General features: G+C 38.5%; 2 protein-coding genes across 6 annotated transcripts; both read left to right on the top strand.

Annotated features, from left to right (window-relative positions):
• The first annotated feature begins 4398 nt into the window (after positions 1 to 4398).
• TMEM19 (transmembrane protein 19) lies at positions 4399 to 54726 on the top strand. 5 transcript variants are annotated; one of them, XM_010338434.2, is made up of 7 exons: positions 4399 to 4454; positions 5014 to 5164; positions 8542 to 8655; positions 15862 to 15999; positions 16391 to 16645; positions 17995 to 18204; positions 19912 to 40692. In XM_010338434.2, exons 1-7 carry the CDS (start codon positions 4446 to 4448, stop codon positions 20073 to 20075), a joined length of 1041 nt encoding a protein of 346 aa, XP_010336736.1. In that variant the 5' UTR covers positions 4399 to 4445; the 3' UTR covers positions 20076 to 40692. The 5 variants fall into 5 exon arrangements, with proteins under 5 accessions (XP_010336736.1, XP_010336738.1, XP_039327769.2 ...); XM_010338436.2 differs by lacking the exon at positions 4399 to 4454 and adding an exon at positions 4480 to 4912; XM_039471835.2 differs by lacking the exon at positions 4399 to 4454 and adding an exon at positions 48067 to 54726 and having other exon boundaries at positions 19912 to 20105.
• Positions 54727 to 68532: 13806 nt separating this feature from the next.
• Positions 68533 to 100661, top strand: RAB21 (RAB21, member RAS oncogene family). The gene is made up of 7 exons (XM_010338497.3): positions 68533 to 68966; positions 84155 to 84214; positions 85202 to 85309; positions 88541 to 88604; positions 96406 to 96460; positions 96960 to 97048; positions 100264 to 100661. The coding sequence occupies exons 1-7, from the start codon at positions 68811 to 68813 to the stop codon at positions 100404 to 100406; spliced, it is 675 nt and encodes a 224-aa protein (XP_010336799.3). The 5' UTR covers positions 68533 to 68810; the 3' UTR covers positions 100407 to 100661.
• The last annotated feature ends 10271 nt before the right edge of the window (positions 100662 to 110932 follow it).

Raw genomic sequence — 110932 nt, 5'->3', positions numbered from 1 at the left:
CTACAAAAAGAATAAAAATTAGCCAGGCACAGAGGTGTGTGACTGTAGACCCTAGCTACTTAGGAGGCTGAGGCAGGAGGATTGCTTGAGCCCAGGAGTTCAAGACTGTAGTGAACTATGATTGTACCACTGCACTCCAGCCTTCCAGCCTGGGCAAGAGTGCAACCCTGTCTCAAAAAAAAAAAAAAAAAAAAAAAAAAAAATGCAGACATAATTGTCAAGACTCTATTTAACTAACAAAAGGGAAAGAAGATTATGATACTTTATTTTTTCTGATTAAAATATTGTTCAAATACTGTAATTCTAAAAATACTATCTTACTAAGAGAAACTGATGAAACTAAGATGTGCCAGACATGGTGTCTGTCCTCAAGGCTACTGGAAAATAATAATTCCATTTGTTTATTCCTGCCCTCACTTCTCCCTTACTCTTTCCCTAAGGCCGTTTTAGAATGAGCTCAATCTAATACCACAAATACATCTTCAAATTGCTCCCTAATTTTTAAAATCTGTGCTACAAACATTTAAAAAAAACCAAAATATTTGGGTTTATTGTCACGAAGGCACATATTGTTTGGGTGCAGTGGCTCACACCTGTAATCCCAACACTTTGGGAAGCCGAAGCAGTAGGATCACTTATAGCCAGGAGTTTGGGACCAGCCTGGACAACACAGTGAGACTTCACCTCTATTTTTATATTAAAAAAATTTTAATGGGGTATGTGCCTATTTCTCAGATGAATTTTCAGTTTTTTTATTTAGCAAGCACTCCAAAATGTGTTATTTTTAACTCTTCTCCATTTTCTTAGACTTCCTATTTTCATGTTCTGCTTAACCACCAAACAAACCTTTACAAATTGCCCTTCCTTTAGCTTAGTCACTGAGCAAACTGTCATCTTTCAGTTCTTACCTTGGACGCTCCCCTCTCTTATGTGACACCATCCCTAAACATACCAACGTGACATAAGTGCTTTTCTCCTTGAGTCCTGTTTATATATAACTTGGATAAAGACATCATCTTATTATAATGTAATTGTCTACATGTCCATTTTCATCTGCTGTACTCCTTCAAGGCAGAGACTGGTGTATGTGTCTTAGCACTCAAACCACTCAAATACTAGCACATTTCAGAAAATCTAAACCAATCCCGTTGGATAAGATTCAAAAGGATTGTAAATAAAATGTGATAATTTCCTAGCACACAGTAAGTACTTTTTGCCATAATGATAATTTTTGTGATTGGTATTGAACATAAATGTCTACCCTAGAAACAAACTTTATATCAAAGAGCACTTAAATAGGTATTTATATTGTGAAATTTATTAAAGATCAGTGGAACAATAAACTTTCAGTTCTATGATTGCCATAATAAGTCTCAAACTGCATGTTTTCTACAGGAAATAAATCTGGTGAAGACAACTGTTGGAACCATTTTTAAAAATGTGATTGTTTCTTAACTTAGAGCCATTAATAATATACTCTATCCCATGTGGAGACAACATTTCTCACCCTTAAATTTGATCAGAGGTATCTTTGAGTGGTAGGGATGCCTACTAATAACAAAGAATAACTACTATTAAGTTAAAAAATACAGTTTAGGAAATGCCTAACCAGAAATTTCCCATCTCCAGAAAATGGCTTTTAAAGTAAATAGAAAAATACTTTGTTGAAATTTTTAAGATTGATAGTCTATAAAAATTATAACAGTAAAATCATGGTTTTTTAAAAGTATACAATAGTCTCCCCCCCCCCCCACACTTATCCTTGGGGATACATTCCAAGACCCTCAGTGGATGCTTGAAACCATGGATAATACCAAACCCTATATATACTTACGTTTTTTCCGATACCTAATACCTATGATAAAGCTTAATTTATAAATTTAGCACAGTAAGAAATTAGCAGTAAAACCTAATAAAATAGAACGATTATAACAATATATTGTAATAAAAGTAAAGTAAGGGCACTGTGATACTGCAACAGTCCATCTGGTAACTGAGATACCTCCTAAGTGACTAACGAAAGAGTAGTGTCTATTGTATGGATATGCTGGATAAATGGGGGATTCATGTCCCAAGTGGGACGGAGCTGGATGGCATGAGATTTCATCATGCTACTTTGAATGGCATGCAATTTAAAACTTATGAATATTTCTGGAATTTTTTAAATATTTTCAAATTGTTACCAGTAGAAGGTGTCCAGGTTCTTGCCTTTTGGAGCAAAGAATTGGACAAAACACGCAAAGCAAGGAAAGAATGAAGCAACAAAAGCACAGATTTATTGAAAACAAAAGTAGGTTCCGTAAGGTGGAAGCCACAGAAGCACAGGCACTCAAGAGGCTCCTTACAGAATTTTCTAGGGTTTAAATACCCTTTATAGGTTTCTCATTGGTTACTTGGTGTACACCCTATGTAAATAAAGTAGTAGCCCACAGTTAGTCTGATTGGTTGTGGAAAGCAACCAATTAGAGGCTGAAGTGAAGTTACAAAGTTACACTCCTATGCAAACTTCAATTTCCTGTATGCCATGCAGAAGAAAAGGGGAGTTTGCAAAGGGAGTAGCTTCTGGTCCTTTTGTTACTTAGGTGTGGAAAGTTTAGGATTTTCTTTTAGATTTAACTACAGGAAGTCAGCATGAAAAAGCCTTAGGTTCCCTGCCTCCAGACCCTATTCTCCTGTCTCAAGATCACATTGAACCCTAGGTAACTGAAACTGCATACTGCATATAAGGAAGAACTACTGTATTTTAATTACATTAACTCCCTAAATTATTTTGGTCTTAAGCTAGAATAACTTTTATGGAGAACAACATCAATAATTGGTCAGTGAAAAAAAAAAGAAGGGAAAATACTCATTTGAAGGATCAGTTCACTGACACTATTATTTAATATGCATTTTTAGCCAGATCTAATAGTCACGAGAAAATAATCCCTAACATCCAGGAACTGACCTGACACAGCTATACCCCAGTGTTGGGAGATAGCTTGACATTCATAGCTAGGCTATGATTGTCCTATAGAACACCAACTAATCAGAGAAGGTCACTCTGTGACTGTGATGAAGCAAGGCCAAAAAAAAGACCAGTTTATAATTTCGTCTAAGCAGAGAAAAACAATGCCACCGGGCAAACCACAAAAACATTGGCTTTTATTATTAATAATTGTACTCAATAGTCTGGTAACATTTGATATTGGCCAGGAAGCTTGGTAAGATAATCCGATCATTTACCTATGCAGAACAGACTGAGACAAAAGCAAAGTAGGCACATAATAAATTTCAGCATAAAGACCATATATGGATGTGATCTAGTACAAGAAGGCCACTACTATTTAGTCCTACTTCACAGATTTGGTTCTTAGTTAACTACTTAATTAGATGGCATGTATTCTGAAATTTAATGTGAGTTTTTTTTTAAGTACTCTTGGGGGTTAAACACAATTGTATACTGTGTCTGAAATGGACCTGGCTCCTCTTCTTACACTGTCAGCAATTAACTGAAAAAAATTGGTAAATATTATGTAATTATCAGTTACTGTTAACCCAGGCAAACAAGTTAATTTCAAATAAAACATGAAATCAGGCCGGGCATAGGTGGCTTATGGCTGTAATCCCAGCACTTTAGAAGGCCGAGGCAGGTGGATCCCCTAAGGTCAGGATCAGCCTGGCCATGACAGCAAAACCCCGTCTCTAATAAAAATACAAAAATTAGCGGTCATGGTGGTGCGCGCCTGTAATCCCAGCTACTCTGGAGGCTGAGAACGGAGAATCCCTTAGAGGAGGCAGAGGTTGCAGTGAGCAGAGATCGCGCCACTGCACTCCAGCCTGGGCAACAGATGGAGACCCTGACTCAAAAAAAAAAAAAAAAAAAACACAAAGGAAATCAGCCACGACTCGGATTTTTAATGCTAACAAGACGTTTTGCTTTCTAAATGCACACACTTTAAATACAAGGGTGTGAGGATAGGTATTTTCACAATGTAAGTGGTGTTATGACAATAATTACAAGAGCTTAATAGTGGAAAACTACGTTTAACTTGACATCGCTAGCAGCCAGCAGTCTAGCACATTATAGGTACTAACAATGTTGTTTTAAATAATTTCCCAAGTCAAAAAATTCCCTTCCAACAACATAATATACTCACCTCCATAAAAAAAAAAAAAAAAAAAAAAAACAGGAAAAAATTCATAATACAGTCATAAACTCTTCATAGATCAAAAAAGCATTCAATTATTATGCTCGAAATAGACTTACTGGGTCTAAATTCACTTGTTTCATTTTTGTATTACTACCCTGGTGGCGATTTCACTTTTCATCATTAAGGACGTCCCCAAACTCAAGGACGTAAGCTTTCAATATTCGGATAACCAGTGCAGACGCAGCTGGCGCGGATGCCAGCAGTGCCTGCCCACGTGAGCAAGGCGACGGTCCCCCGAAGCGGCTACAGCGCATGCCCGAAGTGGGTGAGGCGGAGGCGCGGGCTTAGCTCCTGGGGTCTCGGCCAAGGTCGGCTGTACCTGGACCCTGGGGCGGCTTGGGCAGTTGTTGGACGTGACCGCGTTCAACTGCGTCGGGCTCGCTTCCCAGACTTGCCCAAGTTCCGGTGTCCTAGCTGTCCCTTTGCAGCCGCAGGCCTGCCCCGGCCGCGTGGGAGGAGTCTGTGACGGGTGGTGGGCAGAGCTCGCCAGCGCCGGGACCGCTGGTTGGCTGCGTCCGCTTCCTTTTTCCCCTTCCTGGTGTCCGGCTTCAGGCGCGGAGCAGCAGGCAGCTAGCCAGCCGGGAGCCGGCCCTCACAGTCGGCTGGGTTGCGCTTTGCTTTTGCAGTGAGGCATTGACCTGCCCATATGACTTGGCGCTCTCCACCAGCAGGAATTTCCGGAAGGAGTTTGAATTTTTGTGATTTTTTTGGAATATTTGGTTGGTGGAATATGTTGGCATTTATGTTTGCTTCTAAATAAGCGTCTTGCTCACAGGGTAGATGACTTTCTCTCCGAAACGCTAAATATTCTCTCCCGCAGGAGCGCAAATCCTTGTTTTTCATGACAGATCTCGACGACAATATATGCAAAAGATACATAAAGATGATAACTAATATAGTTGTATTGAGCCTGATCATTTGCATTTCCTTAGCGTTCTGGATTATGTCAATGACTGCAAGCACCTACTATGGTAAGTATGAATGTCCTAAGTTGTTTCTCTGTAATCAGTGAAATTAAAAACCATACCACTGTGAAATCCAAAACTCATATCATCTGATGGTTATGAATGGTTGTGTTAACTTACATAGCCTGAATTTAACTTACTAATGTGATAATATAAATAGTGCCTTTAATAAATGCTTGTTGTGATAATTCGAGTTATACCTATTAATTTTTTTAATTGTTACTTTTTATAAGATGGGGTCTCTCTGTGTTGCCAGGCTGATCTCAAACCCTTAGGCTCAAGTGATCCTCCCACTTGGTTCTTCCAAAGTGCTAGGAATACAAGCCACTAGATCTGGCCTAGTTATGCCTACTTCAAAATGTCTTTATATATTGTGTAACTATTCCATCTGCCTTGGTGAAAGGTAAGTGAGGTGAACATAGCTTTGTAAAGCAATTACAGTTATGCTTTTAATTTTGAAAAAGAATACTAGTAATGGACGGGGCCTGGTAGCGCACACCTATAATCCCAATACTTTGGGAGGCCGAGGTGGGGCAGATTACCTGAGTTTAGGAGTTCGAGACCATCCTGGCCAACATGGTGAAACCCTGTCCGTACTAAAAATACAAAACTAACTGGGCGTGGTGGCACATGCCTGTAATCCCAGCTACTCGGGAGGCCGAGGCAGGAGACTCACTTGAACCCTGGAGGCAGGGGTTGCAGTGAGCCAAGATCATGACACTGCACTTCAGCCTGGGCAACAGAGCAAGACTCCTTTTCAAAAAAAAAAAAAAAAGAGAGAAAGAGAGTATTAGTAATGGTTTCACATGTTCTGTAAAAATAATAAGAATTAAAGATGGTACAATATTTACATTTGGAGAGCTGACTTACCTGCCATTTGGTTGCTTTAAAAGAATAGACTCCTTTTAAAGCCTAAAGCTGCATTGCTTAAATATAAAGTACTCTGAACTCAGATCTTTAAGCTTTTGAAGGTGCTTTAGAGCATAAGTTTGTACACAAACTTCCTTCTCCTATAAAAACAAAATACTGGTCAGTTCACAGCAAAGGAAAAACTGAAAAGGAGAATGAGAAAGTGAACTCTCTTAAATGGTTATATCATAAGGGATTGCCATTTCAGACTGTAGTCTTTTTTTTTTTTTTTTTTTTTTTTTGAGACGGAGTTTTGCTCTTGTTACCCAGGCTGGAGTGCAATGGCACGATCTCGGCTCACCGCAACCTCCGCCTCCTGGGTTCAAGCAGTTCTCCTGCCTCAGCCTCCCGAGTAGCTGGGATTATAGGCATGCACTACCATGCCCAGCTAATTTTTTTTTTTGTATTTTTAGTAGAGATACGGTTTCACCGTGTTGACCAGGATGGTCTAGATCTCTTGACCTCATGATCCACCCGCCTCAGCCTCCCAAAGTGCTGGGATTACAGGCGTGAGCCACTGCGCCCAGCCTCAGGCTGTAGTCTTTGCAAAGAGACACATGAATAATTGGAAAGGGTTTTTTCAGGTACAGAAGCTCTCAGGGCTGTTCATTCATAAAAATTCACAGTGGGAGATCTGAGTTTTAGGGGAGGGGTATAAGAGAAGATTCTTGTTAGTTCCACTATTTACTATGACTTGAACTAAATAGAATAAATCAGGATTTGTAAACTGAAGTATCCTTCTGGGGCCAGTCACCTAATACAAATGAATGAAACTGCAAGTTTTTGTGTATTAGACATGTGGTAATTGTTTTCACTTCCAGAAATAGGATATTTCTCATCTTTTGTTGAATACTTGGCCTTCCTTGTCTTTTAGTTTTCCTTTTTTTTTTTTTGCGACAGAGTTGCTCTTGTTGCCCAGGCTGGAGTGCAGTGGTGAGATCTTGGCCCATTTGCAACCTCTGCCTTCCAGTTTCAAGTGATTCTCTTGCCTCAGCCTCCCAAGTAGCTGGGATTGCAGGCACTTGCCACCATGCCTAGCTAATTTTTGTATTTTTAGTAGACATGGGGTTTCACCATGTTGGCCAGGTTGGTCTCAAACTCCTGACCCGTGAGCCACCAAGCCCTGCCTGTTTTCCCATTTTTGATAGAAACAGATACAAGCAGCAGTTCACAGTTTTCTTTACCATAAGGAAATCACTTAGCCTTGGCATTTAGGAGTCTATCAGTAGTGATGGGAACTTTAAACGGGAAAGCTATGGCCTGTTTAAAGGAAGGGACCTTTCTTTACCTTTAGTCAATTCTGCCATGTGGGCCAGAACTTGTCAATTTTAGAAGCCAAGAATCTGGATTTTTATATGATATCTCCTACTCTTTAAATATTGACTCATTCTGCTAGCCAATTGTCTGTGAGCTGGATACAGCCTTTGAAATAATCAATTTCTTTTTTTTTTTCTTTTGAGACGGAGTTTCACTCTTGTTACCCAGGCTGGAGCGCAATGGCGCGATCTCGGCTCACCGGCAACCTCCGCCTCCTGGGTTCAGGCAATTCTCCTGCCTCAGCCTCCTGAGTAGCTGGGATTACAGGCACGTGCTACCATGTCCAGCTAATTTTTTGTTTTTTTAGTAGAGACGGGGTTTCACCATGTTGACCAGAATGGTCTCGATCTCTTGACCTCGTGATCCACCCGCCTCGGCCTCCCAAAGTGCTGGGATTACAGGCTTGAGCCACCTGAAATAATCAATTTTTAACCATTGAATCAGGCGTGCTCTGAAAGGCAGAGAGAGGAATAAGATACTATTAAAAAAAGAGTTTGTTCTAGGTAGTCCTTGAAATTTAATATGTTCACCCTTTAAAAAAAAGAACCAGAGATTCATTTCAAATATTTAGATATCCATTATTATTATAAATAGCAGTAAAAGATTTTTTAAACTTGTACATAATTTATTTGGCCATTCCCCAATAAGACTGCTTCTCTGAAAATATGCATGCATGTCTTACCATAAATACAGTTATGCTCCACATAACAATGTTTTGGTCAATGATGGACCACACATGCAACGTTTTCCCATAAGATTATACCATATATTTACTGTACTTTTTCTATATTTAGATACACAAATACCATTCTGTTATAATTGCCTGCAGTATTCAGTACAGTAACATGCTATACAGGTTTGTAGCCTACAACAATAAGCTATAGAATATAGCTTAAGTGTATAGTAAGCCCTACCATCTAGGTTTTTGTAAGTACAGTCTGTGATGTTTGCATAACCATGAAATCACCTAAGGATGTATTTCTCAAAATATATCCCTGTCTTTAAGTGATGCATGACTGTATTTGTCTTTGGTGACTTCATCTCAGTGTTTGTACTTATGACAGTATTTTAATCCAAAAGCAGTTACAGAAGTTAACTGCCAAAACTAACCTGTGCAGACTTCACACAATTTGTGCTCCACCTTTATAATTTTTCAGGTAACTTACGGCCTATTTCTCCATGGCGTTGGCTGTTTTCTGTTGTTGTTCCTGTTCTGATCGTCTCTAATGGCCTCAAAAAGAAAAGTCTAGATCACAGTGGGGCTCTAGGAGGTATGTTTTTATTTTGAATGTTTACAGTAACTAATAAATGCTTGCTTATATAATTTAAATTTATGTTTTCTAAATTCTGAATATATGAGACTGACTAAAAATCATAGTGTTATATATTTTAGACAATGATAAAGTTTTATCTTGCTCAGCATTCCTTTTATCAAAATTTCAGAAACTAATGTACACTTGCAGTGTAACATACAAATTAAACTTTGTAATTGATACAAAGTAGATTAATGGGGATAGATGAACTTTGACTATTCTGCTCCTTTAGTTTGATTAATTTAGCAGAAACCCTGGAGCACTCCTCCTAGATGTAAAATAAAGCATTTCAAGAGAATAACTCTTGGAAATTGCTGTTAGTAATTTCCTCAAACAGAGCAGTCCAAACTTAGTGTTCTAGATTAATTTTCCAAAACTGAGTTGGGAACAGGCCATGTATTCATTCTTTTTGTAATTTTTTTTTTTTGAGACAGTCTTGGTTTATTGTCCAGGCTGGTGTGTGGTAGCACGATCAGCTCACTGCAACCTCCTCCTCCTGGATTCAAGTGATTCTGGTGCCTCAGCCTCGGAGTAGCTGAGACTATAGGTGTGTGCCACCATGCTCAGCTAATTTTTTCTGGTATCTTTATTAGAGATGGGGTTTCACCATATTGGTCAGGCTGGTCTCAAACTCCTGGCCTCAAGTGATCACCCGCCTGGGCCTCCCAAGATGCTGGGATTACAGGTGTGAGCCACCATGCCTGACCCATCTTTTAGCAAACTTTTATTGAACACTTACTACTATGTACCACTGTTCTAGAAACTTGGAATATATCTGTAAACAAAAAGGACATGGTGTCATTTCTCATGGCACTTATATTCTTTAGGGCAGACAGTAAATAAAATAGATATAACTATTCAGGTATTCATAAAGTTTATGACAAAAATATTAAAAGATAATTAAGTGTAAAGTGCATATGTTGGAAGATGTGGTGCATTCTTCTATAGATGGTGTCAGGTGCTTTTCTCTAAGAAGGTCATTTTACACTGGTATCTGAAGAAACTAGCAATGAGGTCTGACAGAATCATGTTCCAGGCTGACAGAATAACAGGTACAAAAGTCCAGATATCTGTAATCCTGGCTTATTTGAGAGTAAGAAGAGTAAGGCTCATTTGACTAGAAAATAATAACAATAGGAAAAGAAGTGAGAGATAAAATTGAATAAATAAGCTCTAGCAATGTGCTTTCATGGTCCTGTGGTTTTGTCAGTTTCACAAAGGTCAAAACTTTTGTACTCTTTTTCTTAAAGAGGGAACCCCAAATTATATAAGCTTTGAGCTCCACAAAGCCTGGGTCTATCCCTTATTTCATTTTTAGGGCATAGAGAGAATTAAATGAGATAATTTAAAGTTCTTACCTCATTGGCTGGATGCATAGCCAACATTTATTCAGTGCTTATTATTATTAGGCAGAGTTCTTCAAAATCATGCCAATTCTACTCATAATTAAGAAATATTGTTTAAGTTCTATTTTGAGATTTCTTTTTTTTGTGGGGTAGTTGAGAATTAAAGTTAACTAGACATACTGATATCTTTATATGAATTTTATTTTACCATATAATCAGTAAGTATTAGGAATGGTTATGTTTTACCTATTTAACAAATGCTATGTCACACTTACTATATACCAGGCTGTTATTACTTTGGTAGTATTAATTCATTTATAACGTAATTTGAACAATCCCTGCTTGAATATAATAATAAGGAGTTACGTTTGCTAAAAGACAGTTCTTTCTGGGCTGGTCAGGTGACTCACACCTGTAATCCCAGCACTTTGGGAGGCCAAGGCAGAAGGATCACTTGAGTCCAAGAATTTGAGACCAGCCTGGGCAATATAAATGAGACCTCGCATGATGGTGCACGCCTGTAGTCTCAACTACACAGGAGGCTGATCGTGCCACTGCACCCAGCTTGGGCAATAGAGTAAGACCCTGTCTCAAAAAGAAAAAAAAAAAGCCACTCTCAGATATCCTTGCCTTACAATTTATTATTCTTATAGAAAGAAAGGTCAAGTCCTTCTTGAAATTCTGTCTGCCTTTGGCTTCTGTGCTGTATATTTTCCTGCTTCTCTGTCTTTTATGATCTCTACTGTTGTTTCTTTCCTGCTGCAGTTTCCTCTCCTGCCTTCTAGCCCTTGGGCCTCTACTCCTCCCCTATATTGATTTAGAATTAAAAAATATGTATTTGGAACCTAATACTGCTACCTGTTATCAGTGAAAACTTGGACAAGCCACGTAACTCCTAGGAGCCTCACTGTCTTAATCTCTTAGGGAATATCTCCAATAGTAATACCTTATGGGCTTATTGATGAAGCTCAAACAAGATATTATATGAGGCATCACATCTTTGTAAACTATACAAAAATATTAATTGTTAGTTATTATGTACTTTCAACCATATTTTTATACGTGAATGACTATTAAATTGGCATTGCCACAAACATTTATTTCTTTGTATCTCTGCTCATATTACTCCTCCCCCTCTGAACTCTCTCCTACCTCATTATATATGCTGATTATTGTTATCATCTGCATTAATAGAGAAATACGTATCCAGGTTTGAAGGATTAATAGACAGTTCTGGGCAGAAAACAATGAAAACTGCCGAAAATTGAAACTAACACTTGCAGAGTAAAATTAAATGAAGTATTCCCGCTTAGAAAGTTTCTGGTTCTAGGCTTCTTAGTGCTTAATCAAGTATTCTTATTGAATAGGATTCAAATCTAATAAAGTCATTTCTTTGCTGCTAGCCCTAATAAATGAAAATGATCAAATGTAGTAGCAGATGGAAGCAAGTCATTAACTTGCTTTCAGTAGTAACTGATAGTTCTAAAGTCAGGTAGCAAAAATATAATATGTGTGTTTCTAAAAATTATCCTGGTGGTATAATATGCTACTTGATCTCCTTGACCATAAAGGACATCTACTAGATTATAAACTCCTTGAGGACAAAGAGTATTTAATGCTTCTGTGTTCCATGTTTCTTTGAATAGTGCTAGATACATAATAGATGATTAAGAATATATGTTTGATTTTTTAAAACCTTTACTTTTTTCCTAATTATCTCATTCTATAAAATGTTTATCTTATTTTTTTCTTTTTTTTTTTTTTTTTAATTTATGGCCAGCTACAGTGGCTCACACCTGTAATTCCAACATTTAAGGAGGCCAAAACAGACAGATTGCTTGAGCCCAGGAGTTGCAGCCCAGCCTGGGCAACATGGTGAAACCTGTCTCTGCTAAAAATTAGCCAGGCATGATGGCAGGTGCTGTAATCCCAGCTACTTGGGAGGCTGAGGCAGGAGAATCACTTGAACCCAGGAGGCGGAGGCTGTAGTGAGCTGAGATTATGCCACTGCACTTGAACATGAGTGACAGAGTGAGACCCTGCCTCCCCCAAAAAAAATTTTTTTAGAGGCATGGTCTTGCTCTATCACCCAGGCTGTAGTGCAGCAATGCAATCATAGCTTAGTGCAGCCTTGAATTCCTGGGCTCAAGCAATCTGCCTGCCTCAGCCTCCTGGGTATTTGGGACTACAAGAGCACACCATCACATCCAGCTTTTCTTACTATTTGGAACTTTTTGTTTCCTTAAAGATAAAAAAAAAAAAAGAAAGAAAGAAAAAACTAAGGCTGATTTAAAGTATATCATAGTAGTTGGGAATATTAGCCTAGAGCAGGCATCCCCAAACTTTTTACACAGGGGGCCAGTTCACTGTCCCTCAGACCGTTGGAGGGCCGCCACATACTGTGCTCCTCTCATTGACCACCAGTGAAAGAGGTGCCCCTTCCTGAAGTGTGGCCGGGGGCTGGATAAATGGCCTCAGGGGGCCGCATGCGGCCCACGGGCTGTAGTTTGGGGACGCCTGGCCTAGAGTATGACTGCAAGTCACTGAAACTCTCAGTGTTGTACTTATCCTGTCTATAAATTGCGAAGGAATAATGGTATCTATAGCAATGAATTATCATGAAGTGTTATCCATGTAAAATGCTTAGCACAATACCTGGCATATAAATATTTTATAGATATTAGTTATTATTACTGTTTTCCTTCCACTACTACCATTCACAGTGATACAGTCTGACCGCTGTGTCCTCAACCAAATCTCATCTTGAATTGTAGATCCCATAATTCCCATGTGTCATGGGAGGGACCTGGTGGAAGGTAATTGAATCATGGGAGCAGGTTCTCATGATATTGAATAAGTCTCACAAGATCTGATGGTTTTATAAACGGGAGTTCCCCTATACAGGCCCTCTTGCCTGCCGCTAGGTAAGACATGACTTTGCTCCTCATTTGCCTTTAGCCATAATTGTTAGGCCTCACTAGCCATGTGAAACTGTGCATCAATTAAACCTCTCTTCTTTATAAATTACCCAGTTTCAGGTTTGTCTTTATTACCAGCCTGACAATGGACTAATACAAAGGAATTTTACTTTGACCCAACATGACTTTAGTGTGTGTAGGATTGAGAAGTAAGAATTACCGAACTTCCTCAGGATCCGGGTATTTAGAACCCTTCATGACAGAAACATGTACCCAGTGTTGAGAGGAATGGGCAGGGTTCAGTCACATTCAGTCCCTAAGCTGCACACTGAAGTAGAGGGCTCTGGTCTCTTGGAGAGAGAGAGAGCATTGCCAGAATAAGGAGAGGGTCACATGAAGGGGATTTGTGGGAAAGTGTTTGTGTAAGAGCACAGCAAGAGGGGGTGTTGTCAGGAAGGGCCAGTGGTGGCACGCTGTGTGGTTTCACAAGGGGGGTTACTATAATTCAGGTCTGGTTTCAGTCTTTCTGAAGTAGAAACCTCACTCTGTCATGTATGCAGAGTTGATTAGTGCCTGGAAAACTGGTTGAATGTTGCTCATTGTCATAAAGGATTGATATATGACCCAGAATGCCACTTTATTAATCAGGCAGAAGAACACAAACCTCACTGTTCGGGCATGCCCTATGCTTGTTTTCAGGCCACTTGAGAAATCAGATTATAATTAGAAGGCTGCTTTGGTGAGTACAAAGTCTGAGAAAGAGTAATGCAAGTCCACAGTTCAAAGGTTCTTCTTTGGTTATGGTTCAAGAAGTCTACCAGCCTCTGGTTCTTTGGGCCTTCACTTTATACATTTCGGGCTAGCCAATTAAATTATTATAGAATACGTATGAAACAATAGCTTAGTTTTGAGTTTATTAAATCGCTATGAAATTCCAGTCCTGCTCTTCTCTTTTATGCCTCCTGGAGATTACCCAGGTCAACCTGGTTGGAATTTGGAGTGTAACTCAACTCCCATTGTCAGAAATTTGTAGACAGTGTCATTTTACTCCCCTGATGGTATCTGTTAGGTACAAAATTTATCTGTTTTAGGCTCAGAAAGGCAAACATAATCCTCGAGTCTTCAAATTATTTGGGAGTACCCTATTGTCATATATATGAACACTTTATCAATGATATTTAGGGATCTGCAGGATGGAGAAGTGGAAAAGATACGAACAGGAGATAACAGTTACTAGTCTAAAAATGTAGACATAGGTGGGAGTTGCCAGAAGTTCCAAGCTATCTTTAGACTGCATGAAAGAAGCCATTCCTTCAAAGCTTTTTGTCTTCTTCATTTCCTCAATGTGAAGCTGTCATCAGCTGAACATTGATCACTTCATGTGGTATTCTAAGGTGGTCGAAGTAAATAGATGTCATTTGTAACATCTGGGTGTAGGTTGTTTAGGGTTATCCTACTCGGGATTTGTTTAGAGATGGTGGAACAACTGTTAACAGTGGATAGTCATGAAGAGGAGGAGGGGAGACACTTTGACTTTCAGTTTGCATACTTCCATGTTTTGACTTTCCCTTCAATACTTGCATACAACTTTTGTAATGTTTTAAAAATCAATGGAAAAAACTTAAAGGTTGGATAACAATATTATAATATTTATCAGTATTACTGTTGAGCTTTTGCCACTGGAACTGTTACTGTTGTTAGTATCAATGCCATTAGGTAACACTTTCTAAGGAGCTTTTACTGGATAATATAATAAGCATATTACAAAATGTGTTTATTAATATATTTATATAATAAGCATATACAAAATATGCTCCTGGATAATATAGTAAGCATATTATCAAAATTATCCCTGACTTTTTACAGCAAGCCAGTGAAGTAGGAATTATGATTATTCTTATTTTACCAATGCAAAATTGGTGGAGGAGGTTAGATAACTTATCCTAATCTTGAAGAGGTAGGTGGAGGAGCCAAAGTTTGAACTCTAGACTGTTCAACTCCAGAGCTGAAGCACTTTATTATTATTAATACTTTTTACCAAGTTACCCTATTTCTTGTACTCTCAATTAAAAGGTACCAAAGTTAAATACCAGTAATAGAGCATCTCTGGAAGAGTCAATGAATAACTATCTCATTGATTATGATATCTGAACCTTGAGCTAAGCAATGGAAAGGGTTATTATAGCAAAAGGAGGCCACGTGCAGTGGCTCACTCCTGCAATCCTAGCACTTTAGGAGGCCAATACTGGGAAGATCGCTTGAGCTGAGGAGTTTGAGACCAGCCTGGGCAACATTGTGAGACACCATCTCTATTTCTAATTTTTTAAAATTAAGATGATTTTTAAAGATTATCTAAAATAATATCTTACATTCATATGGCATTGTTTGAAAGGAGATTAAAATATAGTAAAAAAATGTAATCAAAATGGCATTCAGTTTACTGCTTGCTAAGAGCTTAATTGGTAAAATGCAAATTGTTAGAAATGTACATTTCAGATTATAATATAAAAATAACTGGGAAAATGGCTGGATGTGGTACCTAACACCTGTAACCCCAGCACTTTGGGAGGCTGAGGTGGACAGATCACCTGAGGTCGGGAGTTCGAGACCACAGCCTGACCAACATGGAGAAACCCCGTCTCTACTGAAAATATGAAATTATCCAGGTGTGGTAGCACATGCCTGTAATGCCAGTTACTCGGGAGGCTGAGGCAGGAGAATCACTTGAACCTGGAGGCAGAGGTTGCAGTGAGCCAAGATTGCGCCATTGCACTCTAGCCTGGGCAACAAGAGCGAAACTCCATCTCATAAATAAATAAATGGGAAGAAATCTATTTTTTTTTTCACAGAATTAATGTATGAATTGAGTATAATTCTTTGTTTATATATGTTTCTTTCAGGGCTAGTGGTTGGATTTATCCTAACCATTGCAAATTTTAGCTTTTTTACCTCTTTGCTGATGTTTTTTCTGTCTTCTTCGAAACTCACTAAATGGAAGGGAGAAACAAAGAAGCGCCTAGATTCAGAATATAAGGAAGGTAATATTAATTATGTTTGGTATTAATCAGAATAGTACACTTCATTTCATGCTAACATAAGCTTTTAATCAGAATGCTGTTTAGACTGTCAAAACACATCAGTTTTATATGAGAATTCCTTATGGTAGCCAAAGCGAGTTTATCATTTATTTCACAACAATAGGAAATAACAGCAGAATATTAGAAGCACTAGAGTCTGTCATAATTTTTCCAGATTTGTTAATAACAGTATAGAATCTGGGCAAATGTACCATTCTACTTTTACTATTTTTAAAATGTTTGTTGTTGTTTTTCTTGTCTTAAACTTTAAAACATAAACACCTATAACTGCATGGTTTTTCTTCTAAGGAGAAAGCATTTATTTGTCCTTTTTTTATCTGTTTGTTTCCAGGTGGGCAAAGGAATTGGGTTCAGGTATTCTGTAATGGAGCTGTACCCACAGAGCTGGCCCTGCTATACATGATAGAAAATGGCCCTGGGGAAATCCCAGTTGATTTTTCCAAGCAGTACTCTGCTTCGTGGATGTGTTTGTCTCTCTTGGCTGCATTGGCCTGCTGTGCTGGAGACACATGGGCTTCAGAAGTTGGCACGGTTCTGAGTAAAAGTCCTCCAAGGCTGATAACAACCTGGGAGAAAGTTCCAGTTGGTGAGTCCTTTTTTTCTTTTTGACCCATTGGTAGACATAGTTGGTGAGTCTTGACTTGGGATTCTTTTAAAAAACAAACCAAAAAACCTCTTGATTTAATGTATTTCTTATTTTAGAGCCTTTTAAGAACTTTATTTAGTCTCTTTAAATAATAATTGGAAAATTTCTGTAGACTATTAAGCTGGTAATAATAAATAATCTTTGCAGGAAATGTTAACAAGACCTAGATAAGCAATACAGGAACATAGAGATTAATTTGCAAACATATGAGTAGGGAAGGAAAAGAGAGGGAACAATAGAATATTTATTGAGGGCCTGTTATGATATCAGTGCTTTAACCTATATCTCAGTTCTCCATTATCAACATTGTCAACAACTATATAGGTTGAGCATCTCAAATCTGAACATCCAAAATCCAAAATGCTCCAAAACCTTAAATTCTTTGATATGATGCTCAGAGGAAATGTTAATTGGAGCATTTCAGATTTATGATTTTGAGATTTGGGGGTGCTCAACTGGTAAGTCTGTATAATGCAAATATTCCAAATCTGAAAAAATTCAAAATCCAAAACACTTCTGGTCCCAAGCAATTTGGGTAAAGAAAATACTCAACCTGTACCGTTTCTTCTTTTTGTCCTCTGATGCTTCCCTTCCTCTCCTCCCCTTCTTTTCTTTCTCCCCCCATCTTATCCTCCATCGTCGCCTTCTCCTCCTCGTCTTTTATCTCCTCTTCTTCATCATCATTATAACAGCTAGCACATTTTAAATACCTACTGCAGAGCACTATTCTAACTGCTTTACATGGATTGCCACTTAGTACTCCTAATAATCATATGAATTAGGTTTTTTTAAATTTCTATTTTATAAAGAAACTAAAGCCCAAAGAAGTTAAAGAAATTAACTACAGTCATATGGCTTAAGAGTTGCAGAATTGGGCCTGGCAAGGTGGCCCATGCCTGCCATCCCAGCTACTAGAGAGGCTGAGGTGGGAGGATCACTTGAGCCCAGGGTTGGAGGCTGCTGTAAGCTATGATCACACCATTTTACTCTAGTCTGGTTGACAGGGCAAAACCTTGTCTCTAAAAAGAGAGAGTAAGAGAGGGAGAGTAGCAGGACCAAGACTGAAACCAGGCAGTCTGGCTTCATCGAACCATTCTGCTTCACTGCTTAAAATATCAAGAGTTACTGAGGACAAAATACTGTTTTCTGAGTAGGCTACAGTCCTTAGATTGCATTAAAGAGAATGCTTCCTTTAAATTAGTCTTGATTGGATAGGCACTTTGCTGTCCCTGACTTTATGTGTTTTGCTGGTTATTAACCAGATGATTTTCTGCATATTTCTTCTTCAGGAACCAATGGAGGAGTTACAGTGGTGGGCCTTGTCTCCAGTCTCCTTGGTGGTACCTTTGTGGGCATTGCATACTTCCTCACACAGCTGGTTTTTGTGAATGATTTAGACATTTCTGCTCCCCAGTGGCCAATTATTGCATTTGGTGGTTTAGCTGGATTACTAGGATCAATTATAGACTCATATTTAGGGGCTACAATGCAGTATACTGGTAAGAACATTCCTTCATTCTTGCAACTTATTAGTGTGTTGAAGAAATAGAGAAGAAATAGAGAAAAGAAAGAAAAAATGTCAACAATGAAAACAAATCCAAAGACACAGGATGTTGACAGACCAGAAATGATAGGACAGAGTCTTTTCCACAGTTTTAGCTTTCTTATACTTTTGTATTAAATTAATTGAAAGAGAATTAGTCTTGCATAGCAATGATTAGAAGCTGTGTGGGAAAGATACAATAGCGCAGAAAACAGATGCTTTTGTGTGGGCCATTACCTAATCCTAGGAAAGCAAGACATTTGGGATCAGATCATTTTAATACAATTCCTTCCGTTCATTTCCCCAGTCCATTTGAGGGATAACTGTACTAATCTGACTATACACACAAACTACTTTATTACTGTGATATGCTTGCTATCCTTGCCGCTGAGTTTTTTGCCTCACTCAGGATATATGGTAGATGGCTGGGTGCAGTGGCTCATGCCTGTAATTCCAGCACTTTGGGAGGCTGAGGCAGGCGGATCACTTGAGGTCAGGAGTTCCAGACCAGCCTGGCCAACATGGTGAAACCCATCTCTACTAAAAATACAAAAATTGCCAGGCGTGGTGGTGCCTTGCCTGTAATTCCAGCTACTCAGGAGGCTGAGGCAGAAGAATTGATTGAACCTGGGAGGCAGAGGTTGCAGTGAGCCAAGATCATGCCACTGCACTTTTGCCTGAGCGATAGACCAATATTCCATCTCAAAAACAAACAAACAAACTATATGTGTGTATATATATATATATATATATATATATATATATATGAGTGGTAGAGTATGTTTTTCTCAAAATTTTCTGTGCTTTGCTTCTAAGGCTTTCTCATCCTATCAGTGTACTGACATATTCTGTTAGGTGTGTATTTACACTCTCATCAACCATGTTTCTCCTTTGATTGACATCAGGAAGAGGTTGAAAGGCTAGAGAAGGGTTCTCTCAGTATGGTCCTCTCAGTACTCTTCATGCCTCAGGAAATATATTTGCCCTTCCTCCCCTCTCTCCATCAGTCAGAATATTTGTTCTCAGTGTTGTTAGTCTCATTTAGATTTTAAGGATGAAGCAATCTGATCTTAATTTCCACTAAAGGGTAAATAACTCTACACATACACACAAACAGTAACACATGTTTTTTAAAGACTGCAGGTTTTATTCTAAATTGTTTTCTAGTTGGGGACGTTTCTGATTGCATTGAGTGGGTTGAAAAGAAATGCATGCAGTAGGGGAGATTCTGTAAATCTTCGTGTGCCTCCTTTGTGCCAGCCCCATGCTCAACCCTGTGTTTACAGTGCTGTGGCCACAGACATGATCCCTATGCTCAAGGACATCATAGATCAGTCTTGGAGGGGAGCCACTGGAAAGGCAGGCCCAACCTGCCAGTTTCATGCCCTCTCTGATTTTCATGTTCTTTCTTTCACTTCTGAAGCAACTCCAGAGGTATGGACAGAAAATTACTGAGGTGTACTGAAACCCATTTATTCAAAGAGGCCATTTGTAATCAAGGGTTCTGTATCTCTCATCATATAAATTATCCATTAAAGTCGTTTAGCAGGTCACTTAGAACCTTTCAAAGATAGTATGCTTTGGAGGAAAAATCTATTTTGTTCTTTTTTTAAAATCAAGTAATTTGGGTTTTCTACCTCACTTGTTTCTTTTTCCATTTCAGGGTTGGATGAAAGCACCGGCATGGTGGTGAACAGCCCAACAAATGAGGCAAAGCACATAGCGGGGAAGCCCATTCTTGATAACAATGCAGTGAATCTGTTTACTTCTGTTCTTGTTGCTCTCTTGCTCCCAACTGCTGCTTGTGGTTTTTGGCCCAGGGAGTGAACTTTATTTCATTCCCACAGGTTGAAACTGGTGAGTCCAGCTAAACTTGCAATTCCAGCTTTCATCCTAAGAATACTAATTGTAATGGCAAAGCAGAAATGCCAGCTCTTCCTATGTTCCATTGTGATGGGATTTCACATTTTCCTTTCATCAACTCTCCTGTCATAGCTAGCATCTTTCTAGTGAAAAAGAAAGGTTCATAGATTTGTGCATTTTTTTCTCCTGAATGGAGGTCTTGAGCAATGAAGCTATATTGTTCCTACATATTGCTATATATTGAATTGAAAGTTCTATATAGTCAATGTCAAATTTTGTCTTATTTTGTTTTGTATGTTGAAACCAGTGTAGGGAATAAAAGTGATGATATTTAAAATAGTTCTCCATTGAAGAAGAGAAATGCCACTAGTGCTAGTTGCCCAAATGTTGTGTCTGTTTTACATAGTTTAAGCTGATGTGTATGGACGCCTAACTAAGTATAATATCCTGAACTTCTCCCATTACATTGCTATTTACAATTGGGAAAAGTGTGAGGATTGGTTCCTAGTGAGTTTTGTGGCCTAGTCCACATTTGTTCTTCCTTCCTCAGGGTTAGCGATGAAAAAAACTAGGTATCTTTTTCATATGACCATTACAATGTGTGAAAAAGTTATTTTAACTAAAAGGAAAAGAACTCTATCTTATATCTAAAAAATCTGCACCTTATTATATGTTTCAGTTGCTCTCTGAACAGAAATTATTTTCAATGTAGTATGTTGAATGTATTTTCTAGCTTTCTTTGAATTATGTTTGGCATCCTGGCTTAGCACTGGCATCCTGAACAGTTAAGAGTCACTGGGAAATTACTGTATTTCTTTATAAATTTACTATCATACAAATTACTTGAAAATGCTATGATTTTCTATTATTACCTTCTAAGTGTATTCCGTCTTACACTGTAGCCTCAACTAAAGCAAATTCTGCTTTTCAGTTTTGTTCCTTACTATGATTTACTGTGTGCCAAAGGAGTTTTGACATGGTACAGATTATTTTACTAAAAGTATTTTAAAATGTTTCTCATGTGATTTCTGCACCTTCTTCCTCCTGCCCCTTTTGCTCTTTTAAAGAAATTGGGGAAGGATTTATGAACACATCACCACCAGAGTGTGAGTAATGCTTAGAATTCTTTATTGGTGGTCCTATGATAGTGATGACCTAGAACTGACTTAGTTCAGGACAGAAAACAAAACAATCACACCCTTAATTTTGAAGCCAGTCAGATTAGGGAGTTGCAACAATCGGCCTAGAATTTTGGGTATACATTGGAAGCACCAGGGCATGTTTGCTTTGTTTGTTTGTTGAGACAGAGTCTCACTCTGTGGCCCAGGCTGGACTCCAGCACAGTGGCTTAATCTTGGCTGACTGTATCCTCCACCTCCCAGGTTCAGGCAATTCTCTTGCCTCAGCTACCCAAGTAGCTGGGATCACAGGCGTGCACTACCACCCCCAGCTAATGTTTGTGTTTTTAGTAGAGGCAGGGTTTCACCATGTTGGCTAGGCTAGTCTCGAACTCCTGGCCCCAAGTGATCTGTCCCTCAGCCTCCCAAAGAGCTATTACAGATGTGAGCCACTGTGCCCAGCCACCAGGTCATGTTTTTAAAAAAGTACTGGTGTCTCGGTTTCACACTGCAGAAATCTGATCTATCTGATCTAAGGTACAGCACTGATATTAGGACTTTTTAAAGCTCTGACTATATGTTAGAATCATCATGTAAGGATTTTTTAAAACACTGTTGTAAGGGCCCCTTTCTAGACCAAGTCAGTCAGAATGTTGGACAATGAGGCCCTTGCATGTGTATTTTTACAAAGCTCTCTGGGAGATTCTAATGCTTAACCACGTTGAGAAACACTGAATAAGAATATCCTGGACAGGGCACAGTGGCTCACACCTGTAATCCCAGCACTTTGGAGAGCCAAGGCAGGTGGATCACTTGAGATTAGGAGTTCGAGGCTAGCCTGGCCAACATGGTGAAACACTGTCTCTACTAAAAATACAAAAAATTTGCCAGGCTTGGTGGCATGTGCCTGTAATCCCAGCTACTTGGGAGGCTGAGGCAGGAGAATCACTGGAACCCAGGAGGTGGGGATTGCAGTGAACCGAGATGGCACCACCACCCTCCAGTCTGGGCAACAGAGCAAGACTCTATCTCAAAAAAAAAAAATATATATATATATATGTGTATATATATATATATATATATATATATATATATATATTCATATTCTAAGCACTAGAACTACTAAATAAGAATATCCTACAGCACTGTATCTAAGCACTTTAAAAGAGTGGGACTTTTCAATTTTAGGGAAATAACTATTAGCAACAACACAGCATGTTATCTTTATGGATTAATAACTTCTGGTAATTATAGTATCTTACAGCTACATCACATATAAAATTATTGTGTCAGCTTTCACACAACCTGCACATTGTTCTAACATGCCCTTTTTCTTTTCTTGGAGATTCATCTTCATGACATACTAGGGGACAAAAATATTTATTGGGACTGTCTTTGGGTTTAGTAGAATCACTGTATCATTAACAATTTGGGGTCCTTTACTTGAAAACTGAGGTCTAGATGTGTTTTGCAATCAAAATTTTTGAGATTTTAAAAAACTAATAGGGTCTACATAAAATATTTCACTCAAAACTACTAAAAAAAAGTCTGGGACAGCAGCTCATTATCAAATATGCTATTTTTATAGTGATTTATGAACATCCCCACTAAATATGACAACTAAAGATCATAAAGAGCCTCAGATCAAGTCAGGTCAGCTTTTGCCACCAAACTTGTGAAGAAACTGGTTTCCATAGCTTTTTAGACGTGAGAATTGAGGATAAGAAATTGTGTCTCTGTCCTTTTTTTTTTTTAATTTTTATAAGTCTTATATTCTACTGTAACATCTTTTGAATTGGACATTTAACTAATGCAACTTATTTGTCCTCTTTGCAGAATGGGCAGTTCATGTTAAAAACACTGTTCATGGAAAGAGCTGTATGTAACAGTATAATAAAACTGCCTGCCTTGGCAGCATAAAGGTATACCATTTCTTATCATACTGATACATGATAGAGGAGAGCAGATATATGTGGTATGGGGCAGCTCCTGAAGGAGATTTCCAGGAGTAGCATGTTGAAAATTCATTAACTAGAGCCACCAGGAGAGCAAAGAATTGATACAGCAGGTCATTCTATTCTTAGCTTTTCTCATTACTTGAGTTATCTATTCCTCATATATCTCTTTACACGTATCTGCTATACACGTAGGATGCTGGCTGCAGAAATACCAACCTCACCCCTATTAGATAAAGGACTAGTATAGAGAAAAAGCCTGTGAAATAATGTTTTAAACTTTGCCGCATACCTGCGATATGAACAGCTGCTGCCTGTTATACACAGTGGGTATACTAGAGCCCAGTCATATGATCTTCCTGATGTTTTATCTAATGTTCCCAGTTCCATCACAATGAGAATGAGCTATACTAGCCACCAGATCCCAGGTGAACTGTGGTGTGCTTTAAAAATGAAAACACAATTATGTGGCTTAATTATTTAATCTCCTTATGGAGTATCTGTATTGGTTGTTTTTTTGTTTGTTTTTGAGACAGTCTCATTCTGTCACCAGGCTGGAGTGCAGTGGTATAATCTCGGGCAATCTCAGCTCACTGCAACCTCCGCCTCCCAGGTTGGAGTGATTCTTCTGCCCCAGGCACCCGAGTAGCTGGGACTACTGGCATGTGCCACCACGCCCAGCTTATTTTTATATTTTTAGTAGAGATGGGGTTTCACCATGTTGGCCACGATGGTCTTGATCTCTTGACCTCATGATCCACCCACCTTGGCCACCCAAAGTGCTGGGATTACAGGGATGAGCCACCGCACCCAGCAAGTATCTGTTTTTATAACTCCAAGTAGTTCTCAATATTTTAAAAATACTTAAGCATTCAATATATATTTGTTGAATTAAGTTATTTGACTCTAATTAACATTATTTCTTTTAAGAGTCACTGGAAGGTGATAATCAGTAACATATCCCTGGAGGAAAATATAAAATGAAAAACCAGTTTGGCTACCAGAATTTCTGCAAACTGGAGTGTTTCTGGCATTTCTCAATCATGCAAAATAATATTAATGGTTCTGAAACTAATGAGTCAGGAAATTATTGAAGAAGTGAAGAAGTAGCAGGGCAAGGCTTGAAATTATTTTCCCTGACAAGACCAAACTCCTTATTTATCATAACTACCCTCTTGAAAAAATTTTTTTTTTTGTAGATCTAGTCATGAATCCAGACAAGATTGATTGATTGATTGATTTTTGAGACAGGGTCTTACCCTGTTGCCCAGGCTGGAGTGCAGTGGCACAATCATAGTTCACTGTAGCTTCAACTTCCGTAATTCAACTCATCTTCCTGCCTCAGCCCCCAGATAGCTGGGACTACAGACATACACTACCACACCTAGCTACTTTGTGAAAAAAACTTTTTTGTTGTAGAGATGAGTACAGACTATGTCCTGTGTTGTCCATACCGGACTTGAACTCCTGGGTTCAAGTGATCTTCTCACCTTGGCCTCCCAAAGTGTGGGATTACAGGTGCAAGCCACCCCACCCAGCCAAAAATTTATTTCATAAATATGGCAACTCTTTTTTGAGTTTAGATTTTGTTTTATTTTTTATTAATATTTCATTAAATGATACACTGAATCTATTTCTTTTTAAAACTTACAACATTAGGCCAGATGTGGTAGCTCATGCCTGTAATCCCAGCATTTTGGGAAGTCAAGGTGGGAGAATTGCCAAAGGCCATGAGTTTGAGGCCAGCCTGGGCAACAGAGCAAGACCCTGTCTCTACAAAAAATAAAAAATTAGCCAGACATGCCACTCAGGGGGCTGAGGTGGGAGGATTGTTTGAGCATGGGAGTTGTACACTACAGTGAGTCATAATTGTGCCACTGCACTCCAACCTGGGTGACAGAAACTCTGTCTCAATTTAAAAAGTAATAAAAGTAAATTTTAAAACATTACAACATTAGGCATAAAGCTAAAATATTATTTTGCCCCTACACCCCCTCAGCAACTCTCAGTTCCTCCTATCTTCCCCAAGGTAATTACTGATATAAATATGGGATATGGGCCAGGCACAGTAGCTCATGCCTGTAATCCCAGCACTTTGGGTGGTTGAAGCTGGAGGATTGCATGAGGCCAGTAATTCGAGACCAGCCTGGTCAACAGGGTGAGACCCCTATCTCTAAAAAAAAATTTAAAAATTAGCCAAGTGTGGTGTTATGGGCCTGTAGTCCCAGCTACCCAGGAGGCTGAGGCAAGAGGATTGCTTAAGCAAAGGAGTTCAAGGCAGCAATGAGCTAGGATCATACCACTGTACTTCAGTCTGGGCAGCAGAATGAGATCCTGTCTTTAAAAATAAAAATAAATAAATTTGGAATATTTGTACATAATTTGTTTAAGTATGTTTTAACATACTTTAAAATCAATGAAATTGTTATAATTAGTATTGTCTTTTTGCTGCCTCAAGTCAGGTGCTTACATCCTAGAAAAATCTAGGAAGAAGGCCAGGCACAGTGGCTCATGCCTGTAATCCCACCACTTTGGAAGGCCAAGGCTGGCACATCACTTCACTTGAGGTCAAGAGTTTGAGATCAGCCTGGCCAACATAGTGAAACCCCTTCTCTACTAAAAAAATACAAAAATTCACTGGGTGTGGTGGTACATGCCTGTAGTCCCAGCTACTCAGGTGGCTGTGGCACGAGAATCACTTGAACCCAGGAGGCAGAGGTTGCAGTGAGCTGAGATTGCACCGTTGTACTCCAGCCTGGGAAACAGAGTGAGACTCAGTCTCAGAAAAAAAATAAAAATCTAGGGAGAAAGATATACACCAAAATATTATTGTTATCTGAGATAATTACATATGTATTTAATGCTGTTAAATAAACACATACAAAACTTATTTTAAGTATTTTTCTATAAAGTCTATAATCAAATTTGTTTTTTCTATGAATCAAAAACATGATCACCGTAAAAATAATCTCTGGGAATTGCCCCTCTTTCCCCTCCACCACCTCCTCATATTATTTTAAATTGTATTTCTTCTCTTTATAAACTACTTTATTAACAATGAACTGAAAGAGTAAAATGGAATTTTAATATAACATAAAAGTAACAGTGGATACTCAAGGGAATTTTTTGATACCTTTGAGACAGGACATTTCCCTTGACCTCTTCACAGGACTTGTGAAGGGGAGCTTGTTTACACAGCCAAAGGCTCTGAACCCCTCATAGGAGGGGGAGCACACAGGTGAGCAGGTGCATGAGCAAGGGCGAACAAATGCTGAAACCATCCAGTAGCTCCTCTCTGGTGGGATCAAGCTTTGAGCAGACCCTGAGGTAGCGTCCAAGCATGTTACAATGCTCTTTTAGCTCTGCTTTCCGGGAGGTAGTGTCTTTGACCTCCAGAGCCCCAGAGGACATGTGTTACAATCAGTGCTCTTTGAGCATTTGCTGTCCAAAGATGGCTAAGTGTTCACCACCTCATTGGAGGGTAAGGGTCACAGCATTTTATACTCTTCCCTCTTGGTACTCAAGTTCTTGTCTGGCATCCAGGAAGAATCAGGGGACACAAACCATTTGAAGGGTGGTATATGCGGAGAATTTTCTTAAGTGGTGGAAGTGGCTCTCAGGGGGACGGGGTGCTGGAAAGGGATGGAGTGGGCAGATAATCTTCCCCTGGAGTTTGACCATGCCTGTTCAAACTCTTCTCTGAAGTCCTGCTATCAAGCCATCCTTCTGAAGTCAAGCTGCTTTCCTCCAACTGCTTCTTCTCTCTCTCTCCTTCTCTGCCACTCTGATCACTCTCCTCTCTTGCCAGTGGAGCTTGGGGGTTTTATGGGCACAAGCTGGGAGGTGGGGCAGGCCAGGGTGGTTTTGGAAAAGGCAACATTCAGGTGGGAAAACGAGGATGTGAAGTTCTCATTTAGGTCCTGGAGTCCAGGCTTGAGACTGGAGCCCTCATCAGGGACCACACCCTTTTCTACCTAGTATTTCCCTACTTCCTGTTTGTATCACCTTCACTTTCAGATTCTCGTAGAAATTAATGTAAGTATCACATAACTACTTGCCCATGTAGTGAATCTGGTATGAGACTGGAGTTTTGGCAGATTTTTCAAATTCTTCTGATCTTGCTTAGCTTTTTGCATTTGGAATAATACATGACAAATACCTTATTGCATGACAAGATTCTCAACACATTGTCATAGAATTCTAGAATAAAGAACCTTAAGGAAACTTTTTAGCTCATTGCCCAGACTTGAAACTAAAAAATACATATATTATCTCATATGAATGAGTATAATCTTATCCAACTCTTTAATGCTTCCTTTCCTTTATGTACCCATCCGTTATGCCTGGAATTTTCTGCTCCCTTATCAATCCTTCAAAAACCAGCTCAGTAACACTTCCTCTGAGAAGCTTTTTCAGATTCTTTCAGCTGAATTAGCTATCTTCATACAGTTTTACACTTTATAGCAGTTATAACACAATGAACATTTGTTGAATAAATAACCTCAGTATATTAATACCTAACCTATTTCTTAAACTACCAGTCTCCCTATAGTAAAGACACTAGCCAGGGCTCTAAACTTTTCCTTAGGATTAAATATGGTTTTAAAGTCCATTCTTAGGGCCAGAATCATAATAGCAATTCTGTTATTTTCTCTTGATCTCATCAAGCTACAATTTTAAAAATAATGATACAAACTAGGATTATCAAAGAAATAAATTCTTTAGAAACTGTATGCTCTGGATACAGGATCCCACATTTTTGTTGTAATCATCTGTATAGTGTTGCATGTATTAACTCAATTATAAAACTAATAGAATTTGATCCTAAAATTGGTCTTTATAAGGGACTACTGGGATATTATTAAGATTAATTCTATAATTTGTTTTTCCCTTAAAGTGATGCCACTAAGTTGTTTCTAAACATTGATGATTCACAAGTGCATTTCCCAATTATTGGCCAGCAGTTTCTCTTTCAAGTACACACTCAGTGTACTGTCATATGTAGAATGATTTTTTTTCAGATTTGTAAGGCAAAATTTTGATTACATAAAATTAGAAAATAAGAGCATAGAAGGGAAAAGAGTCATAATACTACTACTCAGAGACCAGAGAAACAGTTTATATGTATTTTTCATCTTTTATCTGAATTTTGTGGTTTGTTTTATCATATAATTAGTTTCATAGTGTATTTACAGTTTCACATCTTACTCTTATCACTTAACCCTCGTGTAAGAATTTTCTCTTTTCATTGAAAATTATCTGAATATATTTCTAATGGCTGGGCTCTTTCTCCAGCTTAGAGATCACCATACTTTCATTTGTTATATGGGTGCATTTAGATTTTTATTCCATATGTGTTATAATAAATAGGATAGTGATGACTGGTTTATGGAAAAGCCTTGGACTACCTTGTGGAATTATTTCATCAAAGGCTATGTCAAGCATTACCTAATTGCTCTTTGGAAATATTTCAGCAGTTTCTAATAACTCAGTGTATAAGCATACTGATCACATTGCAGCTTCAGCAGCACTGAGTATTACTGGCTCCTTAATTGTTACCATTTAGATTAAAAATGGTGTTCTGTTTTTAATTTATAAGAAATGAATTTTAAAGGAGGACATAGAAAACTACGTCGTCTATGTAGTCTTCCAAAGGAAAATCATTTTGTAATAATAGCAGTAGTTTGCTCTGTGCCAGGTACTGTTTTAGGCACTTTTGATAGATTAACTTAATTCTCACAACAACCGTATGAGGTAGGGGTATATTACTCATTTCTGTACCAATAACAGAACTGAGCTCAAAAAGATTAAGTAATAAAGCATGGGTGATAGACATTCGGATTAACTAAAGATAGAAGAAAATACTCAGCAGTTAGAGAATTAGTATTTGTGTTGTAATAGCTAAGCTATAGCTTGTTTAACCAGCACTGAGATTTTCCAAAAGAAGAAAAAAATCCAGTAGGTAATTGTGCTAATGGGACAGGGGAATTGAGAGAACTGAACTATTGCCAATCAACAGCCTCTCTAATTACCCTCTGAGTGAAGTTTTGTTTTTCCTAAAGCAATTGGCAGCAGGTTTAAAAACGTTCATATTCATGATTAGTGAATATAATTACACTTCTAAGGACAAAGGCCAAAAGAAAACTAGTAAATGGGTAGGATGTGGTGGCTCACGCCTGTAATCCCAGCACTGTGGGAGGCTGAGGCGGGCAGATCTTTGAAGTCAGGAGTTCGACACCAGCCTGTCTGGGTTTCACCATGTTGGTAAAACCCTGTTTCTACTAAAATTACAAAAACTTAGCTAGGCATAGTGGTGCACGCCTGTAATCCCAGCTACTCAGGAGGCTGAAGCAGGAGAATCACTTGAACCCAGTAGGCAGAGATTGCAGTGAATTGAGATGGCACCACTGCAGTCCACCTTAGGCAACAAGAATGAAACTCCATCTCAAAAGAAAAAAAAAAAAAGAAATGAAACCAGTAAGTGTCAAAATAATTATATCTTGGGCAACTACAATGTAAAAAGGAATAATATTAAAAATATTTAACATACATAGTTGTTGACATGAAAGATATTCATAATGTATTAAGTGGAAAGTAATTAAAAAACCAGAATTGATGGTATGGTCCCATTTAGTTTAAAAAATATAGTTATAGAAGCTGAGTATGGTGGCTTTTGCCTATGATCCCACCACTTTGGGAGGCTGAGGCAGGCAGATCACTTGAGGTCATGAGTTCAAGACCAGCATGACCAACATGGCGAAACCCCAACTCTACTAAAAATACAAAAAAATTAGCTGGGCATGGTGGCACATGCCTGTAATCTCAGCTACTTGGGAGGCTGAGGCAGGAGAATTGCTTGAAACCAGGAGGTGGAGGTTGCAATGAGCCAAGATCACGCCATTGCACTTCAGCCTGGACAACAAGAGCGAGACTTCATCTCAAAATATATATATATATATGTATATATATATATGTATATATATGTATATATAATGTATATATATGTATATATAATGTATATATATGTATACATACACACACACACACTATATATGTATATATATATATATATATATATGCATAGAAAAGAAGTCAGGTTGTGTATATACCTCCCAGGAGGTGGGATTGTTGGGGTTTTAACATTTTCTTTAACTATTTTTTTACATTATCTAAAATGAATATTCTTGCTTTTGTAACTAAATAATGCAGTTTTGTTTTGTTTTTGAGGCAGAGTCTCACTCTGTCACCCAAGTTGGAGTACAGTGGCACAATCTCAGCTCATTGCAACCTCCAAGCAATTCTGATGCCTCAGCCTCCTGAGGAGCTGAGACTACAGGTGTGCACCATCACTCCTAGCTAATTTTTTTTTTTTTTTGTATTTTTTGTAGAGACAAGGTTTCGCCATGTTGGTCAGGCTGTTCTCAAGCCCCTAACCTCAAGTGATTTGCCCACCTCAGCCTCCCAGAATGCTGAGATTACAGGAGTAAGCCACTGCACCCAGACTAATGCAATTATTTTTTATGAAAGGGGAGATGGAGAAAGAAAGTGGTCACTTGATTATACAGCACAGTACAGAAGGGACATGATGTTTTTTCAGTAAGTGGTTCTGGGTCATTTGATATCCATATGAGAAAATACATAAATATTTTTACCCCTTTCTCATAACACAAAGAAAATTCCAGATAGATTATAGACTATATTGTTTAACCTTATGAAAGGTTAAAGTTTTTGAGAAAAACAAAACAACTTTGTGACCTTCAAATGGGAGAACATTTCTTATTTATTTATTTATTTATTTAGACAAGGTCTCCCTGTCACCCAGGCTGAAGTATGATGATGTGATTCTAGCTCACCACAGCTCTGAATTCCTGGGTTCAAGTGATCTGCCTTAGCCTCCTGAGTAGCTGGAACTACAGATGTGCACTACCATACCCAACTCATTTATTTTTATTTTGTTTCGAAACTGGTCTCACTATGTTGCCCAGACTGGTCTTGAGCTCCTGGCCTCAAGTATTCCACCTCAGTCTTCCAAAGTGCTGAGATTATAGGTGTTAGAACACAGAAGTACTAATCAGAAAGAAAATAAGTTGGGCTAAATTAAAATTAATGATTTCTGGTCAGCAAGGCTCTATTAAGAGTGAAAAAGTTATTTCCAGAGTGGTCAAAGGTATTTGCAGCATGTATGTCCAACAAAGGATTCATATACAGAATGTAAAAGAAACACCTGAAAATTAATAAGAAAAGACCCATCAACTCTACAGAAAAATGAGCAAAACACTCAAACCATAACTTCATAAAAGAGGATATCCAAATGGCCAATAAACATCTGAAAAGGTGCTTAACATCTTTAGTCATCAGCGAAATGCAAATTAAAACCACACTGGGTACCCCACCTACCAGAATAGCTAAAGTGAAAAACAAGAGAAAATACTAAATTGTTGAGGAGTTGCAGTTCAACTAGAACTCTTGTACTGCTACAGGGAATATACATTAGTACAACCACTTTGTAAAAGTGCTTAGCAGTATCTGCTAAAGTTTAACACGTACACTTTGACTCACTGATCTCATGTCGAGGGCATATTCTCAAAAGAAATACCTATGCCAGTTCTCTTCCTGAGTTTTCACAGTCTCATTTCTGCTGCAGTTATTGATCATAAAAGTTGCAAGGCCAGTAAAACTCCGGTATAAGGAAATATATTCCACCTCTTGATGGAAGGAGTATCAAAGTTAGATGTAGAGGGGAAAGGTGGCAGAGAGGTACGATGCATTGGGGGTTGTATTCTAACACTATACCACATTGTTGCTTTCCAAGCTCCTGGGTATCTATCTACCCTCTTTATGCTAGGCAGTCTCACCTCTCCAACATCTTGTGATCTTGGACAAGATTTAAGACAGCTTCCCGAAAGAGTTTCACCAGCTCATTCACAAGCTGGTGGGAAAAATCCCTTGCTTTGACAGCCCCTGAGAGTGCTAGTCTGTCTCAGTGTAGCAGTACCTTTCTGGTTCACCGTCAGAGAGGCAGGCATTTACTTGTTTTCTGGAATCTCAGGCGATGAGTCAGCCCGCAGGGTAATAGTCCATTTTAAGTTTCTCAGGCATGAGTCAGGCACTGGTCATCTCTCTCTCCAACTAAAGGAAACACTCTTCAAAGTTACACTTAATGCCCCCTCACTACTCCCCAGGTTGGAGACTTACAGCCTGACTACCACTCCCTCTAAAGAAACTCTTCCCTACTCTTAGAAAAGCTTTTTCCTCTCAGATCCCATTTTATGACTCTGACCTAAGGAGTCTACAAGCTGTGCAACACCTTGTAGACTTGTGTCTAAACCATTCTTTTTATAAGTTTTACACAGAGAGATGTATGTCTCACCCTCAGTTCAGTTTCCTGTTGTCTATTATACCACTTCTCAAGCAAAACTAGGCAATGAAAGTAAATTCTATCCTAAAACCCTGTTTGTTAGCAGTGTACACATATGATGTGCGGCTAATGTATAGCAATACACTATACACTAGTGTATATTTAAGATACTAGAGGATGTGATTTCAATACCCCACTTTAAAAAAAAATGGATAGAACAACCAGGCAATTTATGCAAAGTCTACTGCTAACATTATACTCAATAGTGAAAAACTGAAAGCTTTTCCTCTAAAATCAGGAACAAGGCCAGGACACCCATTCTGGCCACTTCTATTTAACATAGTATTAGAATTTCTAGCCAGAGCCATTAGACAAGAAAAAGAAATAAAATTATCCAGATTGGAAAGAAACAAGTAAAACTACCTCTGTTGACAGTTAACATGATCTTACACGTAGGAAACCATAAAGATTTTGCAAAAAAAAAAAAAAAAAAAAACTATTACAGTGAATAAATGAAGTCAGCAAGTTGCAAGATACAAAATCAACACAAAAATTAGTTGCGTTTCTGCACACTATCAAAAAACAATCTGAAAAGGAAATTAAGAAAAAATATTCCATTTACAATAGAATAAAAAACTTAGGAATAAATCTAACCAAGAAGGTAAAACACTTGTATGCTGAAAATTATAAAACATTGCCGAAAGAAATGAGAGAAGATAGAAATAAAAGGCATCTTGTGTTCATGGATTGGAAGACAATATTGTTAAGATGTTCATACTACCTGAAGCAATCTGCAGATTCAGTGCAATCCCTATCAGAATTCCACTGGGGGCCAGACACAGTGCCTCATGCCTGTAATCCCAGCTCTTTGGGAGGCCAAAGTGGGCAGATCACTTGAGCCCAGGAGTTTGAGACCAACCTGGGCAACATGGAGAAGAACCATTTCTACAAAACATACAAAAATTGATGGGTATGGTGGCATGCTCCTGTAGCCCCAGCTACTCAGGAGACTAAGCTGGGAGGATCTATTGAGCCCAGGAGGTTGAGGCTGCAGTGAGCCATGATTGCACCACTACATTCAAACCTGGGCAACACATCAAGAACCTGCCTTAAAAAAAAAAAAAATTCTAATGGCATTTGTTGTAAAATAGAAAAATTTATCCTAAAATTCATATGGCATCTCAAGGGACCCTAAATAGCTAAAACAATTTTGAAAAAGAGTAACAAAATTGGACGACTCACACTTTCATATTTCAAAAATTATTACAATGTGACAGTAATTAAACTGGTGTGTTCTGTCAAAAAGACAGACAAATAGACCAATGGAATAGAATAGAGAACCCAGAAATAAATTATTTTATATAGTAAAATAACGTTCAACAAAGGTACCAATAATAGACAATGCCAAGGGATAATTTCTTCAACAAATGATGTTGGAATACTGGATATTTGCATGTAAAAGAATGAAATTGGATCCATATATTGCACTCTACAAAAATTAATTCAAAATGGGTTAAAGACATTCACTAAGAGCTTGGCTGGGTACAATGGCTCACTCCTGTAATCCCAGCACTTTGGGAGACCAAGAAAGGTAGATTGCTTGAGTCCAGGAGTTTGATCCAGCTTGGGAAATATTACAAAACCCTTTCTCTACAAAAGGTGCAAAAAAATTAGCTTGGCATGACGGCGTGCACCTGTGGTCCCAGTTCCTCAGGAGACTGAGGTGGGAGGATCAATCACTTGAGTCCAAGAGACAGAGGTTACAGTGAGCCAAGATCATGCCACCACACTCCAGCCTGTCTGGGGAAGGGGAAAAAAAAAAAATTAACATAAGATCTAACACTTTAAAACTCCTAGAAGAAAACATAGGAAAAAGTTTCATGACATTGGACTTTGCAATGTTGTTTGGATATAACAACAAAAGCACAGACAAGAAAAGCAAAAATAGATAAATGAGACTACATTAAATTTAAAAACTTTTGTGCATCAAAGAACACAATCAGAGTGAAAAATACCCTACAGAGTGGGGAAATAATTGCAAATCATCTCTAATAAGGAGCTAATATTTAGAATATAAAAAACTACAACTCAACAACTGAAGAATCAAAAAAGTCTAATTAAAATATAGTTACAGAACTTGAATAGATGTTTCTCCAAAGATGATATACAAATAAATAGGCATATGAAAAGATACTGAACATCACTAATTATTAGAGAAATGCAAATCAAAACCACAAAGAGATGTCACCCACACCCATTAGGATGACAACTATCAAAAAAAATAAAATAACAAGTGTGGGCAAGTATGTGGAGAAATGAAACTTGTGCACTGTGTTGGGATGTGAAACAGCATGACCACTATAGAAAACAGTTTGGTGGCTCCCCAAAAAATTAAAAATAGAACTACCATATGATCCAGTGATTCTATTTCTGGATATATATCCAAAAGAATTGAAAGCAAGGTCCCAAAGAGAGAGCAGGGTCTCAATCCCATGCTCATGGCATTGCTATTCACCACAGTCAAGAGATGGAAGCAACTCAAATATCCCTCCATGGATGGATGAATTAATAAACAAAATGTATTATGTACATACAGTGAAATATTATTCAGCCTTAAAAAGGAAGGAAATTCTGTTACATTCTACAGCACAGATGAAACTTGATTGAGGACATTATGCTTAATGAAACAAGCCAGTCACAAAAAAATAAATGCTGTATGATTCTGATTATATGAGGTAACTAAAGTTCACAGAAACAGAAAGCAGAATGGTGGTTACTAGGAGATAAAGGAAAGGGGAAAAGAGATGTTTAATGGGTACAACGTTTCAGATTTATGAGGTGAAAAAGTTCTAGAGATCCGTTTCACAACAATGTGAATATACTTAACACTATTGAACTGTATACTTAAGAATGGTTTGGATTGTAAATTTTATGGTTTTTTTTTTACCACAATTCAAATAAAATAGGTAAATATAAAAGAAAATGCTTCCTAACTATGGTCAAAGAAAGTGATGCAACAACAGAAGAAGAGGCAGAGAGATGCTGGTTTTGAAGATGGAGGGAGGAGGTTATGAACTAAGGAACATGGGTGGCCTCTAGAGGCTGGAAAAGGCCAAGAAATGTGTTCTTCCTTATAGCTTCCAGAAGGATCACAGGGCTGCTGACACCTTGATTTTAGGACTTCTGACCTACAAAATTGTAAGATAAAAAATTTGTGTTGTTTTCAGCCACTAAGTTTGTGATAATTTGTTACAGCAGCCACAGAAAACTAATACACCATGTCAGCTTTGAATGGCAGAGTAATACAGCACAGGTTCTGGAGCTCAAATGCTTAGGTTCAAATCCTAGCTCTGCTACTCTCTAGCTTTGTGACCCTGTTTACTTAATCTCTCTGTGTCTCAGGTTCCTCATCCATAAATTGTGGGGTTTGTTTGTTTGTTTGTTTTCTGGAGACGGAGTCTCACTCTGTTGCCAGGCTGGAGTGCAGTGGCGCCATCTCGGCTCACTGCAACTTTTGCCTCCCGGGTTCAAGCGAATTCTCCTGCTTCAGCCTCCCAAGTAGCTGGGATTATAGCCACCTGCCACCACGCCCAGCTAAGTTTTGTATTTTTAGTAGAGACAGAGTTTCACCATGTTGGTCAGGCTGATCTTGAATTCCTGACTTCAGGTAACCCATCCACCTTGGCCTCCCAAAATGCTGGGATTACAGACATGAGCTACCATACCCAGCCCATAAATTGAGGTTTTTGATAGTACCTCATGAAGTACGAGGATCAAGGAAGTTAAGTCACCTAAGGTACTTAGTACAGTTTCTAGTAGACATTAAGTAGCCAATACATTTTAGCATTATTATACTGTTCAACATGACTAAAATGTCATGCAACTGCAGGGTATTTCTGTTCCTTTTATATTTTTGTTGTTATTATTCTGTGAAAAAAGATGATTCTCAACCTGACATGAATAAAGTGTTTGTGTAATTCATTATGCAAAATGTAAGAAGGATAATTTATTTACACCAAGCTATATTAACCAAACCTCATTCTTAAACTTTTGGAGTCATTTTTCTCCTAATGAGATAGAGGATAGTAATAGGCACAAGGCCCACTATGTTTCTTTAGCCTTTTCAATATTTGCTCTCCTACACATGCCGCATGTATTCAGGCCATCTGGACTATTACTGGTCCCAGGATATACTCTGTGCTTTCTAATATCACCACATTGTTCTCTACATTCTTTTTAAAGGGTTCTTGGTTCTCTACTGGCAGAAAGTTCACTGGCATCTGTGGGAATGCATATGTTCTTCTGCATTTAGAATTAGATCCTAAAGTGATTCAGGAATGGTAAACTAACCTGTGTGCCAATTCACAAATTCCTTTCCTCTCACTTAATTGTCACCTCCACCCCAATCTCCAAATGCCCCTAGAGTCCTTAAGAGAAGAAACAGGAGATATCGCAAAAAGTAGGAGGTCCTCTCAATGTCTAGATCACTGCATTGCCTGCTCAGCTTCCCTCTGGTAGAACTTGAGAGGACACATGGTCTATGAGCTATCTTTGTGCCATAATTGCTTCCCACTTTCCCTAAGAGCTGGATGTATTTCACCAGTTTTTACGTTAAGTAATACAACATTTGGAGGGTTGGGCTGTTGGAGGATTTTTTCATGACCCACCCATCAGAAGTGGTGTGTGACTTCTGAGGCTAGGTCTTAAACTGAGGTCTCTTGCCAATAACCAGCACCATGTGAAATAGATCTCCAGTCACTGTCAAACTTTCAGCCTGGCCAAAATGTTAATTGCAACGTCATGAGGGACTTCAAGCCAGAACCACTCAACTAAGCTGCTCCTGAATTCACGACCTGCAGAAACTACATTCATGAGAGATATGGGTCTGCAGTTTTTCTTTTTTGTAATTTGGCATTAGGGAAATGCTGGCTTTATAAAGTAGTGAGTTAGAAAGTGTGCCCTCTGCTTCTGTTTTCTGTAACAGTTGGTAAAGAACTGGTATCTTTTGTTCCATTAATCTTTGGTAGACTTCACCAATGAAACTGTCTAGGCCTGGTAATTTCTGTTTGCAAGGTTATTAATTATTGATTCAATTTTTTTTTTAAAATAGAAAGCCCTGTTTAGATTATCTATTTTTCCTTGTGGGAGTTTTAGTCAATTGTGTCTATGCAGTAACGGACAATGGCCAGGTCAAGGGCAGAACAGGACACAACCAGCAGAAAAGCCCTGAGGCAGGAAATAGCTTGGCATGTTAAAGTAAGGGAAAGGTGGCTCCTTTGTTTGGAACCTAGAGAGCCATAGAGGGAGTGAGACAAGGAGGTGGGAGCATCAGGCAGAAAGAGACCAGACCGATGAGCTTTGCCTTTTCAGAATTTAGGACTCTATCTTAGGGCAATGGGAAACCCTGACAGCTTTTACAAATCTCCTTGAATCTGAGATGTAGCCACATTCTGAAGTCCTCTCGATCTTTAAGATCTGCATTCTGCAAAGCCAAAAAACCTGTCTGGGAAAATTCAGCAATGACTAATACGACAGTAGATCAACAGACAACATTGATTATAATTATTATTTTGGGGGGGGCATAGGTATTAAAGCAGTGGTTCTCAACATTGGCTGCAAAGTGGAATCACCTGGGGAGTTTTGAAAATTCCTACTCCTTGAAACCCCAATTTTAGAGACTTGATCTAACTGTTCTGAGATAAGGTAGGAGGATTGCTAAATGCTTCTCAGTGATTCAAATGTGCAGCCAAAGTTGAGAACCATTAGTAGGGAAGCTAGAATGCTCACAGTTTTAATAATTTGTATTCTGCCATGTATGCATTCATTTTCAGAAGGAAGTTTTAAGAATAGCCAGTATGTTTGCCCTGAACTGTACTTAGTGCTTCAAAAAGGTAGACTTTTAAAATTGTTATGACAACCTCTCAAGAATTTTCTTACATACAGTTGTTTTAATCTTGTTTTCCCCCATTGGATGGATAAAGAAATTGAGATACAGAATTTGAATAATTTGCCCAAGGCTTCATCACTAATAAACAGAAGAGCTGGCATTTGAATTCAGGAAGTATGGCTCCTAAGTTCTCATTTGCATCTACTGTTCCCAGACCTCTATTTATGGAGTCAAAATGAAGATGACAACCTGCCTGCTTTCTACATTGCCAGCACAAAGAAAGAGAACTGCTTCTTGTAATTCAGGTCCTCCAAAAACCAGACCCAAGCCCAACAGGAAAAAGTAATAAAATAATAATCTCCACCAAAAGAGAAGAAATTTTATATTTATATATTTTTAACCACATAATAAAATTCAGTTATTACAAAGAAAAATTACTAGAAACACAAAAAGCATTAATCCCCAATTAAATATATTGGTAGGTAAATTGAAAAAGAAGTAGGTCACTGTAGTGGCCTAGAAGGCAAAATAGAAGAACTGTCTCAAGGCATAGAGTTAAAAAAAAAAAAAAGTGAAATGGAAATTAGGAGAGGAAAGATAAGCAACTAGAAGAGAAAGTCGAGAGGTCTAATATATAAAATATAGGCATTCCAGATACACGAAAGAAACATTGCAGGAGGGCTAAAGATCCGATTTTATTAATTAAAAGAGCTCCCAGAAATCCAAGTTAGACTAAATTGATGAAAAATGTTATATACACAATCAGGTAAAATTCCTGACTTTAAGGAGCAAATATTATTTGCTACCATTTAGAAAGAAAAAGTTGTCAGAAAAGAAAAAGAATCAGACTTGCATTGTACTTCTTGTTTGTAATGCTGGAAACTTGAAAGCAGTGGAATATCACCTTTAGAGAAAAGGCAAGATTCTCTACCTGGTCATGATATGTGAAGTATATGCTAAGCCCCCTGACTGACTGAATGGACCCCTGTTGGCCAAAGAGACCCCAGAAAAACTAAAAATTCAATTTCTAGACCATAATGAGACAAGAAGTCAGTCACACCTCAATATACCCTTTTGTTCATTAACGTACCAGATCTTTCTTAAGAGTTAAACAGAAAGCGGCCCTGGAAAACAAAGAATGGAAAACCCTTCCACTGACTTCAGCTTCAACCACAACCTGACACTATGGCCAGACTCCCCTTCCTGTTGCGGTTTAAACATGGCAGGTTACCAGTTTCACAAAGTTTTCCTTCTTGATAAATAACCACTGACTATGGACTGTTTCTGGCCAGTTTATAGAGGCTACTGACACAGCAGCTCTGTGTCCTAAATTTTACATTTTGATGTATAGAGCCTAATTTTCCTGCATTTCAATGTTAAGTCTCCACCCCAAAGTTATCATGGAACATATGTAACATGTATGTTTGCTTACCATGCATGCCCGTAACCCCCCTTCATGAGTGTTTATAGTTTCTCGTTTAGCCTGTTAAATATGTGTTTAGCCAACCCATTTAGCATAAAACTCCAGTCCCACCCTACCTTCCTCAAAGTGCCTGCTTTTGGTCTTAGCTAGAGGCTCTGCTTCCCAGCCTACAGCTGCAGCCCTAGTCCAGAAGTAAAGTTCTTTCTAGATTTATGGAACTCATGATTTTTAGGTTGACAGATATAATTAATCTGTCAAAGAAAACAATGGTCGTTGAGAATGTGCAGTAATTCAGAGGGTAGACCACTCATATGACTCATCTGAGAAAGATATTAAAGAAAATACAACAGTCTGTACAAGCACCTCAAAATAGTGAGAAGAGAGAAAAAACAGAATGAGCAAAAATACACCCTGTCATGTATGTGCAGTTATATGTAAATGAGTAAGAATATACTGGGTGTATTAGTCTGTTTTCACATTGTTATAAAGAACTACCTGAGGCCAGGTGCGGCAGCTCACACCAGTAATTCCAGCACTTTGGGAGGCTGAGGTGCGTGGATCACCTGAGGTCAGGAGTTCAAGACCAGCCTGGCCAACATGGCAAAACCCCGTCTCTACTAAAAAACACAAAAAAATTAGCCAGGCATGGTGGCAGGCAACTGTAATCCCAGGTACTCAGGAGGCTGGGGCAGGAGAAACACTTGAACCCAGGAGGTGGAGGTTGCAGTGAGTTGAGATTGTGCCATTGCACTCCAGCCTGGTAGACAGAGTGAGATTCTGTCTCAAAAAAAAAAAAAAAAAAAAAAAAAAAAAAAAAAAAAAAAAAAAAAAAAGATAAAAGCTGTTCAAAAGATTAAAATGATAAAGTTAGCAAAATAATAGCCAAAATATCACAAGCAAATGCAAACAAAAAGAAAGCAGAAATGGCACCAATAAGAGTAAGTGGAATTTAAACTCAAAAGCACTGAACAGGATAAAGATTGACATTATGTAATTTTTAAAAGGCACAATTTGGTCAGGCATTGTGGCTCATGCCTATAATCCCAGCACTTTGAGAGGCCAAGGCAGGCAGATCACTTGAGGTCAGGAGTTTGAGACCAGCCTGGCCAACATGGTGAAATCCCGTCTCTACTAAAAATACAAAAATTAGCCAGGCATTGTGGCAGGTGCTTTTAATCTCAGCTACTGAGGATGCTGAGGCAGGAGAATTGTTTGAACCCAGGAGGCAGACGTTGCAGTTAGCCAAGATTGTGCCACTGCACTCCAGCCTGGGTGAAAGAGGAACACTCTGTCTCAAAAACAATGAATAAAATAAAAAATAAAAGACACAATATATAGAAAAGGTTTAATTTTATTGTGTTTATTTTATTTCTTTATTTTATTAGAGACAGGGTCTCACTCTGTCACCCGTGCTGGATTGCACTGGCATCATCCTAGCTCATTGCAACCTTCAACTCTTGGACTCGTGATTCCCCTGCCCCAGCCTCCCAAGTAGCTAAGACTACAGGCATGTGACACCATGCCCAGCTAATTTTTAATTTTTTTATTTTTATTTATTTATTTATTTATTGTGGAGACAGGATCTTGCTATATTGACCAGGATGGTCTTGAAGTCCTGGCCTCAATCAATCCTCTTGCCTTGACCTCCTAAAGCAGGCATCCCCAAACTACGGCCCGCGGGCCGCATGTGGCCCCCTGAGGCCATTTATCCGGCCCCCCTGCCGCACTTCAGGAAGGGGCACTTCTTTCACTGGTGGTCAGTGAGAGGAGCACAGTATGTGGCGGCCCTCCAACAGTCTGAGGGACAGTGAACTGGCCCGCTGTGTAAAAAGTTTGGGGATGCCTGCTGTAATCCCAGCACTTTGGGAGGCCGAAGCAGGTGGATTACCTGAGGTCAGGAGTTCGAGAAATGCATAATATAGATACATATTTAGTGGAAAACATAAATATATTTCTCTTAGAATTGATCGATTCTAAGGGAACTGCACAATAAATTACCTTGCTTTAATAGCTACATTTAGAATCTTATAAAATCTTACATTTCTCTAACAGACAATATTCTTTTTTGTATGTCCTTAGAACATTTACATATACCATGTATATGATCACAAAGAACATTTTTTAAAAAATAACAAATTTTAAAAAGTAGAAACACTAGTGACTACCTTCTGAGATCATAACACAATAAAAATTAGGGGGAACCAAAGATAAGTTATAAAGTATTTTGGAAGCAGTGAAAAGAAGACTGCATATCAAAACTTACAGGTCATTTAAAAGCTGAATCCAGAATGAAATGTTTGCCAGTAAATAAATGTATTATTAAATAAGAAAAACAAAAAAGGAACTAATTTTTCATCTTAAAAATTAAAAATTAACAAAATATAGTGGGACACATGGATTTTAAAAAATGATCTACTGGCCCAAATCAGTGAAGCAGAGAACAAACAAAAAGAATAGAAAGTGTGCATAATTAAATAAGCTGGTTCTTCAAAAACAAATAAATTCGAAAATTCCTCATGAGTCTGATAAAGTAAAATGGATACAGCAAAAATAGACACAATTAGGCATGAAAAAAAAAGACATACTGCATATTCAGCAAAGAGGAAAATAATTATAAGACTACAAGGGGACTTCAAAAAGTTCATGGAAAAAAATAGATTAAAAGATACATTAAGCAGGAGGACCACTTGAGGCCAGGAGTTTGAGATCAGCTTGGGCAACAAATAGAAACTTTGTCTCTATAAAAAGAAAAAAGATAAAAATAAAAATTACAAATTTCATTCTCAAAATGAGCTCCATCAAGTCCAAAACAGTTTTGTAAGCAATACCAGCCATTTAGTCTATCCCTAAAGAACTGAGGGTTGATGCAGTGTTTTTTACAACATTTACTTAAGGAAAACGAGTGCCCTTTCAGACTTTTTAAGGTAATGATACAAAAATAAGTAAGAAGGAGCCACATCAGGACTGTGAGGTGGATGCCTAATGATTTCTCATCAAAACTTTCACAAAATTGCCTTTGTTTGATGAAAGGAATGAGCAGGAGCATTATTGTGGTACAGAAAGACTTCGGTAAAGCTTTTCCAGATGTTTTTTCTGCTATAACTTTGGCTAACTTTCACAAAACACTGTCATTATAAGCATATGTAATTGTTCTTTAGCACTCCAAAAAGCCAACATGCAAAATTCCAAAACAACTGATGCCATGCCTTTGCTTTTGACCAGTCCACTTTTGCTTTGACTGGACCACTTCCACCTCTTAGCAGTCATTGCTTTGATTGTGCTTTGTCTTCAGGAGTGTACTGGTAGAGCCATATTTCATCTCTAGTTAAAATTCCTTGAAGAAATATGTCAGAATCTTGGTCTCACTTGTTTAAAATTTTCATTGAAAGCTCTGCTCTTGTTTGCAGCTGATCTGGGTGCAACAGTTTTGACACCCATGAAATGGACAGTTTGCTCAATTTTTCAGTCAGAATTGTGTAAGCTGAACCAATTGAGATGTCTATGGTGTTGGCTCTTGTTTGTACTGTTAATCATCAGTCCTGTTCAGTTAGGGTACAAACATGATTAGTATTCTCCTCATAAATTGGATAAATCTTCCACTGCAGACTTCATCTTCAGTATCATCTCTTCCTGTCTTAAAAGAAGCTATCCATTTGTAAACTGACGATTTCTTTGGGGCATTGTCTTCATATACTTTTTAGAAAACATCAATGATTTCACCATTCTTCCACTCAAGCTTCCCCATAAATTTGTTGTCTGTTCTTGCTTCAATTTTTGCAGAATTCATGTTGCTTTGATTGGGGCTCTTTTCAACCTCATGTCATATCTTTCTTAGTGCCCCAAATTAGATCTTGTTCAGACCTGTTATAACAAGTTAGTACAATTTGTTTGATTTGGTGCAAACAAAATTTGAAATTTGTGCATAGGTTTTTTCATAATATGCATTTTCCATGAACCTTTTGAAGTCTTACTACCAGCAATTTTACAGCAACAAATTTGAAAGCCTTAAGCAAATAAATAATTTTTTAGTAAAATAGGTTACCAAAAATTGGTACTCTGCATAAAATTGCCATCTTTACAAAAAAGATAGTGCTATGGACTAAATTCTGTCCCTCAAAAATTCACATATTGAAACCCTAACCCCCAATATTTGGAGATAGGGCCCACAGGGAGGTAATTAAGAGTGGAGACCTAATCTGATAGGGTTGATGCCTTATAAGAAAAGGAAGAGTCACCAGAGGTCTCTTTCTCTCTTGCTTTCTGTGAGGACACAGTGAGAAGACAGTCATCTGCAAGAGTTCTCACCAGGAACTGAACCAACTGGCACTTTGATCTGGGACTTTCCAATCTCCAGAACTCTGAGAAATAATTTTTTGTTGTTCAAGCCATCCAGTCTGCAGTGTTCTGTTATGATAGCCCAAGCAGACTAAGACAGGTTTTGGTTGCAGAAGTGGGGTGCTGATGTACAAATATCTAAAATGTGGAAGTGGCTTTGAAAGTGGGTAATGGATAGAAGCTGGAGAAGCTTACTTGCACAGGTCATTGAGACTCGATCCCTCCCAGGCAGATTTTTTTGAGTCCTGGGGGCAAGCTCATGATGGATCCTAGGCTACTTTTGCCCCTTGCTGCTGATCTGTAAGTAAAAAATCTTTTTCATGTAACCTATTGCATGTTAGTATGTTTTGTCTCATGGACTCAGGCAATCCTGCAGCCCAGTATGCAGTGAGTAGAAGTATTCAGATTCCTATTCCTGCTGGTTGGCATAATGGAGGATCTTTTCTGTCTTCCCCATAGTGGGAGTCCTCCCTTGAGATGGGTTATTACTAAGACTGCTTGACAAAATTGGTTCAGTGAGCCGAGTCCAGTCTGACAGAACCACGACTTTATTGGAGAAGCAGGAGTGATATGCTCTAGTACTCAGCCCCAGATGGAGATGTCAGCCTAGGGATACAGGGTTTAAACATGCAACTGATTGAGTTATTGGGAAGGAAGAATGACACATGGAATATAGGTTACATAACCCCTGCACCTTGCCTCACAGATGTGAGGGAGCTGGCTACATGGACTGAAGCAACAGGAAGAAATGTGGAAACAGGGGAGCATGTGCTCAGTTCCCTGGTGGTTTGGCATTTATGTAATCACTCATTCCTGGACCTGGACAGCTAAGGAACTGGGTACTCAGATAAACCCTGAGGCATAGGGAACAAGAAAGAAGTCCTCAGATGGTCCCTGAGTAATCTAAGATGGAACCAACAAGTGCAATGTGGGCCTTCACAGGAAGGGAAACTTATGATCTCAGGGACAGATATGGGCAAAAACCAAGAAGGGATATATTATCTTGGCTATCTTAGATAGTTGATCAAGGAGAACAGAATGTTTTGCTCTCCTGAAAAATAAAATGGCACAAGTAGGGATGGGACCCAGGTCTCCAGGTTCCTATTGGAGGCTAATGGCCCTTTACATCTGTCAAGATAAAAGGGGAAAAAATAAACATTATATCAGGAAGTTTTGGGAGAATGTGGTAATCCATGGTGCTTATCTGCTGGTAGAGTTTATCTCCTTACAGCTGGGGCACTTTGGGCTGTTTCAGGTGCTAGCGACCATGGTTACAACCACTGAGTATTTATGGGCATTGACATTTTGGCTGCTTGTGACACAGCATCACCACCACCTCCTGACAGCTAAGAGTTCAAGCCTTAGCTGTGGGGCATATCCACTCCTGCCTACCACTCAAGTGATTTAAGCTTCAGTGGGTTATTCAACAAAAGAAGTACTATACACTAAGAGGAGAACAGGCTATTATTGAGTTAATTCAAAATTTAGTATGGACAAAAATGTTACAACCCATCCTGTTACAATGTAACAGCCCAGTTTGGCTGGTCAAAAAAACCTTCCAAGTATAAAGATTAACAATGGACTGTCGTGTGCTGAATGCCAAGGCTACTTGGGCAGGAAGACCAAAAAAAAAAAAAAAAAAAGAGTATCCCAGATACAGTCAGGCAAAAATGTTTAACCTTGGCAGTACCCACTCATGAAAAGGAGGCTCAATGGCTGATAGGCCTCTTTGGCCACTAGACACAGTATGTACCCTACTTGGGTGTTCTTTGGGTTCCCTTAGTCAAAGTGACTAGCAAACTTAACTTTAAATGGGGCCCTTTGGAGCTTCTTCTGGCCCTGGAAGTCATTTAAGAAGCCATGGCTCAGGCACTACCTTGAAAAATTTTAGAGCCTGCCAACCTAATGAAATTACAAATGTTCACAACCTCCACACATGCTGATTAGAGTCTGTAGCAACATAAAACTGCCACTGAGGCCTCTGAGATTTGAACATGTAAGTTACCTGAGACAGCCACCAGATATGCGTCTTTTGAAAGGCAATGTCTTGCTTATTATTGGATACTGGTGGAGACTGCACAACTTATGGCAAGGGTGCCACATATGACAATGCAACCTGAACTTCCCATTCTTACTAGGGTGCTCGTAAACCCCCAAAATAAAATTAGATAGGCTCAACAAAGCTTAGTTATCAAATGGAAATGGCACAGTCAAGATTGGGCCCAACTGGAACCCCAAGCGACCAGTAGGCTCTGTGAACAAATGGCTAGCTTACCAGAGAGGACTACAGAATGTTGAAGGTATGCTTTGACTCTTCCTGTGGCCACTTGAAGCACAAGATTCAGGGAGTGCCTACTGACAGTATGACATGGTTTACCAATGACTCTACAAAACAACAAGCAGATAGGGTCCAATGGGCTGGGGCTACCATCTCACCAATGTATGGCCATCTTTTGACTGAGATTAAACATGAACATTCTGCCAATGATCTGAGCTAGGTGCAGTGGTTATGGCCATGCAAGCCACCCCTACAATCATATCTTGCTATATTTTCACTGATTCATGGGCTGTTGCTAACAGCCTAGCCATCTGGTCAGCAGAATGGCAATTGAATGGCTGAACTGTTAAAGAACCCACTATGTGGGGACGAGAACTATGGCAACAGCCTTCTACCTGGAAGGGACAAATTTACAGATTCTCCTCCACTTACAATGGGGTTATGGCCCAATAAACCCATTGTAAGTCGAAAAGATCTTAAGTTGAAAATGTATTTAACACACCTACTATATGGAATATTATAGCTTAGTCTGGCCTACCTTAAATGTGCTCAGAGCACTTATATTAGCCTGCAGTGGGCAAAATCATCTAACATAAAGCCTATTTTATAACAAGATGTTGAATATTTTATGAAATTTATTGAGTACTGTACTGAAAGTGAAAAACAAAATGGTTGTATGAATTCTCAAAGTATAGTTTCTACTGAATGTGTATGCTTTTGCACCATTGTAAAGTTGAAAAATCATAATTCAAAACATAATCAGTCAGGTATGTCACTTGAGTAGATACTGGGACTACCATAGTTGCCCTTGCAAAGAATCTCTGCCATGTTTTTGGATACCCTGTGGGACTTCTCTCTGATCAAAGAACGTCCTTCACCACCCCCAGCAACATGACAATGAATATACTCTAGTGGGATATGATGGACTTTACATGCACCTCATCATCTGCAGATGAATGGAGCTATTAAACAATGATACAGCTGAATCACAAAGCAACTGAAGAAAGAACATTAAGGAGGTCTTGTAGTGGGTTGGTACTTCCATTTCACTAGGGTAGTATGGACGCTAAACTCTGTACTCTATTGCAAGAGAAATACAGCAATGCAGCATATGTTGGCAAACATGGAGTTTGGCTGGGGTGGAGGTGAACCAGGTAGCTGCCCAATTAGGCTGCACATATGAAATTCCAATCTTAGTGTTCCGATCATTCACTTTCCTTTTTCCCCTTTAGAGTGCACATCTTGGGGTGGTTAATGGTTCACACAAAGTGTTTCAGACAGGGTTCCCTAATTCTAATCTGGAAGTATAAGCTTTCCCTTGGATTCTCTCTTCTATGGGAGCCCACAGGGGTGGATGACATCAGAATGTCAAGTTTATACAGAATGTGACTTCCTTTCCTGGACTAGATAGCTGAGGCCAAAAGATCTGGGTCAAACAAGGGCAATCAATGGGTGCCTGCAGAGGTAGTAGGCTCAGGACAGGGACAGACAGACTGAGTCATTACACCAACTAAGTGCAACCCCTGTCTAATAGGCAGAGAACTTCTGAGGTTGAGGGAAGGAGAGAGGGGAACTAACCTGTCAACTTGTTCTTTTTATAGGATCATGGAAGCAGAGTCCTGGAAGCAAGAGAACTTTGTGAGATTTTCCCAAGCTGTGAACACTATGATGTAGTATTGGATTTGCCATCTTGGACCTTACTCTGTCACTGACCAGAGTGACTCCCTTGTCCTCTCAGTGGTCAACTATGCTGGCAATCCTAACACAATGGATTCTAGGCTTCTTTTGTCTTCCTCTGCCAATCTGTAAGTAGTAAATCTGCTTCATGTAACTTGTTGCATGTTAGTATGTTCTGTCTCACTGGCCTCAAGCAATTGGTAACACTGCAGCCTGGGATGCAGTGGGTGGAATTGTTTAGAATCCTGTTCCTAGTGGCTGCCATCATAATGATCTTTGTTGTCCTTTCTGTAGTAGTTGTCCCCTTTTGAACTGGTTATTAGTAAACCTGCTTCACAATAGAAATATGAGCATCAAAGGAGATTCTATTCCAGAGAAGAAAAGAGGAGAGCTGGAGAAAAGGCCTCCATCTTCTCAGAGAATATATAAATAATCATGAGCAGAATATTTGCAGAAATATGGTGTTGAAGGCCATTCTGGTGAGATTACAGATGAAAATGAGGAACATGTTATTGGAAACTGGGGAAAGGTAATTCTTGTTTTAAAGTGGCAAAGAACTGGCCCAAATTATGTTCTAGTGTTCTGTGGAAGAAAAACTTGCCAGCAGTGAAACTGGAATCTTTAGCTGAGGAGCTTTCTAAGTAAAGTATTGAAGGAGCAGCTTATTTCCTCCTAAGTACTATAGTAAAATGCAAGAGGAACAAGATGAATTTAAAAAGGAATTTTTAAATAAAAGGAAGAAAAAGTTAAAGATTTGAAAAATTCTCAACCATCCATATTGCAAAAAACAAAACTTTGTTCTAAAGGGAACATCAAAGATATGGCTGGACTATCACTTGATAAACAGTTTATGGGATTCTATTAATAGAAACACTGCCAGTTTGAACTGAAGGACATGGAGATGGGATAAAATAAAGGCTGCCAAATTTTTGGAATACTACAGGATAAGATCATAGAGCTATTCAACTGTAAATACTTGCTTTTCTTTAAGAAAAGGGAAGAATAACCCAATGGTGATTTCAGTGATCAGCAGGGCTGCCACTCCCACCACAGGCCCAGGAGGGAAGGATGTTTCCTATTGGGTTTCAGAAAGTTGGGTACTTACAGAGAGCCACATGGAAGGGGCCCTGGCAGAAAGCCATAGGGGCAGGGCCCTGGAAGAGCTCAAGGGGTATGACCATCCCACAGAGTCATGGGGGTGACACTGTCACCCCATGGGTCCAGAAGATGGGACCATCCTTTCAGTGGGTCTGGAAGATGGAGCATCAAACAGAAGAGGATTATTCTTCAATATACATATTCTGCATGTAATAAGAATATGAATGTTGGGGTTGAGGGGTGGAATACTATGAGCTTTTTCTTTTCTCCAAAATCCGTATGTTGAAGCCCCAACCCCTAACATGACTATATTTGGAGACAGGGCCTAGAAGGAGGTAACTCAGGTTAAATGGGGTCATAAGGGCAGAGACCTAATCCAGTAGGGCTGGTGACTTATAAAAAGAAGAGACATCAGAGCTGTCTCTCTCTACTATGTAAGGATACAGTGAGAAGATGGCCATCTATAAGCCAGGGCTCAGGTGATCCTCATGAACCTCAGCCTCCCAGATACCTGGGACTACAGGTGCATGCCACCATGCCTTGCTAAATTATTATTTTGGAGATGGAGTCTCACGATCACCCAGGCTGGAGTGCACTGACATGGTCACAGCTTACTGCAGCCTTGACCTCCCACTTCAGGCTCAAGCATCCTCCCACTTCAGCCTCCTGAGTAGTTGAGACTACAGGTGAACACCACTACCTCTAGCTAATTTTTAATTTTTTTGTAGAGACATGATCTCCCTATATTACCCATAATGGTCTCAAACTCCTGCGCTCAAACTAGTCTAGTATACAAGCAAGATTTGTTTCAGGAATGCAATAGTGTTTGAACATGAGGAAATCTACCAACATGATCTATTACTATAACAATTAAAAGAGAGAAAAACATATGTTGACATCAACAAATGCCAAAATATTTGACTAAATTACTAGCCATCTGTATTAAACCATTCTTGCATTGCTATGAAGAAATACCTGAGATGGGAAATTTATAAGAAAAGAGGTTCGGCCGGGCGCGGTGGCTCAAGCTTGTAATCCCAGCACTTTGGGAGGCCGAGACGGGTGGATCACGAGGTCGAGAGATCGAGACCATCCTGGTCAACATGGTGAAACCCCATCTCTACTAAAAATACAAAAAATTAGCTGGGCATGGTGGCACATGCCTGTAATCCCAGCTACTCAGGAGGCTGAGGCAGGAGAATTGCCTGAACCCAGGAGGCGGAGGTTGCGGTGAGCCGAGATCGCGCCATTGCACTCCAGCCTGGGTAACAAGAGCGAAACTCCGTCTCAAAAAAAAAAAAAAAAAAAAAAAAAGAAAAGAGGTTTAATTTAGTTCTGCAGACTGTTCAGGACACATAATGCAGACATCTGTTTCTGGGAGGCTTCAGGAAGCTTTGACTCATGGCAGATGGTAAAGCGGGAGCTTGCACGTCACATGGTGAAAACAGGAGCAAGAAAGGGAGTGAGTGGGGAGGTACCAAACACTCAAACAACCAGATCTCCCAAGAACTCACTATCCCTGAGAACAGCATCAAGCCATGAGGGATCCATCTCCATGACCCAAATATTTCCCCCCAGGCCCCACCTCCAACATGGGGGATTATAATTCAGCATGAGATTTGGTGGGGACACATATTCAAACTATGTCACCATTCTAACAAAAATTCTAAGTGAACAAAAATAAAAGTAAATTACCTAAATATAACAAAGACCACTTAGCAAAATACCATGGTAAATAGTTTTTTAAATGGCAGGCCAAGTAAGCAATTTACATTCAAATTAGAAACTAGGTATAGCATCACATTAGCACTATCTTTATTTAACACCGTCTTAGAAGTTTTCATGGATACAATAAGATGAGAAAATGAAATAACTGGCACAAAAATTTTAAAAGAACAGTTTAAATGATCTCTTTCTGCTGATGACATTATATACCTAGAAAACCTAAGAGATCTAGTAAAATACTAGTAGAGTTAAGAAGATAAATTGGTAAGGAGGATATATATCAAAGCAATATGCTAAATTCAATAGGTTTTTCAATTTTCTGGCAATAAGCACCTAGAAATAAAAAACGAGAAAAATATTCCATTAATAATAATGGAAAAGCTATATAAAGTGCTTCAGAACAAATTGAAAAATAAAAAAACCTATGAAAAGATAAATAAAATTTTATTGACTGCCACAATTTAAGAACATTAGACCTGAGAAATGGGAAGTTACATTATATGTTTGGATGGGAAAACTTAACAGAATAAAAATGGCAGACTTTTCAAAGTAATATATTAATAGATGTCATTCAGTTATGTTTGTTTTAGAAAAGGATAAAAATATCTGTAACATTTACATGAAAGGCTAAATGCTACCGAATAGCCAAAAATTATGAGAAATTAGAACAATGAGGGCCAGGCATGGTGACTCACGCCTGTAATCCCAGCACTTTAGGAGGCTGAGGAGGGTGAATCATGAGGTCAGAAGACAGAGACCATCCTGGCGAACACGGTGAAACCCCATCTCCCCTAAAAGTACGAAAAATAAGCCAGGTGTGGTGGCAAGTCCCAGCTACTTGGGAGGCTGAGGCAGGAGAACAGCTGGAATCCGGGAGTCGCTCCAGCCTGGGGACAGAGCAAGAATCCATCTCAAAAAAAGAAAAGAAAAAAAAAGAAAAGTGAAGTGAGATTTGCCCTATCGGATTTTAAACATTTGATGCAAATACTGTATCAAATCAATATGATATTATAGTAGGAAAACACAAAGAAGTCAATAACCTAGACAGAGAATGCCCCCCTCTATATATGAATTTAATCTATAAAGAAGGCTGTGCACAGTGGCTCACGCCTGTAATCCCAGCCCTTTTGAAAGGCCGAGGCGGGCAGATCACTTGAGGTCAGCAGTTCAAGACAAACCTGGCCAACATGGCAAAACCCTGTCTCTACTAAAAATAAAAAAATGTGCCAGGTGTGGTGGTATGCACCTGTAATCCCAGTTACTTGGGAGGCTGAGGCAGAAGAATCAGTTGAACCTGGGAGGCAGAGGTTGCAGTGAGCTGAGATCGTGCCACTGCACTGCAGCCTGGGTGATGGAGTGAGACTCCATCTCAAAAAAATAATAGTAATACATTAAAAAGATGATAGTTTAACTGGAGAGAGGATGGATTATTTTTTAAATGATGTGGCATAACTGTTTGGCCATCTGGAAGAAAATAAATTTAAACCAGTTATTTACCGTATTCAATATAAATTGTAGACAGAATATGACTGAACTATTTTTTTCTAGATATTTCAAGAAAATAAAATACCATATTTACAATTTAGGAGGGGAGAAACTTTATAAACTATAGATGAAAAGTCTGAAACCACACAAGAAATGGTAAACATATTTGAATTTAAAAAAACAAAAATAGGCCAGGTGTGGTGGCTCACACGTTTAATTCCAGCACTTTGGGAGGCTAAGGAGTTTGAGACCAGCCTGGGCAACAGACCCTGTCTCTGAAAAATATATCTAAAAAATTAGCTGGGCATGCTGGCACAGCCTGTAGTCCCAGCTACTAGGGAGGCTGACATGGGAAGATTGCTTGTGCTCAGGAGGTTGAGACTGGTGAGCTGTGATCATGCCACTGCACTCCAGTCTGGACAACAGAATGAGACTCTGTCTCAAAGAGAAAGAGAGAGAGAGATAGAGCGAGAGAGAGAGAGAGAGAGAGAGAGAGAAACAAAAATCAAAAACAAACAAAAAAATCCCCTTAATGGCCAGAATTCCAAATCAGCCAGTCAATTTCTAAAATATGGTAGAGAGAGAGAGAGAGAGAGAGAGAGAGAGAGAGAAACAAAAATCAAAAACAAACAAAAAAATCCCCTTAATGGCCAGAATTCCAAATCAGCCAGTCAATTTCTAAAATATGGTATATACAGTTTTTAAACTCTGCTGGAGTTTTGACTGAGATTGTGTTTTATCTATGTAGCAATTTTCAAATAATTTATATGTTAATGATATTTAGTCTTTTGATCCATAAACATTTTATGTCTCATTGATTATGTTTTTGTGGTCTTTCAGAAATACCTAGTAGTTTTCAGTGAACAGGTTGTTCTGAGGTGAAGAGTCTATGCAAACCTACCCCCAAAGTCAGAGGAAGCTAAGAGGCCAAAGAAAGAGGCTGATATATCCAGTTTCTCAGAAAGAAACATTTAATAGAGACTTATGAACATAAGCCATGCCTATGTCTTGGGCAATAGGGAGACAAGATAGTATGTCACACTGTTACTTGCAAGACCCAGGACTTACATACCGTAGGAAAAGGGTGACTCAGAAGGATGTGTGAGACAATCGAAGGTAACATTGATATAGAAGTGCTGGGAAGGGAAGAGCTTGGTCCCTTTAAATGATGGAGTGGGGAAGGGAGGAAGGGAAGTACTGGGTAGAGTAGGTCATGGTCCCTGGCTGGGGCTCCACCCCCATGGACCTAGCTGAGGACAGGCACTCCTGCCTTGGAGCCCAAATGTCGCATTTCCCAAGACCACCCCAGCCCACCATGCCCTCATCCTGTGCCTAGAAAAACCCGAGACCCTACCAGGCATACACACAAGCTGCTGGAGGTGGAGAGGAGCAAATTGGTGGAAAAAGACACAAGCAGCTGGAGGAGGGCTGGCATGCCAGCAGGCCATTGACCAATGGGACAAGGCGGAGTTTGGCTGGCACAGTCTTAGGAGAGCTGGGCTGCCCAGTGGTCCAACTCCAAGGGAAAACCATCTCCCTTTTTGCTCCCCATCGGCAGATAGCTACTTCCACTCAATAAAACTTTGCACTCATTTCCCAAGTCCACGTGTTATCCTGTTATTCCAGCGCTCCAAGGCAAGAGCACGGGATACAGAGAGCCCTCTGTCCTTGCAACAAGGCAGAGGGTCTAATTGAGCTGGTTAACACAAGCCTCTTATAGACAGCAAACTAAAAGAGCACCCTGTAACACATGCCTTCACATGTGTTAACATTCACCCCTAGACACTGCTGTGGGGTCGGAACCCTACAACTCTGCATCCTGCCCGTCTGTATGCTCCCCTAGAGGTTTGAGCAGGAGGGCACTGAAGAAGAGAGCCACACCCCCATCACACACACTGTGAGGGGGACAAGGGAACCTTTCTCATTTCAACATCAAGGTTGTTTTGACTCGAGGGTAAGATTTACAGTAAGTACGTGCTATTATACAGGAACAATAGATAAACTGGAAATCATAGAGGTCTTCCCAGAATAGGAGTTAATCAGAAGTGAACATAGTGGATTAGCATCCAAAATGGAGTTGCTTTGGCCTTCACAAAGATCTTGAGCATCTTTTGTTAAATGTGTCTTATGTATTTTACTTTTTGATGCCATTATAAATGAGATTGTAGCCAGGCACAGTAGCTGACACCTGTAATCCCAGCACTTTGGGAGGACAAGGCAGGAGGATTGCTTGAGACCAGGAATTTGAGACCAGCCTGGGCAATGAAACAGACCCCATCTCTCCAAAAAGAAAAAGAGGGAGAGAGGGAGAGAGAGAGCAAGACAGAGTGGGGGGGGGGGGGAGAGAGAGAGAGAGAGAGAGAGAGAGATTGAGAGAGCGAGAGAGAGAGAGAGAGAGAGATTGAGAGAGAGAGAGAGAGAGAGAGAGAGAGAGAGACTGATGCCAGAGGATCACGCCTGTAATTCAGAACTTTGTAAGGCCAGGAGAATCAGTTGAGCCCAGGACAACATAGACCAGCCTGGATAACAGGGAAACTCCATCGCTACAAAAAATAAAAATAAATTAGCCAGGCATGGTGGGATACACTTGTGGTCCCAGCTACTTGGGAGGCTGAGGTGGGAGGATCACTTGAGTTTGGGAGGTTGAGGTTGCAGTGAGCTATGATTGTGCCTCTGCACTCCAGCCTGGGCAACAGAGTGAGATCCTATGTTAAAAAAAAAAAAAAAAAGAAAACAAAAAGGAGGCTGGGTGTAGTGGTTCATTTCTGTAATCTCGGCACTTTGGTAGGTCAAGGTGGTGGATCATTTGTGGTCAGGAGTTCGAGACCAGCCTAGCAAACATGGTGAAACTTGTCTTTACTAAAAATACAAAAATTAGCAAGGCATGGTGGTACATGCCTGTAATTCCAGCTACTCAGATGCTGAGACAGGAGAATCGCTTGAACCCAGGAGGTGGAGCTTTTAGTGAGCTGAGACTGTGCCACTGCACTCCAGCCTGGGTGACAGAGTGAGACTCCATCTCAAAAAAAAAAAAAAAGAAGAGGTGGAAGAAACTCCGTTAGAGGTGGTGAAGAAATACAGTATAGGATTAATATCTGAGGCTCTAGTGCTTGCATTTGGAAGGTGGCTCTAATGTTTCTTAGTGTGATCTTGGTCAAGTTACTTAAACCTCTCTGTCACCTGGTTTTCTTAATCTGTAAAGTGGGATGATACTGATATGTATTATCATCTTTTTACATGTATTAATGATTTAATCCTAATAACAATTTTATGAGCACTATCAAAAAATTGTTATTAGGATTAAATAGTTAATACATGTAAAAAGAAGCCTAGTACAAAGAAAATTCTGAATAATTACACCCATTCCCATTATCATTAAATAGGAGAGTGGGAAGTTGAGGCAGAACATATCTATTCATCTAGTTTTTAGTAATCAAGAAGGCAAACTCATCTACTGACAGTACCTGTTAATGGGTTTAAATTGGACTTGGAATACCAATTAAAAGACAGAGATTGTCAGACCAGATTAAAAAGCAAGACTCAACTATATGCTTTTTATAAGAAACCCATGGACAGAGACTAAAAGTAGAAGGATAGAAAAAATATATAGCATGCAAACAACAATCAAAAGAATGTTAAGATATCTATGTTAATGTGAAACACAGTAGACTTAGAAACAAGGAATAATATCAAAAATAAATAGATACATCACATAATAATAGTCAGATTAATTCTCCAAGAAGATATAACAATCGAAAATGTGGATGCACCTAAAAATAGAGTTTTAAATACATGAAACAAAAACCAATAGAACTTTTGGCCAGTCATGGTGGCTCACACCTGTAATACCAGCACTTTGGGAAACCAAGGCGGGTGGATCACTTGAGCTCAGGAGTTCAAGACCAGCCTAGGCAACAAAGTGAAACCCTCCCATCTCTATAAAAAAATACAAAAATTAGCTGGGCATGATAGTACATGCCTATGGTCCCATCTACTTAGGAGGCTGAGGTGGAAGGATAGGTTGAGCCTGGGAGGCAGAGGTTGTTGGAGTGATCCAAGATCCTGCCATTACACTCTAGTCTGGGTGACAGAGCCAGATCCTGTCTTTAAAGGAACAAACAAACAAACAAACAAAAACCAAAAACAAACCTAATAGAAATGAAAGGAGAAATAGACAAATCCACAATTGAAATTGGAGACTTGAGGAGACAGAAAATCAATAAAAGTAGAAAAGATATGAACAACTTTATCAATCAACTTGACCTAGCTGACATTTATAAAAGACTTCACTCAACAACAGCACAATGCACATTCCTTCCTTTCTTTCTTTTTTTTTTTTTTAAGCTGCTCAAGCTGGAGTGCAATGGCGAGATCTCGGCTCATCACAACCTCTGCCTTCGTTCAAGCGATTCTCCTGCCTCGACCTCCGAAGTAGCTAGAATTACAGGCATTCACCACCACACCTGGCTAATTTTGTATTTTTAGTAGAGACGGGGTTTCTCCATGTTTGTCAGGCTGGTCTGGAACTCCCAACCTCAGGTGATCTACCCACCTCAGCCTCCAAAGTGCTGGGATTACAGGCATGAGCCACTGTGCCCAGCACATTCCTTTCAAATACACGTAAAATGTTCACGAAGATAGACCAAAATCTTGGCAATGAGACACTTAAACTACAGTCATCTGTCAGTATCCAAAAAGGATTGGTTTTAGGAACCTGAGTGGAAACCAAAATCTGAGTAGTGTTAGTGTCTAACCTATGCCCATGCTCCCATGTACTTTAAATGAGAGTTCATAATACCTACTACAATGTGAATGCTATGTAAATAGTTTTCTACTGTATTGGTTTTTATTTGTGTTACTTTTTATTGTTATATTGTAATTTTTAATTTTAATTTTTTTGAGACAATGTTTCACTCTGTTGCCAAGGCTGGAGTACAGGGCACATCTCAGCTCACTGCAGCCTCAATCTCCCAAGCTCAAGCAGAGTCCCCACCTCAGCCTCCTGAGTAGCCGGGATTATAGGTGCATGCCACCATGCTTGGCTAGATGTTTTTCTGTTTCTGATTTTTTTGTTTTTGTTTTTGTTTTTGTTTTTGTTTTAGAGACGAGGTCTCACTACATTGAACTACTGGGCTCAAGCAATCTTCCTGCCTTGGCTTCCCAAAGTTCTGGGATAACAGGCCTGAGCCACCCACCATACCTGATCTATTTTTATTTCTTAAAATATTTTTTTATCTGTGGTTGATTGAATCCTCAGATGTGGAGCCAGAGGTCAGACTGCAAATTAAAGAATAAAAATCATATGAAGTATATTCTCAAGCCATAACAATCAAATTATAAATCAATAACAGAAAGAGATATTTTGGAAAATCTCCAAATATTTGGAAATTAAATGACAGATTTTAAAATCACTGTGTCAGTTTTCTATTGCTGCTACAATAGAATTATCATGATTTTAGTGGCTTAAAACAACACAAATTTATTATCTTACAGTTATGTAAGTAAGAAGTCTAACATGGGTCTCACTAGGCTAAAATTAAGGTACAGGTACAGGGTGCTGGGCATGGTGGCTTATATCTATAATCGTAGGACTTTGGGAGGCTGAGGTGGAGCAAATCACTTGAGGTCAGGCTGGAGTGCAGTGACATGACCATAGCTTACTGTGGCTTCAAACTCCTAAGCTCAACTCCCACCTAAACCTTGCAGGTAGTTGAGACTACAGTTGCTCACCTCCATGCCTAGCTGATTTTTTTTTTTTTTTAATTTTTGGTAGAGATTGGCGGGGGCTCACTATGTTGCCCAGGCTGGTCTCAAACTCCTGGCCTTAAGTGATCCCCTTGCCTTGGCCCCCCAGAGTGTTGGGATTACAGTGTGAGCTACTGCGCTTGGCCTAACAATAGCCAAATTTTAATTAAAACGTTTGCCAAGTATGAATGAGTAACCAATAGGAGAAAAAAGTCAAATTAGTGGTACTGAATGCTATAATTATCAGTGTATGCTAGTATTAATACTTACAAACTTCCCATTCAACTACAGCTATCCCAAAGCTCTCCAATCTCAACATCACAAATCTGTAAGAATCTCAGCCAAATTATTTTACCAGGGCAAAGCAATTTCTTTGTTAAAGAGGCTTTTAAAATTCTCTACACTGACTGACTTCTCAAGAAGATGGGAAAGTATAGTCATTCAGGCCCCGCTTAAATGGACAAATATTTCTAGAATTTCCAGTTTCATATGACTACCGGCATCTAGTTTTTTAAAATTGACATATTTCAGACTGAGTCAGTGAGACTGTTACCATTCTGAACTGAAACATTTTAGTAATAAAAAAATTGCTGTTACACATCCTATTACCAATCATCTCAAACATACACTTCCATCTGATATAATTAGGTAGGCTTCATGCCATGATTATTTCAAAATACAATTTCTAAAGGCAAAATAAAATACAAGTGGCCCACCATATATGTGGGTTCTACACCTGTGGTTTCAACCAACTGAGGATAGAAAATATTCAAGAAAGTAAATGTCTGTACTCAACATGTACTCAACAAGACTTTTTTCCTTGTCATTATCCCCTAAACAATGCAGTATAACAACTGTTTACATATCATTTACAATGTATTAGGTATTATAAGTAATCTATAGATGATTTAAAGCAAACTTTTTACACAGGGGGCCAGTTCACTGTCCCTCAGACCGTTGGAGGGCCGGACTATGCAAGGCGTGACACCCTTCACAGCCAGCGCTGCTGCCTCCACTATCCCAGACAGCGATATAGTGTCACAGGCCCAGCACCGCCTCCAGTGCTGTATACAGGGATGGCGGTGATCAGCCTGTGACGCTGTGTATACAGCGTCCTGGACATCTGCAGCAGCAGTGGGCCTCTTCTGTGGGAAGCCCCCTGCTGCATGTTTCCCCTATTATAAGACACCTCCTAAGGACAGCCCCCGTCTTTTGGGGGTAAAATTAATATAAGACAGGATCTTATAATAGGGGAAACACAGTGTGTAGTAATGTGGGGGGAGACTTTGGGGCAAAGGGAGGTTATAGGGGCCATTATGTTGTTGTACATTTGGGGTAGTATGGGGGCCATTGTACTGTGTAGAATGGTTATAGTGCTTTGCCTTTCTTCCTACTTCTGCTGTTATTTCACACTGCTTCCAGTGATGTGGGGCCCACAGCCGCAGACCAGATGTGTGTCATATGATGCGCTTCTGGAGCCATGACGCGTGCGTCCCACGTCACCGGAAGTAGTACTGTACATAAGCAACGCCGTGCTTTGCGCCACCGCCACATAGAGTACTCCAGGAGCATTCGCATCCTGTGCTCCTCTCACTGACCACCAATGAAAGAGGTGCCCCTTCCTGAAGTGTGGCGGGGGCCGGGTAAATGGCCTCAGGGGCCGCATGTGGCCCGCGGGCCATAGTTTGGAGACCCCTGATTTAAAGTTTACAGAAGGATGTGCATAGGTTATATGCAAATACTACACCATTTTACATAGTAGACTTGAGCATTCATGGATTTTGGTATCCTTGAGGAACCCTGGAACAAACCCCCAGGAATACTGAGGAACAACTGCACATATTTACAAACAAACAAAATTTTTGGTTTCTTTACTTTCCCTCCATTTTTAACTCTTGAGATTGTATATTTTTAGTAGAAACTGGTGGAAAGATCTGAGAATGTCAACATTGGACTTAAATGCCTTCTTTGACAAATATATGTGACATTTCTTGGGACACTTTTAGTTAACAACTTAGGAAAAAATGGCTTGTGAACTATATCTTCTCCTCTCTTCCACCCAAGAGTCATAGGGTTTTGGAATATTCTTGTTTTCTACAACTCAGAAGAAAATCTCCCCATGGTTTCCTTGTTTTTAATGTTGAAGGACACCTAAATTTTGAATTGCGCTGGCAGCTTTGAATATATGCTGCCCAACCTGGTAAATTTTATTGAGCTGCTAGTGCCCCTCTGTGGCAAGTGACTACAATTACAGCTCAGTTTTTTTGTTTTTCGTGGGGGTTTTTTGCCAGCAAGAAGCATTTGAAAGATTTCTTCGGATGTACAAATAGTGGCTTTGGAAGCTGCAGAGGCCAGGCATGGTGGCATTCACCTGTAATCCCAGCTACTCAGGAGGTTGAGGCAGGAGGATCATTTGAGCCCAGGAGTTCTGGAACAGCCTGGACAATATAGTGAGATCCCAATTTCTATTAAAAAAAAAAAAAAGCCGGGGGCGGTGGCTCAAGCCTGTAATCCCAGCACTTTGGGAGGCCGAGGTGGGTGGATCACGAGGTCGAGAGATCGAGACCATCCTGGTCAACATGGTGAAACCCCGTCTCTACTAAAAATACAAAAAATCAGCTGGACATGGTGGCACTTGCCTGTAATCCCAGCTACTCAGGAGGTTGAGGCAGGAGAATTGCCTGAGCCCAGGAGGCGGAGGTTGCGGTGAGCCAAGATCGCGCCATTGCACTCCAGCCTGGGTAACGAGAGCAAAACTCCGTCTCAAAAAAAAAAAAAAAATGCTGCAAAGAACCTAGGGGAATGAAACTAGAACTGAGCTACACTGGGGAGGGTAGATACCTAAGCAGGGACTGGATTCTGTTTGAAAGGACAAAGGGGTGTGCATGCTGGGTAGATATTAAACACGATCACTACACACATTGTAATTGTTTCTGTGTTGCCTCCCACACTAGAATATGAACTCCATGACGGTAAAGACATCTTGCCTGGCACTCAACAACAAGAGTTGTTAAATGATTAAGCAATAAATAAACTGGATTAATTCATAGAAATTACATATTAATTGACAGCTGTTATTCTATTACCTTTATTAGCGGCTTAATATGGAAAATGCTTTATTTTATTTTATTTTTTTTTTGTTTTTTGTTTTTTTTTTTTGAGATGGAGTCTCGTTCTGTCACACAGGCTGGAGTGCAGTGGTTCGTTCTTGGTTCACTGCAACCTCAACCTCCCAGTTCAAGCGATTTCTCCTGCCTCCACTTCCCAAGTAGCTGGGATTACAGGCACGCACCACCAAGCCTGGCTATTTTTGTATTTTTAGTAGAGCCGAGGTTTTATCATATTGGCCAGGCTGGTCTCGAACTCCTGACCTCATGTGATCCACCTGCCTTGGCCTCCCAAAGAGCTGGGATTACAGGTGTGAGCCTCCGCACCCAGCCGCTTTCAGTAAATTTTATTTAACAATGCTCCACATACCCAGGAGTATTTCTCAGACCTCATTTTCAATACACAGGATTTTATAGGCTTGGCTCTATTAATTCCTTTGTTTCTATTAACACATATTAATTGAGCACTACATTCCAGGAACTAGAGATACAAAAATGTGACAGACAGAGTTCTAGCCTATATCAGACAAAATCCCTGCTTTATTGGCAAACCCCAAATCTCAGCTCCCTCCACTCTGAGAGCTGCAGGCATCATGTTTTGTTTTGTTTTCATTCAGCTTCCTTTACCTCTTTTGTTGTACTCCTGTTTTTCTATACTTTAGCTCCTAATACTCTAAATCTATTCTTTTTTCAAATGATGCATATTACAGTGTATTAACCCAAATTTCTTGTACTTGTAGAAACGTGCTATGAAAACAGTGCATCTATAAGTACTAGAATTTCTCTAAGTAATTATAAAAGTGGTTTTGAATTCCCCTTTTGTCTCTGAGGAAAAATCTAATTAGAATAAGAATGCATTCTCTATAACACTTGCTAAAAGGAACCAATGTTCAATGGAGGATTCAAAATGCCTTGGGGATACAAGATAATTCCACATGGAGAAATGAAGCTGAGAAAATACTTAAATGACTATGTGAAAGACATGCATAGATAGTGTGGCAAAGTTGGAACTAGTTTCTTTGAGCTTTTGAGTTTCTTATTCTTTTACTACTTGTTCAGCCCTACTCCCTGTTTGCCTCCGTAACTTAATATAACCAGAGGATTTATAATTATCATGGGCTGTAAAAATACACACACTTCATCAGGCTAACGTAGGGTTTCTTGACCTTGGCACCATTGGCATTTTGGGTTGGGGCACTGTCCTGTGCATTGTCAAATGCGTAACTGCATCTTTAGCCTCATCCCACTAAATGTCAATAGGCAAAATATCACCAGACATTACCAAATGTTCCCTGAGGAGCAAAATTACCCCTGGTTAAGAACTAGTAGACTAAATCAACCATCTTTAGTAAAGTTTCTGAGCAAGTTTATTTCAACTCCTATCACTCAGTTGAAACTTCAAATCAAAATTTCCAATCGCTCTCTTAGAGCGAAACCAGTAAATATATAAGACACATAAAGACCATCCATATTTAACTTGACCTCTCCAAACCATGTCATGATTCCCTTTTTCTTAAAATGTTCTCTCTTCTTGACATTAACTTCTAGTTTTCCTCCGATTTCTTTGTGGATCCCCTTGCAGCTCCTGTTCCTCTACCCATCTCTTAAAATTCACTGTTCTCAAGTGCTCTGTCCTAGGCCCTCCGACCCTCTCACTTTATACATTCTCCCTGGGTGAGCTCCTCTACCCCTGAGGAAGCTGTTTCTGTGCATTGATGATGTCCTTGTTGTTTTCTCAAGCCCAGATCTCTCTCCTAAGTTGTTGGTCCATATAGCCAATTGCCTAAAAGATATTTATACTTGAGAGTACCCCAGGCACTTCAAAATCAAAATGTACAAAACCAAAAAAGTACAATCAAGAAATGCTTTTTTCTTTCCTCCTGTGTTTTCTATTCCAGTGAAAATCATCACCATTTACCGGCTGCCTAAACCAAAACTGCAGGATTCATCTTTTATTCCTCCCTACCTCTTTTTCACTTTTCATAACCATTGTTCCTCAAGTCTTATTAACTCTACCTTCCAAGTTAGTGCTTAGACTTTACCATGAATAAGAATCACAAGGAGGGCTTGTAAAAGAAAAAGTTCTTGGATTCAGTTCCAGAAATTCTGATTTAATGGGGGTGGAGGGGATGGCAGAACTGTATTTCTAACAAGCTTCTAGCTGCTGCTGTTGCTCTGAAGACCATGTTTTATGTCACACTGTCCTAAAAGACTTCTCATTGTTCCTACAATAAAGCCCAAGCATGACTTTCAAGGTTCTATAGAATCTTATTTACCTCCTTACATTCATCTTATCACCACTCCTCTGACTTGCAATCTGTATTCCAGACTCACTTACTTTTAGTTCTCTCATCTCATCCTTGGTACTTGTCTGCCCTGAAATTTGAAAACCTATCACTTTGCTTGTCTGATTCCTCCTCCTCCTTCAATGTTAAGATCATTTTTTCAATTCTAATGGTCTAGAAATTCAGGTATGTGAGTTTTTTTAAAGAAAAAGATTTTACTTTTATAAAAATTAAACTTATTGTTTGGTTACTATTCTACTGGGTAATATAAACCAAATCTCAATGTGAGTAATCTTAATAAATTCCATCTCTTCCATATTTTGCCTGGGTTTTATCTACATTTGAGGTAACCTATGAAGTTTCAAGATACTAGGTAGCGGGATCTTAGTTATCATCATCCAAATATGCTGACATCCACCTTCTATCCACAGTCTTATATTCACTTGGCCTTGCTGCATCCTTTCTGTCCCACCAGCGAAGTCCATTAACATAGGGTGACCAACCATCCTAGTTTGTCTAGGAATGAGGGTTTTCCCAGGATGCAGGAAATTCAATGTTTAAATCAGGAAAGTATTGTTCAGCATGTAAGAAACATTTGAAGACTCTCTGTAGTGCTGGCATTGAGGAATTTGTGTAAGCCTATTTCAGGCTTTCTCTCTAGATATTCCATGAAGCCCTCTCTACTCTATGCCTCCTGGTCCATATTAGACACAAATGAGCTTCACAAAGCTTGTTACCTTCTTGGACTTCATTGAGAAATATGTTTCCTTTGGTCTTGGATTCCTCAAAACTACTTGAGATACTATCATTATGAATCTATTGGGCTGCAAATAATAGACAACCCTGCTATAGTAAATTATTATATAAGTCAGGTGTTTGTTCTCTCCAATAGAAAATCTAGAGACAGGCAATGCAGGGTTAAGAAGCCAACCCAAGACTATCTTTCTGCTCTACTGTGCTTAGCATGTGATTTTTATTTCATAGTTGCAATGCAACTGCCATAATTCCAAGGTTATGAATGAAAGTTTTCTTTTTCTAAATTTCTATGGTAGAGAAAGGTAAGGCAGAAGAGTTTGGAATGTTTGAGCAACATACAGTACCTTCCACAAGAACATTAGCGATGTCTAACTGTATTGCTTTTCCTATAATTCTCTTTTACTAATACTTATCAGTCAAGTGATGACTCTGATGGCTTATGTTTTATGGTTTTTTTTTTTTTTGTTGTTAAAAAAAAAAGGTTGTTTGGGCTTTGGAAAGTCAAAATCCAAAAACTAACAGCTAATATCCTATCAGAATTTCTCCCTCTCTTTTTATTTAGAGACAGGTAATTATAGCTCACTGTAACCTCAAACTCCTGGGCTCAAGCAGTCCTCCTGCCCCAGCCTCCTGAATCATTGGGAATACAGGCTTGAGCCACCATGCCTAGCCACAATCTCCCTTGATACATAGGATGCCTCATGGTACACAGATATATTAGGGGCAAATACCCACAGGTTAAAATCTCAAAATATTGTCCCACTACAATTCATGCAACAAAGTTCTTTTTTAAAAATTTGTAGGGATAAGTTCTTACTATGTTGCTCAGGCTTGTCTCAAACTCTTGGACTGAAGCAATCCTCCTGCCTCAGCCTCCCAAAGTGCTATGACTACATGATTACATGTGTAAGCCACCATGCCTGCCCAACAACAAATGTTTACTGAGTGACCATTGTATGCTGGACATAATGCTAGGCCCTGAAGACTCAACAGCATACCAGATATCAAAGCATCTAATAGTGCTCATAAACATGCAAACAAATAAATATTAGGTGTATGATAAAAAGTATGAAGAAACTAGATCACTTTAGAAAGTATGCTCAGGGAAGATGGCTGATCACTAGCAGCTCGGGACTGTAGCTCCCAGTGAAAGTGCAGAGAACGAGAGGACGCCACACTTTCATTTGAATTATTGATGCTCACTCACCAGGAGATTTCCAGCAGAGGAGCCCCACGGGTCACCAGCGCGACTCTTGTGGCCGACGAGGTGGTTTTGCCGGTGCCTCAGAGTGGCGGTTCTTGGTGCAGAGTCAGAAAAGCACCATCAATCTTAACGCCATTGTTTTAGCCAGCACAGTAGGTTGCTCAGATTCTGGCGCTGCGAATCAACAAGTTGGATGTCCACTCAGAAACCCAATTCAGTCCCCTCTTCTAGGGATCCTTCATAGGTAGGTATTGAGTTTAAGTCTTCAAAGCTGAGCTCTAAAACAGGCGTCCCCAAACTACGGCCCGCGGGCTGCATGCAGCCCCCTGAGGCCATTTATCCGCCGTGCCGCCACACTTCAGGAAGGGGCACCTCTTTCATTGGTGGTCAGTGAGAGGAGCACAGTATGTGGTGGCCCTCCAACGGTCTGAGGGACAATGAACTGGCCCGCTGTGTAAAAAGTTTGGGGACACCTGCTCTAGAGTCTATGATCTGATATCTTTGGGGGCCATTATCAGCCTATCACAATTTACATCTATATTTACCCACCTTGTGCTCAAAAGTATGCCAACCTACTTATTGTAACCCATGAAAACTTGCACTACCACCTTAAATCTCAATGTAAGCTAAATGTGAAAATTTATTTTAACTTCAAAAATTATTTTGGTTGAGTGTGGTGGCTTACACCTGTAATCTCAGCACTTTGGGAAGCTAAGGCTGGAGAACTGCTTGAGCCCAGGAGTTCAAGACCAGCCTGGGCAACATAGTGAAATACCGTCTCTACAAAAAAAAAAAAAAAAAAAAAAAAAAAAGTTTAAAATTAATCAGGTGTGGTGGCACACTACCTGTAGTCCCAGATGCTCAGGAGGCTGAGGCAGGAGGATTGCTGGAGCCCAGGTGGTTGAGGTTACAGTGAGCTGTGATTGTGGCACTGCACTTCAGTCTGGACAACACAGCAAGATCCTGTCTCAAAAGAAATTATTTTACAACAAAATTTTTAAAATTGCTTTGATTTAGTGGTAAAAGCAAAATAATGCATTTAGGTTCTAAGATGACCAAGCTGTTAAATGATCCAAAGCACATCATCTGAAAAGTGGTTGAAAGGCTTGGCTGTGTTGAAAAGAAGTTCTTTCCTAGTTCTGGAAGTGTCTATAAATGTGCAACAGCCCTAAGAGGCAGGGAATGTGGAGGGGAGAGGTAGAAAATATATCTTTAGATACAATCATGAGGATATTTTATAAAAGGTAAAAGTGTCTTTAATGGTTGGTTCTAAACAAATCTAAAATCTTTCTCCAATTCACTTTTCAAATTATAGCCGGAGTGGTCAAATCTCATTATGTCAGTCCTCTTATTAAAATCTTTCATTTGCTTAAAGATCCTTTCAGTATTGATCCCCAGCTTCCTCGTGATCTCTTCTGAGTTCTTTTTCTCCCTAAATTCTAATCACATTTACAGTTGCTCAACTTCAGATGTTCCTTTCTATCTGAAGCTAATGACATGCTGTTCTCTCTGCTTGCAAAGCTCTCCTGTCCTTCCTGCCTAGGTTACTCTTACCCAAAGATAACTTTATCCAGGGAAAGCTTCTCTAGCATGCTAAATCAGTTGGATTCCCATGTATGTTTGCAAGTTACTATGAACTGTTTCATCAAAATGAAAGGATTTATTGTATAATTGACTATGTCTGTCTCCCCTGATAAAATGTAAGCTCTGTGAAGACAGAGACATTTTATCTTGTTCAGCACAGTGCCTGGCATATGGTGGGCACATTTAAATATCTCTTGAATGAACGAACCAACTATCTTTTTTTTTAACCTGGTCTGAAGTGTGGAAGAAGTCTGATTTAAAAATATATATATTTACTTGACACCAGGTTTCTAGTTACAAATTTTCAGAAACATTAGTATGGTTTCTTGGAGGAATATGGTTTCTTGGAGGCAGGCCAGGCGTGGTGGATCACACCTGTAATAGCAACACTTTAGGAGGCCAAAGCAGGTGGATCTCTTAAGGTCAGGAGTTCAAGACCAGCCCGGCCAACATGGTGAAACCTCGTCTCCACTAAAAGTACAAAAATTAGTGGGGCGTGGTGGCGGGTCCCTGTAATCCCAGCTACTCAGGAGGCTAAGGCAGGAGGATCGCTTGAACCGGAAGGCGGAGGTTGCAGTGAGCCGAGATCACACTACTGCACTCAAGCCTGGGCGACAGAGCAAGACTCCTTCTCGAAAATAAAAATAAAAACAACAACAAAAAAAATGGGGATGCAGATGAGAAAAAAACAAGCAATCATCAAACAAGCCGCTTCAAGGTGGACTCACTGTGGAACGTCAGAGGCTTCATGAAAGAGAAAAATTGAAGAACACTTGGGGTTAGGAATTCAAAGGTGGGCAGGCCTTATACAGACCTTGCCCGCAACAAACCTACAGTCTAATGAGAGTAGATAAACACTTAGCAAAGTATTAATAATTTCCATGGAGCGTGTAAACCCTGGTAAAGGAGTATATTGGTGTTACGAAATACCTAATTTTGTGGGGTGGGGAAATGGAAGGAGCAGAGAAGGATTGGGTGGTCAGAGAAGCGGTTTAAGCTGAGACTTGAAAAATGAGTAGTCGGAGAACTGGGAGAAGCTATGATTTGGGATCCCACAGAACGAGAGATTCAAGGGCACCTGGGCAGACTTGGTTTACAGCGGCCCCTGGCGTGAGAGGTCATCAGCCTTGTGAACATCCCCTCGGCAACAACGGCAGAGCTGAGCTTGCCTCAAATTCCTGGTTCCTCATTCCCGCAGGCTCCCACCAACCGCGGAGTAGAGGTGGCCCGCCGGCGGCGGGGCTCGCGGGCGCCCGACTCCCACCCAGCTCCCCCCAGAGAGGCCCCCGAGGCCCCGCCCACGCCCTGGCACCTTCGTCTGGGCCGAGGCCCCGCCTACGCCCTGGCCCGTTCTTCTGTGCAGAGTCGCAGGGGCCGCCCGGGCCGCGGCGCTCACGTGACCCGAGGCGTGACGTAGGAGGCAGGAGACGCCATTAGAGGGAGGCCGAGAGGCGTCGTTCTTCGCCTTTCCTTCGGTGCCTGACGTGGTGGACTGGGCCCTTCATTCTCGGACTTTCTCCCGGCCCCGCCGGGCCTCGTCCGAGGAGGCAGCGGGGACAGCGCCCGGGTCGGCGGGACCGGGCCGGCAGGGGCTGAGCCGGCAGTGGTTGCGAAGACGCTGCCGCGGCTGCGGGGAGGGCGGCGCGACGCTCGGGCTCGGGCGGCCGGGAAGCGACGGGATGGCTGCGGCCAGCGGCGGCGGGGCGGCGGCGGCGGCGGGCCGAGCCTACTCGTTCAAGGTGGTGCTGCTGGGGGAAGGCTGCGTGGGGAAGACGTCGCTGGTGCTGCGCTACTGCGAGAACAAGTTTAACGACAAGCACATCACCACTCTGCAGGTGCGGACCCCGTGGAGCGGGAGGGGGCGCCTCGGGGCCCCTAACCCTCCGGGGCTGCGGGAACTTTGCCGCCCGGACTCCTGCATCTAGGCAGGCATGTCTCAGGCCTGCCATCTCCGCCTTCGGGTTACCGTTCAGAATTCGCCCCGGGGACTCTCCAGGTCGGGGCATTCTGTAGACGTGAGGACAGGCTGTTGGGAGGGAAGTGGAAGGGCCCAAAAAAGTCCCCAGTGTCCCCCGTAGTGACTGCGCACGTTGTGGTCCCCATCCCTGGGCTAGTTTTTGCCTTTTGCTGCACTTCCGCCTGGGCCCTAGGTGTCTTTAGCGTTGCAGTCTCCAAATGTTAGCTCCTTTTCTTTCTTTCGGAATTAGGAACTTAACTGCGGATCTGGTTTTGCGAACTAGGTGATTTGTAACTTCAGCGCTTACTGATGACTAAGTGTTTATGCAAGTTCCATTTTGTCCTGAGTAACAGGAATGGCAAAAGAGCCATCTCTGGAGGTTTTTTGAAATGACCGCTTGCCCAGGCGTGTTACGCAGTTTCATTGCTGCCTGCGTGGGTCTGACTTGTGGGTCAGTCATATTCTGCGAGGTCGATTGACCCACGTTGAAACACCGTGTGAATACTGGCCATCAATTGTTCCCCAAATTAAAAGCCGTTGCTGTTAACTGGTTTCCTTTACCTGGAATAGAAGGCCGGCTTTCTTCTGCATGTACATTGGAAAAGTGTTAAAATGTGATCATTTACTGAGAGTAAAGCCAGGCCTTTAAGGGAGTTGTACTCACCCCACTCTCCCAAAAAAGTCAGTTTTCATGTATTAGAAGAAATTTATCCTACTAATTTGACCTATCAATTTGGTCAAAGGCAGTAAAATCTAGTAGACTTTTGAGCCTGATTGTCCAGGTTCATATCTCACCTCCATCCGTTTAGCTAACTGTGTGATACTGGATAAGTTACTTAACCTGTCTGTGCCTAGGTTTCTCCTGTTAAAATGCCCATAATAGTACTGTCTAGCTCATAGGATTGTTAGGATAAATATACAGAATATTTTATCCTGGTCCAGTGGAAACTATCTTTGATTACTGTCCCAGTTTGCACAATAGGTCTTAATTAGTAAATGTGTAGTATGTGAGAACATCGGTACTACTTAATAGAATGCATAATCTCCTAATTGTTGTGACATTGGATGTTTGATGCTATTATTAAACTACTGAGTCTAGAATTTACAAGACGCTCTGGCTCTGATTCCATGTTCTATTTTTACTCCTCTGTTTTTACTCCTATGTAAAGCATATCTGAAAAAGTGTCAGAAAATTGCATTTTAAAACAATCCTTGTACCAGAGCACTAACGAAGTTTTAATAGTGGATTGTTACCGTTCAGTGTAATTAGTGAGAGCCTTGTATTTTAGATCAAAAAAATTCACTGGACAAATACATAGGATCGTTTGGAAGTTTAGAGATTTACTTAGGTAAAGTAGTAAAACTATGTAACATTTAATAAGTTCTTACTGTGCTGATTCTTTTGCTTGCTTTCTGTCAGTTAATTCTTACACCCTGTGAAGTGGATAGTTTAGTGGATAGCCCCATTTTACGGGTGAGGAAACAGGTTTAGTTGAGTAATTTGCTGGCAGTAGTATTACCACAAGTCAATAGTGCAGAAGTATCCAAGCTCAAATTTGAACCCCTGTCTGACTTCAGATTTTGAGCAATTAAATCACACTACCTCTGGATGTTGGTAAACAACCTACCTAGTGTTTTCCTTTATGCAAAGATGTAAGATAAAAGAAAATTATTGTAATTGAGGTCTTAATGTTTTTTTCAAAAGACGATTTGAGTCTTGTCCTGTCATCCAGGCTAAAGTGCAGTGATCTCCACTCACTGCAGTCTCCACCTCCTGGATTCAACTGATTCTCTTGCATCAGCCTCCCAAGTAACTGGGATTACAGGTGTGCACCACCAGGCCTGGCTAATTTTTTGTGTTTTTTGTAGAGATGGGGTTTCACCATGTTGGCCAGGCAGGTCTCGAACTCCTGACTTCTAGTGGTTTGCCCGCCTTGGCCTCCCAAAGTGCTGAAATTATAGGCTTGGGCCACTGTGCCTGGCCATACCCCTTCAACTTAAAAATTATACTTCCGTTATAAATTTCTCAAACATTCTTGAAGCTAAAAACACAGTAAAGATTTTTAACTATATGAAAAGCCACTGCACTCTTACACAGGGGAGGATGAAGTTATAGAAGATATCCAGTATTAATATCTGAATTATAGAATTTAGGATTTTGTTGTACACCAATTTATATAAACAGCAATGTGTCTAATCTCTTTCAGAGATATCACTTCACCTCATCTTAACAGTTTTTCAGAGGAGTTTGATTTATATGATTTGTAAGACACAACTTTGTATCCTTTTAATTTGTGAATGGAAAAGAAGTCATGTCAGAATAGGAGAGGAAGAGTTTACCTTCTTTCTTGTCAACAGACTACCTGTCTCTCTAAACTACTTTGTATTTTATAAAGAGTATTCTCATTCATTTCAAAGAATTGCAGGACTGACAGGAATTTAAGATAGTTTATGTATGGTTCACTATTTGGGGTTTTTAATAGTTGAGTCAAGTGATTGTCCATTTTTTTTTAACATCTTGGAAGTGAAATGAACTGGTATTATGGAAAGTGGAAAGGTCACTATGTCCTAAGGTGGCCCATTTCTTTTTTTTTTTTTTTTTTTTTGAGACGAAGTCTCACTGTCACCCAGGCTGGAGTGCAGTGGCGTGATCTTAGCTCACTTCAACCTCTGCCTCCTGGATTCAAGTGATTCAAGCTGCCTCAGCTTCCTGAGTAGCTGGGTACATGCCACCATGCCTGGCTAATTTTTGTATGTTTAGTAGAGTTGAGGTTTTGCCATGTTGGCCAGCCTGGTCTTGAACTCCTGATCTCAGGTGATCCACCCACCTCGGCCTCCCAAAATGCTGGGATTACAGGTGTGAGCCACCGCGCCTTGTCCCATTTCACTTTTAGATAGGTCTAACTTCTAATAAATTTTTCTGTGTATAAAGCCAAAATCTGTTTCCCTGTAGTTTCCAGTCCTAATTCTGCCCTCTGAATCTTGATGTCTCATATGACATCCCTTCTGATAGTTGAAGATAGCTGTCTTGTCTTCTCTTGGGTAAACAGCTCTAGTTCCCTTAACTGGCTCTCCAGTGGCAGTGATATCATTTTAAATCCTTTCACTTTTTTTTTTGGAGGCACAGTCTTCTCTGTTTCTCAGGCTGAAGTGCAGTGGCACTGTCATAGCTCCCTGCAACTTCAAACTCCTGGGCTCAAGTAATCCTTCCACCTCAGCCTCCAAGTAGCTGGGACCACAGGTGTGTGCCACCATGCCTGGCTAATTTTTTGTAATTTTTAGTAAAATTGAGGTTTTGCTATGGTGCCCAGGCTGGTCTAGAACTTCTGAGCTCAAGCAATCTTCCTGCCTTGGCCTCTTGAAATGCTGGAATTACAGGTGTGAGCTACTGTGCCTGGCTCCTTCACTATTTTGATAGCTCTTCTAGATACTATTTAATCATTGCCCTTATTAAAGAATGATGCCTTCAGCTGTAGAAATAATTCCAGGTGTGGTGGTTTGAACTGAACAGAGAAGTGCAGGCTATTACCTCTCCTGTTGAGAGTTCTTTTCCAACACTGAAGTAGAAAAGTAGAAAAGATTCTGTGAGCTTTCAGGGAAGCTCTCACTTTGATAAATATTGAATTTGCTGTCAACTGAAACATCTTAGTCTTATAAAGCTTCAAAGAAAGGGTCATTATTTGTATCTCTCAAATTCTCTTTTCTTTGGTATGGTAGTTAAGCGTTTTCTTTAGTTTCTAATGTACTTGACCCATTAAAGTTGGCTTTGGTAGATTTGCTCCAGTAGTTAAGCCTGTTAATGTCCTTTTGAATTTTGATTCTGTATTTCATGAAACACTGGGCTCCTGTGGGCCAGGCTCTGGCTTGGGTCCTGGACATGAAAAATATAAGGTGTGGAATCTACTCTCTGGATTAGCTACTTTTTAACTTTGTCATCTGAAGGTTTGGTAACAGTGCCTTTAATGTTCTCAACAGGTCATTAATAAAGACTGAAAGAAAGCAGGGAGAGAGAAGGCCAAGTACAAAGCTCTGCAGCAAGTCTTCCTGTAGTCCAGTGATGCATGACCAGAAGTGCAATTTTCTGTAGACATATAGAATCTTAGAGGGGGGCTTTTTTGGGCCATGCATGGGCCACAGGCTATCCCCTCCTCCTTCCCTTGAGTGAGAAACAGTTATTAATGGAGTACTGTACATGTTAATGATAATGGAAGACTGACCACTATGAACTACTTGTGGACACAAATCCCTTAATACAGTGTAAACAGTTACTCCAGCACTGAAGTTCTCCTTTTTGCCCAGGCCACATCTGTCTTGCCCACAAGGTTATTGTGAGATGTTTTGTCAGATTCTTGCAGAAGACAAGATATGCTGTGTTTCTGCCATACTCAGAACTATTAAGAGGCCATATAATGTGGTGAAAAGAGAAAGGACTTTGAAGTTAGTCTGGGGTTTGAATTCTGACTCCCACTTCATAGCCATCATGATCCTGCCAGAATATTCTAATGCCTGTAAGAGAGCTCCTTTACTATAAAATGGGAGTGCCTTACTCATAGGACTTTATGTGAATTACACAGACAGTCATCATAGGTAAAGCTCCTAGCACAGACCCTGGCACATATTTGTTTAATAAATGTTTGCTGTTAAATGAACAGATGGTGCTGGACTTACGTTTTTCTTTCATGGTAATTCAGTAAAAAAGTAATGGGATTTTCACATGAATTATTTTGAGAGCTCATGCTGTTTCTGAAGGGTCATTGCATTTTAAAATTGCTTATAGATTAGACAAATGTTTTTAAAATCCATTCTAGTGTTTTCGCTGAGATTGACATTTCTGGAATTCACTTTTTTTTTTTTTTTTAATTGTGACATTTGCCATACTTTGGTGTTTTATTATGGCTTTTTCCAGAGCTGCTCCAAGGTTACTGATGGTTATAGAGTAATTCTGTAGGTAAGCTCTCTGAACTTGTATGTAATCCCCAAGTTCCCTTGTGTGATTTCCTCACTGATTTGAGGCTTCGATAAACTTGGCAGAAGTAGGAAAGACAACTGGAGTCAGGGAGTTGCTACTGTTTCTCTGGAATTCTGAAGGCAACACTATTGAATCTATGCAGTTAAATTCAAGAAACATTTATTTTATATTTGATATATGTCAAACATTGTATCAACTGGGGAATATAAAGATGAGCAAGGCACTTTATCAGTTACCTTTCTTGATTTTATTCTTAAAGGATTGTGCCATTTTGGTTGTAACCACTTCCTCAATGTGGTATGTCCTCTTTATATCTGTGCTTCTGGGTTAGGTAACCCTTTTTTTCCCTTATTGAAGGTGCTTATTGAAGATTATACATTCTAATTTAAGTGCCTTATATCACTTTTGACTAATTTCCTCTGTAAAAAGTAACATTGTTTATAATCAGGACCAACAGTTCTCTTTCTTTTTAGAGCCCCACCTATAGAATTCTGCCTGCCTTCTGAAGTCTAGGATAGGTGACTGGGTGATTATGATTAGCAAAGTAGTACTGTAAGATTGGCTGGGCAGGTTTGGGAAATGAGGAAACTAAGACTTCGATTGGCTGGATGTGGTGGCTCACGCCTATACCCATGCTTTGTTGGATGAGGTGGAAGGATCGCTTGAGGTCACAAGTTCAAGACCAGCATGGAAGCCAGGTGCAGTGGCTCACGCCTGTAATCTCAGCACTTTGGGAGGCCGAGAGGGGTGGATCACGAGGTCAAGAGATCGAGACCATCCTGGTCAACATGGTGAAACCCTGTCTCTACTAAAAATACAAAAAAAATTAGCTGGGCATGGTGGCGCGTGCCTGTAATCCCAGCTACTCGGGAGGCTAAGGCAGGAGAACTGCCTGAACCCGGGAGGCGGAGGTTGCAGTGAGCCAAGATCACGCCATTGCACTCCAGCCTGGGTAACAAGAGCGAAACTCCATCTCAAAAAAAAAAAAAAAAAAAAACAACAACAACAACAACAAAAAACCAGCATGGGTAACATAGCAAGATTCCATCTCTAGTTAAAAAAAAAAAAGAAAAAAATTAGCTGGGCATGGTGGTGTACACTCATATTCCTAGGTACTCAGGAGACTGAGGCTGGTGGATCACTTGAGCATTAGAGGTTGACGCTGCAGTGAGCTATGATTGTGCCACCGCACTCCAGCTAGGTGACAGACCCTGTCTCCTAAAAAAAATAGAAAAACCTTGAATTAAATTTCCAAGGTTCCACAAATAGAAATGGTGTGCCAGGCTGGGCATAGTGGCTCACACCTGTAATCCCAGCACTTTGAGAGGTATAGGCAGGAGGGTATCTTGAGCAGAGGAGTTTAAGACCAACCTGGGCAACATAGTGAGACCTTGTCTTTAAAAAATAAAAATAAAAGGGCCAGGCATGGTGGCTCACACCTGTAATCCAAGCACTTTGGGAGGCCGAGGTGGGTGGATCACCTGAGGTCGGGAGTTCAAGACCAGCCTGGTCACGGTAAAATCCCGTCTCTACAAAAATATAAAAATTAACTGGGCATGATAGCGGTACCTGTAATCCCAGCTACTCGGGAGGTTAAGGGAGGAGAATCACTTGAACCCAGGAGGCAGAGGTTGCAGTGAACCAGTGTGCCATTGCACTCCAGCCTGGGTGAGGCTGTGTCTCAAAAAGATAAAATAATAAAAAATAAACATTTTAAAAATAGAAATGGTGTACCGTATTTTTCTTAAGTCTAGTCTACTACTTTTTAAAAGTAAATTTATTTTTGTTTTGAGACACTCAGCTTTTACTTATTTATTTTTTAAACACACTTTAACCTGAGCGACACTTGGCATTCAGGTTCTAGAAGTGTTTTTACACTTTGTGTCATAGTCTTAGTCTAGGAATCTTGGTTTCTTTGTACAAAGAATATTTTGAATATTTGAAATGTTTTCTAAGTATCCTGAAAGCCACATCACTGTTGATTTAGGCAATTTATTGTAATATCTTTATAATCAATAAAATGATTTATTTTTGAAGTTCTTTTAAAAAATCTTTTCCCCATTCTATATATGTGTATGTATATATTTTGAGACAGTCTTACTCTTGTCACCCAGGCTGGAGTGCAATGTTGCAATCTTGGCTTACTGCAACCTCTGTCTTCTGGGTTCAAGTGATTCTCTTGCTTGAATATTTGAAATGTTTTCTAAGTATCCTGAAAGCCACATCACTGTTGATTTAGGCAATTTATTGTAATATCTTTATAATCAATAAAATGATTTATTTTTGAAGTTCTTTTAAAAAATCTTTTCCCCATTCTATATATGTGTATGTATATATTTTGAGACAGTCTTACTCTTGTCACCCAGGCTGGAGTGCAATGTTGCAATCTTGGCTTACTGCAACCTCTGTCTTCTGGGTTCAAGTGATTCTCTTGCTTCAGCCTCCTGAGTAGCTGGGATTACAGGTGCCCGCCACCATGCCTGGCTAATTTTTTTTTTGTATTTTTAGTAGATATGGAGTTTCATCATATTGGCCAGTCTGGTCTCAAACTCTTAAGCTGTTGTGAGCCACCATGCCTGGCCTAGCTTAGTTTTCTGATAGCTAATTTTTATTGTGTTGCTAGAGGGGGCTGATTTTATAAATTAACCTGCCTGAATGCTGTCATGTCTTAAATCTGGAAGTGGTAATGCTTTATTCATTTATTTTTTATTTTATTTTAAAAATTGACAAATAATTGTACATTATTCTTTAAATACTTGAGTCTGCACCAGTGTTAGCAACTAGCAAGAATATTTATTTTGTTCTCTCGCTCTCTCGCTCTCTCACTCTGTCTCTCCTCTCTCTCTCTCTCCCTCTCTCTCTCTCTCTCTCTCTCTCTCTCTCTCTCATACACTCCCCCACACCAGGCCCCCAATTAATGAAGTCTTTTGAATTTACTAGATACTAGATTCAGCCAGGGAAGTATTTGTTCACAATGTAATTACTATGTTGCTTTCAACAGATGCCTTATAATTGTAAAATACTACTTTAGGTGGTTTGCTTTGCCAGGAGATTAGTTAGCAAGCACAGCAAATGATTTGGCTAACAAAGAACCAAAAACTTGATTAAACTAGTTACGAAAAGAATTTGGCAGATACATTTTTCCCTATTATTTCTTTCTTATAATCCCATTTTGCTTTTTTTAAATTCATTTTTAATTTCTTTCCTCTTACCCTGTGATTACCTGGAGATTTTTTTTTAATAGCATTTTCTTTTTTTTATTATCCACTATGATTTCCGGTAAGATGTTGGTCAAACAAGAATCGACATACAAATTACAGATGAGAACCTGAGCTAATAAGGTTGTTAATTTTTTAATACTGCTAAAGCATAGAAGATGAAACGATTGGGATTAGAAGTATTCATGCAGTAACTCAGAATTTGAAGGATGTGGGGTGGAAAATGAGCCATTAGTTAGATCCTTGCTACTAATACTTTGTGCTTACCCTGAGAATATTTGGAGAGGTTAGGATCCAGGAACGCTTACTGTCCAAGTGGAGGAGTGCCAAGTTAAGAAATGTGTATGTTCTAGAATAGTAGTAGCTTTGTGCAATGGAAAAAGCATTGTGAAGTCAGACAGGCTTCCACCCACTGCAGCACCCAGTTGAGTTGTCTGTCTGACCTTCCGTGAGTCACTGTATTATTTTTTTTAAAAATCAGGTTCACAGCTGTAAAGTAGGCTAATTATCTACTTCACAGTGTTGTTGAAACATTCATTGAAAAAGCCCAAGCACAGTGCTTAGCACGTGGTATTTTTCTTACCCCTTCCTATAGTCCTGGAACCTTTTGAATTGCTACCATTTAATGTCACTCTTCCTCCTTCCCTTTTTAAACTAGGTTCTTTACTGAGAAGTTGCCAGGCATTTATAAATCTCTTGGAAGTGCGTAGGAATTGTTTTTAGTGTGTACGTATGAGCAGTTTTTGGAGGAGTGAGTAGGTTCATGGCTTTCTTCATATTCTTAAAGAAGTTTGTACTTACTTCTCCCATTCTCACTACCATGTAATAGAATTAAGAACCACTGCTCCAGAGTAATGATTATAACTACAGTGGTATCTCAGTAGTCCAGCCAAATTAAGTGTGCCTGGTAGAGGTGATTTAAAAAGACAAATTTCAGCCTTTTGATTGTTTGCTGCTATCTTTTTTATAAATTTTTATTTTTATTTCAATTGTTTTTGGGGGACAGGTGGTTTTTTGTTAACATGGATAATTTCTTCTGTGATTTCCAAGATTTTGGTGCACCCATCACCCGAGCTATGTATACCGTATTCAATATGTAGGCTTTTATCTCATACCCCGCTCCAAACCTTCTTCCTTGAGTACTCAAAGTGCATGATATCATTCTTTTTTTTTTATTTTATAAACAGAGTTGTACTCTGTTGCCCAGGCTGGAGGCATGATCTCGCTTCACTGCAACCTCTGCCTCCTAGGTTCAAGCAATTCTCCTGCCTCAGCGTCCTGAGTAGCTGGGATTACAGGCACATGCCCCCATGCTGAGCTAATTTTTTTATCTTTTTAGTGGAGATGGGGTTTCACCATGTTGGCCAGGTTGGTGTTGAACACCTGACTTCGTGATCTGCCCACCTTGGCCTCCCAAAATGCTGGGATTACAGGTATGAGCCACTGTGCCTGGCCATTGTATTATTATATATTCCTCATAGCTTAGCTCTCACTTATAACTGAGAACGTACAATATTTGGTTTTCCATTCCTGAGCTACTTCACTTAGAAAAATGGCCTCCAGCTCCATCCAAGTTGCTGTAAAAGACATTATTTCATTCCTTTTTATGACTGAGTAGTTTTCTATGGTATACATATACCACATTTTCTTTATTCACTACTTGGTTGATAAACACTCAGGTTGGCTCCATATCTTTGCAGTTGTGAATTGTGCTGCAATAAACATACGTGTGCATGTGTCTTTTTCATATGACTACTTCTTTTCTTTTGGGTACTCAGTAGTGGGATTGCTGGATCAAATGATGGTTATATAATACTTTTAATTCTTTAAGTAATCTCCTTACTGTTTTTCTTAGTGTTGTTCTAGTTTATATTCCCACTATTAGTGTAAAAATGTTCCCCTTTTATCACATCCACACCAGCATCTATTGTTATTTTGGCTTTTTAATTTTGGCCATTCTTGCAGGAGTAAAGGGCATCTCATTGTGATTTTAATTTGCATTTCCCTGATAATTAGTCATGTTGAGCATTTTTTCATATGTTTGTTGGCTGTTTGTATATCTTCTTTTGAGAATTGTCTTTTCATGTCCTTTGCCCACTTTTTAATGGGATCGTTTTTTTTCTTGCTGATATGTTTGAGTTCCTTGTAGATTTTGGATATTAGTCCTTTGTTGGATGCTTAGTTTGCAAACGTTTTCTCCCACTCTGTGGGTTGTGTGTTTACTCTGCTGATTATTTCTTTTGCTGTGCAGAAGCTTTTTAGTTTAATTAGGTCCCATTTATTACATTTTTGTTTTTGTTGCATTTGCTTTTAGGGTATTAGTCATGAATTCTTTGCCTAAGCCAGTGTCTAGAAGAGTTTTTCCAGTGTTATCTTCTAGAATTTTTATGGTTTTAGGTCTTAGATTTAAGTCTTCAATCCATCTTGAGTTGATTTTTGTATAAGGTAAGAGAAGAGGATCCAGTTTCATTCTTTTACATGTGGCTTGCCAGTTTTCACAGCCCCATTTATTAAATAGGCCATCTTTTCCCAAATATCTGTTTTATTTGCTTTGTCAAAGATCAGGTGGGTATAAGTATTTGCCTTTTTTTCTGGGTTCTCTCTTTTGTTTCGTTGGTGTATGTGCCTATTTTTATACCTGTTTGCTGCTTTCTTGATGTTTCAGCTTCTTAAATATATCAATAATTTTATTCTTTAAAAAATAGTTTTCTAAAAGTTTTTTAAAAAGAAAGAAAATGTCTATAAAATATTAAAAACTTAGAATTTATATAAAACGAGATCATTTACAAAACAAGAAATCTTTCCATAGAGCAGGGCTTAAGGTTTTCATTATGAAGGAAAAAAATATTTACTAGAGATCCTTTGATAAGCTTTACTAGTGCATCATATCTCTGAGTTAAAATAATTTGATTGGCTGGGCGCGGTGGCTCAAGCCTGTAATCCCAGCACTTTGGGAGGCCGAGGCGGGTGGATCACGAGGTCAAGAGATCGAGACCATCCTGGTCAACATGGTGAAACCCCGTCTCTACTAAAAACACAAAAAATTAGCTGGGCATGGTGGCGCGTGCCTGTAATCCCAGCTACTCAGGAGGCTGAGGCAGGAGAATTGCCTGAACCCAGGAGGCGGAGGTTGCGGTGAGCCGAGATCGCGCCATTGCACTCCAGCCTGGGTAACAAGAGTGAAACTCCGTCTCAAAAAAAAATAATAATAATTTGATTAATAAGGAAACTTAGACGCATATCTCCTGCTAAATTGAGTTATAACTGCATTGATTTACCTGGGCACATTGTAGAGCTGTTTATCTGTAATAACAGCATTTGACTGTCTATTGTGGGCAGGGTACTATGACTTTCCCCTTTTCTTCCACAAGAGAAGAGGTGTTAGAGAGCTCAGATCTCAGTCAGGGAAGTACGGTAGCAAAGTGATTATGATTAATGTCTGGGGCCAAACTACCTGGAATTTCAAGTGGCACAGTGTCACTTACTGTATGACCTTGGGTAAGATATTTACCCTCCCTATGCCTCATTTTCCACATCTGTAATACATGGATAATAATGATCTCTGACTCACAGGGTGTCATTGGCAACTGAGAATTAAATGAATTAATATTTGAGAAGCTCTTAGAATACTACCCATTTCATTGTAATCACTGTGACGTTAAATAAAAATATATAATCTAGTTAACAGAGTACTTATACCCATGAAGAGATAATTTATACTATAAGATAGTATAAGCTGCAGTAAATGGATAGTCGATTCCCTAAAATTCTTCAGGATAGAAAGATTTAGTGTGCATTGCATGCATGAATATAAGAAGACATGAAAATTCAAGGAAAAAGAGCTATATTTAGATACGTGGAATTCAGATAAGAGAACAAAGATTAGGCCCAAATTTGAGGGGAATTTTATGAACAGAAAAATTAAATAGGATATTAAAAAAGCCAAATAAGATGAAGAATAAGTAAAGAAATATTGGAAGCTATCCTAGAAGGTAGATGTGGACGCATTGTGGAAGTGTCTGGATATAAAGATAAGGCTTTAAGACTTCTAATTGTAGATGTGGGCTCCCCAACTTTATAAAGAAGAAGCTTATGAATGATTTTGTGAAAAGTGCGTAGCACAGTACTTGGCAGAAAATAAGCATTTAATAAATGTTGGCTAGTATTAGCAACAGTAATAGAAATGACTGTGTAGTGTTTTACTGCATGGATGGGCTATTTTTTGAATTTTTAACTAATTACTCATTAATGAACACAGATAATTTCATTGATTTTGTTTTTCCATATAATGAATGTTGTGATGTGTACCCTTTCTGTAAAAGTGTTTTTTGTATCCGTGGTTCCTTAGGGGAGACTTAATTCTGTCCTTTAAACTTGCCATGGGAGGATGTTGGGCAGTTTCAGAGGGGATGATAGAAAAGAAATGAGGGAGCTTTACCAGCCCTGATGCACTCCCTTTTGCTGAGAAATCTCGGCAACACTCATGACAGAAAGGTTATGATATTAGCTGTCAGCAGGGATATTTAAGGATGCTTATTAAAAATGATAACCTATTAGGGAACCCTTCTGTGAGTTAGAAGTTTTGTTTTGTTTTTAACCAGGGAAGCTTTGGGAAGATAATGGCATGCAGAGCAGAGTGTGAGGTGAACCAGAGGTATTTATGTTATGACATAGTAAGAGACTGGTGGTCATAGACCCCAGAGGAAGTATGAAGACAAGGCTTGGTAGATTTTGAAGGTGTATGAACTGACAAGGGCTTAAGAAGATACTTCTAAGTTTCTAGACTTCAATGAGAAGGTGAATGTGATCAGAATACTAAAGTCAAAATGAAAATCCAATTTTGGGGAGAAGATTGGTTCAGTCTTACATGTGTTTGAAAAAGAGGCATTTAAGTTGACCTACCCATTAAATATTTGGATAGGATTCAGATTTACATTTTTTTTCCATATGGCATTGATACTGAAACCATGAAAATGACTGAGTTCAAATAAATCACATAGCTAGTGTGTGGCAAAGCTGAGATTTACATCCACAGATTCTGCTCCAAAGTTCATATTCTTAGCTCCTATGCTGGCATGAATGGGAGAAGTAATTTGTTCTCATAACCTATATTTGCTCTTCTCATTTTTCAGGTTACTTTGCTGTTTTGGCATTTAATTTATTTTTCCCCTTTTCTGTATAATTTTTATTTACTGCAATATCATGAGGATAGCTTGGGCCTTGAAGACAGACATACATGGGTTTGGAACCCAGCTCTGCCATTTATATTTATCTGTGGACGCCTTAGTTAATCACTGCATCCAGCGGCCTTTTCTTAGTTCTAATTTTCCATGGTGTGTCCATGGAAAAAAGACCTTCCTGAAATCTAGGTTTCTTATCCTTCAGTAATTTACCATCCTGGCCTTTTATCTGTTTGACCTTTTTTGCACTTCTTCTATATAAATACACCTAAATGTGACTATCTCTACATAGGTCTGAACTCAGCTCCCTATTCCTTTTTTTTTATGACATGTCAACTGACTGTGGATTCTGGATATATTTCCTCTTCAGTAACTCTTGGTTCTGTTCATTCTTTCTGTCGTCATGGTCTTAGTTCAGACCTCCTCCCTGCCTTCCCCTACCCGCAATTTTGTAATAGCCTTCTTTCTACCTATCTTTTCTAGTCCAACCTCCCTTCCTATCCCAGAGTCATTCTCTTAAAATACAGATCTATTTCCCCATTGCTTGAAACCATTCAGTGATTCTCCATTGTCAGTAGTCCTGTTTTTTCACACAGTTATTCTTTAGGATGAATTAGGTGTTTTTCCAGGGAAAAAAGGTTCAGTGCTATACAGAAGAAACTCGGGGGAAAAAAGAGTTAAGTGAATTTGGGAAGTGCTTGTATAAATGCAGTCAGCTGGCCTTCCTTTTGGCAGCATCCTAATGTGCTAATGTCATTGTTAGTATACAAATATCAATAAATAGCATTTCCCAAGTATACCTAGTGTGTGCGTGTGTGTGTGTGTGTGTGTATGTGTGTGTGTGTCTAAATTCATGTCTGGTGTCTTAGAACAGGTTTTATTGAGACCCACAAGATAAAGTCCATCTATGTAGTCTCATCTCTGTCTTCACCATACCTGCTTGGAATTCCCCTTGGGATGGGGTCATGTGTTTGAGGCTTCAGTAGCTTCACTCATCTGTCAGGAAAAACCACTACTGCTCCAAAAGGGTGATCATTACCTTTTCTCTGAAACTGTCTTTGACTCATTCAGACAACTGTTACACCTTCTTTCTCAGTACTATCTTTACAGTGTGCTTGGCAAGACCCTCCATTTTAGCACTTATCACATGGAATCATAATTCTCTTTATTTTTATTTCTCTTAATAGAGTATAAGTTCCTTGAGGGCTAGAACCATGTCCTTTCATTTCTCTGACATTAATACTTAGGATAATTATTGAATATATGTTAAACAATTGAGTTATGAAGTAATTGTGGAACCATTTTGAATAGTATTGATATTTGTACAGTAAGTAAACCACCAGTAAACATTTATCTTATCTTACAAATCGTAGACTCTTTGTATGAGTAGTTAAGGTGGCATCAAATTAAATGCTCTAGGAAAAATTGTGTTTCACATAGATAAGGAAAAACATTAAAGAAAAAAAGTACTTATTTTCTGTGTATTTTTTTATAACCTATATTCAGAAAACAAGATTTTTTTAGGTTAAAAAGTAAATAATGTCTTATCTTTAATGAAACAGTTTTGATCATTAAAGCTCAGTGATTACTTTTCCTTTCAGAAAACTTTTACATTGAGATGATTCATTCATCAATAGTTGTTAGGATAAAGAACGTTATTGTATATGAAACATTGTGTAACATATATTTCTCTTCTTAGGCATCATTCTTAACAAAGAAGTTAAATATTGGTGGGAAAAGAGTAAACCTTGCCATATGGGTAAGTGAACTTATCCAACTATTGTGCATAGAGGCGTCTTCCTTTATTTCTTTATTTCTTTTTTTTTTAAGTTAATTGGAGATTAGCCAAAATTTTTTTCTTTATATATATATATATATGTATGTATATGTATATGTATATGTGTATATATGTGTGTGTGTGTGTGTGTGTGTGTATAGTTTTGTGTTTTTTTTTTCTTTTTAAAGATGGGGTTTTACCATGTTGGTCAGGCTGGTCTTGAACTCCCAACCTCAGGTGATCCGCGTGCCTTGGCCTCCAAAGTGCTTGGATTACAGACGTGAGCCACCACACCTGGCAGCCAAAACTTTTTCAAAAAATTTTTTAAAATCTTAAAATCTGGTTGAGAATTCTATCAGGACTATAATTGTATATTTGAATATTGCTGTCATAACTTTTCATCTGGAGAAGGGTCAGTTCAGAAGAGTTCCACTTCAGAGAGAGGACAGGATGGGTAGACAGCTTGCCTGGCCTTTTTTTCCCCATCCTGCTCCATATTCCAGCCTTCTAAGGGAATGGCTGGTAGAGAGTAGGGTGAGGATAATGCAGTAGGGTACCTGCTGACTGGTGGTCTTGATGTATGTGCTGTTTCACTGTCTCTCCCAGTGTGGGAAATTAAATTTAGGGTAGAGCCTATTCCAGGCTTATAATGTATAATGCTGTGTTGGCTGTTTTGACCCCCTGGCAACTGAACTGGTTTTTTAATAGAGGTGGGGTAGTTGCTGAGGAGGAGGAAGGTTGGGAGGGAAAAAGTAACTTTTGTATATCAGTAAAACATTACATATTGGTTATAACTTGACTTAAAATTCTTTTGTATGACCTGTTTTGCCATTTTGTTTCTGTTAGTAGGGTTTTGGGGTTGTCTGTGACTTTATGCCCTATTTTCCAATTAATCAAAAGTTCACTGTGGTTGCAGTTGTACATTTGTATTTTTCTTCTGATCTAATAAGTGTTTGTTGCTCTACTTAGGATACAGCAGGTCAAGAGAGATTCCATGCGTTGGGTCCAATTTACTACAGAGATTCAAATGGAGCTATTTTAGTTTATGACATAACAGATGAAGACTCTTTTCAGAAGGTATTCTGTTTATGAGTAGATGTCTTAGAAGAGCAACAGTAATTTTTCAAGTTTCCATTAATATACCTTTGTTCACTAATGTGATTAGTTTTGTTTTTAAAAATAAACTATATAATTTGTGCTTAACTGGTGACCACTTATATTTTCTTTTCTTTTTCTTTTCACCTACAACATGCAGGTATACTCATGTTTAATGAAATATTTAATACACATGAATTAATTTATGTTAGAATAATTAATGGTTTATTACATGGCTTTCTCAAATATTAGGAAAGGGAAGTATTTGAAGTTGAGCTTCAGAAAAATATGGGGGCTTTTGTTTCTCCCTCTTAAGGAGAAATCACACATATTTCCTTAATCCCATACGTACTGGGACCTGAAAACTTGGTGTGGCTGCACAGATTCCTTTATGTGAAAAGAAAAAAGGAGCAAAATCACATTTAAGCTTTCTCCTTGCCAAATATAATACAAGTTTTAAAAGGACAATCTTAAAGTTCTCTGATTAGTTTATTCCCCTTCAAATATATACCACCTATGTACAACTCTTAAAGTTGTCTGGGACCAAAAATGAGTTACCATTTAATTTACCTCTGAATTCTAATCACAATCAGATGGGTTACTTATTTGACCTTTCCTCCTAAAGCTGTTCTTGGAATAAATTTGTCAACAATGTTTAACCACAGAGAGTAATGCCAAGGAAGAAGCTTTTCTTGCTTTGAGTTACAGGCTTGTACTTGGTGAAATTCCTTACCTTGTTGTTTTGTTTTTTTCTCTTTATTTTTTTCCCATTTAAATCTGATAGCGCAGATATACAAGTTAGCCCTTGGGTTATTAATGATGTATGGAAAAACTTAGTCCAAGAACTAGAAAATAAAACGATAGGTACCTTGCAGATTTAATGATTTTTAAAAGTTATTTTGGTGGTGCTGTTTGTTATCCCCTTTTAGCTTTTTGCATGAAAAGAAATAGTTTTAAGTATTTTATTAAGGTAAGATTGAGGCCAGGCGCAGTGGCTCACGCCTGTAATCCCAGTACTTTGGGAGATTGGGGCAGACAGATTACTTGAGGTCAGGAGTTTGAGACCAGCCCAGACAACATGGTGAAACCCGTCTCTACTAAAAATACAAAAAAATTAGCTGGGCCTGGTGGCACATGCCTGTAATCCCAGCTACTCAGGAGTCTGAGGCAGGAGAATCGCTTAAATCGGAGAAACAGAGGTTGCAGTGTGCCAAGATTGCACTACTGCACTCCAACCTGAGTGACAGAGCGAGACTCTATCTCAAAAAAAAAAAAAAGAGCAGATAGTCATTTATGTTGAAAATTGACCAGTTATCTATTGCTAAACCCCCAACATTTGTTGGCTTAAAATAATGATTTTTTATTTCTCATGATTCTGTGGGTTGACCAGGCAGGTCCACTGCTGTTTTTGATGTCACTGGAGTCACTTATACAGCTGCACTGAACTGGGGAGTTTGACTAGGGCTGGCATATCCAAGAAGGCCTACTTCTCCATCTGCCCTCTCACTACATCTGGTGTCTTATCATCCAGTTTACTCTCTCTGTGTGCTCTCTCATTATTCTTTATTCTAGCTTAAGCTTTTTTTATAGGACAACTGGATCCCAAGAGTTAAAAGCAGAAGCTATCAGGCATTCTTAAGACTTAAGTCTGGGACTGGCACAGCATTACTTCTCCCACATTTTCTTGTCAAAACAAGTTAAAAGGCCAGCCCAAATTCAGAGGGTGGGGAATTTGACTCTACCACTTGATGGGAGGCTTGACAAAGAATTTGTGACCATCTCTACCTTACCAAAAATGTATGGGGGTAAGGAATAGATAGAGTGCCTTTGGAGGAGTATCTGATTGGAAATGACTAACAAATTTTTTTTAAAATTGGTTAGGTTAGTAGATGTGATACTGTATGCACTTGGAAGAGAGTAATAGATAATTGGATTCTGGTGTGTTTCTTTTGAGGTGATGAAGATGTACATTTTATGCCAGTACAGTCACATTTTCTTATGTGAAATCAATAAAGAGTGGAAGTTAAATGCATTGAAAACTTTATACATATATGTGAGTGAAACAAAAAGGCTGAGACTATACTAAGAAAATTCGTTTAGTGCTGTTATATAGATGACATGGTGATGATAATTACTTTTGCTTTTATAAGGATTTTAGATTTGCTAAAGATAGTTCCTCTGCATTCTTGCAGAGAATAGGAATGTGGAAGTGTTATATTTGTGCACTATAAGACAAGATGCATAGTAAGTGGTTACCACGTATCTAATGTCATTTTTGGAATTTACAGAGATATGTGTATTTTTTCTATATGAGTTCAGTGTGATTTGCTTACATCCATATTAAATTTCATTGCAAAGAATGAAGGCAGGTGTCCAAGTTTGCCTTTTATTCTTTTATTATAATCAACATATTTAAAATTGTTAGTTGAAAAGATTAATCTGCTTAATTCCAGTTTACTGCCAACAGTGCCTGCTGCTAGGCTTCATTCATATTGGAGAATCAGTTCATAACCGGAGTTATTGTATATCATTGTTTATCTACCAGAGGATAACAATGCCTGGAGACATCCTTGGTTGTCACAACTGGAGGATGCCACTAGAAGTGGGTAGGAAGTCAGGGATGCTGCTAAATATCATACATTGCATAGGACAGTGTCCTACAACAAAGAATCATCTGTACTAAAATGTTAGTATTGCCAAGGTTGCAAAACCCTGTCATACACTGAAATTATTTTAGTGCTCTTACTTTTTTTGGTGCTTATATACTTTTTTTTTTTTTTTTTGTCCTTAAGTGTGTGACACTGAAGCCCCTATGCCCTCTATTTAGGAATTAGTGTATAAAAGACTGTTTTAAACCCATGTGTTCTGAAGTCTAAAGCGACACTGTTATCTATATTGTAAAGCATCTATTATCAGAAGCTGGTGTTGATATGCTTTTGCTCTAGTGAATAGCTTTGCTTGGATCTGTGGAAGGCTGATGCAAATTTGTAATTAGAGTTGCTTCTGTATATCCTTCTATTGTATGTTCATATGTATATGCTTTGCAATATAACCTGGCAATAAATGATTCTTCAGTGAATCATTTCTAGTAATAACTAAATTAACTCTTAAACAAAATTCTGAAGTATTTTGACAGTGTTGAGTTTTTTGGGTGTTGTGATAGTGGTAATTCTAACAGAATTTGTTTTAATATGTGCTGTTTTGTATATACAGGTAAAAAACTGGGTCAAAGAATTACGGAAAATGTTGGGAAATGAAATCTGTTTATGTATAGTTGGTAAGCATCATTACTTTTTTTTTTTTTAAAGACTCCTTTGTTTCCTTACTGTTTCATTAAAAACATTATAAACAAGTAATTTTTATTTTCAAGTTACACGAGAAAGGAAGAAGAGTGGCATATCAGTATAAATACTTTAGAATAATTTAGGATTTAGCCAGATGTGGTAGCTCACACCTGTAATCCCAGCACCTTGGTAGGCCAAAGCAGGTGGATCACCTGAGTCTCAGGACTTCAGGACCAGCCTGGCCAACATGGCAAACCCTGTCTCTACAGAAAAAAAAAAATTAGCCAGATGTGGTGGTGCATGCCTATAGTCCCAGCTACTTGGAGGTTGAGGCAGGGGAATTGCTTGAATCCAGGCAGTGGAGGGTGCAGTGAGCCAAGGTCTTACCATTGCACTCCGGCCTGGGAGATGGAGTGAGACTCCATCTCAGGGGGAAAGAAAAAAATAATAATAATTTAGGATTTAGAAATAATTTTCCAGGAGATTCAAACTCTAAGGAATGCTTTGGGGAGCAAATTGGAAACTAGACACTTGGGGCTTCAGATTTCCTAGCCTTGCTTCAATTTGACCTTTACTTTTTTACTGTACAATTTCGCTTAGGAAAAAAAGCTTAGTAACTACTTTAAAATAGAATTAAGGAAATGGCTTAAGCCAGTCTTCTTGTTCTACACATTTAACTACACATTTTTGAGTAATGGGCAAATTTGACCGCAAGGATACAAGTAGATCATGATCCCAGGGTGGAGGAATATTCATAATGTGTATAAAGGAACTCTACAAACTCACCTTTGGACTTCTGGAATTTCTCTTTGGTTCCTTTCTCTTTAGATTATTATTTCTTCTTCTTTTTTTTTTTTAAATAGAGACGGGGTTTCACCATGTTGGCCAGGCTGGTCTCAAACTCCTGACCTCAGATGATCTGTGCACCTTGGCCTCCCAAAGTGCTGGGATTACAGGCTTGAGCCACCACACCCAGCCAGATTATTATTTCTATGATATCACAATTAATTATTGAACAATAAAAGTGAACAGTGAGTGCACAGCACAGGTTTCTGAGTTCACAGTGTGCTGTGCGCTCACAGACATTATCTCATCTAATCCTCATAATCTTATAAAGGTTTTATAGAGGAGTCTGAGTCCTGGAGATAATAACTTGCCCAGTGTCAGGCAGCTTTCAGAGATCAGATTTGAAATGAAGTCATTCTGACTCTTATGTTACTGATTCTTATGATGTATAGCCTCATGCTGTTTTCTCTCTTTATTTCTACATACCTGATGATAAGAACAATTCAGGAGAAGCCAGGATAGGATCATTTTAGTGGAAGACAAAGGTAGTATTTGGGGAAATGAAAGAACGGAATAGTCATTGTGGGGAAATTCTGCTTTTAGCCTTTAGAATTTTTTTTAAATTTGAGTTTACATTTCTTATCTCTTGTCACCATTAGATTGGTAGCTTTATAATCCCAGATCAGGAGCAAATCTTGGGAAAAAGAGCAAGGAGTTGATTTCCCCTGTATTTTGGTCTAGGTGCTAGATGTTAGGCTAGGCAGGAATATTTCAGACTGGAACACTGAAGTAGTAGGCTACTTGGAGGTTTGGAGCTAAAGCTAAAGCTAATCATTACTGAGTTTTGTTAGCTTTGTGTGTTATATGGACTTACTAGGAGTGGAAGTGGCCACAGTAGATGAATGACTGAAGATTTAATATTTTGGGATTCTGATCATCTCTCTAAAGATAGAAAGAAATTACTAACATGTACCATGAAGTCAAGGAAACCCCAAGAGCTTGTTACTTGTCCAAGGTCACAAAGTAACATTAAAAAAAAATCACCTAGGCTGGGTGCGGTGCCTCAAGCCTGTAATCCCAGCACTTTGGGAGGCTGAGGCGGGTGGAACACGAGGTCAAGAGATCGAGACCATCCTGGTCAACATGGTGAAACCCCGTCTCTACTAAAAATACAAAAAAATTAGCTGGGCATGGTGGCACGTGCCTGTAATCCCAGCTACTGAGGAGGCTGAGGCAGGAGAATTGCCTGAACCCGGGAGGCGGAGGTTGCAGTGAGCCGAGATTGCGCCATTGCACTCCAGCCTGGGTAACAAGAGCGAAACTCCGTCTCAAAAAAAAAAAAATCACCTAAGTTAAATAAGCTCATGAATAGTTTATTTAAAGTGTATATATATATATATATATATATATATATATATATATTTAATGTTCAACGAAGTACCTTTTATGTGGCCCCTGTATAAATGTTGAAGGCACAACATAAAATTGAACCTCAGGGAAAATACTTTTACTGGAGCATCGGAGGGAGTGGTTGCCAGATATTGAGTTGCTTTCTTTAAAAATGTTAATATATAAAGTGTGTATTTTTAATGTTCATATTATGAGAAGTCTCAGGAATATTGGATCTGGTAGCCTACTGCCTCAAGTAGGGTCAAATATTCCATTTAATATTATATAATATTTATTAATGATTAGTGTAAAGTATAAAAAGCTCTCACTTTCTTCTGTTGACAAGTATGACATGGAATTTTGCTTGGAATTCAGGTTTGGGAGAATTCTGAGAGCTCAGAGACTGATTTGAGTCATAGTAAAACTCATCTCCCATTAAAAAAAAAAAAAAAGACTTCTGAGAGCTTATTTACCACTTTTCCCAAACTTATTAAAATAACTTAGAGCATTTAAGAAAATAAAGTTTACACTGAATCGGAATCTCTATGGATGGAGCTAAGAATTAATTCCCTTTTTTCATCCCACCTTTCTTCCTTCCACAAATATTTTTGAGTGGCTTTTTTGTACCAGGCATTGTGTGCTGTTAATTCTGATTTAGTGTACATACACACTGGTATAAGAGAGCAACTTATTTTTTCTGACACAGTGCAAGAAATGAATTTTTCTTAACATTTAGCTGAAATCATAATCCCTGTAACCTTTACTTAACTGATTTTTAAAGTGAACTTTTTATTCTATGTACAAAAAATTGTACAAATCTTCAATAACATAATTTTCACAAAATGAAAATCTCACAATGTAAGCAGTACCTAAGGACCCTGAGTTGTGTTGCTTTTTCATCCCAACACTCAGGAGTTGTTTTCCCCTCACCTTTCCCTACCCCCACATCACTATCCTGACTTTTTATTGCGTGAATTATTTTCGTTTTGAATTTTATGTAAATGGAATAATATAATATTAACTCTTTTTGTGTCTGGCTTTTTTGGCTTTACATTATGTTTCTAAGATTTCTCTATGTTGTATATAGTTGTTCATTTTATTCTGTTTGCTGTCTAATACTTTATGAATACTCCACAGTTTGTCCATTTTGCTATTGATGGACATTTGCATTATTTTTCCCACTTCTTGATTTTTATTATCTGTAGTAGTAGTTCAATATTTATTGTCTCTTCTGTTTTATTAGTTAACTTTGAAATAATAATATTACCTCTCAGGATTATGATGATTATATAATGATTTGAAAAATACTTGGCATAGAGATAGACATTTGACAAGAATTTATTCTTTACTCTTTACATAAAATAACTTAAAGCATTTGAAGACTACTTAAACAGTTCACTGTAAGTCTTCAATTCTCTAGAACTTCAGCTGTTTTTTCTGTGGCCTACCTTCTACATCTAGACATTCTGATTATCCTGCTCATTTTGTCTCCTAGGTTTATTTCACTATTATCAGCATGTCTCCCACACTTCGAAATAAATGATAGAATCCAAATGTTGTTGAGTCAGTACATACTTACAGGTCCTGTCTCTCTCCTCACACTACCCTTCTATCAAGATTGCCCAAGATTGCTTAAAACTTTTTAGCAGACATGTCAACTAGTCTCTTACAAAGATTATAGTTATCTAAAATCTCAAGTCCTTTTTTAAAAAGTATTGCTATTCAGTCAGGTTTTCCAGCTTGTTCTCATGTAATTATATAAAGCTAAGTAGAAATTTCAGCTCGTCATGTTTTTGAATCTTTATGTTTGGTACACAGTCTACTAGCATTTTGTAATGTGTAAATTAAATACTTAACCTCCTAAGTCCTTATCTAAGCCACTGATACTCATGTGCCAACCAGTAATAGAGAACCCCATGTTTCAATAGCAGAGGCTTTTCCCTCTAGGTTGTCATTAATCCATTGATAGGCACCCTTGGCTATGGTTGATAGTATTCTGCATATGGTCTATCCTTAACATTTCTGTATTTCTTGACCAAATACTTATTATTAATCATAGTCACCATTTATTGAGTGCCAGGCCCTGTTTTAAGAACTACACATTTTTTATTTCATTTAAGCCTCCTGACAATGCTGCAGGAAGACCATTTCATTTTACATATGAAAAAATGTGTTTAGAGAGCTTGAAACTTCCCAAAGTCACTTAGCTTGTTAGAAGTAGACCTGGGATTTTAACTCAGATCTGCCTGCCACTTCAAGCCAATATCCTTAAAATCCTTAATAAACTCTTCATTGCTTACTATGTGCCAGGCTTTGGGAATAGTGTAGTGAATAAGTAAACAAAATAGATATGGTTCTTGTCCTCCCAGAGTTTCTTGTGTAAGAAGAGAGAGGAAAACAAGCTACTATAATACATTGTAATAAATGCTATGAAAGGAAAATGCGGAGTGGAGTGCTATGAGAGCCCAAAAGCAAACCAACTAGATTTGGGTCACAAGGGAGAGATAAGGGGAAATTTCCTAGCCCAAGTGTTGAATAAACTAAGTTAGTTAGATGAAGCCAGTAGGGATGGTGGTAGAAAGTGTGTTACCAGCCAGCCGGACGCAGTGGCTCATGCCTGTTATCCCAGCACTTTGGGAGGACTAGGCAGGCAGATCATTTAAGGTCAGAAGTTTGAGACCAACATGACCACCGTGGTGAAACTGTCTCTAAAATCCAAAAAAAATAGTTGGGTGTGGTGGTGCATGCCTGTAGTCCCAGCTACCCAGGAGGCTGAGGCCAGGGCAATCACTTGAACCTGGGAGGTGCAGGTTGCAGTGAGCCGAGATCACATCATGGCATTTCAGCCTGGGCAAGAGATCAATACTCCATCTGAAAAAAAAAGAAAAAGAAAAAGAAAAAGTGGACATTCATTCTCTCATAACAGTATTGATTTTCCATTTGATCATTCGTTGTGATGAATGTCATTAATATTAATAACTGTTTTTTATTGAGCATGTACTATATGCTAGGCCTTTTACAAACGTCTTATTTTCACATCAACCCTGCATGGTTTGTTAGCAACACATGCACAAAGTAAGATTAACTAATTTGCCCAAAACATTACAGTTATGGCCAGGCATGGTGACTCTCATTTTTAATCCTAGCACTTTGGGAAGCCAAGGTGGGCAGATTGCTTGAGTTCAGGAGTTCGAGATCAACCTGGGCAACATGGCAAAACCCCATCTCTGCAAAAAAAGAAAAAAATACAAAAAATTATCCAGGTGTGGTGGCATGTACCTGTAGTCCCAGCTGCTCAGGGGACTGAGACAGGAGAATGGTTTAAGCCCAGGAGGTGGAGCCTAAAGAGAGCCGTGTTCACACCACTGCACTCCAGCCTGAGTGACAGAGCAAGACCCTATCTCAGAAAAAAGCAAAAGAAAAAGAAATTACTGTTATGGACTAAGCAAGGACTTAAAAACAAGTTTTAGTACATTTAAAAGTTTTTTGAAAGCTGCTTTCCACTATGCCCTACAGCCATCCAGTCTAAGCATAATATGATTCTAGTTCTTTATCATTATTAGATCATTTGCCCTTTGCAGTGGGCATATCCCTTCTAGGTTCTTAACTCAAATATGTATTTTTAAGGAAGATGAAGTTTTGCTCTTCTTAACTTAGAGGGTAGCTTTCTCCCTCCCTTTCCAATAGTCTCAGCCTTTTTATTTATTTATTTTTTCATTCTTTATAGTACTATACTTTTAAGTAGTGCTTACTTTGGTTGTTGTCCTTATTTTCAGGTGTTTTAAGCCTATCAGAAAGTTCCTTATATAGCTGCACAGTAGTATTGAAGCAGATATGAGTCTCAAAGCCTTACTCCTTAGCTGTCTTGCTTTTGAAAAAATATAGAAACTAAAAAGGTTTTTCAGCTTTGGAAAGAGGTCAGTCATTAGCAAGTCAGTTTTCTGCAGTGCATTCTGTGCTATCAATCCATTGTGAACACTGATTATTCAAAGAAATAATAGGTAAATTTAAAATGTTTTAAGTTTAATAGGTTATTAAGATAGATAGCTATTTTATTAATGGCCTGATTTATTACAGTCATTTAAAATATTATTAAATAATAAAGCAGTGTCTAAATAATTTCTCCTAAATGTTCATTTGAGGCAGTAAAGTAATTGTCTATTTTTCCTGTCTTCACTCTTTTTATAGGTATTGATGAAACTGATGGAATTTGGAAAATGAGGCATTAAAGACCTAGAAAAATAATTGCATAGGGTTTTAGGCAATTGGAACAAAATTCATATTGCTGTGTTTAGTAGGAAGCTATCTTATTTTACCTTTATTGAGGCAGAATCTTGTTCCTGTTTGCTGGAGCCACTGGCCACCAGGTGGTGCTTTTTGCCTTCTTTGCAGAATAAAACAACTTGGCTTTTCCTCTGGCTACTGTCAGACATTGACCATCATATTTAGCAAATTAAAATTTTCAATGACAAATATAATGTAGCAAATTAGAACTAATATGAAATTTCTTGCTGTGGTAAATAGCAGCTCAAAGAAGGAAAAGTTTATTACTGAATTTGTTGGTATCCACTGAGCTTTATTATTGTCTACTTTTGTCTCTCTCATTCTTATGCTATGGTGGCAAATAGTTTCTTACAGTTGCCAGCAACTAAGTTCTCAGATTATTTGAGGTCCTCAGTATACAGAACCTTTAGACTTACCCACCTCAGTGCTAAACATTGTATCTTTTATTGGATGCTTATTTCAATGCCTTATCTGAAATCATCTCCTAGAATCTATATGGTTCCACAAAAAAAAGTAACCTTATTTGTAAGATTTCTCTTTTCTCCCTAAAAGTCGTAATAGAAGGATAAAAATATTTTTTTTGAAGTCTCCTTCCGTAGGGTATTTTTCCCTATCATTATCTACTGTTTTTATTACTTTTAGCACTCTGTGTGTCCAGCCAATTCATCCTAACTTCAGGGAATCAGTCTTTTGCAGTTTCTTCATTTTTGTTTTGGTGGCTTTTTAAAAAAGCATTCAGCTTGGTTCCATTGTTTAAGGAGAGCTAACCTTATTTATAATAATTTTAAATTTACATGGTGTACATATATTAAGTTCTAATAACTCACTAAAATTGTTTTTTAAACAAAGAATGCAGTTTTTTCCCTTATGATTGTGGAGTACTTAAACATCTGCACACTTTAATTTTTACTTTAACCAGCTTATATTATCCAAGAAACCAAAATACTTGTAGGATCCAAGAGGCTAGCTGAATGTATTTTAGTAAACACTGAGATAGCAATACTTTATATTGACTGGCTCTAAGTTAATGGGAACTGTAGAAAATTTTGCTCTTACTTTTGATCATTTATACTTGGGTAAGAATCATAGTCATCTCTGTCAGAAGCTGCAGATTCAGGAAAGGTATGAATTGAGCCATTTGAAGGAAGATGAGGCATGATCAGCCCTCAGATCACAAGGCTTAACTTGATAATTTCAAAACATTTAAAAAGTCTGGTGGGAATTTGTAGTATTTTTGTTGGTAGTTAGAGTGGCAATTTTATATTTAGAATTGGCTTTAAATTTTTTATAGAAATAAGTCAGCATAAAGATAAATATTTACTTTTTTCAAAATAGGTAATAAAATAGACTTGGAAAAGGAGAGACATGTTTCCATTCAAGAAGCAGAATCGTAAGTACTGTGACCCTCCCGTTCCCCATTACTCCCCAGTAGAAGTCTTCCTCTTTGTACATTTTGCTTTACTATTTAGGTATTACTCAAATCTCTTAACATGCATTGAGGTATTAGATTCAGTGAAGCATGTTTACATGGTAATTTCTGGACTTGTGGCAATAAAAATATTCTGCTTTTACTTCCCTTTTTGACTTCAGTAAAAAATACGTGTGATATAAAACAAAACTATTATGATCAAACAGTCAGTAAGTCACAAAAACTTTTAAAGTATTTGAGTTCCAAATTAATCTATAAAAATTTCAAGTCTTGTTATACTTGTGTTAGTTAAAATTTGGTTTAATGTATAGGAAAGTTAAATAGCTATATAAACGTAATTTCACTAAACTTGAGTAAATTAATGTCACTAAAACTGTTACTATAAAAAGTTTCAAAAAGCAGTTAAGACAAAATCATGAACAATACTTTACATCAATCACTGATGTTACTTTTTTTTAAGGTATGCAGAATCTGTGGGAGCAAAACATTATCATACTTCAGCCAAACAGAACAAAGGAATTGAGGAACTCTTTCTTGACCTTTGTAAAAGTAAGTATATTCAGATTTAGTTTGTTTAGGAATGGTTTTTATTTTTTACTTTTTAAAAAATAATGTATCTGTTTTATACCAGTGTTACTTTTTTAAGAATTGGTTCTTTTTAAACTATTGACTATTGCTAGAATTTCTAAAGTGCTGTAACTATTTTTTTAAAGCTTAAATATCTACTTTAACCCTATTTCAAGCAGTAATTATGGTTAAGAAATCATATGTATGGTATGGGCCAAACATATAGGTATAACTATTAAAAGTGGAAGGGGAATTTACTTTTTAAAATATATTTAAGATCTGTAACAACCTGTTGCAGTGAATGGACCTCATTCGGACACTGATTTGTCAAACTAATGAACAAGAATGTGAAATAAGATATTTGATGATATTAAGGTATTATTAATTTTTAGGTGTGATTATGGTATTGTGGTCATGCTTTATGAAAGGAGTTTTTATCTTTTAAAGACACATTAAAATAAGGAATAAAATTATGGGTCTGAGATTTGGTTCAAAATAATAGTAGGGAGGCTTAGGGTTATGGATGAAATTGGGTGATGGATTTTCATTATGCTGTATTAATACTTTGTTTGAAAGTTTTCATATTAAGAAGTTTATAGTTTTAAAGAAAAAGGAAAATAACTCCTTTCCTCATATGACCAATATAATGCATATCTGAGTTTATGGACCTTAGACTTTTGAGAATTTGATGAAATCATGGTTTTCTCTCTAGAAGAGAATATTGATGTATGTGTGTGTGTGTGTGTGTGTACATATACACTCACACACTTTGGAATAAATTAGTTTTATGAAACCCTCAAGTCATTCATAATTCTTCTAGAATAGTGATTATCTAACTGATATCCCTGATCAGCAGCATCAATATCACTTGAGAATGTGTCAGAAATGCAATAATTCTTGTGCTCTCCAAGCCTACCAAATCAGAATTTCTAGGGATCGTGCCCAGAATCTGTGTTTTAATAAACTCTTCGTATGGTTCCAATTAACAGTAAAATATAAGAACCAATGTGGTAAATAACCACTTGGAGACCAAATGCATATTTTGATTTGGTAGGTCTGGGATAGATTGAGGTCCTCATTTCTACAAGCACCCAAGTGGTAGTGATGCTAGTCCTCAGGATATCCTCCTTCCCTCCCTTCCTCCCTTCCTCCCTTCCTCCCTTCCTCCCTTCCTCCCTTCCTCCCTCCCTCCCTCCCTCCCTCCCTCCCTTCCTTCCTTCCTTCCTTCCTTCCTTCCTTCCTTCCTTCCTTCCGTCTGTCCATCCATCCGTCCATCCATCCTGCAATGCACTGGGTTAGTGGCTTCCAGATGTTATAGACGTCATGTCTTCAAAGAAAAAAAAAAGGAAAAAACAAACAAAAAAATAAATGTCACGTCTTCAAAACAATTTTTGCATGCTCCACATGTTTATTTAGATGTACAAGTACTAATATGTACATTTAAAAACATACCTAAAAGATAGAAATTTTGAAAAGTTGAGAAAAATAAGTACATACAGAATTTGTAATGTTTTCTTATTTCATCTTTGTGGATTGTCCTACACACCTCAACTTGGAAACCATTGATCAAGAGCAGTCTCTAAACCCACATTTAAGAACCCTTACTCTCTAAGGACCCTCTTTTCTTCTTTCATCTTGTCAGATTTGTGTTTTGGAAATATTTTGTCGCAGTCTGTGTCTTGTATTCCCATTTTTCTTAACTGTGTGTCTTAAAGAGCAGTTTTAAGTTTCAGTGAGGTCCAGTTTATCTATTTTTCTTTTATGATTCATGTTTTATGTCCTACATGAGAACTCTGTGTAAGCCAAAGTCACAAAAGTTTTCCCCATAAAGATTTTTCTTCTGTGTTTCTTCTAGACATTTTGTGTCACATTTTACATTTAACTGTATGATTCATTTTTCGTTGGTTTTTTGCATAAGGTGTTAAGGTATGGGTTAAGTTGTTTTTTTTTTTTTTTTAACTATAGATACGCAGTTCTCTTAATAGTGCTGTTTCTTAAAATACTATTCTTTCTTTGTTTAATAATCTTGGCAAACATGTCAACAATCAAGAGACCACATCTACCGGGGTCTATTTCTGGACTCTGTTTTTTTGTTCCATTGATCTCTGTATTTCTCCTGTCATCATCTCACTGTTTCGATTAGTGTGGCTTTATACTAGTTCTTGAAATCAGATAGTGTGAGTCTTCCAGCTGTATTCTTCGAAATTTCTTCATCTTAAACTCTATTATTCTTCAGATGTCACCGTGGTTGGGAAATTGGCTTGCATCTAAAAGCCCAGTGCTTTGTGAGGCCAAGGCAGCAGGATTGCTTGAGCCCAGAAGTTAGAGACCAGCCTGTGCAACATAGTGAGACCCCCATCTCTACCAAAAAAAAAAAAAAAATCAGCCAGGCATGGTGGCGCATACCTGTAATTCCAGTTTATCAGGAGACTGAGGCAGGAGGATCATTTGAACCCAGGAGTTAGAGACTGCAGTGAGTGATGATCACACCACTGCACATCCAGCCTGGGCATAAAGTGAGACCCTGTGTCTAAAAACTAAAAAATTAAAAAAAAAATGACTTACTTAAACGTATTACATTTCTAGTTGAAGAATAAATCCTGCACCTAAATATTACTTGGAGCAACTTGAATTTTTTTGACGTATTTCTAAGAACACTTGGAAAATCTTAAGGATTTAGATTTTTTGTTTTTGCCCTCCTGGCTCTTTTCAGACAGAGTAAAGAAAGCTTTTCCATTCTTATGTTGTAGATGTAGATGGGAAATAAGCTTTTGTCACTGCAGTGAAGTATGTTATAGAAACTAGAGTGGCTGGGCACAGAGGCATGCACCTGTAGGCCCAGCTACTTGGGAGACTGAGGCAGGAGGGTCACTTGAGCCCAGGATTTCAAGTCTAGCCTAGGTAACACTTGTACACAGACATTCGTTCAGAGCAAAAAAAAATTTTTTTCTTTGTTGATGTCACTGTGGCCATTATACCACTGGATAAATAAGCTTAACTACTTGATACTAGTTCTTGATACTGTTTTTTAAAACATACAGGTGAAGCTATTTTAGTGAGCTGACACAGTGTTCATTATATTTAGTTTATTTGTTGGTCAAAAGTCAGAAATAGCTATCATAGTGTTAACTGAAATTTTAGAAAGAGAAAACACAAAGATTGTGGTCTTAATCATGTTTGCTTTCTCTCTCTCTTAGGGATGATAGAAACAGCACAGGTGGATGAGAGAGCGAAAGGCAATGGCTCTAGTCAACCGGGAACTGCAAGGCGAGGTGTACAGATTATTGATGATGAACCTCAAGCCCAGACCAGTGGTGGAGGGTGCTGTTCTTCTGGATAACTGTTCACGCCTAAGAAATTAAAAGACAGAATAAAACTGTGGATCATTGCCCTCAACATGAAGACTGCCATATTCCAAGTCACATTATTTTACCAATGGAATTATAGAATTAACAGTATTTTAAATTACGTTTATAACACTGCAGAGACCTTAAGTGCTAAACTTAGTGGAGTTTGTGACCAGAGAATTGGCATTTTCTACAAATGTTAACAAAGCAATTACCAATGGCCTTTTTACATATTTTTTTCTTTAATGAGGAATAATATGCATGTAGAAAAGACCTACTTAAAGGCTTCATTTATATTCTTTCAAATCAAATCTTTATTTAATAACTTATATATGTTGTTGGAATGGTTACATTTTTGCAGCCCTTTGTATTTTGTGGTAGTTTGAATTGTATCACTTCTAAACAGCAAACTGTTTGTTTCTGTTTTTGTTTTTAATTAGCAGATATCTGAAGTACTATTTTTGCAGGGTTTGCACAGGCCCATAACTGTCTACTACTTTGATATAATCTGTATACATCCTGTATGCTGAGCTGGTAAAATACATTGTAAATTACATATTAAATATTTTATCTGCTTTTACAAGCGCAAGGTGCAAAAATAAGTACAGTAGTCTCACTGATGACTGTAAAGTGAATTAACATTTGGTGATAATGCCTAAGCTTTTTTGACTCTAAAGATCATAGCTCCCCTTCACTTCTGTCTTAACTTGAACATGGCGTATTTAAATTTTTATACATACTTTACTTGAATTATTGCTGTCGTCATATATTTTTGCCTCTGTGAGTTCATCTGATGATTGAGCAGTAGCATTTGCCTTCTGGTTTTTTTTGTTTGTTTTTATAGAAGAGATGACTTCTGCTGATTTTGCTTTCGAATAGTTACCTTGGAAGAATTTGGGTGGCTCATGTTGAATTTCACTTCTGCAATAGCTTTAGTTTTCTCATAGGCTTTATATGAGATGGTTTCAGTGGTATGAGCAGGAGGAAGAGATCCCAGATAGTAGCCAGTCACCAAGACTCATTCATATAGCATGTAGTTTATGTTCCTGAGGCAGCACTTTTAGATCCTTCGTGAGCAAGTTCTGTTTGTTCATTGCTTGCCAGAGATGAACACAGAATGTTCTTTCATTTTATAAGAACTATCCTGAGTTTCTATGGAAGGAAACATGACATGTAATACATTTATAGTGAACACTGGAAAGATTTATTAAAGAATTATATTTGTGTATACTTTATAAATTAGTCCCTCATTAGATTTTTTTCCTAAGCCTAAGACTGAACTTAAATGTGTTAATTTTAGTAGAATCAGGCACTGCTCACAGAAAGAACACAGATTGTGGAAATTAACATAAATTGTTCTTGTTCTAATATATATATTTTTTCATTTCTGTCATGCTTGGAAAACTAGTAAATGTTATGTCTAAGATAAAATGGAATGGTCCCTGGATTTACTTCTTATAAGAAGCAGTAGTATGTAATAAAGCTGTTAGCATGAGCAATTAAGAGGCTATAAAGAGATTGTAGTTACAAAAGAAATACTGCCATGTTTTTAAGTTAATATCTTAAACCTTCCCAAATGGGTTAAAAGTGGAATGAACTGACACCCTGATGTTATGTTAGAATTTTAACTTTTAACTAGAAGGCATTCTGTGAGCCTTCACTTTACCTTCTTTAATTATTGTCCTTGCTAAACTCAACACAGACCTTTCTGTTAAGTGTTTTTGAGGAAGTTGGGGTGGGAAGAGTCAGGGAGATAAGCTAAAATTGTCTTCTTTTATGGGGTAATTGTACTCTGTAGTCCGTTGGTTTCCTGTGAAGTTAGTATTTATGTGGGGGTGGGGGAAGGCAAGAATCGTACTTAGTTTTTGCCCTCCTGGCTCTTTCAGACAGAGTAAAGAAAGCTTTTCCATTCCTATGTTGTAGATGTAGATGGGAAATAAGCTTTTCTCACTGCAGTGAAGTATGTTATAAAAACTAGAGTAGCTGGGCACAGAGGCATGCACCTGTAGGCCCAGCTACTTGGGAGACTGAGGCAGGAGGGTCACTTGAGCCCAGGATTTCAAGTCCAGCCTAGGTAACACTGAGATCTCCATCTCTAAAAGACAAACTAGTTAGAGATGAAATCGAGCTTTATTTTAAAAAACGTTCTAAAGCCTAATAATTGGAGAGCTACACTTCAGCTTTCAACTTAATTTAATGATACAATAGCTAAGTAGGAACCTCTGCTTCAGAATTCCAGATCATTATTAATAGGGTATAACTATTCTCCATATTTTGTTTTTCATTTTTCTCCTTTGGTTTCTGGTTTATCTTTCTTAACCTCACTTATTTCATCCTGTTTAGTGGGGGCCTGTAATTCAGGCTAATTCAATAGCAACAATAGACAACATGGTATGGCTGCTGTCACTTTAAAACCCAAAAGGTCTTTGGGTAGGAATAGGGTAATGAAAGAGGACCAATCAACTTTGTATATACAAAAGAAAGACAAAGAGATGATAAAATTTTTCTGACGCTTTTTTCATCTAATACATCTTATGCGTTCCTGTTCTGATAATTGTGCTATTAGGAGGAAGACATGAGTTATCACATTGTGTATTAAAAGTAGTAGGTAGGTTGAGCCAGTGTTTTTTTTGAACTAGTAAGCACATACAGTTAACTTGTATAATTAAAAATTGGTTTAAGAGGTGATTTTAAAAACCTGAATATTATGTTAAAAGTATACATTGTTTCTGTAATGAAGATGGGTATTCTACTTCTTGTTTTTCATTGTAATTACAGGGGAAGACTTTTTAAAAATGTATATTGCCGTGCTTTTGGGGTAAGCAGTAATATGAAAAGAAAAAAGCATTATGTTATTGTATGAAATATAAGTGTTCACATTTGTTTTGTCTGGGGTGTTGCCTAAGAATACCCTAAAGCTATCGCTGTTACTACACTGAAATCTTTTTTTTTTTTTAAATAGTAGCCATATGTTACTAAAGTAAGGAAGAAGAGTAATCACTTTTAGATTTTTAGTTATAAAAGATAATATTGGAAAAATAGGAAAGGAGCGTAGGGAGGAATAGAATGGAAGTCAAGTAAATAAAAACCTACAACCTGACAATTTTTAAAATCACTTTGAAAAGTTCATTACTTTTATCAAACAGTTTCTAATTAAGGCAAACTATGCATTATGCCAAATATTAAGAACATTTTAAAAATGGACTGTGGTATGATTTTTTATTATATAATTTGCAGTGTTCTATATTATAAGTGCTACCAGGATTCTAGATCATTGATCATCCATATTCTTCAGATAATATCGTTTACTCTTATAATTACCGCTTACATTATCTCTAAAAGTAGTTTGATCTGTGCCTTTAACTTTTAGAATTTATCTTTTGACTTGTTTACCATTGTAGAGTTTTCAGTTTCCTCCGTGGATACAGTGTGACAAAGAGGGAATACATAATTTGTGACCATTTAAGATGTTGAGATTTTCTAGGAAAGGACATAGATGGTGGTGACCAGCAGGAGCCTCACAACAATGTCAAAAGATACAAAGACTGAGTAGATCCCTAACTACTAAGTTAAAAAATACATTACCTAAGCTTTAGTCGTTAAAAGCTGGAATTCACTGAACTGCATCTACTTGATTTCATCATTTGCATTAATTTTAGTATGTTGCTGTTCTGTTATCTGTAATCGACTATAACAAAGTAATATATTTGGTGTTCTGGACCAAAATTCATGCTACACATATGTCTAACTTTGATGGCCTTTACCTTTTCAAGAAACCAGTTGCAATTTTGAGCAAAATTTTCCTAGTTGTAATATTTTAATAGTGTCATGTAATGGAAAAAATTTAGAAATACTCTGAAGAAAGTTTTCAATTTCAAAGCAGAAATGCTTCTCTTCTAAATAAATACCACTTTAATTGATAGATCTTCAGCAGTGCTTGTGCTATCTAGGATTTATACATTTTTGCTTTTCTGGAAAACTGCTTTTGCATGCTAACCTTTCTACTGCAACATTTTCTCTTCAATAGATGAGTAAACATGGTGAGTTAATGTTACACGGCATACATACCCAGTTAGGACTCTTAAAATATGTTACTCTATTTAGAAGTGTACACGTATTTTCAAATGTATCACATTAAAGCCACAAGTCAAGAGGTGAGGTTGCCTTCTTCAGTGGCCTTTAATCCCACTTCTCACTCTTGATTTTGATTCTTCCTGGCAACTGTATCATCTCTTCGATATCAAGTACTTAAGAAAAAGCTAAGATTTCCTTAAATTTGAGCATGTGTAGAGCAATGGAGAAAGCTGAGGGATAGCAAGGATAAAGTATGATAATGGTGAAAAAAAGTGGTGGTATTTGCTAAACTAGCTCTAGTAGCAAGCTGTTTTAAGGAAATCATAATTAGTACTTCCTAGAAATGTAAAAGTTCCTCATTTTGTATTATGTGAGAAATGTTCTAGGAAAAGAATAAAAAACATATACTGTCAAAGTGCCCTTTGGTAGTGATCCCAAATGGTAGTAACTATTGGTCTCTAATATACTCCTCAAATACCTTTTTACTATGTATTGATATATCTGTTTCCATAAAGAAATACATGTGGGTTTTAAATTTTCACATAAATTGTGTCTTGGCATATGTTTTGCCATTTGTCTTTTCTCTTGCCAACATGTCTAGGAGCTCCTTGGTATATTTAGACTTTTTCATTTCCTCCCACATCTCTATAGAGGTGTCTTGCCTTTTTTTTTTTTTTTTTTAAAGTAACCTCTGACTCCATGAAACCTGAAAAGGAATCTGTTCTGTTAGGTAGATTTCATTCGTATTCGAATTTTTTTTTTTTCTATTTATTTATTTTCGAGACAGTGTCTTTCTCTGTCACCCAGGCTGGAATGCCATGGCTCAATGATCACTGCACCCTTGAACTCCTGGACTCAAGCAATCCTCTTGCCTCAGCCTTCTGAGTAGCTGAAGCTACATGTGTGAGCCACCATGCTTGACTATTTTTTTTATTTTTATTTTTAGTAGAGATTGGGGGTCTTGCTATATTGCAAGACTGGTCTTGAACTCCTGGCCTCAACCAGTCTTCACACTTCAGCCTTCCAAAGTGCTGAGACTACAGATATGAGCCACCATGCCCAGTCAGTATCATAGAATTTAAGTGCAAGCCAATGCTTAGAATCAGGGTCTGCTTTAAGCATATGAATTAGGAAACTAGAAGGCATCTTACAATTCATTTGAAGTTCATTACTTTTGGTTTATGATTGATTAGTATATGAAATCTAGGAGTTAACTTTAGCAGATTCTTTACTCAATATGTTTTTATTGGCGGGAAGAAGGAAAAGGAGGAAAGGTATAGTTGATGGGGGAAAGTACAAGATAAACTAAAATGTCTTTATATAACTTTGACAGTAATTCCCATAACACAGGCATGATGCTACTACAAAAATTCAAACTTGTGTCTGATCTGTGCCTTTAATATAGAGTAAAAACAAAAGTCCCTTTTTAGATCTTTCTTCTCTTACCATCCCACATCCCTTTTTAGAGGTAACCATTGTTAAGAGTTTGGTCTGTGTTTTACAGTTTTACATTTATATTTGGCTTTTGTAAATTTTCCATTCCCTGAATGGAACTTCTACCCTATATCAAGTTCCACCCTCAACTGACCAACTTACCAAGGTAAACTAGAATCATACTTCTTTTTCTAGAACTTTTTTTGGAAACAGGGTCTAGCTTTGTCACACAGACTAGAATGCAGTAGCGTGATCATAGCTTATTGCAGCTGAGGAGCTTGGACTTACACGTTGCCTGGGCTTAAGCAATCCTCCCGCCTCAAACTTCCTAGTAGCTGGGATTACAGGTGTATACCACCACCACGCCTAGCTAACTTTTTTGCTTTTTTTCTGGAGACGCTCTCACTTTTTGCCCAGGCTGGTTTTGAACTAGTTTTAAAGCAATCCTCCTGCCTTGGCCTCTTGGTGCTTGGATGACAGTCATGAGCCACCATGCCCACCCTAGAATCATAATTTTCTAAAGCAAGTTAAATCAGCAGTGATAGTTCCGGAACTAGAAGTTAACTATTTACCGGACTTTTAAGATGGAAGTTCATCATAAAGCTTAAAGAAAAACTATAGCAGTCTGGGAAAGTAAAATCAAACTCTTGAATGCTATCCTCTGTGGAAATAGGGTTGGGAAAGAGCAACATGCAAGTCCAAGCTCCTTAATACACGTATAACTGGGTTGGGCTCATCCTCTTGGTGTATTTTCCTACTTGGGGAGCATTGCAGTGTTCAACAATTTATAGGAGCTTCTCTGCACTGTCAAGGCTATAGCTTAGCATACGTGTGCTATGACAAGGTTAAGTGCATGCCCCAGAACGAACACATTTATTCATGTTTGACTTTAAATGAAAATTTGGAAGGCAAGTTAAGCACATATGTGAGCTTAAGCAATTTAATAATAATTATTGTTTCTGTATTGTCTTTTAAAAATTTTGAAACACTCAGCTTTTTATGACTTCGATCGATTTCACTCATTTGTTGAGTGGTGCCCGGTGCACAAACTGTTGTGTGCCTAGTGTACATACATGGGAGAACCAGATAACCAAAGGCCTTCCTTTGTCATTGGAACTTAAAGATAAGGAGGTGATATCTGTTGCCTATAGTCCAAGACATAAGTAATTTATCTGGGGATATAAGGTCACCCGTGCATGCATGTTCGCATTCTGTATTTGATCAGATATGTGCCAGCCAAACTTTTGGAGTGAGGTAATTAGAATGACAGTAGTTAAAGCTCACAGTGAATTTGAGGTAAACCTGGAAAGAATGTTTTTGAATCTTGCAAATAATACATTTTCAAGCCAGACTAAAATTGAATAACTTATTTTCTAGCTTCGAGGGGGTAATTAAGTGATTCTCTAACCCAAATTACTTTTCCAAATTCTGTGGTAGCAGTGAATAAGATGCCTTTTGCTTATTTAGACAACTGCCATTTTGGTTTGGTTTGGTTTGGTTTTGCGGTGATTTTTTTAACCTAGAAAAAGTACAATTTAAAAAGCAATGATATTGTTTTCTTTGCCTCTGACAGATGTGGTCTTGCCACCACACAGTAAGCCGGAACACAATCCATTCCCGAGTCGTAGTTGGATAGTTTGTATGATTCTAAATGCACTCTCCAATTTGAGAGTGGGGGTGCTTTTTATCCCACCTGAAATTGAAGATATAGGTCAGAAAGGTAGCCAAATGAATATGAATGGTAGCCATATGTAGAATATGAATATGAAAGGTAGCCAAATTTTCTAAACACCTTTTCAGTGTCTTTTTAGGATATTTTTGATAGTACAGTATAATAAAGTTAAATTATCTAGTCCTCCTGGAACTTCTGGGGAGAAAATAGAGCAAAACCATATATATATATATATATATATATATATATATATATATATACACACACACACACACACACACACACACACACACACATATATTTTAAACTATCCCATTAGTTGGTTATAGACAAGTAACTTTACTTGAATTTGTATTAGTTCACAAAAGGTGAGTAAATGTAGTGATTTAATGAATTCTTCAAAATGTAAAAGTCCTGTAAAGGAAAAGCTAGAGGACGTGACACGAGTTAATTCCTCCCCATCAAAAGATCTTAACCAGTAGTAATGGCATAAGAAATTTACTGATGTGAAAGATACAATTTTGGGTGAACTTTGTTGAAGATGGTCAGATACTGCATAGTTAAAGGAAGGAGATGGTAGATTTGAGGTTCTAGGTTCTAGGCTAATAAATAATTTACTAAATGCTTATCTTTGGTATGTTGCCTTGAGGCTGACATTTGACAGTTCTTATTCTTCAACATTTGGTTTTCTGCTTGGCCAAGACTAAAGCTGGTCCTTTCCAATCAAAAATGTTAAAAGCTAGCCAGGTGCCATGGCTCATGCCTGTAATCCCAGCATTTTGGGAGGCTGAGGTGGATGGATGGATCCTTTAAACCCAGGAGTTCAAGACCACCGTGGACAATATGGTGAAACCCCGTCTTTATAAAAAAATATATACAAAAATTAGCCAGGTGTGGTGGTGTGTGCCTGTAGTTTCAGCTACTCAGGAGGCTGAGATGGGAGGATTGCTTGAACCTGGGAGTTAGAGGATGCAATGAGCTGAGGTCACACCACTGAACTCCAGCCTGGACGACAGAATGAGACCCTCTCTCAAAACAAAACTTGTGGCCAGGCGTGGTGGCTCACATCTGTAATCCTAGCACTTTGGGAGGCTGAGGCAGGCAGATCACCTGAGGTCAGGAGTTAGAAACCCTGTTTCTACTAAAAAAATTAAAAAAAAAAAAATTAGCTGGCCATGGTGGTGGGCGCCTGTAATCCCAGCTACTTGGGAGGCTAAGGCAGGAGAATTGCTTGAACCCAGGAGACGGAGGTTGCAGTGAGCCAGTACAGTGCCACTGCACTTCAGCCTGGGCAACAGGCTGAAGTGAGACACCGTCTCAAATTTTAAAAAAAGTTAAAAGTTGTTAACTGGATGTAGAATTATTTGCAAAGTAATCACCTTGTGTAAGCAATTCTCATCTATGGAATGTTTGACAGGAATAAGATTATTAAAATTGGGTGGAATTTTTTTAAATATGGAACTAACAGCTAAAGCTTAATTCAGTGTTGATTGAGACCACCAATCTGGCAGGTGTCTTTTATTTGTCCTTTTCTATTGATAATGAATCCTAGGAATCTGGATAGATTTCATTAGAGAAATAAAAATGAGTAAGATTTGTGATTCAGAACATTAAAAGTTAAGAATCCATAAATAGCCACTTAAAAAATATTGTCAAAGCATCATGCTATTTGTAGTGGTGCTTAAAAAAGAAGCAGAAGCAGCTGTTCTAAGACAAGCACTGCTTGAAAACAAAACAAAACCTTGTATTTAATAAAATAGAGAAATGTGGGGATGTATCTAGCAAAAAAATGCTTTCTACTGACATTATTTAAAGTCAGCTTAAACATCAGTAGAGGCGGTTAGGATTGTTTCTATGACCTCTAGTCACTAATTTAACTAATTTAAAGTTAACTAATACCTCTTTCAGAGTTGGCCAAAAGAAAAAAATAAAAAAGCCTTTATCCACGATCAGTAAATTATAAATTATACAGAAGCTTCCAACTACCTGGTGTTTGTATGAAGAATTCAAATTTTTCACATGCCATAATTTTTAGTAATGCTGTCCTTGAATTCACTTACATCTCTGCTCTGGTTTTTTGAAGCTCATTAGGGTGATGCCTGTCATCTTTTGGGAACCCTGGAACTGAAGAACTGGAGCTGTTCACCACCATTTTTTGCTACACTGTTGAAAACTGAGTAGAATTTAGTGTCCAAAAATCCTTAGTCTCTGATGGAATATTTTTTAATATATGTGAAGTTTTTTGCTTATTCGGTTTTTCCAGATAATTTTGCTGTTTTTGCTTTTTATTTATTTGCAACTGAAATTGCATGTGCCAGTTATTTAATTTAATACATCTAATGGGAGATTCAAAGCAAATCATTAAAACTACGATATAACCCCAAATGAAATTTTATGACATTTTAATATACATACTTGCCAAGAAATGCTGAAAAGAGCCTCTCTGCAAATGCCTGTTGGGGCACTCTGAGAATTAAACAGGAAATGAACAGGAAAAGAGACAAAGCATAGAATAGCTGTGTGGTATACACACAGACAACATAAAATCCAAGAAAGATAAGGTCCAAGGAAGAAATGGCTATTGAAGCAGAGAAAGAACCTCATTTTGAGATTTGAGAATAGCTTTAGAGTTACTGTTGGGATAGTGTCTTGTGTCCCTGTAAGGGAACTCCACAAATTTTACCCATTTTACTGGACAGTTTTAAGAGCTACCCTTTATCTGTACTTTACTTAATTTTCATCTTATTTCTAGCTTTTGCTTCATCTTATGAAAGATTAATTTAGAGATTAGAATTTTTACATTTGCAAATAGCCTGAGGAAGAAAAATATGCTTTATCAAAGCGGAACTTCTGATTTTCTGTAATATTAAGATGGACATGTGACTGGCTTATCCTTCTTATCTAGAAAACTGGTGTAATTTGGAAATATGTTAACAAGAGATCCCTGACTATAAAGTAAGACTTATTTTCTTGTATAGTTTGTAGCATTTAATCTTCTGTCTGAATGGTTGGTTTGGATCTACCAGATTTTAAGCTCTGCTGGTCATTTGTCCCCCTCATGTTGTACCTAATATGTGTGTAGTTTTTAAGTGAAATCATACATAATTTCAAGATAACTGCTAGAGACAATGTATGACTATCACCAAGAACATTTAAACAAACCTGATGACTAAAAACTTTAATTTGGCTTACAATTTCATATGTAAATCCAAGAAAAAAATTTGAAAGCTAACAGGCCGGTTTTGTTTGGAAAAAAGTATGTGACATGTTAAAGATTTGTGAGAGGAAGAAAGCATTAGATGCTAGAAAGGGATAGAATTGATTAATCTCTTTTTAGAA

Source organism: Saimiri boliviensis, chromosome 7 (assembly GCF_048565385.1).
Source record: "Saimiri boliviensis isolate mSaiBol1 chromosome 7, mSaiBol1.pri, whole genome shotgun sequence".
Lineage (NCBI taxonomy): Eukaryota > Metazoa > Chordata > Mammalia > Primates > Cebidae > Saimiri > Saimiri boliviensis.
The sequence above is the reverse complement of the archived record's forward strand: the minus strand, read 5'-3'. Positions and strand labels throughout refer to the sequence as shown.

What these genes read in the sequence shown, in the direction of transcription:
- RAB21 (XM_010338497.3), top strand. Translation starts at nt 68,811, where the DNA reads ATGGCTGCGGCCAGCGGCGGCGGGGCGGCGGCGGCGGCGGGCCGAGCC. An exon ending in AGCACATCACCACTCTGCAG is followed by an intron (nt 68,967 to 84,154) that starts GTGCGGACCCCG and finishes TTCTCTTCTTAG; the next exon opens with GCATCATTCTTAACAAAGAA. An exon ending in AATCTGTTTATGTATAGTTG is followed by an intron (nt 88,605 to 96,405) that starts GTAAGCATCATT and finishes TTTTCAAAATAG; the next exon opens with GTAATAAAATAGACTTGGAA.
- TMEM19 (XM_010338434.2), top strand. An exon ending in TCACAGTGGGGCTCTAGGAG is followed by an intron (nt 8,656 to 15,861) that starts GTATGTTTTTAT and finishes TGTTTCTTTCAG; the next exon opens with GGCTAGTGGTTGGATTTATC. An exon ending in CTGGGAGAAAGTTCCAGTTG is followed by an intron (nt 16,646 to 17,994) that starts GTGAGTCCTTTT and finishes TTTCTTCTTCAG; the next exon opens with GAACCAATGGAGGAGTTACA.